The sequence below is a fragment of the Hypanus sabinus genome, chromosome 5 (assembly GCF_030144855.1).
Source record: "Hypanus sabinus isolate sHypSab1 chromosome 5, sHypSab1.hap1, whole genome shotgun sequence".
NCBI lineage: Eukaryota > Metazoa > Chordata > Chondrichthyes > Myliobatiformes > Dasyatidae > Hypanus > Hypanus sabinus.
Window position 1 is genome coordinate 20,638,590 of NC_082710.1, and position 115,455 is coordinate 20,754,044.

Genomic DNA, 115,455 nt, shown 5'->3' on the forward strand with positions numbered 1-115,455 from the left:
CTGCTTTTAATATGACTGTTCTTATTTCCCTTTTCCCTCACAATGTTTGTGTATGTCTAGCTCCCAGTGGAAGAATTTACCTGACCTACAGCAAACATCCTATTATCCCATTTCATCATATTCACATCTCCCCTGCCTTCCAAGCAGTGGGAAATATTGGAAACAGTAATTTCTTTTCAACTAAAGGGAATAAACAGTCAACATTTTGAGCCATAATCCTTCTCGGAACCTGTCTGACTTGTTGAGTTCCTCCAGCATTTTGTGTATATATATTTTTTAAATGGCTTGCACTGTACTACTGCAGCAAAAAAAAACAAACTTCAAGACATGTCAATGATAATAAACCTGATTCTAATTCTGATTCTGTCATTGTGTGGAGAAGGTGCGGCCATGCCACCCCACGTCCCAGCATACTGTGAACCATCACACTGCTCACCTCAGCCTGCCAGCTCACCCCCATCCCTCCACACACAGTCTACCAGCAGCAGCTTCACAGGCGCTCCTACATACCAGGTCACAGGCCATTGACTGTAGGGGGTATGCATGGAGAGTTAGGGATTTGTAGCAGGCTCACTACAATCACCTCGCTGACAAAGCAGTGAGCAGCAGAAGCAGATGCGTTGGTGGTGTGTGTAGCTGTGAGTGTTTGGACTGAAGGCCCAAGAATGCTAAAGTAAATCAGCGCTCGGCAGGATCACAGTAAGTGGAGTACCAATATATCTGTATTATGCCGACCATAATTTTGGGCTGCTCATTGTAAATCAGGGCAGAGTGGATTAACTTCTCTTAGTAGTTATAAATGTTGAAGTTTCTGGCACTGGTTCACACTCTTTCTCAACAGGATCTTTCATGAGAAGCGAAGAAGACAAAATGATATAAGCTTCCAGCTGTCCACTTTTCTTTTCTCATGGAGCTCACGTGTGGTTCTCCACAGTAGTGAAACTTAAAAAAGAATAAAACAGATTCTATACTGAGCATTAACACTTAAGCAGCCCGTAACACTGCTGACTACTAACACACTTGCTTCTCTACCCTTCACGTCGTCCGCGGGTGAATTCCTGGACCACCGCTGACTCCCACTGCCACTCATTCTGATGCCTGCCCTTCTCAAGAACTGAGAGACAGCATTTCCTGGACTGCGAAAGAACACTTGCAACTAATTGTCAGTTTCAGCCTGCTTCCTTTCACAACTATTTGAAAATTCTCATTAATCCTTTCATAGAATTTCCTTAGAAATAATGAAGCTTGAACGGATGCACAACCATTCAGGATGTTGTCCCAACTAATTGATGTCTCTTATGTGCAAATATCAGTACAGATAATTTAAAACAGGTTAATACTTTGAGATTTGTAAGTGCAGTTTAAGGTAAATAGTCTTATATCATGCATAATATCTAATAAGAATATAAAGAACATTGGTCAGATGAGAATTATTAAACTCAATGCCAGTAATAGTGCAATTCTCTAATTTGGTCAAAATGCCCGTCATCTCCAGAACATATCATAACGAAGAGGGTAATTCAGTGCAGGCTCCCAGGAGAGCAATCCCATTAGTTGCAATCTCCCTTATTTCCCTGTAGCCCAGCAACTGCATCTTATACAAATACCCATCAACTCTCCTCTGGTTCTTTCGAACATTAGCTTCTACTAAGGGGGATAATTCGGAACAGCCAATTAACCTAACAGCCTGCACGTCTTTGGGATGTGGGAGAACGCCAGAACACACAGAGGAAACTAAGCTAGTCAGCAGAAGAATGCATAAACTCTGGACAGACAGCGTCCAGGGTCCTCTTCAAACCCAGGTCCCTGACTGGGAGGCAGCAGTTTGGCAGGACCAAAGGTAATACCCCTGGATTCTGTCTAAACATTGCGCTGCCTCAGTAGACGAGCCAGCCTAGTCAAAGATCCCACCCTCCCCAGACATTCTCTCAGTCCCCTGCGCAGAAGATGCAAAAGCCTGAAAGCACATACCTCCAGGTTCAAGCATACTTGCTATCCCGCTGTTAAAAGACTACTGAATGTACAAGATGGACTCTTGATCTCTCTATTCACATTGTCACCTTATTGTATACCTGGACTGTAGCTGTTACACTTTATACTGCATAGCTGTTGTTTTTCCTGGGCTATGTCAGTTCACTGTGTAATGAAATGATCTGTATGGATGGTATACAGGTCAAATTTTTCACTGTAACTTGATACATGTGACAACAATAAATCAACTCTAATTCCAATCTCAGATTCCTTGGTCCTATCACGATGTACATACTAGAAAAGATAACGATGAGCCAATATGAATCTCATAAGACTTCAGCCAGGGTGATGTGCTGTTCACTAGGCTGCAAACTAATGCTCTGTGGATATTGAGGATTTAATGAGATAGAATATGGAACTACAGAAAGATTACAGGGGAGGAGGGGGTCTCCTTACCCACAGACTATGACACAGAAGTATAAGAATGAATTTGGAAAACACAGATTATAAGGTGTTAAAATCAACGTTTCAAATTTCAAGGGTTAATGTATGAGGAACATTTGGTGGCTCTGGACCCGTACTCACTGGAGTTTAGAAGAATGGGGTGGAGGTTAGGATCTCATTGAAACATATCAAATATTGAAAGACCTAGATAGAGTGGGCGAGTTTAGGACCAGAGGGCACGGCCTCAGAATAGAGGTACTTCCCTTTAGAACTGAGATTAGGAGGGATTTCTTGAACCAGAGGGTATTCAATACCACAGACAGCTGTGGAGGCCAAGTCATTGGGTATATTTAAAACAGAGGTTGATAGGTTCTTGAATATTAATGGTTTCAAAGGTTATTGGGAGGCGGCCAATAATGGGGTTGATCCAAGATAGAACACTGGACCATACTCAATGGGCCAAATGGCCTAATTCCATTCCTATGTTTTATGGGTCAGTGCGGTGACCACAACTTTCAGAAAATATATTAATAACTTACAGATAGATGCAGAGGGTAAGGTCTGAAATTTTACATAGGACATAGAATGAAAATATGGTAAATTGTTTCTGTAATACCTGACTTCAAAATGTTATGGATAGTTTGGCTGAATGGAGAGAGTTTGATGAAATTTAAGTTATAAGGTGGTAAAATGATATACTTTTGCAGAATGTTTGAGATCAGGCCACCTCAGCTAAATGTAATTCTTCTAAAATAGTTGCAGGAACAAAGGAGCATAAACCTTTAAATGTGGCAAGCTGTTGAGTAGGTCTTTGATAAAACATAAGAGATCCTTGGCAGAAATTACCACAGAAAGGAATCATTAAACCAAATCGGTTGGACCACAACTCGTATTGGTGAAAGTCTGGTCAATCTTGGAAGTACCTGAAGACAATACAAAAGATGCAGAATAGATTTATTAGCATAATTCCTTCCAGATGATGAATTTCAGTTGAAAAGAATAAACCAGTTTTGTTCTTGTTAAAGCAGAGAATGAGGAGAAGGAATTTGATAGAGGTGTCCAAAATTTTGACAGGCTTAGATAAGATGAATAGAGTGAAACTGGCCCCATTAGCAAAAAGATCAAGGGCCAGTGGTCACAGATTTAAAGTGACTGGCAAAGATCCAGGAGAATCATGAAGAAGAATTTTTTTTATTATTGCAGTAAGAGGTTATGATCTAGATTGCCATGCCCAGAAATGTATTAGATGTAGATCCAACTGTAGCTTAATAATATAATTGGATGACTATTTAAAATTAAAAGCAACTGCAGACTGATGAGATGGTGAAATGGGTCTGACTGGCTGCTCTCCTGGGAGCTGGGGGACACTCAATCAGTTGAATGGCCTGCTTCACAAAAAGAATCCTCTGGTTTAGTAAAATCAAGGACCTGGCCAAGACTGAAGAATTACTGTTTTGAGGAGTGACTAACATAGCCTTGGTTGTTTTCTTTTGAACAAAAGAGACTGTGTGGTTAGCACAACACTCTACAGTACCAACGACATCGGTTCAACTCCCGCCTGTCTCTGTAAGGAGTTTCTATTTTCTCCTGTGACTGTGTGGGTTTCTTCTGGATGTTCTGGTTTTCTCCCACAGTCCAACAATCTACCGGTTCATAGGTTAATTGGCCATTGTAAATTGTCCCATGATTAGGCTAGAGATAAATAGGTGGGTTACTGGATGGCAGGGTCCGAAAGGCTAGAAGGGCCTATTTTGTGCTGTATCTCAAAAAAAGTAACATAAAAATAAAATTTACATGCGGTACTGTACATATAATTCTCCTCCAAGAGGTCCACAACCTTGACGTGGTTTGAAGGTCTGTATGCCTCAGTGACCCAGAGAGCAATGTTGACTGGAGTCAGGGCTTTATGCTTTGGCTCCTGGGAGGGTCACCCATGCCAAACAGGGTAGAGGACAGACAAAGAATGCTCCACTTGTCCTCCAGGTTCGGGGGTTCAGCTCAGAGCTAACAACCCTGAATGCTAAAACAAAGACGTTACAGAAATAGCAATGAAGGATCCTTCTAGATCAGAGTGGCCAACGACCGGCAGTGATGAAGGACCTTTATTGCTGCCCTAAACATCAGCAGTGTAACTGGCAGTAAGTAATATATAATTCTGCACACATTATCGGAAAAGTTTTATTTTACTTCTTGGCAGAGAGGGGCATAAGTTCAAGTAAATGCAGTAAAACTAATGGAAGATTTGGAATGTCATCTAACACACTCAGAACTTTCTACAGAGGTACCCTGGAGAGAATTCTAGCTGGCTGCATCACCATCTGGTATGGGGCGGGTAGGGAGAGGCAGCTACTGCACTGGATCAAAGTAAGCTGCAGAGAGCTGTAAAATTAGTCAGCTCCATCATTGGTACTAATAGAATCCATGGCATATTCAAGGAGCAGTACCTCAAAAAGGCAGAGTCCATCATTAAGAACCCCCACTACCCAGAACATTGCCCTCTTACCACTGTTACAATCAGGAAGGAAGTACAGAAGCCTGAAGGCACACTCTCAGCAACTCGGGAACACTTTCTTCCCCTCTGCTACCCAATCTCTGAATGGACATTGGAACCATGAACACTACCTCACCACTTCTTTATTTCTGTTTTTGCACTACTTATTTTATTTAATTATTTGATGTACATATACACTTACCGTCATTCACAGTTTTTTCTATATTATCATGTATTGCATTGTACTGCGGCCGCAAAGTTAACAAATTTCACGCCATATAATAAACCTGATTCTGACTCTGGAAGGAGTCTGATTGGAGAGAATGTTGAGGAAGTATTTTTCACTGTCTGAAGCAGCATTTGAGGCAAAGGTCCTCTGCACATGTAAAGGTTACATGGATGAGAATAGCTGTAGCTACTGGTCTCTGGATATTAAGCGATTGGGTGAGAATAAACTGAACACCCCAGTTGGTGCTGACCATGAACTTAATAGGTTGAATGTTCTCCTTCTATGCTGTAGATTTCACTGTTTCTCAAAAATAATAAGCTGATGTGGACTGATGTACATACAGTAATATGGATTTGCAGCTGTAATACTTATCCAGATGATGTTGTGGGATCTTTATTCATACTCTGCTTTGGAAATTGCTTTTTTTTTTAAAAAATTTATTAGTTTTTCAAAACATTTTACAAATTAAAAACCCCAAATCCCAATGAGGAACATTAAAACAGTGCAAAATTAAGCATACAATAACAATATGCTACAAAGGAAGAGAATTTAGCAAAAAAAAAGCACCTAAATTAAAGACAAGTAAGCTTAGAGTCCTCCCCAAGCCCCACAACACAAGAAAAAACAACAGCAACTCCAGACCAACCACAACACAATATAGAGAGTATAAGTCAGGACAGCCAAACTCCCAGACTGTGAATACACTCAGCAACAGAGGGTAATAATGCCTTCTACCAGAAAAAAAACTTGCTGAAAGCAAGGGACCGAAAAGAAAAAAAAAACCCTAGTCAAGAGGAAAGTTATGAAAGTACTCGATAAAAGGTCCCCAGACCTTATGGAACTTTAGATCCGAATTCAGAACTGAATAATGAATTTTTTCGAGGTCCAAACAGGCCATAATGTCGTTAAGCCATTGAGCATGAGTGGGCGGGGCAACATCTCTCCATCTGAGGAGGATCAAGCGTCTAGCCAGGAGAGAGGCAAAGGATAATATTCGGCATTTGGTCGGACCCAGACATAAATCTGTCTCGCCCCAAAAACCGAACAGAGCAATTAAGGGGTTTGGTTCTAGGCGCTGATTCAGAATACACGATAACATAGTGAAGACATCTTTCCAGAATTTCTCCAAGCTAGGACAGAACCAGTACATATGGATGAGAGAGGCCACGCCGCTCTTACATTTATCACAGAGCGGACTAACACTAGGGTAGAATCGAGATAGTTTAGATTTAGACATATGGGCTCTATGAATAATCTTAAACTGTAAAAGGCAGTGGCGAGCACAAAGAGAGGTTGAGTTAACCGATTTGAGAACTGAATCCCAGCTCTCCTCAGATAAGGAGATATTTAAATCCTGCTCCCAGGCCATTTTGATTTTATCCATGGGGGCCCGTCGTAAGGCTGCTAGTTTATCTCGGATGATTGATATTAAGCCTTTACCTAGTGGATTCATGGAAAGAAATAGGTCCATAGCATTTTTCGCAGGCATTTCAGGAAAGTTAGGAATTAAAGGAGCAATAAAGTGTCGGATTTGGAGATATCTGAAAAAATGAGCATTGGGCAGATTGAACTTAACAGAGAGCTGCTGAAAAGAAGCGAAGCGATTATCAATGAAAAGATCTTCAAAATGTCTAATGCCCTTCCTATACCAAACCTGGAATGCTGAATCGTATGTAGTAGGTAAAAAAAGGTGATTATGAGCAACAGGGCTGGAAACAGAAAACCCCTGGAAACCATAGCATTTCCTGATCTGAGCCCATATATGCAAAGTGTGTCTAACAAGAGGATTAGCTATTGATCTGGGCAGACTACTAGGGAGTGCAGAGCCAAGAAGTGCAGAGATAGATAATTCTTTAGTGGAGCTCAGCTCCATCGCCACCCAGTTAGGGCACTTGGGTTGGCCATGGAAGAAAGACCAGAAGGTAGCACAACGTATATTAGCTGCCCAATAATATAAACGAGAGTTAGGTAAAGCCATGCCACCCTCTTCTTTAGATTTTTGGAGATGGATTTTATTAATTCTAGAGCGCTTATTCTGCCACAGATATGACAAAATAATAGAGTCTATGGAATCAAAAAAGCTTTTTTTAATCTCTTGTGTCACAACTTTTCACAAAATTGCAACTTTCATCGGAAGAATCTTGCTATATATACTTCCACATGCATTATCCCTCTGTTATTGTATGAAGAACATTTTAATTTCTGAGAAGGATGATGTTTGTTCCTTTTGCAATGCACATATCTTTACTTAGCTGCATATTTTTTCTGCATTCGGAATATCCAGTATCCAACCTTTAGAGAGAGAGTCAGATGCACACCAGTGATGACCACTTTTGTCCTTCTTGATCTCATTCCTTTGGACACAGCCAATGATGGCACTGGTCCATTGGCTCCTCTTCCACCCATATCCAGTAGTGGTAGATGATTGCTCTTTAAAGTTTGGTTAAATTCTGTAAATGCCACAGATCGGGGCATTAGAATCAGGGTTCAAGTTATCCATTCTAATTTTGCAGTATAGGGTGGTATGGTAGCATAGTGGTTAGCACAATGTTTTACAGTACAGGTGACCCAGGTTCAATTCCCACTGAAGCCTTGTAAGGAGTTTGTACGTTCTCTCCGTGACCACGTGTGTTTCCTCTGGATGTTTCGGTTTCCTCCCACAGCCCAAAGATGTATGGGTCGGTTGGTCAATTGGTCATTGTAAATTATCGTGTGATTATGCTAGGATTAAAACGAGGGATTGTTGGGTGGCATGGCTTGAAGGGCTGGTTAAGGGCTATTCCATGCTGTATCTCAATAAATAAAATTTTTAATCTCTGTTTTCTCCAAATTGCACACAGTCCAAAGGATGAATCTATTGTCCAAATTTCTCTGCAAATGTGTAGAGGAATTTTCTTCTGTGCTGCACGTGCGAATGCCAGTCTTTTCAGAGGCACTACATGGTCACAATGATTTCCAGGTTTAGTTGTAACACTGTGCAAATTCAACCAGATGCTTCTGGCAGCAAACCAAGCTGGGGCATACTTACCACATCAAACATAAAGCCGGTAATGTCTGTTCTCATGCAAATCTCCTTCACAGTGTTGCAAGGGAAATTAGTTGAATTGGTTCTGAAGCTGACATCCTGCTGGACAGGGCACTCAACAACACAGTTTGCATTGCTGATATGCTAGAGTCATTACAATTAGCAAGCAGTACAATATTGCCACACTACCTGTACTTCAAACAACATGAAATAACTGCGCTTCACACTCCTTGCCCCCATGTGGTCTGTCACAAGATGACCTTACAATGTTCACAAAGTACCACAGAAAACAAATCTTTTTATTACAAATACTTCACTGTGTCCATATATACGTAGTTACACGAATTGCTTACAGGTTGAAGTAGTTTCTGTTGAGTTAGCCTGTGTGCTATTGCACAAAGTGTTTTTGTTTCCTTTCAGAAGAGAATCAGTAAGCATCCGTGCAAAAAAGGTCTGATCTTTTCATAGCTTTACGGTTAAGCAGGCATCATTGAGTGATGTCCACATGTGCATTTTATAAGAAATGATAACCATTTATGTGTTGAGATGGAGAGATGTCAGAATCAGAGCCAGTTTAATTATCACTGACATAGGTCGTGAAATTTGTTGTGTTGCCGCAACAGTAAAATATATCACAAATTACAATAAGGAATATATGTAAAAATTAAATAAACAGTACAAAAAGTCAGGTAGTGTTCGTGGGCTCAATGCCTGTTCAGAAATCTGATGGCTGAGCAGAAGAAGCTGCTCCTAAAATGTTGAGAGAGAGAGAGAATGAGTGAGTGAGTGAGTGAGTGTGTGTGTGTGTGTGTGTGTGTGTGTGTGTGTGTGTGTGTGTGTGTGTGTGTGTGTGTGTGTGTGTGTGCGTGCGTGCGTGCGTGCGTGCGCACATTGAGTGTGCAATTACATATGGCCTTTTTATCATGAAGAGGTAGAGGTCAAGAAAATTGGATCTTAATCTAATGATAAAATAGCATTTCGCTGCAATCAGACCAAGTTGCAGCCATTCTGCGATCACCATTGGAAAGTGCAGTTAAAGAGTGCGAAGAAAACTAGTCTTGTTTATAGATACACCCCAATATAGTCACAAACCTGTGAAAATTGTGCACTGAAGCCATTCCGAATTGATGGAGCAGTCTTCAAATTGTGATGCTGCTACTGATATAGTCAATGAAGATAAATGATTGTCTTCAAGATCTGTTTGCACCCAGAACTATGAGATTCAAACCATGGAAGTGAAAGTGGTAGTTCCTTTATTTCTTTCTTAAACCTATACTGACACAACACCAAGAGTGCTTCTGAGCCCAGAGGTACAAGTACCCAGTTGCTACGTTGCTTCCCCAAGGTGAAGCTTGCCTTAGTCCATCAGCTTCCGAGTCCTAGGAGGGTTTTCAGAAGATTGTCAAGGTATAATTCTGCATCAGGAGTAAGAAGAGAAGAGAAGCAGGTTGGTGTGGAAAAGGAGAATGAAGGGGCCCAAGACCACCACCATAGATCTAGCAGGTAGAATGACCTATGATTCAATGTAACATTGTCCCTGAAAAGAAAATGATCAGGAGTACTTGGGACTAAGGTTTCCTGTCCCTGACAACTATTAGTTCACTAGGAAAGGTTAAGTTATCCCTCAAGGAACAATTTAATTCCTAAGGACAACAAAGAACCACAACCACTCCACACCTGTGAAGGGTAATCATTTTACCAGGCGGTTGGCAATCCTCTCAACCACGGTAAACACCAGCTCTTTAACCTAGCTACACACCCAAAATGCTGGTGGAACACAGCAGGCCAGGCAGCATCTATAAGGACGAAGGGACGAAGGGTCTCGGCCCGAAATGTTGACAGCGCTTCTCCTTAGAGATGCTGCCCGGCCTGCTGTGTTCCACCAGCATTTGTGTGTGTTGTTTGAATTTCCAGCATCTGCAGATTTCCTCGTGCTTGCTCTTTAACCTAGCTGCTGGGTACAGGATTGTAGGACTATCATGGAAAGAAACAGCAACAGAAAATATTTCAATTTATCCACGAGCAGATTTCGGAAACCCAGCTGCAGGCTTGAAGCAGAAAATTCTTAGGAATTCTGTCATTACGTCACAAACTGCTTCCAAATTTCAGAAGGTCCTTTTGCCTTGATATTTTCTTCCAAGAATTGAACACATGTTGCTCTCTGGGAATCTTCCTTTTAGCTAGAATCCACATACAAAAATTGGTCCTAACTCCTTCACATTATATTTACGATCACTTTCAAAGTGGGGGTGACATTGGCTACATTGTACGGTGCAGATAGGAACCACATTAGGGCCTCCCCATGGATTCAAATTTATTACTCACTTCTCCTTGCTCAGTATGGGCCTGTGATGCTCCTCAAACACCTTCTGTTCATTAGGCTGATGAATGTGAAATCTGCCTGGCTTCTAACTATTCACCTTTTGATTTACTTTTGTATCTTCAGTATCATGTGTGAGCTACTTGTTAATGAGAAGTTCATTAACAGGCTAGAAATGCTTTTCACAGAAGCTGCAGAGAGCTCTGAACCACATAAAACACAAGTGAGTTGTCTGTCAGCCATTTCTAACACATTATACTTTTTTGTTAAAATTAACATATCCATATACTTAAGGCTTATTTTAATTGAATATATCCCCATTATATCAACTTTCTATACTTACTTACAGAAGTCCTGATTCCTTTAAAAAAAAGAATGTTCTATGTTGTTTTATCATTTTAATTCTGTTTCTCTTCTGTCATATTATTAATATTACTAGAAGAAATGCATATAGTTTAACCAAGGTGACAACTACTGACTAGTACTAAATGTACAATAGAATCCTGTAAACCAAGCGTAGCATAATACCACCACACTTGCATTCTGTTATCATACTGATTGACTGGGTTATTACAGCTATAACAATTGTAATATTACCAGCATTCATGAACATTGATAAAACTGACAGCAACTTTAGAATTCCCAGGCACACTAAATTTTATGTCAGTGATTCAGCTCTCTCCTTTTGGCACTGTATACTTTTGTGCTCTTTGGCATAATCAAGGTAAATCAGCTCAACCAGATAAAAATAATAAAGTAAGCTCACAGGAAAGTACCCCAAAAACTTGCACAAAGTCTTTGTGACGAAGTAAAAGTTGACAGTTTTCCTAACTCTTTGACTTCTAAAAATAACCAAGAAAAGATTGTATTCCCCTCAGATAAATATATCAAAATTTAATAGAGTTTTAAATACATTTTTATGTTCTAAAATTTGGGTTGTTAATGTTATATTTTGTTATGCCTATTTGATACTTAGTAAAATATATTAATTTAAAATTGTGGCGACCCATTTCCTGGCACATCCGAACCGGCTCACAATTAGATAGCCTACGGTGGTTTGCGAGCACAGAGCTTTGGAGCCTCTGCGCCACGGGGGGGGGGGGGGGGGGGCAGGTTGAGGGAGGCTTAAAAGTGAGGCTGAGGATTTCGAATAAAGTTTTTTCCTTCGACTGCAGTTACCGACTCCGTGTCATAATTTTAGCGCTGCATGTAGCACACCGCTACAATTGGTGACCCCGACGGTCCAAACGATTTTTGGACCAGAAATGACCGCCTCTGTTCATGCGGTTTCGTTGAAACTGCCGGGTTTCTGGACACAGCGCCCGGACCTATGGTTCCAGCAAGCCGAAGCCCAATTCCACGTTCGCCAGATCACCTCAGAAGACACCCGCTACTACTACGTGGTGAGCTCCCTCGACCAGGACACAGCGGCCCAGGTCGCGGAGTTCGTACAGTCGCCCCCGGCAGACGGCAAGTACACGGAATTCAAAGCCCTGCTCCTCAGGACTTTCGGACTCTCACGGCACGAGTGGGCTGCCCGTTTACTGCACCTGGATGGCTTGGGCGACAGACCTCCTTCAGCTTTAATGAATGAGATGTTGTCTCTGGCCGACGGACACACACCCTGCCTCATGTTTGAGCAGGCATTCCTGGAGCAGCTGCCCGAGGACATACGCCTGCTGCTGTCCGACGTGGATTTCAGTGACCCCTGGAAGGTGGCAGCCCGGGCGGACTTGCTGTGGAACGCCAAAAAGGTGAGCGGGGCGTCCATCGCACGGATCTCCCAGCCACGCTCCCAGCAGCAAACCAGTCCAGGCCCGGCCGCAGAGCCCGCCAACCCCCGGCCCAATGAACAATGGTGCTTCTACCACCAGCAGTGGGGCGCAGAAGCCCGCCGTTGTCGCCCGCCCTGCAAATTCCCGGGAAACGCCAGGGCCAGCCGCCGCTGATGGCTACGGCGGCTGGCCATCGGGATAGCCTCCTGTATGTGTGGGATAGAAGGTCGGGACGCCGGTTTTTGGTCGATACTGGTGCCGAGATCAGCGTTTTACCTCCGACGAGTTACGACACCCGCAGCAGGGCACCGGGTCCCCCCCGTGGGCCGTGAACGGCAGCACAGTAAGGACCTATGGCACCCATCAGGTGCAGCTACAGTTCGGCTCCAGCCAGTTCACGTGGGACTTCACACTGGCCGCCGTAGCCCAACCACTTCTGGGTGCGGATTTTTTGCGAGCTCACAGCCTACTGGTCGACCTGCCCAGGAAGAGACTGGTACACGCCGAGGCCTTTCAGACGTTCTCCCTGGGTGCAGCCCAGTTGCCAGCCCCTCACCTCGGCTCCATCACACTGTCCGACAACGACTTCACCAGGGTCCTGGCGGATTTCCCATCGGTTCTGGCACCGCAGTTCACAGCGGCCATGCCCCGACACGGCGTACAGCACCACATCCCGACCCAGGGACCACCCCTCCATGCCTGTGCTCGGTAGCTTCCCCCGGACAAGCTCCGACTGGCGAAGGAGGAGTTCCAGAGGATGGAGGAATTGGGGATCATCCGGCGATCCGACAGCCCATGGGCCTCCCCCCTGCACATGGTGCCCAAAGCGACGGGAGGCTGGAGACCGTGCGGCGACTACCGCAGGCTGAACGAGGCTACCACACCGGACCGCTACCCTGTGCCGCACATTCAGGATTTTGCAGCAAACCTGCACGGCGCACGGATCTTCTCCAAGGTAGACCTTGTCCGAGGGTACAATCAAATCCCGATGCATCCTGACGACATCCCCAAAACGGCTCTCATCACCCCGTTTGGCCTTTCCGAGTTCCTCCGCATGCCGTTCGGCCTGAAGAATGCCGCACAGACGTTCCAGTGGTTAATGGACGCAGTGGGACGGGACCTGGACTTCGCGTTCATCTATTTGGATGACATCCTCATAGCCAGCGGCAGTCGTCAGGAGCATCTGTCCCACCTCCGTCAACTCTGCGCCCGACTGAGTGAGTACAGTCTTACAATCAACCCCGCCAAATGCCAGTTCGGACTCGATACCATTGACTTCCTGGGCCACAGGATTACTAAAGACGGGGCAACCCCTCTGCCCGCTAAGGTAGATGCGGTCCGCCATTTCCCCCGACCCACCACAATCAAAGGCCTTCAGGAATTCGTAGGTATGGTCAAATTCTACCACCGCTTCCTCCCTTCAGCTGCCCGGATCATGCGCCCCCTGTTCGCCCTGATGTCTGGTCCGAGCAAGGACATTACCTGGGACAAGGAGTCCGCCGCCGCTTTCGTTCAAACGAAGGAAGCTTTGGCGGACGCTGCAATGCTAGTACATCCCAGAATGGACGCCCCTACCGCCCTCACAGTGGACGCATCTAACACGGCAGTCGGTGGGGTGCTGGAGCAACTCATTGCAGGTCGCTGGCAACCCCTGGCGTTTTTCAGCAAACACCTGCGGCCACCCGAGCTCAAGTACAGTGCTTTCGACCGGGAACTGTTGGCGCTCTACCTGGCAATCCGGCATTTCAGGTACTTCCTAGAAGGTCGGCCCTTCACCGCATTCACGAACCACAAACCGCTTACCTTTGCATTTACGAAAACGTCCGACCCCTGGTCGTCCCGCCAGCAACGCCACCTATCCTACATCTCTGAATACACAACGGATGTCCGGCACGTCTCGGGTAAGGACAATGTCGTGGCGGATGCGCTCTCTCGCCCTACCGTTCATGCCCTTTCCCAAGGGGTAGACTTTGAGGCACTGGCAGAGGCACAGCAGGCGGATGAGGAGATTCCGAGTTACAGAACCGCAGTCTCCGGTTTGCAGCTCCAGGACCTCCCCGTAGGCCTGGGTGAGAGGACCCTACTCTGTGACGTCGCCTCCGGCCAGCCCCGTCCCATCGTCCCGACAGCATGGCGGCGCCGTGTTTTCGACTCCATTCATAACTTGGCGCATCCCTCCATCCGGACAACTGTCCAGATGGTTTCCAGCAGGTTCATTTGGCACGGACTCGTGCGGACTTGGCAGGTTCGTGCGGAGCGCGGCACCTCCTGACTATCGTGGACCGGTTCACAAGATGGCCAGAGGCGGTCCCGCTCACCGACACCACCTTCGAATCTTGCGCCCGAGCCCTGATCACCACCTGGATATCTCGCTTTGGTGTACCAGCCCACATTACCTCCGACAGAGGCGCCCAGTTCACCTCCAGCCTGTGGTCAGCTATGGCCAGCCTTTTGGGGACTCAGCTGCACCACACAACTGCCTACCACCCACAGTCGAACGGGCTAGAGGAGCGTTTCCACCGTCACCTGAAGTCGGCCCTCATGGCCCGCCTGCGAGGAGCCAACTGAGCGGACGAGCTTCCCTGAGTCCTACTCGGCATCCGCACAGCGCCCAAGGACGACCTGCACGCCTCGTCGGCCGAGTTGGTATACAGCGTCCCTGGTCGTCCCCGGGGAGTTCCTACCAGCCCCACGGGGGCAAGAGGAAGATCCCGCAGCAGTCCTGGGCAGACTACGCGAGAAGCTCGGTAACCTGGCCCCCATACCCACTTCACAGCACGGGCGGCACCCGACCTGCGTACCCAAAGACCTACAGAACTGTAAGTTTGTGTTTGTACGAAGGGGCGGGCATCGGCCACCGCTGCAGCGGCCATACGAGGGGCCGTTTATGGTGCTCCGGAACAACGGGTCCACGTTCGTGCTGGACGTTGGGGGGAAAGAGGAGGTTTTCACGGTGGACCACCTCAAACCAGCCCATGTGGACCTGGCACAACCGGCCGAGTTTCCGGCACCTCGGCGCAGAGGCCGACCTCCCAAGCAGGTTCTGGCCCAGACTGTGGACATTGGGGGGTGTATCGCCGGTTCTGGGGGGGGGAGGTTATGTGGCGACCCATTTCCTGGCACATCTGAACCGGCTCACAATTAGATAGCCTACGGTGGTTTGCAAGCACAGAGCTTTGGAGCCTCTGCGCCACGGGGGGGGGGGGGGGGGGGCAGGTTGAGGGAGGCTTAAAAGTGAGGCTGAGGATTTCGAATAAAGTTTTTTCCTTCGACTGCAGTTACCGACTCCGTGTTGTAATTTTAGCACTGCGTGTAGCACACTGCTACAAAATAACAATTTCATCTTCCAAGCTTTCCGCCTTGTGAAAATTCTTCTACATGTTTGACTGCTTAGCATGTTAGGGTTACTGGGGACCTGAGATCCCTCTTGCAGTGATAAGTGCCAACAACCAATATTGGAAAAGAGGAAGTCTGCACCAAAGCAGCCAACTGATTTTTATGGACAAATTTGAGGGTGTAGTGGACAATAAGGAAGGCTATCAAAGATCTTGACCAGCTGTAAAAATGAGCTGAAAAATGGCAAATTAAAGTTAGTGTGAGGTGCTGTATTTTAGGAGGACAAACCAGGGTAAAATACAGTGAATGGTAGAACACTGAGGTGTGCCAAGGAACAAAGGGACATGGAAATACAGATTCATGATTCATTAAAAATGGCATCAGAGGTAGATAGGGGCATAAAGAGAGCTTTTTACTTATTAGCCTTCACTGAGCGCAAGACTTATGCGAGGCTGAAGTCCTTCAAGATGTTAGTGGGTGAGGCCAAATTTGGAATATTTTGGATAGTGAACAAACAGGTTTGAAAGGTGCAGAGAAAATTTAAAAGGATGCTGCTGGGATTTGAGGAGCTCAGTTACAGGGAAAGATTGAATAGAAACATAGAAAACCTACAGCATAATACAGGCCCTTCGGCCGGCAAAGTTGTGCCAAACATGTCCCTACTTCAGAAACTACTAGGCTTACCCATGGCCCTCTGTTTTTCTAAGCTCCATGTACAGTACATGAATAGGTCCTTTATTGTCTGGAACATTGAAGAATGAGGGGAGATCCTATAGAGATATTCAAAACTAAGAGGGGTATTGGTAGGGTGAATACATGCAGATTTTTCCCCTCAGGTTGGGTGAGACTAGAACTAGAGGTCAGAGGTTTTGGGCGAAGTCTGAAATATTTAAGGGAAAACTGAGGGGGGAGCTTCTTCACTCAGGGTAGTCAGAGTAAGAAGTAGTAAATGCAGGTTCAAATGTAACATTTAAGAGAAGTCTAGATAGGTTCGTGCATGGGAGAGATTTGGATGGATACAGCCTAGGTGCAGGTAGAAGGGATTAGGCGGAAGATTTGGCTACCGTGGACTAGATGGACTAAAAGACCCACTTCTGTGCCATTGCACTCTTTCATTCTACGACAGCTTTCTGCAGGATCAGACTGAACTTGGTGATTAGGCGAGTCTGAAGTTGCAGTCTCATTGAATATAGTGATAGATCACGCAAGTTTGTTAGTGATACAGAGCAAACAACATGGATATAAGAAAACCCAAGGCGTTTCATCAAGAACTCATATGGATCCAATCTACATTTCTTGTGAAGTAGGTTAAAAGGTTGGCACAACATCACACTGTGTCGCAGGTTTGTGGGCTGGAGTTCTCTTCAAAAGAAGGTGTGAGGTGCTCCTTCCCTCTGCTTGCCTGCAGGTCACTCTTGGGCAAAGTGTAGCACCTGCTTAGCCCACCGTTCAGGGTCGCGTGAAGTTGTGGGAGCAAGTGGTGGACGGTCGTAAGAGCAGCTGATGCATTTCACAAGTCCTGGTTTTGTGACTACTGACGCCAGGCAGACAATCTCTGAAGAGTATTCATAATGGCTGGGTTCACCCATCTTGCAAAGACATTGCCCAGAGAAAAGCAAAGGCAAATCATTTCTGTAGAAAATTTGCCAAGAGCAATCATGATCACCTCTGTCATACAACACAACCTATAATGATGATAATGACTGTACTGTTCTATATTCTGTGACATATTGTTTCAGTCCTGCTTAGTTCCTTCCTTCACCTCTTTTTCCATTAAGTAACACCTCCTCATTACCTCCTCCTTTCCTTTCATCCAGGGCTAACACTGATCAGGCAACTGTTCTGCAGAACTTCTCCATTTAGTCACCATTAGTCAGATTGCTCTGTCTGAATCCCTGCACAGTTCCAGTGGAATATACATTTGAGAACACCACTGTATCTTCATTACAATCAGAATCAGAATCAGGTTTATTATCACTGGCATGTGACGTGAAATTTGTTAACTTAGCAGCAGCAGTTCAATGCAATAGATAATCTACCAGAGAGAGAGAAAAAAATAATAATAAAAAATAAAATAAAACATAATTATAAGTAAACAAGTAAATCAATTATGTATATTGAATAGATTTTTTTAATGCGCAAAAACAGAAATAATGTATATTGCTGTTCCTGAATCGCTGAGCGTGTGCCTTCAGGTTTCTGTATCTCTTACCTGATGGTAACAGTGAGAAAAGGGCATGCCCTGGGTGCTGGAGGTCCTTAATAATGGACGCTGCCATTCTGAGACACCGCTCGCTAAAGATGCCCTGGGTACTTTGTAGGCTTGTGCCTAAGATGGAACTGACTAGATTTACAACCTTCTGCAGCTTCTTTCGGTCCTGTGTAGCCACCCCCCCCCATACCAGACAGTGATGCAGCTTGTCAGAATGCTCTCCACGGTACAACTATAGAAGCTTTTGAGTGTATTTGTTGACATGCCTTCAAGACTCAATACTTAGCTCACTGATTCCAGATAATCAGTACATACATCCAACACTTACAATTCGGAGTTCCAGCTTTCAGTGATTTAAGCAGAGATTCTGCTTCCCCAGCACATCGCCATCAAAATCACCTTCTGTTTCCTTATTGTCTTATTACAATCCTTTTTTACTGAGCACCATCAAGCTCTGGGTAACACTGTGGCGAGTTCCAGTGACCCAGGTTCAATACTGACATCTGGAATTGTCTCTGTGAAGTTTGCATGTTCTCCCTGTGAATGCACGAACTTCCCCTTGTTGTTCTGTTCCTTACCTCATACTTTTGACCCACCGGATGGCTGGTTCATAGATTAGTCGCCAATGTACACTACCATTTGTGTAGGTCTGCTAGGAGGTCGTTCCACACTCTCACAACCCTCATTTGAATAAGATTCCTCTCAGGTTCCTGGTAAACATCTCACCTTTCACACTAAACCTCCAATTCTAGTCTTACCCAACCTGAGGTGGAAAGGCCTACATACATTTATCCTATTAATAGATTCAAGATTCCAGTACACATGTGTAACGGATGAAACCCCGCTGGTTTCCTTGGCTGCTTAAGTCCAGGGAAGACACTCTCAAGTCCCGCCAAACCCGTGAGATTGAGACGGCTCGTCCCACCCCAAACCCCAGTTTGTCATTTGCTGCCCTGTACAAATTAGCGCCACAAGATAACAGACCGTATACTGCGTACAATTAAAGGAATTATATTTCTGAATCTTAACTAAAGTGTTAGTGAAGAATAACAAAAAGAAAAGGGCCCATTCTAATTAAACAGAAAAATGTGCACAAGTCGGAGCTCATCTTGAACTCCTCTGTCACACACGCGCAGGGCCCTCAGTCAGCGTGAACACCCACACCACCTGGGAAGGAAAGGGTCAATGAGCAGGGAAGAGGATATTACATTAATTAAGAGTTATTGGTTTAATAGTCTGTGATCAACATTGGAGGCTGAAGAACCTGTCTTGTGCTATACCATTCTGTGTTCTAGTCAACCTTCAGCCTTTTTTCATTTCCAGTGAAAAAGAGTACCAAACAAGTCACACTACCTTGACAGGTCTAACCTCAGAGTTAATGAGAAGTACATGAGGTCGCCAGGTTATGGAAGGGATCTATTCCTGGGAAATGGCTGTGAACTAAATTTCCTGGAAGTCGGAAATGAACAATTTCCCACCCTCAAAGTAGTAATGTTAAATCTTTGGCCTCAACAGTCCTTCGGGACTGATCTGCAAAGAGTAGACTGGGGAAGGTCAGTGTAGGTGACATGAGTTGTTACCAGCAAGTTACTGTGAGAGACGTTTGACAGAATGCAGACTGGGTGGGATGAGAGGGAGAACCAATCGCTGCTAATCAGTGAATAAACTACCGACGGGTTAGTAAAATGAGTGCTAACAAGAGCTGGCTCAGGGTTTGTAATGTTTGATCTTTCTGGCAATCTTTGATTTTTTTTCTTTATGGGTGATCTTTACATTGTACCCTGGTGAAGAGATTCAGCAACTGTACCTGAGAGCCGAATCTCGGAGAATGTGCATGAAGTCAGATTTCTGCACGTCACGTCGTCCGTAACCCGGAGACCTCCTGGATGTGGCAGTGGACGCCCCCACAAGGAGCTGAGGTTGATATAATTAGCTTTGCTGATGTGTGTTTAAGAACCGTCACCGGACTCCTGCCAAACTGCAGTGGGTTCTGCTAAACAATTGATAGCTGGAAATCTGAGGCAGCAGACCTGGCGTGAACTTAATTATTTAAAATTTGATTGAGGCCTGGTTCAACATGACATGGACTTCGCAATCAGGCTTCAGCATTTTCACACCAGCAGGAAATTAACATGACTTATAACGACTTCTAGCCATCAAAATACGCAGGAATCATAAACAGAATTTAGAGAATTTGATAATTAAATTGACTTTTGCCAAATAACACATTGAACAGAGACTGCTACAGAGGAAATGTGCCTTCAGCAAACTGCTTCTCATGTCATAGGCTAATAGAGGATTGCTGCAAAATACATCAAAGCATCAATAATCTTGCCAATCGGATGTGTTGGCAAACAGACAGTGTAGCCTGGGTGCCGAAAACTTCTTCACAACACTGCAGTAACTCTATGCGTTGCACTGTACTGCTGCTGCAAAAACAAAACTAACTTCATGACATACGTAAGTGACTCTGTTATCGGTCTCTGTTGTGGATCGAGAGCGGGAAGGGACCAGGGAGTGGACAATCGTGGTTGGGAAAAGGGGAAGGGAGAAGGGTGAGAGTTAGATGCACCAGAGAGACATTCTGTAATGATCAACAAACCAGATGCTTGGAATCAAATGACCTTGCCTGGGTGTCTCAGGGCTGGGTGCATCTGCATCCATGATACCCCCTGCCCCGGCAGTCCTTCTCTGCCACCTGTCCCACACCACTCCTACAGCACTCTACTCTCTCTTTTCACACATCTTTTGCTCCCGCCCGATTTACAAACTCACTCTCTGCTCCTCATTGACAAATACAGTACTGTGCAAAGGTCTTAGGCATCTTATTGTATTGAGAGCATCCTGAGCAGCTGCATCACAGCCTGGTTTGGAAATTGCATCATCTCGGATCGCAAGACCCTGCAGCGGGTAGTGAGGTCAGCTGAGAAAATCATTGTGGTCTGTCTTCCAGCCATCACGGACATTTACACTACACGCTGCATCCACAAAGCAAACAGCATTATGAAGGACCCCACGCACCCCTCATACAAACTCTTCTCCCTCCTGTCGTCTGGGAAAAGGCACTGAAGCATTCAGGCTCTCACGACCAGACTATATAACAATTTCTTCCCCCAAGCTATCAGACTCCTCAATACCCAGAGCCTGGACTGACACCTTACTGCCCTATTGTCCTGTTTATTATTTATTGTAATGCCTGCACTGATTTGTGCACTTTATGCAGTCCCAGGTAGGTCTGTAGTCTAGGTTTTTGTTTCTCTGTGTTGTTTTTGTTAACGTAGTTCAGTCTAGTTTTTGTACTGTATCATGTAACACCGTGGTCCTGAAAAACATTGTCTAATTTTTACTATGCACTGTACCAGCAGTTACGGTTGAAATGACTTTTTCAGCAAAAGTGACTTGACTTGACTTATACAGTATGTATCTGCCTAAAACTGCACAGTACTGCATGTTTCAATGAACACGTGATAAATAAATCTGAATTCAAATCCACAAAATAAACATTTGTTGTATGTGGAGGGGTGAGGAGTGTGGATATACAAATCACTATATATAAATAAATCAAACAACAAGGAGCTAAAAAAGCTCACTTTCATATGAATAGAATTGGGAAATGAGAGACATGTTAAGCATGTGTAGGCTTGGATAGACTACATGGTGTAGTGTGTATTATGTACACCTCTGGTCTTCACTTTAATAGGGACCGCAGTGTTCTTCGAGAAGATGCAAAGGGTAAAGTTAGAGGTTGTATAAGTCAGGAAAGGAGGAATAGGTTGAAGATAATAGATCTTGACCTCATTTTTTTACTTATAGTTACGGAAACACTTGGTAGACAAAAAAAAGAGAAGATCCAATGAGGTCATGCGTGGAGTTTTCTAGAAGGCACTTGATTAAGTTCCACAATGAACTTTATGAGTGCCTGGTGTTGGAGATAGCAGAACTGGATGGATAGAGGATTGAGAGAGAGTGGAGAGTCAAGATTTATTTTCAGGTTTTGACAAGTTGAAGTTGAATGCTACAGGAATCAGTACTGTGGCCTATTTGTCTTGCTTATTAATGAATTAATGATTGTATTCCGGTGAGATTTGCTGAAAATACTGAGACAAATAGAAAAGCAAATTATGGAGGCAATGCAGGTGGGTTATAATGTGGTATAACTTAGTCAACATAACATCACAAGACACAGGAGCAGAATTAGGTCATTTGGCCCATCGAGTCTGCAACACCATTTCATCATGGCTGATCCAAATTTCCTTTCCTCCCCAATACCCTGCCATCTCCTTGTATCCCTTCATGCCCTGACCAATCAAGAATCTATCAATCTCTGCCTTAAATGTACATAAAGATCTGGCCTCCACAGCCACCTGTGGCAAAGAATTCCACAGATTCACCACTCTCTGGCTAAAGAAATTCTTCCTCATCTCTGTTCTAAAAGGATGCGCCTCTGTTTTGAGGCTCTGTCCTCTGGTCTTCATCCTCTCCACATCCACTCTATCAATGCCTTTAGCCATACAATAGGTTTCAGTGACGTCACCCCTCATTCTTCTGAATTCCAGTGAATACAGGCTCAGAGCCATCAGATGCTCTTCATATGACAAGCCATTCAATCCTAGAATCATTTTCATGAACCTCCTTTGAACCCTCTCCAGTTTCAGCACATCCTTTCTTCAATAAGAGGCCCACACCTGCTCACAATACTCCAACTGAGGCCTCACCAGTGCTTTATAAAGTCTCAAAATTATGTGCATACTTATATATTCTAGTCCTCTTGAAATGAATGCTAACATTGCATTTGCCTTCCTCACTACAGACCCAACCTGAAAATTAACTTTTAGGGTATCCTGCACTAGGACCCCCAAGTCCCTTTGCAGCTCAGTTTTTTGTATTCTCTCTTCATTTAGAAAATAGTCAATCCTTACATTTCTTCTACCTTAGCACATGACCATACACATTCCAACACTGTATTCCGTCTGCTAGTTCTTTGTCCATTCTCTTAATCTGTCTAAATCCTTCTGTTGCTTCTCTATTTCCTCAAAACTATCTGACACTTCACCTATCTTCATATCATCTGCAAACTTTGCAACAAAGCCATCAATTCCATTATCCAAATCATTGACATATAACACAAAAAGTATCGATCCCAACACAAACCCCTGTGGAACACCACTAGTCAATGGCAGCCAGGTAGAAAAGGATCTCTTTATTCCCACTCTTTGCTTCCTGCCAATCAGCCACTGTTATGTCCATGCTAGAATATATCCTGTAATACCATGGGCTTGTAGCTTGTTAAGCAACCTCACGCGCAGCACCTTGTCAGAGGTCTTCTGAAATTCCAAGGACACAACATCAACCAATTCTCCTTTGTCGATCCTGCGTGTTATTTTTTCAAAGAAATCCGACAGATATGTCAGGCAAAATATTCCCTTGAGAAAACCATGCTGACTACAACCTACTTTGTTATGTGCCTCCAAGCACCAAGACCTCATCCTTACTAATCAACTCCAACATCTTCCCAGCCACTGAGGTCAGACTAACTATCCTATAGTTTCCTTTCTTCTGCCTCTCTCCCTCCTTGAAGAGTAAAGTGACATTCACAATTTTCCAGAACCATTCCAGAACCTAGTGATTCTTGAAAGATCATTACTAATGCCTCCACGATCTCTTCAGCCACCTCTCTTAGAATCCTGTGGTGCACATCAACTGATCAGTATGACTTATCTAACTTCAGACCTTTCAGTTTCCCTCTCTAGTTAAGGTAACTTCACACACTTCGTGCCCCTGACACCTGGAACTTCCACCAAACTACTAGCGTCTTCCAGTGATCTAATATCCACTCTCACCTCTCTTTTACACTTCATGTATCTGAAGAAACTTCTCGTATCCTCTTTAATATTATCAGCTAGCTTACTTTCACATTCCATCCTTACCTTCTTAATCACTTCTTTCAGTTCACTTCTACTGGTTTTTAAAAGCTTCCCTATATCCTAACTTTACATTATCCTTGCTCTATTATATGCCCTCTTGTTACCTACTTGCAGAGGATGGAAAGCAGAAACTTATTGAAATGGAGGTTCTTAAATGCTGTGATAAGAGGGATTTTAGTTCCTCATACATGAAACACAAAACAAGTACCTAAGCAAACTCATTGTAAATCAAAGTCAAAGAAAACTGATTATCAAAGTACAGTCTGTTTATATCAGCATTAACTTCCTTCAGATTCCTTTTCTTGCAGGCATTGACAGGAAAATAAAGATATACAATATAATTTATGAAAATTATACATAAAGACTTGAACAAAGAACAATACAGCACAGTACAGGCCATTCGGCCCACAATGTTGTGCCGACCCTTACACCCTGCCTCCCATATAACCCTCCACCTTAAATTCCTCCATATACCCATCTAGTAGTCTTTTAAATTTCACTAGTGTATCTGCCTCCACCACTGACCCAGGCAGTGCATTCCACGCACCAACCACTCTCTGAGTGAAAAACCTTCCTCTCATATCCCCCTTGAACATTCCTCCCCTTACCTTAAAGCCATGTCCTCTTGTATTGAGCAGTGGTGCCCTGGGAAAGAGGCACTGGCTGTCCACTCTGTCTATTCCTCTTAATATCTTGTATACCTCTATCATGTCTCCTCTCATCCTCCTCCTCTCCGGACTGTAAAGCCCTAGCTCCCTTAATCTCTGATCATAATGCATACTCAGTAAACCAGGCAGCATCCTGGTAAATCTCCTCTGTACCCTTTCCAATGCTTCCACATCCTTCTTATCATGAGGCGACCAGAACTGGACACAGTACTCCAAGTGTGGCCTAACCAGAGTTTTGTACAGCTGCATCATTACCCCGCGACTCTTAAACTCGATCCCTCAACTTATTAATACTAACACTCCATAAGCTTTCTTAACTACCCTATCTACCTGTGAGGCAACTTTCAGGGATCTGTAGACATGTACCCCCAGATCCCTCTGCACCTCCACACTCCCAAGTATCCTACCATTTACTGAGTACTCTGCCATGGAGTTTGTCCTTCCAAAGTGTACCACCCAACATTTCCCCCAGTCGAACTCCATCTGCCACTTCTCAGCCCACTTCTGCATCCTATGAGACCCTCATTGGCTCAGTAGCCTGATAGCTGGAGGTCAATAACTATCCCTGAACCTGGTGGTGTGGAGCCTAAGGCTCGTGTACCTCCTTGCTGATGGTGACAGCAAACAGAAAGCATGGCTTGGGTGGCGGGGCTCCTCAGTGATGGATCTGATGGATGGTGCATTCTTGGGGCAGTGTTTCATGTCAATGTGCTCAACAGTGGGGAAGGCCTTGCCTGTGGAGTATTGTATACTTTTCTGCTCCTGGGCTTTGATGTTTCCACACTAGGCCATGATGCAATGAGTTAGGATGCTCTCCACTATACAACTATAAAAGTTTGTTAAAGGTTTTGAAATGTTGCCATTCAGTGAAAAAAGAACGGCACACAAAAGTAGAGATGACTTCCTAAACGGTACAGGGTATTGGTGAGACCACAGCTGTCGAACTGGCAGATGTGTTGGTCCCCCTTAAGTGATACACTTGTTCAGAACATAATTCGGAGAAGGTTTTCACTTGGTTGCTTCCTCATTGAAAGGGTTACCAGGTGAAAAATAAATAACCAGGCTGCTCATGCAATACCTTAGTGATTCATGGCATTCAGAGGGGATTTAACAAGGTAGACACTTTCCCATTCTGAAGAAGTCCAGAATGAAGGGACAATGGTTCAGCAACAGGATCATCCACTTGAAATAGAAATGCCAAATTCTTCTTTTTCTTTCAGACGATGATCTCTTTTATTTGTCCAACTCAGCTGGCTGAATCATTGAATTCAAGGTTGAGATGACTGCAGCAGTGTCAAGAGTTCCAGGAAGAGACATGATCTTACTTCATGGCAGAGCAAGCTCAAGGGGCCATCTGATGTACACCCACTCCTGTTTCTCAAGATATTTCGACTGGTTTCTTGAACCTATTGGTTCTGGCTTTGAGTATTCTGACAGTCTATATATCTAGAGGACTCCAGAGTAAAACATTTCAAAAACTTGCAACCTCAGTAAGTGAAGAGCTTTTTCCTCTCCCCAGTCTTAAATAGCTGACCACTGACACTGAGGCTATGCCACTGAGATCTACATGCTTTCATAAGATAAAAAAAAATACCTTGTGCCCTTATGTTGAAATCCGTGGACAATATAAGAAATTATCTACTAAACAATAACAATCATACACCAGCACAAGTACCAGGCAGTGATTCTCTCTAGTTAAAGAAAATATAACCTCCTCCACTGGAGGTTGCACTTCCGTCTTCATATACCCAACTGCAGTATTCTAAGGGTTTGCCGTTGTGCAGAAACTTTTTCATCAGTTACTTAGCTTGTCCATAGCCTATGACAGAAACTCTGCATCTTTATCACAGTTTTCTTTTCCACCTGGCTCTGTACATTACATGCATTAGATGACCAACTGTTAACACACACCAAATATGCATATCCCATTTATACCTACCCTTTGTTTACTGTCATCTATGAAATCCACTTATCTGCAAGGCTACGTCCTGGTGACACCTTACTCATGATGTATTATGAAATGTCTTTAAAAAATCTCGACAAGCCGCACCCACTATTCATCCTTATCTGCTCAGTTATTTACATATTGAATAAAAGCATTAAATTAGTCAATTGCAATTTCCCTTATACGGATCCAAATTGACTCTGCCTAATCATTGATCTCAAATGTCCCACTATTTTGAAGTGACGTGGTAGCGCAGTGGGTTATTGTAATGCTTTGCAGCAGAAGTAAACTAGGTTCATTTTCTGCCGCTGCCTGGAACCAGTTTGTCCGTTCTCCACGTGACCGTGTGTGTTTCCTCTGGGTGCTCCAGTTTCCTTCCTCCTTCCAAAGTTGTGGGCATACCATGAATGCACTGGACGCATGGTGACTCTCGCAGGCTGCCTACAGCACATCCTCGGACTGCGTTGGCTATTGATGCAAACGACACGTTCCACAATACATTTCAAAGTACATGTGACAAGTAAAGCTAATCTTTCATCTTTATCACCTCGTCCAACTTTTTCCTTAAAACCGATATCAGATTAACAGGTGCTCAGCTCTTTATCTTCTCTTTCTCCCATATTTTAAGAGCATCCACAGGGACAATTCCAGAATCTGGCAAGTTTTTGGAAGATCACAACCACTACACTCATTACCTCTGAAGTCACCTCTTTTCCAGTCCCAGAAATATGCCATCAGAGTCCAGAGAACATGGTCACTTTGCACACTTTAATTTCTTCAGTGCTCTTTCTTTTTAAGTTTCTCAATCTCTTTAAAACATTGATTCTCAAGTATGTCTGGTATATTTGTCTTCTGCTATGAAAGAGATATAAAATATATATTAAAACTCAGATATTTCCTTATTCCCCAATGAAATTTGCATTGCCTGTGCATTTAAATCACTGTATCGTCACTCACTTCCTTCTTACATGCGTGCAACGCTTTTAAGTCACAGCAGGAAAGTTGTACCTTCCATTTGAGAAAAGCACTACAACGAACCAAAACCTCCACCAGAGAACGACACAAGCCTCCCTAAAACAAGGCCTTCACTCCATGTTGACTTGTAAACATAATGCCAGTTTAATACTAACTCTGTCAAAAACTGCGGAATGTTAAACCTCATACTTCTGAGCAAATACCTTCACTGCAACATCTGTAATTATTCAAGATTCAGAGATTAACAATAAATTCTTCGGGCGATCAGTAAGATCATGGTGGAAATAAATATTCTTGACAGCTTATTCTCATTTATTAATCATATCCCTCTTCATAAACTGGTTTCATATGATGGTTCTTAAGTTTTAAATCCTCATACTTGCCTACAATTCTTAATGACATTACAAACCTCTCTTTTTAATCTGTAACTATCTTAACTTATTTCAGTATTCATGGCTACATTATTTTTCTTATGGTGATTTTATCTTCCGATGGATCATACATTGAAAATTAAGGATTTCTTCAAACATTTTTTGTTCAAATGTAGAAGGAAGAGAAACAGGAGAAATAGGAACAGAAGAATGTGATAATAGGACTTGGAAAGGAAGATTGGGAGACTTTTGAGAGGCATAAGCATACCCCTGTTCAGTCGAGGAGGTGTTTCTTGCTGTAAATACAAAATGACAAATGTAACTGTAGATGCAAAGTGAAGGATAGACAGTAGCCTGGAAGTCAATGCAGCATTAGCGCACTGGGACTAAAGATTGAGATTTGAAAGACTGCAGTTAATTCCATTTAAACAAATACCTGACAAAATCACTTTGATTAAAAGAGAAGCAAATCCATTTATATTGAGCAACAATCTCGAGATGTTTTGTTAAAGTCCCTTGTTGCCGAGCTTCACAGTTTAAAAACTGATGGCTGGGAACAAGTATGGTATAAGCAAGCAATTTTAGAACTTCCCTTAAAATGGCATTATGTCATTATGCACACGTACACCAGCAACCTCAAGAAAAGGAATATACATATATCTATCTATGTGCATTATATAAATACATACACACACACACATATACTGTATATCATACATATACATAGATCATTAGATCGATAGATACACACTCAGTTGGTACTTTATTAGGTAGCTCCTGTACCTAGAACAGTAGCCACTGAGTGAGTGTATCCTTGTGGTCTACTGCTGCTGCAGCCCACCCACTTCAAGGTTTGACACGTTGTGCATTCAGAGATGCTATTCTAGTTAATTGAGCTACTGTCAGCTTGAACCGGTCTCCTCTGACCTCTCTCATTAACAAGGTATTTTCACCCACAGAACTGCCACTCACTGGATTTTTCTTTATTGCATCATTCTCTGTAAACTCTAGAAACTGTTGTGTGTGAAAATCCCAGGAGAGCAGCAGTTCCTGTGATACTCAAACCACCCCATCTAGCAACTGACAATCATCCTGCAGCCAAAGTCATTTGGATCACATTTCTCCCCCTTTCTGATGTTTCATTCGAATAACAGCTGAGCCTCCTGACCACGTCTGCGTGCTTTTACACATTGAGCTGCTGCCACGTGATTGGCTGATTAGATACTTGCATTAACGAGCAGCTGAGCACTCCTGCCTAATAAAGAGACCACTGAGTGTAAGTGGCTGTACCAGCTATCTCACGGTGCCGGATATTTGGGCCAATCCCGACCTTGGGTGCTATCTGCGCAGAATTCACAAGTTCTCCCTGTGACCGTGGAGTGCTCCAGTTTCCATATAGGGTGGTAGCTTAATAGGACACACTGGATTATCCCTGGTATGAAGGAGTCAATGAGCATGTGGGGAGATGGGAAAATGGGATTAGTATGGATTATAGTAAAATGGTTAGCACAGACTTGGTTGATCAGAAAGCCTATTTTGATGCAATCTCTCCATCACTCTTAAGCAGTGTAGCTACTTGTCTATTACTGGAATCTTGCCGTGCACAAATGGATTCTCCTCTTCCTACTCAGCAGGATTTCTCAAATATAATTCCTTTTTGCAATTATATTTGCATATTCTGTCATGTCAGGTATGTTAGCCCATCCATTCTAGATGTTCAGTATTCGAAGCACTGAACTTTTAGAATGAAACCAAGCAGTTTTTGATAAATGAATGTGGTATTACTTTCTAACAGAGCACCCTGGCAATGGGAAGAACTTTTCAGACTCCAGATAAAGCTATTGGCAGCCTATCAAGACTCCGCACTCAAACTTGCTCACAAATGGCCTAAGGAGGTAGGTGATTAGATCTACCACTTAATTAGCGCTGGCTATGTTAGAAACTTGCTCTTACCACAAGGTACATCTGGAGGTGTCTTACAGGGAAATTCGTGCAGAAGGGCTCTAGGTATTTCGCAAATATTTTTGACCAGAAGACATGGAAGCATAATTAGGCCATTTGGCCCATCGTGTCTGATCCATCATTTCATCATGGCTGATTTATTATCCCCCTCAATCCCATTCTCCTGCCTTCTCCTTTGATGCCCTCAATAATCAAGAATCTATCAACCTCTGCTTTAAATATACCCAATGACTTGGTCTCCACAGCTGTCTGTGGCAATGAATTCCATAGATACGCCACTCTCTGGGTGAAGAAATTCCTTGTCATCTCTGTTCTAAAGGGATGTGCTTCTACTCCAATACAATACCGTTTGGATCTAGTCTATCCCACAAATGGAAACATTTTCTCCACATCCACTCCATCTAAACCTTTCAATACTTGATAGGTTTCAATGAGATTTCTCCCCCCCCCCCCATTATTCAAAACTGCAATGAGTACATGCATAGAGTCATCAAATGCTCCTCATATGTTAACCCTTTCATTCCTGGGATCATTCTCATAAACCTCCTCCAGACGCTCTCTAATGCCAACGCATCCTCTCTTTGATTGGCACTAACTCCACTACCCATGATTCTGGATTCTAACTATCCCTCAGATGATGAACTTCCTCCACAGATCCCCTCGAAAACTTGTAACCCTTACCCTTACCTTTTGGTTTTAGATGCCACTTATTCAGGGTAAAGTCTCCTTTTACCCACCTTCATTAAAAAACCTTAATAATTTTGTATATTTCAATAACATTCCTCTCAGTCTCCTCTGCTTCAAAGGAAAGAAACCCAAACTTTCCAGTCTCTCCTCAGAACTGAAATACTCCATGCCAGGCAACAGCAAAAAAAGTGAATCCCTTCTTCACCCTCACCAGTGCAATTATATTCCTCCTCTATTGGGTGACCAGAACTGTATACAGTGCTCCAGCTAGGGCCTTGCCAAGATTATTTAAGGTTGCACCATGACTTCCCTGCTCTTATATCCGGTCACGCATCAAATGAGACTAAGTATTCATCTATCTTCTCCACCACATTACCTACATGTGCTTAGGGATCCTTCATAGAAAACCTACAGCACAATACCGGCCCTTCGGCCCACAAAGTTATGCCGACCATGTCCCTACCTCAGAAATTACTAGGCTTACCTATAGCTCTCTATTTTTCTAAGCTCCATGCACCTATCTAAAAGACCCTATCGTATCTGCCTCCACCACCATTGCCGCACCCCATTCCACGTACTCACCACTCTCTGAGTAAAAAACTTACCCCTGACATCTCCTCTGTCCCTGCTCCCCAGCACCTTAAACCTGTGTCCTCTTGTGCCAATCATTTCAGCTCTGGGTAAAAGCCTCTGACTATCCACACGATCAATACCTCTCATTATCTTGTACACCTCCATCAGGTCACCTCTCATCCTGCTTCGCTCCAAGGAGAAAAGGCCGAGTTCACTCAACCTATTCTCATAAGGCATGCTCCCCAATCCAGACAACATCCTTGTAAATCTCCCCTGCACCCTTCCTATGGCTTCCAAGTCCTTCCTGTAGTGAGGTGACCAGAACTCCAAGTGGGGTCTGACCAGGGTCCTATATAACTGCAACATTACCTCTCGGCTCCTAAATTCAATTCCATGATTGATGAAGACCAATACACCGTACACCTTCTTAACTACACATAGCTTGTACACTATGGCCCCATTCCTCCTCCATATTACTCAAAGCCATCTGGGTTTTTGTGTATTTCCTTCCAAAAGGCATCACTTCACACTTATCATTCTATACCTTAAACACAAAATGCTGCAAAGGTTTAACTATTGGGATTGAGATTCGTTTACTATTGTCACATATAGTGAAAAGCTTGCTTCCCAGACTATTTATACAGATCAATTCATTACACAGTGCATTGGGGTAGAATAATTAAAACAACAACAACAATGAGGAATAAAGTGTAACAAGTTCCAAAAAAATGCGGTTCAGGTAAACGATAAAGTGCAAGATCACAACCGGGCAGATTGCAGGGCCAAGACTCCATCTTGTCTCTATCGTCAGGACAGATGATGCTGAACAGGAAGAATCAAGTCAGTTTGGTTGGTAATTAATGCATATATTCTTTCATTTAATTGAATGCTGATTGTGTTCGTTTTGAGAACAGCCAAGATTGTACCTGAGATGAACAACTGGCTAGAGAATAGTCCAACAAGGCAAAGTGTATGTTGGTTTTGACCATTGTTTGTTAATATTAAAAAGTTAGTTCACAAATAAAGTTACCTCTTGCCTCAGTTTTTCATCTAGGTCTTGATAGGGGATCCCACGGAGGCCAAGGTATTGTTAATGCAATCTGCCTTAATTTTTCTAGCTAGCTAAAAGGTGAACAGTGGAGTTCAGAATTTATGGAGGCACCCACCTACTCTCCTCTGGAAAGAAGTGTAATTTGTACCTCATGGAGTTGATATGGTGTCAATTTCCTTATTATTGGAAAATACAGACATTGTGGAAGATAGAGGCAAAATACTGTAATAGTCAGACGCACAGCACATGCTAGAATTTGAAGCAACAAACAATACGCTGGAGGAACTACAGGTCAAACAGCATCTGCGTGGGGGTTGGAGGAAGAATAGCTGAAGTTTCAGGTTGAAATTCTGAATCAGGACTTACTTCCACCTCACTCGCAAATTCATTTAATTAATCATTTCATTCCAATAACAACAGTGATACTTGCTATGAACCCACTGACTCCCACAGCTGCCTCTTCTCTACACATCTTCACACCCTTTCTTTTGAAAGGATTCCACCCTGTTCTTATTTCTATTTTTCTGTCTCCACTGCATATTTCAATAATATCTGAAATAGTCACCGTTTTCAAGAAACACGACTTCCCTTATACAGTATGTGGTCAATGGTACCATCTCTTGCATTTGCTCTATTTCATAGACTTCTACTTCGCCTCTCCTCCCTCTAGAAAAACAATACCGATACAGGGTTTTGACTAAACTGTAGACATTTCCTCCCTCCCCAGCCACCCCCCAACAGATTCTGCACAACCCACTGAGTTCTTCCAGCAGGTCGTTGCATTATGCTAGAGAATTTCCTGTGAGTTCAGTGAAGGTTTATGTTTACAATAGAGACATTTATCAGATAATATTGGCAGTGTGGAAAAGATTTTAGAATAGCCCTTATTACTTGAAATGGATGATTTCCTGGATTGGATTTGCAGACAAGGATCTGACTGAGCAAATACTACCCTGTGAGTTTAGTCAAGGATAAGATTAATCTAATTGAGTAATATTTTGTTATCACTCTCTATATCCTCAGGTATTGTGTTGACTAATGTAATTTCCAGTCTGGGAGGCATGAACGAGCTTTATAAAAATATTTGTTACTGGCTCTGAATCGAATGAAACAGATAACTAAACTAGGTACAAATAGCATTATGCCAGCAAGTGCCTTAATACAGGTAGCTCACCATCTTGTTACACAGTGAGTAACCTGGAAGGTCAATGTCCTTTATATTTAGCCGTTTAGCAAAAGGGGATTGACACATAGCTCCTGAAGGCAGATCTTATCTCAGTCACACTAAGAACTGGGATAATTGACAGGATTATATTCTTAAGCAGAAAAAAAAACCAACGGAAGTACAAAATTCACTGAATACGTTTGTCAGCTATGCTGAGGTAAATTTATATTTTTGGAGAACTTTGGATTCTTTAACCAGATTTCATTAATTTGTCACTTGTTAGCTAAGGATTTCCTGGATTAGGAGGCAATTGTTTGTAATTGAGACTACTGTCCCACAGACTTGGTGAAAAAGCTCCTACTGCTCGGTCTAAAATCACCACTGTGTGACTGGGTGTTACATCCTAACAAACAGACCTCAGATAGTCAGGATGCACAACCGCTCCTCCCTCCCCATCATCCTCAACATGGGTCCCCCCCACCCACTGCTGCTCACACATGACTGCACGGTCCAACACTCGAGTGATAACATTGCTTAGTCCATTAATGACACTACAGCAGTGAGAGTCAACGCCAACAACAATGAGACGGCCTGCAGAGAAGAGGTGGGGGAGCTCGAGGCTTAGTGCCAGGCAAATGGCCTCTTCCTTAATGTCAGTAGGACAAAGGAGATGATTATCGACTTCAGGAGAACTCATATCACTCAGACCCCTCTTGACATCGGTGGCACAGCAGTGGAAAATGTGAGCAGTTTCAAGTTCCTGGAAGTGCACAATCTCTCATGGTCCTGGAAGACATTCTACACAATCAGGAATGCTCACCAACACATCTACTTTCTGGGGAGGCTGAAGAGAGCTGGACTTTACACATCCATACTCATGTCATCCTACAAATGTACAGCAGACAGCATCCTGACAAGCTGGACCACTGCTTGATATGGAAAATGCACTGCAGCTGACAGGAAAGCTCTCTAATGGGCAGTCAAAGTTGCCCAACACATCGCCAGCACCAGTCTACATGACATTAAGGATATATATGCAGAAATGTGCCAGAAAAGGGCCAGTAACATCCTGAAGGATCCAACCCATTCTGCTCATGGACTGCTTGTCCCTTTCCCATCAGGGAGGAGACTACGTAGTATCTACGTCAGGACCACCAGACTGAAACACATTTACTTTCCCCGATCAGTAAGGCTGACCAACACCTCCATCCACTAATTCCACCACTAATTTGTTATTCGTCAGTCACCTTAAGTAGACAGCCTAGTGTCACTTTATGGACATACAATCAACCTCTGTATATAACAAGTACGACAAAGTCTGCAGATGCTGGAAATCCAAAACAACACAAACAATATGCTGGAGGAACTCGGGTATCATCTATGGAAAAAAGTAAACCGTTCATATTTCGGGCTGAGACCCATCTTCATGACTCTATGTATATAAGCTATCTTATGTATTTGTACTTATTGTGCTTTTATTATTATTGTGTTCTTTCAATTTTTGTGCTGCATTGATCTGGAGTAACAATTATTTTGTTCTCCTTTACATTTGTGTACTGTAAATGACATTAAACAGTCCTGAATCTTGAAAAGTGTGTTACTAAAATGAAACCAAGTTAGATTGGATGTATCACAATTAACCTTTCTCAACAAACATATGTGTTCCTATTATGGAGCCTAACAAACTACCGATCAGGCTTCTGTCCATTTCTGAACACACCTGGACAGTAGATTGACAAATCAAATGTCATTTTCAGTGTTGAGAAGACATAGTCAATAATGCATCAGAGAGAGCTTGTTTTCACCCACACTCCTCTCCCATAAAATGATACTAATGACAAAAACTGATTTAAGCTCTAATCTCTCAAATATATTATTGCCTCATTTATTTTAAATGATGGAATCCGTTAGTCTCGTGAGACCATGGATCTGCGCCTGGCAAGTCTTGCTGCAGCCTGTGTTGGTGGAGCAGTGTCTGTTGTGGCTGTAGAGGCCCATACAGGAGTGACAGTCTCGGCTGCAGCGACTGCACTTGAAGGCCCTGTCCTCCAGTGTTGCCATGGTGCTGCTTTTTCAGCCAGTGTGCTTTTCTTCAGCAGCAAGCCTCAGCTTCTCTTTTCAGACCTCTGCATAGTTCCAGCCTCCAGCAAGAGCAATCGCTTGCAACGTCCTCCTACCTCTCGACGTTCATGTTCAGTGACTTCAGGTCTCTCTTGCAGATATCTTTGAATCGAAGATGGGGCCGCCCCTATGCTCTCTCGCAGGAGGCCAGTTCCCCGTACATCAGGTCTTTCTGTATCCTCCCGTCTGACATGTGGTGCGCGTGGCCCAGCCAGCGGAATCGGCGTTGTTGGAGCAGGGTGAAGAGGCTGGTTATCTGGGCGCAGGCCAGGACCTCATTGTTGGTGACTCGGTCAGTCCACTTGACGTCCAGGATGCATCTCAGGCTGCGAAGGTGGAAGACGTTGAGACGTTGCTCTTATCTGGAGTAGAGGCTCCGGGCCTTGCTGCCATAAAGCAGTGTGCTGAGGATGCAGGCCCGGTAGACTGCAACCTTGGTGTGCGTCATCAGCTTTCTGTTCTCCCAGACTCTCTTTATCAGCCTGGCGAATGTTGAGGTTGCACGTCCGATCCGTCTGTTGATCTCAGGGTCTAGGGAGAGACCGTCCGTGATGGTGGAGCCACGCTATGTAAACTCGTGAACTACCTCCAGCTCGTAGTGGTTGATGGTAATGGTAGCGGGGTGCCCAATGCCTTGGCCTTCTTCAGGCCGATGGTCAAGCTGAGTCCTGACAGGCTCGTGAGAAGCTGTCCATGAGGCGTTGCAGTTGCTCTTCAGGGTGTGGTGCCAGTGCCGCATCGTCTGCAAACAACACGTCCCTGATGAGTACTTCACGAACCTTGGTTTTCGCCGAGATAGACTGAACAGCTACCTGTCCGATCTGGTGTGGAGGTAGACACCATCAGTTGATGTTCCAAAGGCGTGCTTCAGCATGACTACAAAGGAGATGCCGAACAGGGTGGGGGCAAGCACACAGCCCTGCTTCACACCGCAGCGGATGTTGAAGGCCTCCGAAGAAGAGCCGTCGAACTGAGTGACGCCCGTCATGTCTGTGTGGAATGACTGAACTATCCTGAGGAGCCTCGGGGGATAACCAATCCCAGCGAGGATTCTGAACAGGCCGTCTCTGCTTACAAGGTCGAAGGCCTTTGTGAGCTCGATGACAATGACGTAGAGAGGTTGTCTTTGCTCTCTGCATTTCTCTTGTAGCTGTCGAGGGGAGAAGATCATGTTGATTGTGGAGCGTTCTGACCTGAAACCGCACTGAGACTCGGGATATACCCTTTTGGTTATTTTCTGCAACCTGTTCAGGACCATGTGGGCGAAGACCTTCCCAACGATTGTAACATTCTCCTTCGCGTGTACTAATAACGCCGAATTCAACGTCGAGATAAACCAGTCAATGAGACCAGATCGCAGTAAGAATAACCATTTACTGTTCACTCTTCACATTAACATATGGTGAAAACTGTTGATAAAACAATACAAGATTGATACAGTATTTGTTCCTTCCTTAATATCACATTTCAATTGTAAATACTTGCAAAGGTGACTATAACTACATTACACTAAGGTGCAGTATACAGGCAGAGTTTACCTGCTCCATTGACTACTTTAAATACACTTCCATGCAAACTATCCGCAACTCTTTAACTAACGGAAGCATAAACATTATCGACCGTCGTTACTTCTAACAGGATTGGCATTAACATCTTAGTTCCATATATCGATTATCTATTAACTTACAGTGTTGCTCTCACTGTGATTTCTAATGCCTGCAAAACAACTTCTGCTCAGGTGAGCCTCGTGGTAAGCCCCCACCCTCGCGTTAATTTCAAACCGGTACTTTCCCACAAGACGCGGCGAAACCGGATGTGACGTCATCGCATGCCGATATATTTTACATGCAATGAATATACTTTAAACACTTCTAATTCTAACTAGAAAATACTATCGAATGAATTACTAAGCAAAAATATTATAAACTAAATAACTGTCGTAAAGACAGCACAACGATGCTCAGCTAGGAGATTCCCCTGTAGTTGTTACAGTTGTTTCTGTCCCCTTTGTTCTTATATATGGTGACAATGTTGCAGTCTCTCAGCTGCCTCTATCCAGCACTGGCACAACAGTTCGTGCAGGTGGTTTAGCAGGACGCCCCTTGCGCACTTGATGGCCTCTGGTGGAATGCCACCCAATCCTAGTGCCTTCCCAGCGGGCAGGCTGTTGCTGGCTTTACAGCTCTTCAGCAGTAGGCAAAGCATCCAGGCAGACATTCCACAGCATCTAGCGCCCTGTCCGAGATATTGTTTTCTCTGGAGAAGAGTTCAGAGTAATGCTCCACCCATCTCTACATCTGCTTGCCTTTGACTTTGATGGTCTCGCCTGTTATGGTTTTCAGTGGAGCTATCTTGCTCTGGGTTGGGTTCTCTCAAATATATTACTGCCTCATTTATTTTACTTAAACTTAATTAGTTAATTAATAACAATTCCCAAAATGTATTTATATAGAGTTTTCTGATTTAGCAACAAAATCTAAGCTATCTGTAGCGCAGTATGTTAATTATTCAAAAGATCTCAGGATGTAGTCCTGTGGGAACTGTCAGAGTCAATAGTGGTTATGTTGGTTGGGGAGTAATGGATTACATCATGTGACCCATCCAAGATTAACATCAAATGGTGGTTCTAATCTGGACCACAAGTTTCAATAAGCCTTTACAACCAGCCGTATTTGATGAAACTTGAAAAACCACTAACCAGTCAATTCTTCACGTAACTTCCAACCAAAACCATGATTGGGATTCTCCTTGCAAACACTAAATCATGGTTTCCATGCTGTAATTGATAACCTACTATGAAACATCCTTCCTCCTGTACGTCATCTTGGGTTCTGTTTTATGCTTTTCCTCAGTCTGCTTCTCCTTCATTTCAGTCACCTCTTGCACTCAACGTCAAACACATCTGATCTTCCTCAGCTGATTTTATTCAATACTTGTGCACTCTTCACTCTTCAGATTTCTAGCAGTCGGCTGATGGTCACTTTTCTCACTCGTTCCTCTATGTAGCTTCCAGTCCATTCTTCTTTCAGTGGATCATATTTTTATATGTTCTTTATTCTGTCAAAGCAGTTCCTGTTTCCAACAGCTGCTACATTTTGCCTTTTATGGTTTCACATTTATTCTCCTTCTGGATAAAATACTGTAGAGCGCTCCCGACTTTATTATTACAAAAGTTTCTACTCGTACTTCAGAGCTTACCCCACAACCACAACCACGACCCACAACAAACACTATACCCGGCCAAGATATGGATATGGGTGAAGTATCTAAAAATATTTCCCACAAGTCTAAAGGACAGGAAACAGGAGAAAGCTGTACACTTCTCACAAATGGAATTTCCAAATTTACATGCTTTTTAAGTCTTTTGTCTTAATCAAAGCCACAATGGATTAATAATTAAAGGAAACACGATGGGAAAGAAAGAAAAGATCAATAGATTTTAAGTACAGATATTCCATCACTGGTGTAACAAGACAGAAAGGCAAAACAACCCTCTCCTATTCCAGAGTTTTGCACTCCAGAGCATATACAATTCTAATGCATTCTAAAATAAAAATTGGTATTACTTTGATGAAATTTCCCTAGACTGATAATAGCTGACTCGACTTTTGATCCTTACTGACACTGATATTTCCTCAGAATTATCATATTGGGTCTCCTTACCTCTGGAATGTGCCAGCAACAAAAATTTAAAGAATTTTTTTATGAAACATTATTTTTAATATGTGCAGAGTGTCTCTTGCTCAAACTCAAAACAGCCAACCCATCATAAGGAAGTATGGAATGCTTTTAATTACAATAGATGAATGTGATTACATTAGATTTAATTTCTTCTATTCATTCATTACTTATACAGTTAGAGAAAACAGTCAATAGGCTATTAAACTGATAATTATGCCGACATTACACTACATCTAATGACGCCGATTGCACTTTGAGTAGTGCCTGATTCACATTAATTCTGTGAATCACATTGAACAAATTTTAATATGCTGCATGATTTGTGGGCAAACTCACTTGTTTCCTAACAGATTACATTATTATAACAGTACCAAAATTTCCATTTTTGGAACATTACAAAAATTAAATGGCTTTTTCGTGAATTCAATTATGTAACCAGACATGAATCCAAAATGTAGATAAGGAAATTTCCCTTTACAAATGATTTGACAGTGCATTTGTATTAATGGAAATTGTCACTTTGCTGTTATTGACCTTGAAATGTCAGCTGCAATGTAATTCATCAAATTAATATTAGATTATATAGGGGAAAAAAACACTTCCTTTATTAGTGCTTAGTAGAACCCATCAGACTAAGGAATTGATTGACGTATAACATAGCTTACCTAGTAGCTGCCACTTATTGTGGAAAAGGCACCAATCACATCTGGAAGGTAAGGCTATGCCATATGATTAGTTGTAAGTCATGATGTGATACACAATGTTATACTGTATAACTACGTAATAAACGTTAAAGAGCTAACTTGAAAAGTAAACATTTCACAACATAACTGAAGCACTGTTGATGGGTCTTTGATCTGAAATGTTAACTGCTTCTCTCTCCACAGATACTGCCTGGTATGCTGAGTTTTTACAGCATTTTCTGTTGCTATTTCATGATTTAAGTACATTAATTCTTGTTTATAACCATTAAATGATTAGGGTAATCCAGATGGCACCCAGTATGATTTATACCATCAGTTCCAGTGCTCTGTTTGGCTTGGTACAGGTCCACAATCCCTTATCCAAAATCCTTGGGGCCAATTGCATTTCGGAATTCAGAATTTTTCAGATTTCTGAATTCCTCCTTATTAGTTCCGGGACCCACCCATGGATACCAAAATAACACATATGCTCATGTCCCTTATTTAACCTGTCTCAGTTCAGGTGGACTTTAGGACCCAGTGGAGCTCCGGATCTACGCACATCCTCCCGTATACTTAAAATCATCTCTAGATTACTTATAATACCTAATACAATGTAAATGCTATGTAAATCATTGTTATGCTGTATTGTTTAGGAAATAACAATTATTTCCAACAAAAACATTCAATAAAACATAAAAATATACAGCTTCAAATGAACTGAATCAAACACATGGTAAATGATTGGAATAAATGTAGAACGTCACTGTCACTATAAAATATCAGTAATTTGCCTTTCTGTTTCTTTAAATCATACCCAGTGGTAGTCCCGACACCATATTCTTCAGTAAGACACCAAACAGACGCACCACAATCAAGCTTCTGCAATAACTCCACTTTCTGCGTTATTGATAATGATAGATGCTTCCTTCTCATTGTTACCCATAGGGGTATCTGCAGCTCTTCTTGACATTTTCACAGTGAAATTAAACACAAAGTCAACAGTGAACATAAAATATCAGCGAACGGTAAATGCACGTGTAATCAGTATAAGCGCAGAGCCACCACTGACGTCTGGCGGCCTCTGCTAGTGCTGCCATGTCACACCTGAATGATATCAGCTGTTGGCGAAAAAACTTCGCTTTTCAGAGCTTTTTGGATTTCAGAATTTCAGAGATTGTGGACCTGTATTATCACATTTAACATACTGTTGAGGACAGGTAAAGAGAAAGGAAGCCTATACCAAAATTATTTTATTTTTATTTTATTGAGATGAAGTGTGGAATTGGCCTTTCCAGCCCTTCGAGTTGTGCCTCCCCAAAACCCTTAACACTAGCCAAGTCATGAGACAATTTACAATGACCAATTAACCAAGTGCATCTTTTGCGGAAGGAAACCAGAACACCTAGAGGAAACCACGACGTCACGGGGAGAACATACAAACACCTTACAGGCAGCGGCAGGAAGTGAACTCAGGTCACTGTTACTGTAAAGCGTTGTGCTAACCACTACACTACCATGCCGCTATTATAAGATTGCAATATGAAAAACTTAAACAAAGGAAAACCCAGGTTTCTACAAAGTTCCTCCTGCTCTGCCAGATGGGAAATAAGACATGTTTATATTCATTAGAGGAATGAAACAACACAGAACAAGATTCACCTATCCTGCTGTTTTATCTTTTCCAGAAGTTACAGAGCTTTACGTTCCAAGATTTTATTAAATTTTCTAAGATTTTATTTGATATTAATGAAAAACAGAATTGTGCGAAACTACACCTTATAAATTATCCTAAGTTGTTTACCTCAGTTCAGTTAATTCCTGAACTAGTTTATGAATGCAGATTCGCTGAGGGTGACTCTCAGGTTTGGGACCTAGTGAAAAGGGCCAATAGTCAAAAATGGAACTGAAACACTGTCACTCAATACTGCATCACTCAATCTTGCTTAGCAAGACTCTGTTGTCAGGGGACAGCTATACTAAACTTTCCAAAAAGATTCCGTGCAGGAAATAATCTGCGGTTTAGTGCCACCAATTGCCTTCCTTTATCCCATGTCACTGAATCACACAGACAGACAGGAGACGTGTAACAGAACTAACGTGTATTAGTTCAATGCAGGACCTGTTCAATTAACCCTCACTCCCCTGTTCTTTCCCATTAGCCCTGAAAATATTTCCTTTTCAATCATTTATCCAATTCTTGTCTGGATATTGCTGGTAAGTTTTCATCCATCAGTGTCCCAGCCAATGCATTGCTGATCTCAAAACTCATTTTGTAAAATAGTTAGTCTTCATCTCCCCTCCTATTCTTTGGTCAATTTGATTAAAACTGTATTATCTAGTTATGAATCTTCTACCATTTTTATTCATTCTATAAAGACATTTTCCACATCATTTTGAACACAACTTCTTCCCCACCTTCTCCACTTGGAGACTAATCTGCTAGTTTCTTCACATAAATGCTTCCTTATCCCTGAATAAATCTCCCAAAGTTCTCAGCAGTCCCACCTGACGTATGGAGACCACAATATCTCAAATGAGCTTCACCAGTGATCCATAAAAGACTATGACTTCTGTTTATGTTTAATTTATGACACCTCGAATCTCTGCCTTTTCAGCAACCTTACTGACTTGCGCATATGTACTTGTAGAGCATCAAATAATCATAAATCACATTACGTTGATTTTTCAGAAAGAGAGAAGTCAATTTTCTACTGTTTTCAATCAGCATTATCCCATTATTCTCAGTGCAAGTTTTAGTTATAATGCATTCAAATTAACACAATTTCTCATTCACCAGCAAAACTATTAACTTCCATTCATTGCAAAAGGACTGACAGAATCCATAAAATGGCTGCCATGTCCATTTGGAATAGTTACTAAAAACTCAGAATATGCATTTCAAATAATACAGTCATTCTAACCGCTCCTTAACAATGGGAGCAACTTTTCCTTACTGTGTTATTGATATCACACCACTAAAGTCATTTTTCTCAAAGAAATCTGCAGAATGAAACTGCAACAGTACTGAAAAGTTTGTGAAAAATGATTAATAATACAACATGCAAACTTCTTGTTATATGAGAGCAATAAGGAGCTCTTATATAATAAGCTCTCAATGAGTTAAAAATTTTACTAACTCATATCTGGATGTTAAACATTTGGAACATTCCTTTTTAAAATCCATTGATTGGCCTAATTTCCTGCCAATAGTAAATTAACATTTAAAAACACAAATAATTGTCCGGATGCAACCCAAAAGTCCTTAAAGGATTATGAGTGAGTGAATGAGGCCTCTGTCAATCAGGGTCGATCACGGATGCTGCATCTTAGCTGTCTGGACATGCAAGCCTGGGCAGTACGATATGCAGAGCAAGCTGTTACCCATGTAGCAAGTTCTCCCCTCTCCGTGTATCTGATGAGCCCAAAGGAACAGCAGAGACCGATACCAGCAGCATTACAGGAGCTGCCAATCAGCAGTGAACTCAACGCAGGACCGCCTTAGGGACTCCAGCTCTGGATTGTCTTGTTTTTAATTTCCCTGAATCAGAATCAAGTTTATTATCACCGGCATGTGATGTGAAATTTGTTAACTCAGCAGCAGCAGTTCAATGTAATACATAACCTAACAGAGAGAAAAAAAAATATTTAACATAATAATAATAAATAAACCAATTACGTATATTGAATGGATTTTAAAAACATGCAGAAATAGAAGTACTGCATATTAAAAAAAGTGAGGTAGTGTCCAAAGATTCAATGTACATTTAGGAATTGGATGGCAGAGGGGAAGAAGCTGTTCCTGAATCGCTGAGTGTGTGCTTTCAGGTTTCTGTATCTCCTACCTGATGGTGACAGAGAGAAAAGGGCATGCCCTGGGTGCTGGAGGTCCTTGATAATGGACGCAGCCTTTCTGAGAGACCACTCCCTGAAGACGTCCTGGATACTTTGTTGGCTAGTACCCAGGATAGAGCTGACTAGATTTACATACATTTACAGCTTCTTTCTGTCCTGTGCAGTAGCCCCCCCCAACCCCCCCCCCCCATCAGACAGTGATGCAGCATGTCAGAATGCTCTCCATGGTACATCTATATAAGTTTTTGAGTGTATTTGCTGACATGCCAAATCTCCTCAAACTCCTAATAAAGTATAGCCGCTGTCTTGCCTTCTTTATAACTGCATCGATATGTTGGGACCAGGTTAGATCCTCGGAGATCTTGACACCCAGGAACTTGAAGCTGCTCACTCTCTCCACTTCTGATCCCTCTATGAGGATTGGTATGTGTTCCTTCGTCTTACCCTTCCTGAAGTCCACAATCAGCTTGTTCATTTTACTGACGTTGAGTGCCACGTTGTTGCTGCGGCACCACTCCACTAGCTGGCATATTTCACTCATTTACGCCCTCTACCAACAATGGTTGCATCGTCAGCAAAATTACAGATGGTATTTGAGCTATGCCTCACCACACAGTCGTGTATACAGAGAGTAGAGCAGTGGGCTAAGCACACACCCCTGAGGTGCACCTGACTACCCTTCATTATCTACTGTATTTTTTCCTTGCGCAAACATTTACCGTCTATAAACAAAAATCATCTCTCTGTAACTCTGATAACTTTCAGCAAGGTGCAGCTGTAGTTCCAGGGAAGATATTTTATGGAAGACAGCTTAACTCAAAAAAATGGAAAACTCCAGTTTTCTTTAGCACTTGCGCATTTTTTTTTACCATGGTTTCTACTAAAGAGACGTGAAACTTGCGAAATGATCTCTCTTTTCTGGTTGAACAGAAAATTATTGCTAGAAAAATAACCCATTGAATCAAGTCCATCTCATATTTTCATGACTTTATTCAAATAATCTTGGTCCTCAGATACGTTGTTTTTCTTGTGCTGAGCAATGCTTGAATTTCATCTAAAAACATTGTTCTGTGAATACACAAAACACTGAATATCAAATAGATCCATTTAGATTAGAAATTCTATCTGACTTTCTCTGCCTCATCCATATACAAGAATAATAATTCCCCTGCCTCAGTAATCCATCTTACTTTTCCTGACTGGGGAGGGAAGGACAATTCATATTTCAAAAAGCCTCATAAGAAAGTAAAATAAATTACAGAAAGCAATCAAAGGAGGAGAATTTACAGAGCCGTGGGGAAAAATGCCCTTTCAGAAAGCCAGCTCAGACACAGTGAGTCAAATTGCTGACTTCTGCACGGCACGGAAAATCCTTATATTCGTTACCCAGCTCAAGCTTGCTCCAATTGTATCAGTTTGTGAGAAAACATGAATGAAAGGGTCTCTATCAAAGATCAATTGGAGCTTTGAACAGATGGCATGAGTGGCGATCATAAAATGTGGTCTGATTCTAAAAAGTACATATGGCTGTCTGCAAAGAAAGGTGATAGATCCCAAGCATCAGAACAGATAAGAATCATTAATATATTAGGAACTCATAAATGGTGGCTTTCTACACAAACTATTAGTATCTGCAGGTCACAGAAATCTTAGGTCTCAACATCATAAAAGGCCATTTGTATTTTCATTTTGTTTCAATTTGTGGATATACCTAGAAGTGGAATTTGAGTACCAATGGAATAGTTTCTATCTGGACCACGATTCCAGCTGGCAGGTTTGATGTCCTTGTAGGCAATATGTTACTTTTATGTGAGGCAGGGGGTTTGTGGCTTTGGGGTTTGATGTTCTAGCTGCTGTTTTCTGGGTGGGCTATCTGTTCGTTTTTGTGTGCGAAGGGGGTTGGGTGTTTGGAGTTTGTGAGTTTTTGTTTCTTTTCTTTTTCATGTGGGGGGTGTTGTCTTTTCTTGAACAACTTCCATGGTTTTTCTATATTTCATGGCTATCTAGAGAAGATGAATCTCAGAATTGCATTGTACACACATACTTTGATAACAAAATGGACCTTTGAACCGTCAATACTCAGCAGGTCAGGTGAGAAACAACTGTTGTGATGAAAGGTCAGTGGCCTGAAACCTTAACTCTATTTCCGTTCTATATACGTTACCTGATCTGTCAAACATCTCCAGCCTTTTCAGCTTTACCTCAGATTTCCAGCATCCACCTTTCAAACATGCAACTACCTTTTCCCAAAGCAGAATCGGGGCATTGCTTCTGCACAGCCCCATGGATCCAGGTTCAGGACAATCGATGCAAAATTTGTCAGTTCTCTCCTTGACTCTGTGGTTTCCACTAATGGCTCTGTCTTCTTCTCACATCCCAGACACGTGCTAGTTGGTAAGTTTATTGGCCTCTGTAAATTATCCCAAGTGTAGCTCCCAAAGGTTGAAGGGCAGGTGAGGTAAATAGAATTTTTTTTTGTGTACTCTGCCAGAGCCTCGGCGACCACTTTTTTTTTTCAAGTGGTTGTCTTGGAGGAAAGATGCTGTGAGTGGTCCCCCACGTCCTTCTCAAAGCGCAGTTTTTTTTTAACAAGGCCGAATTGTGAGCTCGACACTCAACCCGGCACAGATGAAAAGCGTTCCCTGGAGCAGCCCGACTGGATTCGAACTCAGGAACCTTCGCTCCGGAGTCCGGCACTGATGCCACTGCGCCACCAGTCAGCCTAGTAGAAATAAGTGGAGGAATAGTGTATTGTTTGGGTCAAAGATGTTACTTTGGGAACAGGGCTACATGATTGGAGTTGTACAATTTTTATTATTGTCTGAGGCCTTTATGAAATTAGTCTTTGTGATTGATGTTCAGACTTTAAACATGCCTTTCTATTTTACATTACTATGAGTCACAGAATCAAATATAGCACAGATGATGGTGATTTGGCCAATTGTGCCTATAGTGGAACTTAAAAGGGCTATCCAGTTTGTGTCATTGCTTTGCAGAGTGTTTCAAGTCATTCCACTTTAAGTGTTTGTTTTTAGAATATATTACTGAATATAAATCCTCTATGCTTGCAAACCCACAATTTGCTGCATAAAATCAAATCTCTTTCAGCTTTTTGTTAGACAGACTACATCAATGAGCTGCGGCTGCTGACCATCTTGCTATTGTATGCCTCTGTATTGATTCAAGCCAGACATACTGTAACTTAGAACATCTTGTTGCACCTCTTCTCTTCTGTGAAGAATAACCCCTTTCTGGTCGCATAGCTCAAGTCATTCACCATTTCAGTGAAATCTCCTCTGCACCCTCTTTTTAATGCTTTTTGTCTGGTGAGAGCTGTGGAAGGAGAGTTTAAATGGAGGTAGAGCACATTCAGGTGGATAAATTCCTAGGGCCTGAGTCTGATCCTCAGACTCTACGGGAGGCTAAAAAGAAACTCAGGAAGGCTTTGCAAAGATAGTTGCCTCATCATTAGCCCCAGGTTAAGTTCCCAAATACTGGAAGGTGGCTAATGCTTTTTAATTAGGAGTTTTAATGCTCTCCTTAGTGTGGCGTGCATTTGTTAGTAAAAACAGGAAAGAGAAAGCCATGCAGGGAAATGGAGATGAAATTTTGAACTGGAGTTGTGAGAATAAAAGCCAAATTAGATTATTGACTGAGCTGTTGTGATCCATGAGATGCTATTCATGGAAGTAAGGGTAGAATCCTGTGGTCCAGAGGGGCTATGAAAATGAAAAGGAGAGAAAGTGGATAATGCTCTGAGTTTCAAGATTAAGACTGGAGATAGCCTTGGCATAGGTTTGGCTTGGAATGCAAGGTGAAAGGGTGAAACAGTGGGCCTCAGTATTAATGACGTGCACTAGCTATTGTGATCAATCTGATGAGTCAGGAGTGATAGATGTATAGAGAGTTGTAGTGGAGGGGAAAAGATGGAGATCCTTATTGACCAGAATGATCCCAGAATAGCCAGTTTTTAGCAGTGCCCTGAAGCATTTTGCATTGTCCACCTAGATTGTTGATTAGTATGGGACATCAGCATAGCTTCTTCACACAAGGGGTAGTGTATGTTTGGAATGAGCTGCCAAAAATAGTGGTTGAGGCAGGAACCATCTAAGTACATGGATAGGAGAGGTCTAGAAGGTTGTGGGCTAAATGTGGGCAGACGGGACTAGCATGGTAAGCAGCACAACATCAGCACGGACGACTCGCAGCAAAGGTCCTCTTTCCCTGCTGTGTGACTCTGTGATGACAGAATTTAACATCATGCTTTAAGAGAAGAGGTTAACAGCAGGGGAAGTATTGACAGTTTTAAAACAAACGTGGACAGTTTGGGCCAGGGATCTGCTCAGGGTGAACACAGAAGAAAGCATTGTTAGAAGGTGACAGATTTTGATGGAAATGAAGGGTGTAAGACGTAGATGCAGTCGATGCTGTCAGCAACGGGCTAAAGTAATAAACACACACAAATTGGAATAGTAAAGGAGGGTTTGGGAATGTAAGGAGAGGGTTATTTTGAATTACTGCAGTTTTTGGGAGTCTGGTGAGAGCTCTGGAAGGAAAGTTTAGATGGAGGTAGATCACATTCAGGTGGATACATTCCTATGGCCTGAGTCTGATCCTCAGACTCTATGGGAGGCTAAAAAGAGACTGAGGAAGGCTTTGCAAAGATAGTTGCCTCATCATTAGCCCCAGGTTAAGTTCCCAAACAATGGAAGTTGGCTAATATCATTCTATTGTTTATGAGGTCAAGATGGCGCCAGTGAACGACGATTCCTCAGGCAACATCTTCTAGACCAGGGGTGGGCAAACTTTTTGACTTGTGGGCCACAAAGGGTTCTAAAATTTGACAGTGGGGCCGGACCAGGAGCAGATGGACAGAGTGTTTTGGTAATACACCTCATAAGAGAAAATAAAATATCATGGGATATGTAGAAAACATGCGCTTTAATTTCAATTGAAAATGAACAAATGCATTACAACAAAATCTCTGTCTTTGAAGTCCCATGGTATTTAGCTATTTATTGAAATGACTTTTAAAACACTGAAAATTAAATGAATAAAATACAGCTTTTTTTAATAGTAACAGTTATTATTTTAAAGCACTGAAAATTCTGTTATCCTTCAAGATATTATCATCATCACTCTCCTCCTGCCTGTCTTTATTTCAAAAACGGTAGGAGATGCAGGTCTACTTGTCCTGCTCCTTCTTATTCAATTGTCCCCTGTGCCAAAACTCAACAACAGAACAGGACAGAACAGTGAGAGCGCGCCAGTATGCGGAGCGCGTTATTTGATCTGGAGCGCATTTTTTATTTTGAGAACGTACGTGCACCTGCGCACTACTCATGTCCATCACTTAACAGAAATGACATGTAACATGTAAGGCTTATTGAAAAAAATATTTTCAAATGCATTTTTTACATAACACAACGAAGAAACTTATTTTTAATTTCAGTGGGAACAGTGTTGTTGGTCTCCCTTTTTAGCCAGCGCATCAAAGTCTGGATTTAGTTTTGTTGTGGCGATTCTCAGGATGGATCTGAGGTGTTGGTCAGTTAACTTGGATCTGTGGCTGGCTTTGTTGATGTTCATGACGCTGAACGCCTGTTCACACAAATAGGTCGAGCCGAACAAAGAGTAAAGCGCAAATGTGGAGTAATGCACTGCACCTCAACAAAGGTCAATGTGTAGCGGTGTGCTACATGCAGCGCTAAAATTACGACACGGAGTCGATAACTGCAGTCGAAGAAAAAAACTTTATTCAAAATCCCCAGCCTTACTTTTAAGCCTCCCTCAACCTGCCCCCCGTGGCGCAGACGCTCCAAAGCTCTGTGCTCGCAAATCCCCACAGGCTATCTCCCTTAGCCGGAATGCTGGCTAATTGTGAGCCGGTTCGGATGTGCCAGGAAATGGGTCGCCACAAATGTATATAGAGTGCGTCATCTATTGGGAAAATGCCAGAATTGCGGGGGAAAAACGTTAACAAGGATTATTAATATAATTTCATCAAGTTCTGCAGGCGGGATTAAAAAGCTTAACGGGCCGCATATGGCCCGCGGGCCGTAGTTTGCCCATGCCTGTTCTAGATAATCAATCATTTCACTTTTTCTATTTCTTCTATTTATTCTTTTTATCTTAATTTTGTTTTTGAAACTGTTGGCGCCTGTGACTTACAGCCTGTAATTCAGTCGAGCGAGTCAGCACTCTGCTGTCCCCGAGGAGACTCCAGGAGAGAAATGCGAAGTCGAGCTACAATGGCAACTACGTTTCTCGCCAAGGAAGATTGAAACACCCAGGCAAACGCGGAGGACAGCGAGCAGTTCTTGGAGAGGCCGCTGGTTCACGTCGCTGCCATCGGAGGGCCACTAGTTCGTGTCACTTCCCTCAGAGGGACCACAGGGTCCTGATGCTCGCGGAGTTATTATTGAAATTCTGAGATTTATGGATTGTACTGTAGTTCATATTGGCCTCTTTCAGTTCTACGTTTCTTTCATGTTCTTGCTCGTTCTTTCTCAGGGATTTGGGTGATCTGTTAGTTTTTGTGTGAGGGAGGTGTTGGAGTTTGCAAGCTTTTACTTATTTTTCTTTTCTTGTGCAGGAGGACTGATGTCTTTCTTTCAACTACTGCCATGGTTTTGTGGCTGTCTGGAGAAGACAAGTCTCAGAGTTCCATTCTGCATACATACTTTGATCATAAAATGAACCTTTGAAGGAGGGCAGCGAGAGCAAGCCAAAGGCTGGTCATCCTGACGTCAGTAGTGGGGAACTTTCTGGAAGGAATTCTAAGAGGCAAAGTCTGATTAGGAGAAGTCAGCATAGCTTTGTGTATGGAAAGCCTTGCTTGATATAGCTTTTAGAGATTTTGCAAGAGGGAACTGAAAAGGTAGATGAGGGCAAGGAAGAGGATGTTGTTTATTTGAATTTTAACAAGGCCTTCGACAACGCTTTACGGGTAGGTTGATCTTGAAGGTTAAGTCCCAAGGAATTCAGGAACAACCAGTTAGGAGGATTCAAAATTGGCTCAGAGGTGGGAAGCAGAATGTGATGGATGAGGGTAGTTTCTCAGAATGGAGGCAGGTGACTGGTGGTGTGCCAGAGGTGTCAGTGTTGGGAGCCTTGAATTTATTATTTATGATAGTGATGTGATTGCAAAAGCACAAGGCTTGATCAGTAAGTTTGCAAATGATCCTAATTGTGGAGTTGTTGACCGTGAAAAAGGTTATCGTAGATTAAAGGGACATCTTGTTCATTTAGGGGAATGGGCAGAGGACTGAGAAATGGATTTGAATACAGGTAAGTCTGAAATGGTGCATTTGGAAAGTTAAACCAGTGTAGGAGTTATATATTATGAATGATCAGGCACTACTAGGGAGTGTAGTGGAACAGAGACACCTAAGAGTACAAGTACATAGCTTGTTGAAAGCAACATCAGCGTGGAAGTGTAGCGGTCCTCCTCAGTCAGGGCGCTGAGTACAGCAGTTGGAACATCTTGTTGCAGTTGTGTAACTCATTCATGAAGCCGCACTTGGATTATCCTGTGCACTTTTGGTTACCTTGTTACATGAGGGATGTGCTTAAAATGCAAAGAGCGCAGAAAAGATGCATGTTGTCAGGACGAGAGGGCCTGAGAGCAGAGGATGGCCAGGTGAACAATTATTCTTGGAACACAGGAGAGTGAGGAGCAACCTTACAGAAATGTTTAAAATGATGAGAGGCATCGAAGAGGTCGATGGTAACAGTCTCTTCCCCAGGGTAGGGGAGTCCAGAACTAGGGCACAAAGATTTAAGATGAGAGAGGAAAGACTGAAAGGGACAAGGAGAGCAACTTTTTCATGTGATGGGTGGTGAGTATATGGAATAAAATGCCAGAGGAAACAGTTGAGGCTGATACAAAAGTATCATTTCAGAAGTACTTAGAAAGATACATTGCAGGGGTAGTGATTACATGGGATGGGCCAAATGCAGGAAATTGGGATTGGCTGGGTGGGTACTGTGGTTGGCATGGACTCACATGGAGAAGAGCATTAAATTAAAACACTGGCTGAAGCCACAGGGGATGTGGACCTACTAAGCGCAGGAACTGAGGGAGGAGATTCATGGTGGGCTTTGGGGTTGCTGAAAAACTATTGAACAGATCAAAACTAGACAAAATGTTTTAAAAGGAGAAAAGCTACAGGGAATGAAGGGACAAGAATCAAAGAGTATTTTTATTAATATTCATATATTTCTATTTACGAATATTCCTTTTTACCAGACTGGGAATCCTTTGCTCAATTTCATGTCCTAATGTAATTATTATTACAGTGGATACAGCAATCAACACATATTGGTTAAATACATACAAGTCCTGATACATACCTGAGTCCTGATGCAAGATTTCAACCTAAAACGTTGACAATTCCATTCCTCCCACAGAAGCTGCTTGATCTGCTGAGTTCCTCTAGCACAGGGGTTCCCAAACTGGGGTCCCCGGACCCCTTGTGTAATGGGATTGGTCCATGCTGTACAAAGGTTGGGAAAACCCTGCTGGGGCAGATTGCTAAAGTACATACAACACTTGGAAAGTAACTATTCATTTCAACTATACATACTTCAAACTTGCCTCCCCATTTCTATTCTTATACTATAATTACCAGAGAAGATTCGTTTGAATTACTTTACCTTTGTAGCCAGTGGTGCTTGAAATATGAATCCCAAGTGTTGCCTTAGATAGAACTGCCCATCAATGAGCTTCCAGGGTAGTTTTTCTGGGATTACTGAGATTGATAGTGGAGGTTGGTGATAAATCCCTGGAAGGTTTAAAGCTTAGAAGACAAAATACATTCTTTGTTTGTGTCTTACAATTATTTTAGATTAGTATTGTGCCTTCCAAATTTGCAACTCTAATTTTAGTGATTGCGGTGATTGATGTGATTAATGTTTCTGAATATACACCAATTTGGGTCAACTTCAGTCTCCACTCCCCATGAGAACCAAACAAAAGTTCTTTCCAGGGCTGAGAAATGCAAAATAACTGGAACCAGAAATAGTAGCTTATTTCCAATTAAATGAATCCCAGGAAATTGGTGAAGTCGAAAAAATGGCACATAGCGACTATAAGATTTGCTCAACTTTGTCATATGCTACAGAGACAAATTTGAAGAATAGATAAAATAAATTGAAGATCTAGAGAGAGCTAGTTAGAAGCTAGATCTGCAGCTAAGAATAATGAAGCAGAGACACTGGTTCAAATCCCCACATAGGAATGGGGGAAGGGCTTAATTAATTAAATGAATCTGAAATAAAACCTGTTATAAATAACGATAATGTTGCTAATCAATTTTGGATCAGCAATAAATTCTAATATAGTTAGACATTTCCTCAACTTGTCAATGAATAAATAAAACTATTACATCCAATTCTATATTACATATTAATTAGCATTATGATTTTATTAGACTTTACCTACCAAAGTGTAAAGTTAAGCTTGTAGTAAGGACAATAAATATTTCACCCCTTCTATGTAAAATCATGCCTCTGACAAGATAATTTCTGTTATTTTGTTACCCCAGTGTAAAATCTAAAGGATCTGCCATCAGTTCAAGAATTTTTGGAAGTCATCTTTTAACTCCTAATGATTTAAACTCAGTGGCCACTTTATTAGGTACACCTGTACACCCATTCGTTAGTACAAATATCTAACCAACAAATCATGTGGCAGCGACTCAATGCATGCAGACACGGTCAAGAGGTTCAGTTGCTGTCAGACTAAACATCAGAACGGGGAAGAACCTGACCTCAGTGACTTTGTCCATGGAGTAATTGCTGGGGCCATACAGGGTGGACTGAACATCCCAGAAGCTGCTGGGATTTTCAGACACAACAGTCTCTAGAGTTTACAGAGGATGGTGCGAAGAACAAAAAAAATCAGTGAGTAGCAGTTCTGAGGGTGAAAGCAGCTTGTCAATGAGAAAGATCAGAGGTGAATGCCCAGAATGTTTCACGCTGACAGGAAAGCAAGAGTAACTCAAATAATCATGCATTACAACTGTGATGTGTGGAAGAGCAGACCCTGAATACACAACACTTCAAACCTTGAAGTGGATGGGCTACAGAAACAGAAGACCATGAATATATCTCCTGTACCTAATAAAATGGAGCTTGTTAGCCATGGCTGGCAGCTCATCTAGGAGAAGGAAAGCTCTGATATCAAACCTCCGTTGCCTTGTGACTATCTTCACCCACAGGGAAGGCTTCAGGAGTAAATCCTGAGGCAAAATCCAGAGCATTGAGTTCAATGCTGATTGGCAACTCCTGTGATACTGCTGGTACCAAATTGTATTGGTCTCTGCCATACTTTTGAATTCATCGGTTGTATGGAGAAGGGGAGCTTGTTACATGGGCAACAGCTTGCTCTCCATATCATACTGCCCAGGCTCACGAATCTCGACAATATCCACGATAAACTCTGACCGACAGAGGCCCTCACCTCACCTAATAAAGTGAACACTGAGCGCATGTGCCACTGGACTATCAGAATCGTCTTTTTCAACACTGGCCCCAAAATTTTGCAGTTATACATAACAAAATTCCTGTCAAGAGTTATGGAAATAAATAACTCTGCAACATCCTTTCCCCTACATTCCCCCTCCTGAAGTCTCTATCTGGGTTGGTCAGCAGCACAAACTATACTTTCCAATTATGGAGAATAAAACAGTTTAAAGATAGTTCCCTTTCCAAACTCAAGACAACATTTTACTGTATTCTGGGCTTTTCAGCCTCCCGCCGCATCAAACCACCTCTGTTAAATTCCCATGCAAAGCTGAGATTGAATTATCAAAAATGAATGCAACTGATGCAATTATAAGTGAGCTGAGTTTAAGCCTAAGATCAGAATCAGGTTTATTATCACCAGCATGTGTCATGGAATTTTTTAACTCAGCAGCAGCAGTTCCATGCATTTTATAATATAGAAGAAAACAATAATAATAAATAAATAAATAACAGTATACAGTATGTATACTGAATAGATTAAAAATCGTGCAAAAACAGAAATAATATACATTAAAAATTGAGGTAGTGTTCACTGGTTCGAAGTCCATTTAGGAATCAGACAGCAGAGGGTAAGAAGCTGTTCCTGAATTGCTGAGTGTGTGCCTTCTGGCTTCTGTACCTCCTACCTGATGGTTACAGTGAGGAAAGGGCATGCCCTGGCTGCTGGGGGTTCTTAATAATGGACACTGCCTTTCTGAGACACCACTCCTTGAAGGTGTCCTGGGTACTTTGTATGGTATGGATGCTGACTAGATTTTATACCCTCTGCAGCTTCTTTCCATCCTGTGCAGTAGCCCCCACCTCTGCCAACCCCATACCAGACAGTGATGCAGTCCATTAGAATGCTCTCCACAGGACATCTATAGAAGTTTTTGTTGATGTACCAAATCTGTTCAAACTCCTAATGAAGTATAGTCACTTTCTTGACTTCTTTATAGCTTCATCAATATGTTGGGACCAGGTTAGGTACTCAGAGAATTTTATACGATCTTTCTCCTCATGTCCAGAGTCAATAATAATTTGTATAAATTAATCTAACTCTTACTTCAATCAGGAGTATATTTTTGCAACAAATAGGTTAGCAATAATGAGACTGACGGCAATAAAAATGTCTTATTCACTTACATCAGCTTTCTCAAACATATAATGCACTTCCACTTGAAGCTCTTCTTTTGGATGCATATATTAATAACTTGGAAATTGGTATTTGCCTTTGAAAGTGCATGTCAGTTAGCTTATATCAGGCCAGGAACGGTTTACATGGCAAAGTCAGTAGCACAAATGAACAAACCTTGCAAGTACACAAACTCACAGAAGAAATTGGGGCCAAAGATCACTGAAGGAGTGGAAGAAGTCAAGGAACTGTTGGTCTGCTGTTATCCAGAGGAGGATTTTGGAAGGCTGGTAACCTGGTGAGGCAGGGGATGAGGAACAGCACTGAACAGGCTTCCCTGGTCAAGAAGGGCCACGTGAGTGAGACCTGTAGATTGGTGAGGGAGGGGGAGGGATGGTTCAGATCAGCTGATTAAGGGTTGGACTGTGAACTTGAGGTTGCATATCCAATGAAAACAGCAAAAGCAGTCACCAGGTCAGCTGGCATCTGTAGGGACCTGAAATGTTGATTCTGTTCCTCTCCCCACAGATACTTCTTGGCTGCTCCGTACTTCCAGCACCTTCTGTTTCTGTTTTGGATTTCCAGCATCTACAGCGTCCTGGTCAATGGAGGCTAACACCCAGGCCTGGGCTCTTTGGAGTGCTAGTGTATCATACACAGTGATTCCAGGTTAGTTTGTCTCCAAAGTTAGTGTGCATCACACACACAGGAGGCCCGGAGGATAACAATCGACTGTGTGCAATTCATGATAAAGCCCCAATTTCCCATTAACCTTTACTTTTTATTGATAGTGAATAACACAGATCACAAATTTCTTGGCAATTATATCAGTTCAGGATTTCAACAGTTCAGATTTTGGAACAAGTCAACTGATAAATGAATTCACTTTAAATCAGAAGTGGAACATATTCAGCTCAAAATAGCAGATCAAAAATATCAAAAAGTAAACTAAAGGCACAAGAGAGTCTGCAGATGCTGAAAATCTTGAGCAACTCATACAAAATGGCGGAGGTGCTCAGCAGGTCAAGCAGCGTCTATAAACAGTCAACATTTTGGGACAACGTTTTTCTTGAGTACTAATGGAAGTTGCCTGATGAAGTGCTGATGCAGGATTCTAGCCCGAAACATCAAACGTTTTTCTCCATAGATGTTGCCTGAATTGCTTCATTCCTCAAACCATTTGTTTGTATTAATAAACTATATTAGGCAGTTTATGGATGAGTTAGCAGTCTCTCAATGTGCACATGCAGAATAACTACTTAATACATGAAGTGCTACCATGAAGACAAACTAACCAGGAATCTCTGATGAAAGGCTAACTCTGTTTCCCTCTGTACCAATATTAAATGGTTCCAGTGATTCCACAAAAACTCAAAATTCTTACTGTCCTGGAAGGCTGAATACAGAGAGAATATTAACTCTGGTGGAGGCGTCTAGGAACAGGGGACCCTAGGGGCAAGAAACACAGTTTTGGAGTAAGGAATAAGTCATTGAAGACTGAGGTGAGGGGAAACACACACGAATTCTGGAGGAGCTCATCAGCCCAGGCTACATCCACAGTGGGAAAGAGCAGTCAGCATTTCTGACCAAGACCCTCCATCGGTACCTCAGTGAAGATATTACCTTTGTCCACCTGCTCCCACACCTCAACAAGATCCATGCCTGCCATAATGCCGAATTCTTCTTCCATTGCCTCCATCTTCAGGCTTGTTTCTTTGGCAAGGATTGCCCACATAACCCCACCCCACTGATGACCCTTTCTCCCGCTTTCAATCCTCCTCCCCCCTACTCTTGAATACGCTGCTCTGGCTGTCCGCCTGCTTGGATCTTTTCATCTCTGACTCCCTGCAGGACATCAGCCATCTGGATTTTTAGGTCACTCCCCTGACCTAAAAGCAGTCCTGATAAAGGGTCTTTGCCCAAAACATTGACTACTCATTTCCCTTCGTAGATGCCACTTGTTCTGCTGAGCTCCTCCACCATCTTGTGTGTGTTGCTCTGGATCTCCAGCATCTGCAGAGCCTCTTGGGTTGCTGAGATGAGGAGAAATTTCTTTCTTTGGATCTTTCAAATGCTTTACCCTGGAAAGCAGTGGGGGATTAGTTAATGAATTCATTCAGAAGAGAGGTCTGTACACTCCAAGATCCAAAGGATATGGGGATAGGGCAGAAAATGGAACCAAGGAAGGTCAGCCATGATTTTAATGAAGAGCAGAAAAGGCTTGTTCAGAGTCAGAGGGCCTATTACTGCCCCCAGTCTTGGTTGCAGATATTTAGTTACCCAATAAGCACAAGTAATGCCAGGTTGCTCCTTGAAAATTCAATCACAAGAACTGGATTCTCCTGATTGGTCTGTATCTCTGGTCTGGCATCTAAAACACTGGTACACAGCTTTACAGCAGGCCGTTCTGCCTGAACTCCACCAGGAAGTCACGATAGCAGTCAGACAAAGAGAATTATTAGCAACGAGTATCATGTCGAACGGGGTGTGGTTATAGGCCAGGTGCACTTTGAAGGAGTGAAAGCTCTCTCCCAATATGGCAGGATGCACACATCATGCAACACCCATGAAATTATTACCTTATGAATCTTAAAGACAGGTGCAACAGAGCTGAATTTTGCAGCGAATTACTTAAAAGCCAAGAGTAAGTACACAAAACAATCAGAGTGAATTGCTGCTGCAATTATCCAATTGTCAATAGATGTGTACTAATGATTCTACTGTAATCAACCATTTCCATTATATTGAGTCCTTTTAGTTTTACAGAAAGGTTAGCCTTCATTGCCCAGAATGAAATTTTCCTTAACTTCAAAAACACTCCCATACAGTTACAGTGCTCTGTGTATTCACAAATAATAAAGAATTCAGTTCAATAATCTGAAGCATTGTCATTAGATGGATTTCAATGCATTTATCATATTCCATATTCTGCAGTTTTAATGGAGACATTAATTCACTGGTGTATCTTTCTAACACAGGCACACATTTCAAGGCATTAATCCCTCAAACAAACTGAGTAACATGAATCACATTAACAATAAAGTTGATTTTTTTTCTTCATCCTCTGTTGTTAGGATAATTGTTAGTTGATATATTAGGAAAATAGGGTAACACTTATCAATAGTGCAATAATTTACTCGAGATAAGAGTCACATTGCTGACACTGAGGCTGCATTTGACCCAGTGTGCAAATAAGAAGTCCAGCTATAACTGAAATCCATACTTACTCACCGCTGGTGTTTAGGGCAGCAATGAAGGTCTTCTATCCCTGGTGATGTTCAACGCTTCCTTCATCATGTCAGTAGCTTCCTCTTGGTTTTCACTACTGTTAGCCACACAAGTCCCAGCTGGAAATGCAGAAATACCATCACATTCAGATGCAGAATGATTCTTCATTGCCGTTTCCGTAACTATTTTGTTTTACCGGTCAGGGTTGTTAGCCCTGAGCTGAACTCCCGAAACTGGAAGACCAGTAAACCACTCCTAGTCTGGGCTCTACCCTTTGACCTGTTTGGCATGAGTGACCCTACCAAAAGCCAAAACATAATGTCCCAACTCCGGGTCACTGAGGCACACAAGACTCTAAAACCCTATGATAAGGATGTGGTCCTCTTGAAATCCATGGACTTCAAAAGTTAAAACTTTATGTGATTGGAGGTTGTGGTTGTTAGGGTCAATCATTCCAGCCAGAGAACATTGCTGAAAGGTTCCTCACTGGCCAATGTTCTTCAGCTGATTCATCAGTCATCCTTATCAGGTGATCAGAAATGAAGGGGCCACTGCACAAGAATGGAAAAAGCTGCAAAAAGTTGTAAACTCAGCCAGCTCCATCATGGGCACTAGCCTCCACAGCATCCGGGACATCTCTAAAAGACAATGCCTTAAAGAGGTAGCATTTATCATGAAGGACTGCCCCCCACCCCCCATCACCCAGGACATGCCCTCTTCTCATTCCTATCATCAAGGAGGAGGTACAGGAGCCTGAAGACACACACTCAATGATTCAGGAACAGCTTCCTCCCCTCTGTATGGACAATGAACCCATTTACACTACCTCACTTTTATTTCCCTCTCTTTCAGCACTACTTATATCATTGTTTTTCATATATACAGTGGATTTGGGTTCATTGAGACACATCGAGACAAGTTCATTTTGGCCCTATTAAATGGTTGCCCCAATTAACCGAAGTTTTATGGAGATAGTTAAAACTGTATAAAAAAGACAAACTATCGTTTAACTGAGTAATAAATTATCCATCTAAAAGAAGTACAGAACAAATTAGAACACTACCCATGCTACTGATGATTGTCCATAGTATCAGACAATGACAGGAAACCTGTGTGAGAGTTTTTAAAGTGGAAAACCTATTGCATCGGAGCACTTCCATTCCCTCAGCCGGAGAGGTCTGGGTCCAGTGGTTCGAGTAAACATCACAACTGGGGTTTTCCCTGACTCCAGTGGATGACTTGTCATACCCTTCTCTCTCCATGGAGTGTTGCACAGCAACCTTCCTGAATCTGCTGAGATCTCACTGGAGATCTTATCTGCCTGGTCCATCAGACATGTCTTCCCCTGTGAGGACAGGCATGCCCTTATCTCATCAGGGTATGAGACCTGCCATCTACCCTCACCTGGTTTAGCCCACCCATCAAAGCCAAGTACCAGGGTGTGGCCAATATTGCATGCAAACAGCTACATGGAGCCACAGGTGAGAGTTGAGTGTCTGGTGGGGACCAAAGCTAACATTCAAGAGTGATTATTGATACCTTCAAATTCTTTGTAGTTCCTAACTTGTTGAAGCAGTGGAATTGTTTCATTTACAATCTTGGCCGTTTCCGGGAACTCCAAGCCTCAATGCTTGAAACTGCAGTGGGCAAAACAGTTCTGAATTGTCTTACGGCTTATTTCTTGCCAACTATCAGTGGCAATGATCACTGCATTTTGAACACAAACACGTGTAACAGATGCAATTTAAAAATTGTTCACTCCAAGCAAAGTGTAGCACCTAAGGGCCACACAAATGCACGCAAATGACACCAATTTAGCAAGTCTGTCCTAATTAAGCAGCATAGTGTCCCAAATAAATGAAGGGAATCCCGTATATTCTCAATTTGTTTTTTTTCTTTAGTTGTCCCAAATAAGCAGCTGCCCAATTGACCAGAATCTGTTATATTTCCTATTGTAATTGAGAGTTTGATTTAATTATTCATTACAATGTACTGCTGCTGCAAAACAACAAATTTCATGACATATGCCAGTGATATAAAACTCGATTTCTTATTCTGAATCTGATTGTTTCTGTTCATTTTGCAGGTCCTCAGCTTGTGCCTGTGTGTTGGCTGCCCTGGATTCCATATGATTCCATCTCCATCTCCAACAACCTTCCCTGGATAGTCAATGTCATTACTATTGCCATATCACCAACAGTTAAGGTTCCGGGGATTCATGAACAAGTCAGGGCAGGGTCGTCCTAAACACACGAGTTTGTGCAGATGCTGGAAATCTTGAGCAGCACACACAAAATTCTGGAGGAGCTCAGCAGGTCATGCAGCATCTATGGAGGGGAATAAACATTTGCCATTTCAGGCTGAGACCAGGGTCTTAGACCAAAATATTCATTCCCCTCCATAGATGCTGCCAAGACTGGGTAACCTGTGGTAAACAGCTCACGACCTGACTCTTCCACCATCTACATCATGCAATGTGTGATAGCAATCTCCAAACCTGCCTGGATGATAACAACCGCGGAAAGATTCAAGATTGTTTAATGGAGTACACAAGTTTAATGGAGAACAAAATCATTGTTGCTCTGGCTCGAGTGCAGCATCAAAAAAAAACACAATATGATAAAGAATAATAAAAAATACAATAAATATAAATACATAAGATAGTTTATATACTGTACATAGATTTTTATGTCCATAGAGTGACAATAAACACAGGAGTGCCTTTACATAAGGTGACTGACAAGAAATGATAAAGTAGTGGTGGTTTGGAGTGGTTTCGTTGTTGGAGGTGTTGATCAGCCTTACTGCCTGAGGGAATTAACTGTTTTTTTCAGTCTGGTGGTCCTGGAATATCAGGAATCTCAAAGCTACCCAGAACAAAGAAACTCATTTGATTCATATTACTAATCAAGAAAAACATTCACTCCCAGTACTATCAGCACACCACGTCTGCAGTGTGTACCATCTGCACAATGCATTACGGCTAATTGACTCGGCTCCTTAAACTGCACACCCGAATCGTCAAGAAGTGCAAGGCAATAGGCACATGGCAACACCACCGCCTGCAAACTCCCCCACCCCAGTTATACAAGATCCCAACTTTATTCTTCATTCAGCGTTGCGAGTGTAGCAGCTCAGGCCAACATATCAGCTCATTGCTCTCCATGCAATAATTGCTGGCCACGCGAGTGAATCCACACCCCGATGGCTCATAAAAAAAGGCAATTTCTGGAGAATCACACTGGAGGCACTAAATTTGTATCAGGAGATTAAACATTTAAGTTCTTAAAGGCTCTAAAATGGTATTGCTGATTTTATTACAGTGTGGATTCCAGGAACTAACAGCTTCTCATATGAAGAGCCTTTGATGGCTCTGGACCCGTGTTCACTAGAATTCAAAAGAATGAGGGGTGACCTCATTGAAACCTATCAAATGTTGAAAGACCTTGATAAAGTGGGTGTGGAGAGGATGGTTCCAGTGGTGGGAGAGTCTAAGACCAGAGGACACAGCTTCAGAATAGAGGGAGTGTCCTTTTAGAACGGAGATGAGGAGGAATTTCTTCAGCCGGAGAGTGATAAATCTGTGGAATTCTTTGCCACAAGCAGCTGTAGAGGCCGTCTTTATGTATATTTAATGCAGAGGTCGATAGATTCTTGACTGGTCAGGCCATGAAGAATATGGGGAAGAGATTGGGGCTGAAAGGAAAAATGGATCAGCCACGATGAAACGGCGGAGCAGACTTGATGGGCCAAATGGCCTAATTCTAATCCTATGGTTTTATAGTCTTAAACGCCATCGCTATAATTAAAACAAAATAAATCTGACAACAATTTCTAGACTCTACACAAACACATTTAAAAATAGATATCTAGAAGTCAAGAACACAGAACAGAGAAGTAAGACCCATGGATTAAAATGGCTATGTTTTAAAATAAAATAAATTATTTTATTGGTTAAAGTTTATCATTCAAGTTTAACCTAAAAATCATGTGTACACTTCATTCTTTCACACTCTGTAAGATACTTTTAAAACAGTTAAAGATTATGTTTTTAACTCCAGGTTCTCAATCTGTGAGAATCCATCCCAGTGACTGGCTGCTTGACATGCTTGGTAACACAGCTGCTTGCCAAGGGTCACTTTGATCACACAGCCGATAGCCATCATCATGAGGGAAAATTAAATCCATACACAGAGATAACCAGATCTTTGTGGACAGCTTTCTTCAAGATCTTGTTTCAACATCATTGTTCATTGAAAATTCCAAGTTGATGTATTCTACTAAATTTTGTTTGGCTTCATTTTTGAGGTAAGACCATAAGACGTAGAACAGAATTTGAAATTTGGCCCATCGAATCTGCTCTGCCATTCTATCTATTATTCCTCTCAATTGCATTTTCCTGACTCCTCTCAGTAATCTTTGACGTCCTTACTAATTAGGAACCGATCAACATCTGCTTTAAATATTCCCTAAGACTTGGCCTCCACAGCCGTCTGTGACAATAAATTCTGGCTCTGGCTCAAGAAATTATTTTCACCTCTGTTCTAATTTTCATTCCGAGGCTGTACCCTCTGATCTAGACTCCACCACTATAGGAAACATCCTCTCCATGTCCACTCACTCTAGGCCTTTCAATAGTTGATAGATTTCAATGAGAACCACCCTCATTCTTCTAAACTCTAGCGAGTACAGGTCAAGAGACAAATGTTCCTCATATATTAGCCCTTTCATTACCAGGATCATTCTTGTAAATCTCCTCGACTCCCTCCAATGCCAGCACATCTTTTCTTAGATAATGGGCCCAAAATTGCTCTTAATACTCCAAGTGTTTTCTGACCAATGCCTTATAAAGCTTTGGCATTATATCATTGCTTTTATATTCTAGTCCTCTCGAAATGACTGCTAACAATGCATTGCCCATAAGGTATGTTCATAAGCTGCATAATTGTGGCATAAGAATCTGCAAGAAATCATGTCAATCATGTTGATTCCTTAAGGTTGTTATAGCTGGAGGATAGTAGTGGGTTTAAGCTCCCACTATCTATTAATTGTTCTTCCTGGTGTGTCTCTCAAATAGCCTCTGACAAATAAGTCCAGCTCTTGGTCTTCACATGTAGCTCAACTACTAAGCCTGGAGGAACCATTTCTACTGACAGGAGAAGGGGCAAAGGCAGGTTTCTGGCATCTTAAAACCAGCCACTTCAGGCCAATGGGGCTTGTCAGCTGTGCCTGGCAGCTCATCTAGGAGAAGGAAAACTCTGATCTCAAACCTCCACCGCCTTGTGACTATACCCATTCATGGTAAAGGCTTTGAGAGTAAACCCCAAGGAAAAATCCAGACATGGAGTCCCTAAGGCAGTCCTATGTTAAGTTTAACATTAACTGGCAATTCCTGCAACAGCACTGGTGCCAGACTGTATTGGTCTCTGCCATTCCTTTTTTATTCATCAGATGCATAGAGAAGGGAAGCCTGTTACATGGGTTACAGCTTACTGTCCATATTGAACTGCCTTGGCTAGTGTATTATGTGGACAGCTGGGGCACAGCATTGATGGTTGACCCCAACGAATGGTAGGCATCATTTCAATGAGAAAGGGGACATTCTTGAATATTTGAGAAAAACATTCCTTCTGCTGTTGTACAGTCCCGACTCCCCAGTGGTTGATTCTTAATTGCTGGCTCCAAATGCTCATTTTTTTGTGAAGATTATTTTGTTACTATTATACAAAGGCTGTCATAAAACTGTGCATTCACCTCATCCCCCATGATGACCAAGCCAATATTCCAGGAATTAATTGGAAATGCTCCACAATATCTGCTTCCTGCTCCTCTTCGTTTCTCAATTCTGGAAGAGATGCTTGTTTGGTTCTTTGGGGAAAATAAGACTGGAATTGACCTAAATTGGAATACATTCAAATACATTAAACACATCAATCATTGCTTTCAGTGAAATTAGGGCAAATTTGAAAGGTACACAGTCTTCATGGAAATATATAGCAAATATTTTAGCACTTGTTTACAAACAGATGTGCCAACATGAATCATTCAAAAAGATGTAATTACCCACCTTTCCCTAGATAACCAGCTTAACAACACTCATAACTTAGAATGACACACGAATAATAGACACTTGGGTAAGATATTGAATGGCACTATTATTAGCTATCTGAAATGTTTTGACCAATGCCTCTGTGTCAACAGAACACACAATGTGCTGGAGGAATTCAGCAGGCCAGGCAGTATCTATGAAGAGGAATAAACAGTCAACGTTTCAGGCAAAAACCCTTCACAGTCAATGTCAACTGTTTATTCCTCTCCATTGATGCTGCCAGACTTACTGAGTTCCTCCAGCATTTTGTGTGTTGCTCTGGATTTCGAGCATCTGCATAAACTCTTGTGTTTATAGAGTCATAGAATCATAGAACACTACAGCACAGAAACGGGCCCTTTGGCTCACCAAGTCTGTTAATAGTCTCACCTATTAATTTGCTTAATCCTATCAACCTGAGCCCAGACCATAGCCCCCCCCCCCCATTTATTAACTATCCAAATTTATCTTAAATGTTGAAATGAAATCCACATTCACCACCTCCACTGGCAGCTTGTTCCACACTTGCACCACCCTGAGTAAAGAAGTTCCCCCTCATGTTCCTCTTAAGCATTTTACCTTTTACCCGTAACCCATGATCTCTAGTCTCAGTACAAAAAGCCTGCTTGCATTCACCCAATCTATATCCCTCATAATTTTGCATACCTCTATCAAATTTCCTCTCATTCTTCTAAACTCTGGGGAACAAAGTCCTAACCTATTCAGACTTTCCCTATAACTCTGGTCCTGGCAACATCCCTGTCAATTTTCTCTGTACTTTTTCAATCTTATTTATATCTTTTCAGTATGTAGGGATCCAAAACTGCACACAATACTCCAAATTAGGCCTCACCAACATCTCATAAATTTCAACACAACATTGTAATTCCTGTATTCAATAATTAGATTTATGTAGGCCAATATGCCAAAAGCTTTCTTTATCGGCCTCTCTACCTGTAACACCACTTTCATGGAATTATGGATCTGTATTCCTTGATACCCCTGTTCTACCACATTCTTCATTGCCCAACCGTTCACTGTAGATCCTACCCTAGTTTGTCCTCTCAAAATGCAACACCTCACACTTCTATGATTTGTGTTCTATCTGCCATTTTCAACCCATTTTTCAAGCTGGGCCATATCCGACTGCAAACTCTGATGGTCTTCCTCACTGACCACTACACTCCTACTCTTGGTGTCATCCACAACTTTGCTGATCCAGGTCATCATCCACATTATCATCCAGGTCGTTTATACAGATGACAAACAACAACGGACTCAGCACTGATGATACAGATGACAAACAACAACGGACTCAGCACTGATGATACAGATGACAAACAACAACGGACTCAGCACTGATCCCTGCAGCACACCACAAGTCACAGGAGTCTTGTCAAGAGAGGCGAGCATCAACTACCACTCTCCGGTTTCTCCTGCAAAGCCAATGTCCAATCCAATTTACTACCTCATCTTGAATGCCAAGTGACTGAACCTTGTCAAGTGTCTTGTTAAAGTTTATACAAACAACGTACACTGTCTTGCCTTCATCAACTTTCCTGGTAACTTCCTAAAATAACTTTAGAAGATTGGTTAGATACAACCTACCACACACAAAGCCATGTTGACTAGCCCTAATCAGTCCCTGTTAATCCAAATATTAATATATCTGGTCCCTTAGAATAGTTTCCAATAATAACTTACCCACACTGATGTTCAGGCTCACCAGCTATAATTTCTTGGTTTATTCTCAGAGCCTTTCTTAAACATTGGAACAGAATTAGCTATCGTCCAATCTGCCGGCAACTTATCTGAGGCTAAGGACATTTTCAGTATCTCTGCTAAGGCCCCAATACTCTCCGCACTAGCCTCCCACAGAATCTGAGGGTACACTTTGTCAGGCTCTGGAGTTTTAAAAGCAGGTGCAAAAAATTCCATTTAAGATCTCCCCATCTCTTTTGGCTCCATGCATAGATGACCACACCGATCTTCCAGAGGATGAATTTTGTCCCTTTTGCTCTTAATATATCTGTAGAAACCCTTGGATTTCTCCTTCATGGTTTCTGCTAGAGCAACTTGGTGACTCCTTTTAGCCTTCCTGATTTCCTTCTTAAGTATTCTCTTGCACTGTTACCATCAGGTTGGAGGCACAGTAGCCTGAAGGCACACACTCAGCGGATTCAGGAACAGCTTCTTCCCTTCTGCTATCTGATTCCTAAATGGACATTGAAACTTTGGACACTACCTCACTTTTTTTTAATATACAGTATTGCTGTTTTTTGCACTTTTTAAAATCCATTCAATATATGTATACTCTAATTTATTTACTTATTTTTTATTATTATTTTTTTTCTCTGCTATATTATGTATTGCATTAAACTGCTGCTGCTAAGTTAACAAATTTCACGTCACATGCCAGTGATAATAAACCTGATTCTGATTCTCAGCCTTGGGAGTCAGAAAATTGGCTAGAATAATATGAGGATGATGTTAAAAACATGCTCAAGTGGTTTACAACACTAAAGTAAATCAGTGGCACCTATCTGATTCAGCAGCAGAAGGGCCAGAATTACGTCGGATGATGAGATGCCCACTGTTAAATGAATGGAAACGGATTCCTTCAACCATATCTCAATTCTAAAGCTTTTCATACTCAAAGGTTTGGTTGAAATGCAGGTTTAGGTAACATGGAGAGGAATGTGGCTATTAATTTATTGCAGCTGTTAATTGATGGTTGCAAGTTTTGGGCTGAAGTCTAAAGTACAAAAATACAGACTTAAAATATAAATGTTTTGCACTTACCTAATTCCTCTTCAGATACCTACTTCTGTGATCTTATTCCATTTTCCTTTATTTTTGATCATTTTGCTTTTCACAATACTTTTACATAAAGCAAGGAGTTTCCGAATCTCTAAAAGATAGATTATTTGGAACAACAGATTAATTTTTGAAGTTGTATTTATATAATAAAGCAAACCATCAAAAATTGACTTTGATCTCTTTATTTTTTTTGTAGCAATTCATTGCAGGTTAAAACATTTATTCTGCAGGCTCCAGTGTCACAAAATCGAATTTACACAATAGGTCTACTGTCGACACTGGGCCTTACTTATAGCATGCTCCTATAATCCAATTCTTCTGATGGAAAAATCGCATTTTGACCAACAAATCAATAACAATTGTGCCATTAGGAGACTCTTAAAATCTCTTTGCAGCAATTAATTTTTGATTGAATTTTTATTTTTCCAAGTATTGAAGGCTTGTCTAAGCTTCTCCATATAGTATAAGTATGTTCTCTAAGAGCAGCATGATAGCCTAGTGGTTAGCACAACGCTTTACAGTACCAGCGGACCAGGTTCAAACCCCGCCACTGTCCATAAGGAGTTTGTACCTTCTCCCCACAACTGAGTAGCTTTCCTCCTGATGCTCCGGCTTCCTCCCACAGCCCAAAGATGTACCAATCCGTAAGTTAATTGGTCATTGCAAATTATCCCGAGATTAGGTAAGGATTAAATTTGGGGATTGCTGGGTGGCGGGGCTCGTAGGGCCAAAGAGGCCCATTCCACACTGAATCTCAATAAATAAATAAATCTCAGAAGCTGCCTCTGAAAATTAAAAATTCAGTAAAACTATTTATTGCTGCAAAGAAGGTTTAATAGCACTCAAACATAAATCAACAGCTGTAGAAGTTGTTATTTATTTCATCATAATTGTAATTGTGACTATCCACCCCAGCCAACAGATGGAGTGTTCATTCCTGGTGACCACCCATTTTAATTCTACTTCCCATTCCCATTCTGACATTTTGGTCCATGGCCTCCTCTACTGCCACAGGGGCCTCTGTTAGGTTGTAGGGCAAACACCTCATATTCCATCTGGGTAGCCTCCAACCTGACAGCATAACCATCGATTTTTCTAACTTCTGGTGATGTCTCCTCCCTCCCTTTGCCCTCTTCTTCCATTCCCCATTCTGGTTCCCCTCTTACCCCCTTCTCTTCTCCTCACCAGCCCATTACCCCTCCGCATTGCCCCTCCTCCTATTTCTCCCATGGTCCACTCTCCGATCAGATTCCTTCTTCTTCAGTCTACCTCTTCCACCTATCATCTCGTAGGTTCACACTTCATTCCCCCACCCCACCCTTACTCCTTCCTCCTCACCTGTCACCTGCCAGCTTGTACTCCTTCCTCTCCCCCATCCTCTTATTCTGCCTTCTTCCCCCTTCCTTTCCAGTCCTGATGAAGGATCTCAGCCCAAAACATTAACTGTTTATTACCTTCCATAGAGGCTGCCTGATCTGCTGGGTTCCTCCAACATATATTGCTCTGCATTGCTCATTACTTGACCTGTGATGAATTTTGGATTGTTCTTGACCGCTGATATAGAACAAGAATTTTCTATGTCAAAGTTGAAGTCTGCTTTCCCTTGCAAATATCCTTGTAAAACTTCATTGGTTCAATATGATCATTATTTCTCTTTCCGGAGATCACATCAGATATGCTGATTATTTCCAATGGGCTTGTTTTTATTACTTTCATTTCTTACCCATTTTTTGTTGTAAACGAAGTCCACAATTTTAGCCAGGATAACAACACCTCAGGTAAACAGAAGGTAGGGTGAAACTACAGCATCTGTGGCCAACTCTAAACACCTGCTAGCCAATAATCAGGGATAAAGATGGAAGGAATGTAAATTAGAAGTGAGCCTGATAATATCATGTGCCTATTCAAAGTAACTAAAGCAGAAAGGTCATAATTATGGTCATAAGATCAAGCCATAACAAACAGAAAATTGACATTTGAAGGGAAGGAAGACCTTGAAAAGTAAATAGGCTTATCCTAGGTACTTTCAGAAGCTCACACATTCTTCTACTTTATATTTACTACCAATCTCTTCAGCTGGTTCCATAAGACAATAAGACATAGGAGCAGAATTAGGCCATCTGGCCCATTGAGTCTACTCTGCCATTCAATCATGGCTGATACTTTTTTTTTCTTTCTTATCCTTTGGTCTTTCTTTCTCTCTTCCTCTGTCCTGTGTACATTGTAAGCATTTAGAAATTTCCTTTTAAAAGTTATCAACAGTAACAATCCCATTTTAGAGCAGACAGATTATTCTTAACATGTACATTGGATTCCGATTATTATTGTTAAGTACAGCAATCTTTAGTTTTAACACGACTGTTTGCAAGTGTCACATCGACATTTGAAAAATGGCAGTCAATAACATCTATAGAAGTCAAAAAACTGCTCATGGAATAAATAAGTGGTGATTGCTCAGAGGAGAGTCAATGGCACCTAACGGCAACACCTTTGCTTGCATCTTCGAAGCAGCTCTATTTCTATCTTTAATATCTCTAATTTTCTCTTTAGTTGTTCTTTTGAAGACCCTGACCTGGATTTACAAACTGACCAGTTCTTTGCGAGGATGGGACCCGCTCTCGGGGTTTCATGACTGGCCGTTATTTGACACGTCACGGGCCTAAGAGCTTTGCTGATCTTTGGAGGTCCGAGACTTGGTGGCTCTGGACACAGGCGGATCGAAGGTCCGCGTCCAGTCAGAAGTCCGGTGTGTCATGGGAGACGGAAGATCTGTGGCTGTGTGCCCAGAGACCTGAGATCTTTGGGCTCAGAAAAAGCAATGCAATGGACTTTTAACATGGTTTGTTATGTCTCCCCTCTCACTGTGAAATGAGAGACACAACGAGAGAGAGTCTGTGGTATATCGAATACCGGGTGAACGAGTAGCCTTTGGGGTACTGCATGTCTGTGTCTTTGCTGCAAGCTTGACTGCACATTGGTGGGTGCCGATGTGCTTTTTTTTGCTGGAGGGGGGAGGGGGACCATTGCTTGCTGCCGCTTACACGCAAGAGGGAGGGGTGCTGGGGGTGGTCTTTGCGGTTCTAACATTTTACTGTCATTCATTCTATGGAGACACTCCTCTGTTTTTGTTGAAGGTTGCAAAGAAAAAGCATTTCAGGGTGGATATTGCATCGATTCCTCTGACAATAAATGTACGTTTGAAACCTTTGAAAACACAATACGGCTGCTCTGGGGCTATGGACTCAGTTTGGTTCTAAATACTGTTGCTTGCTTTTATTGTTTGCATGATCTGTGGTTTTTTTCTGTCTGTGAATTGGGTATTGGTCTTTTTTTAAAATTGGAATCTTTCATGTTTCTTGCTTTGTGGCCACCTGTAAGTAGACAAACCTCAAGGTTGTATAATTTACACATCCTTTGATAATAAATGTACTTTGAACTTTGAACCTAATATTTCATCAAATACTGTTGAGGCCGTCCATTGATTGGGGTTGACTATGGATGATGTGTCCCAGCTGCCAACGTGATGCACAACATCGTGAGGGAAAGAAAATCAGTGATAGTGTCAGGTAAACTAGTAAATGAATGCAATATAGTGACTTACTTACTTAGTTCCTCACAAAAAAAATTATCCAACTGAACTATGAGAACCCACGATGTGGTGAAGCCCCATCCACACACCCAAGCATACCACTTGGAAACCTTTCTACACTCAGTTCAGCATTCACCTCAGTGGATTCCTCCCAGCTTTTGGAGCCAAAGATCCTGGATACACATGCTAACAAATATAGTAATCACATGCAATGCAGATATGTCACCTGACCATTGCAGCAAAAGACAAACTAAAACAAAGAGATTATCCAGAGTACTGATTATAATTTTGAACCAATGGAAAAAGACCTTCCATCCACGCTAACAATGGACTGCAACAATCTCAATTATCTGTATTCACTTCCGAGATCTTACCTACTTACTTACTACCCGTTAGCTTGCTGGTGTTTAGGGCAGCAATGAAGGTCCTCCGTCTCTCTCTGTCCTTAACCATCTTCTCTATTGTGCCCCAGAAGTGGTTCAGGGTTCTCATTTCTGCCTCTGCAGTACAACACCAAGTTGTCTTTTGTCCCCTGTATTTAAACTAATTTTGGTCTTGGTTTTGGTAGTGTTCAGGGCTTCCTTCATCTTGCCTGTAGCTTCTCTGTTTTCACTATTGTTCAACCATGCGAGTCCCGGTTTGAGACTCAGATGTAAAAGGATTCTTCATTGCTGTTTTCATAACAGTTTTGTTTGACTAGTCAGAGTTGTTAGCCCTAAACTGAACCCCTGAACCTGGAGGACCAGCAGACCACGCTTACTCTACCTCTAACAACAGACAATGCCTAAAGCCCCGATTCCAACCAGCATAGAACACAAGCCTCCAAGCCACGTCAAGATTGTGGTCCTCTTGGAGGCTTTGAGTTTAGCACATATAAAATAAGGGCTGGAGTAGGACAACCAGCACAACAGGCTTGTTCCTACATCCTGCAAAATCATGGTTGATCCAGTCTTGGCCTCAACCCCACTTTCCCACCTCTTCTCCACACCCACAGGTTCCCTTGTAATTCAGATAGGGCCAAAAGACCTGAAGGCAAAGGTACAGAAGAAAAATCTATCTTTTGTAATGTTGTTTGGTAAATACTGAATATTGGCCCAGGCACAAGTAAATCTGCTCTGCTTCACAAATTATTTAACTTTACTCTGAGAGAGCAGAGGAAGCCTCATTTTTATTGTGACTTTCAACAATGCACCATTTAGTCAGTACAGCACGAACTTGCACTCTGACTCAGAGGCATAAGCAGTACCACTAAACGATGGAAGATAGAATAACCACTGCTTCAGTTTTCATGGACTGATATCAAGAGTGTGTGCTAGCCAGATCCCTAATCCTGGCCCCTGCAAATAGTTATTGAGCTTCACATCACTGAAGATGACCTTGCTCTGGACAAAGATTTCAAAGGAGTCCAATTTCTCTTTGACTCTGTAGATGTCTGTAAATCCCCATCCTGATCATACTCAATGTCTTGGTCTCCACAGCACTCTGAAGTTGAGAACTTTAAGAATTCACAGCCCTCAGAGGAAATACCTGCCCCATACTAAACAGCACAGCAAGTGAAAAATCCACTTATCATCTCTCCTGCTAGGATGCTTCTGCATCATCTATAGAGAAATCTCATTTTTATATCATGCATTCACATTTACTTGTTGGATCTGATCCTTTCACAACTTATGCATCCAATTATTGGATAACAGAGTTTGCTTCCAGGTGATATGAATGCAGACAGAGTAATGAATTTCCTTTTTGACCCATCGGAATTAACCCATCATTATTTGGCTATACCACATGTCAAATATATATTGTTCAAATTTAAGAAAACGTATTCCACAGAGATCCTTTCTTCAGTCTGAACAGCAATGAAATATGTCTTCTGATGATCTTACTCTACTGATCACATAAACTACAAAAATAACTGAATATTAGGCAACTTCTTACAAAAAGATAATCAATATTGCATTAAATGCAGAGTCAATAAACTACTATTACAAAGCTCACTGATCCATCAGGAAAGGGATACAGTATGAAATAGAATCTCCAGTATTGAGATAAGCATTGGGTATATTAGATAGGATCTTGTTTAGTAAGGGCATCAAAGATTACAAGGAGAATGGAATTGAGAGGGATTATAAATCAGCCACGATGGAATAGTGGAGCAGACTCAATGGGCTGAATGGTTCAGATGGCTCAGTTTATTATTAGAGAATGTATGCAGTTTACAACCCAAAATACTTAGTCTTCGCAGACATTCATGAAATGTCCTTTGGTCATTTGTCACATGTATATCAAAACACACAGTAAAATGCATTGTTTGTATCAACAAACTACACCATACAAGGACATGCTGGAGAAGCCCACAGTGTCACCATGCTTCCAGCACCAACACAGCATGCCCCCAACTTACCCACAACATATTTGTACATATTTGGAATGTGGGAGGAAACCAGAGCACCCAGAGGAAATCTGGGTCACAGGAAGACTGTACAAATGTCTTACAGACAGCAGCAGGAATTGAATCCTGAGTACTGATGCTGTAAAGCGTTACTCTATTGTGCTGCCCCTGTTTAGGGGTGGCATGGTAGCACTCTTGACAGATGGTACACCAAGCAGGGCACCAAGCTGTAAGTTATCATCGCGAAAGCAGCATCTAAACCCTCACCCTGCTTGGTGATTCCAATTTTCAGATGAACAAACAACTAGAGATCATGGCAGAAGCAAAAATGCCCATAGCTTCTTCTGGGAAGAAAATCACTACTTTAAATTGCTCTCTGAGCAGAACATATAGTCAACTTGAGCACGAGCACTCAGAAGAAAATTACAATGTGAACCAGTTCAACTGCTCCAGCCTCTACTAATTAATCGACACGTTCATGACAGCTTGTACCAACTCAGTTAAGATGTCATAGCTAGGCTTAATGGAGGAGTAATGTCTGAGAACTCTCATAGCTCCAGACAAGCAATTATTAAACTATGTCAACTGGTTGAGGATGACCTGCAGTGAGCTTCTGGTCTCCTGTGACTGGAGAGATTGTAGCTGCCCTGACATTGTTGACTATTGTCTCATTTCAATCATTCCATGGTGCCAGAAAGTACTGTTCACCAGCATTCATCATATGCCACACTTAACTCCAGAAAGGTCTAGACTAATTGATGTAGAGAGAAAAAAAACTCAAACAAGTGGCAAAAAATGCAACAGTCAAGAAATTTTTAAAATATGAAGAAAAAGAGACAAAGAAACTACAGAGTTCCTCAGTATCAGTATGTCAAGCTAGAGGAAGCATGCACAGCTGCTTATTAATCAGCGTTCTCCCATTTCCAAGACAGGGCACAGAGTTAATAAACACGTCTCCATGTCATACCATGTTGACATGACAACTGTGTTATTGTAGCTATTCTCACAGTTATTTTCTGATCATATTTTATTTCTAATATCCAAGATCATTGACGCATTACAATTCGCAGCACACTCTAAGCCCGATAATGTGTTGGATTATTTGGCACATTAGTTGGTGGGAGGTGTCCACATGCTCCAAAATCACAGCAGTACTGCTTTCATCTTCACTCCACAGATCCATAGCACGTGCCGGCATACTCTACTTACTACATTATTATGCCTGGCGAGATTCAATCTGAGAACGGTGTCGTTCACTTACTTCAATCATTTTACTGTGAAGCTGTCTTTATGATCACGTTCCAGAGTCTGTGCAAAGTAGGTTGTGCTTATGGGTATAAAAATAAGTCTTATGCAAAAATTCACCACTTCAATTAATGCAAACGTTGATGGTCAGAGGGAAGAACAGTAAAATGCCAGCATCCTTCATATCCGTTAGAAGTCAATCTGTTCCATTCGCCAGTTATGGATGTTTTCTGGAGCTGTAAAATTTCTTCTACCATTAAAAACGAATCACTCCAGCACTGATTCTCACAATTGCCCTCTGATCACAGTGCAAAAGTTCCAAGCTCAAAGTAAATATTTTATCAAAGTACTTATATGTTACTTTATACCACCTTACAATTCATCTTCCTTCAGGCATTTACAGGAAAAAACACAGTAGAATTTATGAAAAACTATACATAAAGAGACAAAGGCAGACAAATGATCAATATGCAATAAAAGGCAAACTGCACAAATAAAAAATTATACTGAGAACATGAGTTGTGAAGAGACCTTGAAAGTGTGTCTGTAGGTCGTAGAGTCAGTTCAGAGTAGTGGTGAGTGAAATTATTCATGCTGGTTCAGAAACCTGATAGTTGTTGGGAAATAACTGTTCCTGAACCTGGTTGTGTGGGACTTAATGCTCTGTCCCTCCTGCATGATGGTAATACTGGGAGGAGAGCATAACCTGGATTGTTGGGGTCCTTGACGATGCATGCTGCTTTTCTTGCAGCAGTGCTATGTGAAAATAGACTCGATAGTGAGGAGGGCTTTGCCCATGATGGACTGGGTTGTATCTATTACTTTCTGTAGTCTTAGAGCATAGAAACATAGAAAACCTACAGCACAAAACAGGCTTTTCGGCCCACAAAGCTGTGCCAAACATGTCCTTACCTTAGAACTACCTAGGCTTACCCATGGCCCTCTATTTTTCTAAGCTCCATGTATCCATCCAGGAATCTCTTAAAAGACCCTATCGTTTCTGCCTCTGCCACCGCTGCTGGCAGCCCATTCCACTCACTCACCACTCTCTGCATAAAAAACTTACTCCTGACATCTCCTCTGTACCTACTTCCAAGCACCTAAAAACTATGCCCTCTCATGCTAGCCATTTCAGCCCTGGGAAAAAGCCTCTGACTATCCACATGATCAATGCTTCTCATCATCTTGTATACCTCTATCAGATCACCTCTCATCCTCCTTCGCTCCAAGGAGAAAAGGCCAAGTTCACTCAACCTATTCTCATAAAGCATGCTCCCCAATCCAGGCAACATTCGTATAAGTCTCTTCTCCTATGATTTCCGTGTCCTTTCTGAAGTGAGGCAATCAGAATTGAGCACAGTACTCCAAGTGGGGTCTGACCAGGGTCCTATACAGCTGCAACATTACCCCTCGGCTCTTAAACTCAATCCCACGATTGATGAAGGCCAATGCATTCTTAACCACAGAGTCAACCTGCGTAGCAGCTCTGAGTGTCTTTTCCACTCTGATCATGATACAAGTATCTGCAAGCAGGCCAGAAGAAGTGGAAAATAGATTTAGGAAGTCCAGCAATCCATGATACCAGTGGAAAATAGTGTTTTATCAAATTTTCTTGTTAACAAATTGCCTGTAGCATTTCTCATTGTGTGGTACTGCATACTTACTCAACAAGAATAAAGTTGAGCAAGGGGATGACAATATTCAATGATCTACTGTGTGAAACAACACACTCAGAGTATAATAGGGGAAATAGTTGGCTTTAATCTGTGAGCAACAAGGTCATCTGATGCCTATCAGTATTATGGTTAAAGACATTGGGACCATACCTGTCAAGCCTATTAAAGTGAGTTCTCCCAAAGTATTTAATGGAAGCCACTGCATTTCCTCCTTTTGCCTGTAATTAGCATTTCAATATTAAGGCGAGGTGAGCTGAGTTACCTTTTCTTTTTAATAGCCCAGGGGTCAGCAACCTTTACCACTGAAAGAGCCACTTGGACCCGTTTCCCACAGAAAAGAAAACACTGGGAGCCGCAAAACCCGTTTGACATTTAAAATGAAATAACACTGCATACAACGTTTTGTTTTGCCTTTATGCTATGTATAAACAAACTATAATGTGTTGCATTTATGAAATTGATGAACTCCTGCAGAGAAAACGAAATTACATTTCTGCATGCAACAGAAACATTTTGAACTCCGAAAAAAAGACGTTAGGTTAAAGGTTACTTTTAAGTAAAATACTCAACGTCTATTTGAGTCCTTCTTGTATTTATGAAAAACGCCAAACTTAAATTTGCCGCCAGCAGCAAATCAAAAATAACATCAGCCAGCTGTCAGCCTGAAAAATAAAAGGACTATTTCACTGAACAATGAAAACATATGAATATACGTAAAATAATAGGCAATTAAAATATTTATCATACTTGTTCAGGTTGACTCACACCTGACAATGCAGTCGTATTCAGTAGGGATGGATCGATGCTTAGGGGAGTGACCGGGAAGGATAATGTGTTTTTTTCCTCTCTGAACTCACAGAAGCGTTTCCCAAACGATGTTTGCATTGCGATGATTGCAGAATGTAAATACTCCGAATTTATCATGTCGTGACATTGTTTGAACTCTCTCAAATTGGGCAAGTGAGACAATGTGCCTTTCTGTAAATCTCTGGCAAGCAACGTCAACTTGCGCTCGAATGCCAAAACATCCTCCAACATGTGCAGGGCTGTACGTCCTTACCCCGTTGAAGAGCTGTGTTCAGCGTGTTCAGGTGCGCTGTCATGTCTACCATGAAGTGTAGCTTTTCCAGCCACTCTGGCTGTTCCAGCTCAGGAAAGTTGAGCCCTTTGCTGCCCAGGAAAGTTTTCACTTCTTCCAGACATGCGACAAAGCGTTTCAGCACCTCCCCTCTGGACAGCCAGCGATAAAAACACGTAGCGGTTGCTACACGCAGTCAGTAAACTGCAGTCAAAGATAGCTTTATTCGAACTAAACAGCCTTGCTTTTAAGCCTCCCTCAACCCGCCCCCCATGGGCGCGGATGCTGCAAAAGACACGTACTCACAAACCCCCGTAGGCTATCTCCCTTAGCCTGAACGCTGGCTAATTGTGAGCCGGTTTGGATGTGTCAGGAAATGGGTCGCCACAACATCTTATTTAGATTGTACAAGATCACCATAATCTTCAAATTTAGATTTACATTTCAAAAACTAACAAACTAACATAAAATACATTTTAATTAAATACTGACCATGTAGCGGTGTGCTACACGCAGCGCTAAAATTACGACACGGAGTCGGTAACTGCAGTCGAAGGAAAAAACCTTATTCGAAATCTTCAGCCTCACTTTTAAGCCTCCCTCAACCTGCCCCCCATGGCGCAGAGGCTCCAAAGCTCTGTGCTCGCAAACCCCCGTAGGCTATCTAATTGTGAGTCGGTTCGGATGTGCCAGGAAAAGGGTCGCCACAACCAATTATTTCCCAAAGTAACAGGGAGCCGCAGCACAGACGTAAAAGAGCCACATGTGGCTCCGGAGCCGCGGGTTGCCGACCCCCGTAATAGCCAGACCCACTTGAATTATCCTTGCTGAATGAGGTAAGTGAACTTATTCCAGTCTCTCAGCACTTCTTTCACTCTGCACATTCCATTTTCATGGCTTCTTGATGATTCTCAGCTCCCTCACGTGATTCTCATTTAGCAAGAGGTTGGATAGGAAAGTATTATGTTTTTATTGAAACCATGAAAAGGTTGTGGCACAGGTACAAAGCTTGTAACTGAGGAGCATATGCCTGTGAAAAATTATTTAAAAACTCGAAAGACAGCTTGAAAGCATGACAAACAGAAGAAATATTATGAAGCCAATTTTCCAAATGTACACACAAGGCAAACTGTTACACTCACCAAGCGAAAAGATCACAAGCTGCAGGCCCATTCCTTGAGGAGGCAATATCCTGGGGTGTGAAACGGGTTCCCCACAGTGCTAGGCAAGTATTGTTTTAAGTCTCGTTTCTGCATGCATTTGAGAACCCTGGAGCATGCCTTTAAAATTCCCTCAAATATTTCTCTTTCCAGTGGAAAAATCTACAGCTGATCAAAGGAATTATCCCTTTTTTTTCACTTTTGAAATGGGGATAGTAAGGATGGGGGACACTTAACCACCATTGTTTGAATATTCACTGTCCAGAGTCCATGGGGGCCTTATTGCCAAGCTCAGCTTTCAATAGAACAGCCAGCTCTTCCAGAGGTTAAGAGGTTGCACTTGAGTAAGATAAACTCCCAACTAATATTCCTTGCTCAGCTTCTTGGTGTAAACAAGAATCAGTCTTCAGTTCTTAATATAAATTGTAAGCAATAATCAATCTGAAGTTAAAAGGACAGCTTTGCAAACAAACAGCACTGTCAATAGAGCGTAGGCTGTTGGCCGACAGAACGGATCTAGGTACTTCATTTCTTTTCTCCTCCCTCTTCTTTTATTCCACACTCCGGCTTCTTAACTCTTCTTTTCTTCTACCTATAACCTCCCCTTGGTGCCTTTCCTTCTTTCTTCTCTCATGGTCCACTCTCTTTTCTTATCAGATTCCTTCTTCTTCAGCCCTTTACATTACAACCCACCTCGTTTTACCTACTAATATCAAGCTATCGTCACCTTTTTATTTTGGCATCTTCCCCCTTCCTTTCCAGTCCTGATGAAGGATCCCAGCCCAAAATGTCGACTGCTTATGCATTTTCATAGATGCTGCCTGATCTGCTGAGTTCCTCCAGCATTTTGTGTCTGCTGCTATTAACCATTAAAGTACATCTAAAGCGTGAACTGTATATATATGACCTGCACAGGCAGGCACATCCCAGTCTCCACCCAGCTAACAGGTCAAATGAGACAACTGTGCAGGACAGCCCACAAATGTCACCAGGCTTCCGGCATGATCATAGCATGTCTGCAATTCCCTAACCCTAACCTGTGTATCTTTAGAGTGTGAGTGGAAACCAGAGCACCCAGAGGAAACCCACGCAGTCACTGATAAGCTCTTCACAGGCAATTCAAAAATTGAACCCTGATCAGCGATTGCCGGCGCTGTAAAACGATTGCACTAACTACTCTGCTACCTCATGCCGCTCGATATTTAGAACGGAACAAGCGTAATGAATGGTGTCACAAGAGATTCTGCAGATGCTGGAGATCCTCAGCAACAGGGATTTGTTCACAAATGGATGGAAGCACGTAACATACTTGCTGCATGTCTGATCATTTCCCAATGGAGTTTGAAATTGGTTGACTGAAAATGCCAGCTCCCGCAGTGTGTCGGCAATAATCTCCTTGCAGCGCAGGGCTCAGCTCCATACAGCTGCAGAGCTTGAGACCACAGATTCCAGCTATCACTGTGGGCCTCTGCCTAAAAACATGCTCTTCAAGTTCCATTCCCCAAGCAAGGGTGCACTGGATTATCTCAATGTAGTAGAAAAGTCACCACTGTGGTTTTTACCTCACCAACTGAAAATTCAGTTGCCATTGCAGGTTTTGCACTTTTTTTGAAGGTGAATTTGAAGTGTTCTTTTTTCCAATATGGATATCACATATGAATGAAGAATCTACTTGCACCTTTCAATTTGCACCATCCTTGTGCTATTTGCCATCGGAGAAGATAAAACAACTAGATAAAAAATTAGGAGTTTTGTTTGTCCACTTTATGTTATACACTCATATATCTTTCTCTTAATTTCATTTACAACACAGCCATGCCATGCAGTTTTAAAAATCCCAAGTAACAGCAATAAAGGTTGGAAACTGTTCCTTACCCATCTGCAACTTTTAGCACTATCGTCCACACCAGTTTCTCCAAACTTTATCCACCATCTCCCTCATTCCATTGTCATCAATCCAATTAGAGCCAAAGTTTCATCTGCAATGAATGGTTTTGACCTCAAGTTTCAAGTTACAAACAAAGATGAATATAGCCAAATGAAACAGTATTACTCCGTGGCCAAGGTGCAAAACACATTACCAGTAGCATATTGCACATAGTGCAAATAACATGTATGGTTACAATTTAGTTAAAGAACAGGCACAAAGAGAAAAATATATATATGTCCCAAGTACCCGAGTGGCATGACTAGACTGATGGTCAATTGTCCAGGTCCAGACTGTTCTTCCACCAAGCGAACACCTGAAAGCAGCACCAAGTAAACATCAGAGGAGAACACTGCCTTGACATCTCCTCCCCTGGGCAACCCCAAAGCCTTGGCCTAGTTCTAGTCCTCACCACAACCGGGACAAGGCAGCTCCCCCACCTTTTATTTTTATTTCCATGTTGCCTTTCAGAGGTATCATACAAAACGGCTCTCGTTAATACATAAATAACACACAGTTCTACAACATCTCCACCTCTCTTTCAGTCCCCCACCCCCATCATCTCAAAGTCATCAAATTTTCAGTAGTGGAGAAGCAGAAATTGCTGCAAATTAACTACAGGGAATATTGATTACCACCACAAATTTCATTCCCAAACCACTAATTCCATTTCTCACCTCAATAATACACTGAACCTATGCCAAGATTGCTTGCAAACTTGTATGTTGTTTTTAAGCTCGAAGTGAGATTGTGAGAACACATCTGAGTCAGCACTGAGACAGTTAATTTCACCTCTGCTGTATTGTATAGTTTCTCCTCTGCCTCAAATACTCTGCTGTTATAAATCCTCACCCATGATTTCCTTTATTCCTGGCTGTTCTCCATACTCTACCCTGACCAAACCTGAGGTCATCCAAAGCTCTATTGCCCGTGTCCAAGCTCATAGTAAATCCTGTTCAGCTGTCATCGCTACATTCACTAATTTATCTTGGCTCCTTGGTAGGCAATAATTTGAATTTAAAATTCTCCCCTTGTTTTCAGTTTCATCCATGATCTCATCCCTTCCAATCCCAAATATCCTCCAGCTGTACCACCCTTAGGGTGAACCCCCATCCATGGCTTTACTCACCGCCATTGACAACTGCGCTTTCAGCTGTTGAGATATTAAACCTTCGAATTCACTCCCTAATTTTCATTACTTCTGCTTTCACTAATCACTTCACAGGGGCATTAACAATTAAATAGGATGCCAACTCACACACAGCACTTGGAACCACAGAACAACAGAACGCAGAGAGAGTCCTCTGTTTCCATAACGATGATCAGGTACCCATCTATACTAATCCCATTTCCCAGCACTCAGCCTGCAGCCTTCCATGCTGTGGCATGCCAAGTGTTTATCCAGACATTTCTTAAATGTCGTGAAAATACCTTCCTCCACCAAGCCTTCAGGCAATGTGTTCCAGCGTTCAAATAACATCCAGATGAACAAAGATATCTTCAAATCCCTTATCTTAAAACAACACTCCCTGGTCATGGATATCTCCACAAAGGGGAAAAGTTTCTCACTGTCCCCTCTCAGCCTCCTCCACTCAAAAATAAGAACAGAATAGGAGAAGGAGTAGGCCAACTAGCCTGTCGAACCTGTCCCACCATTCAGTATCATGGCTGATCTGGCCACGGACTCATCTCCACCTACCTGCCTGTTCCCCATAACCCTTCATTCCACTGCTATGCAAAACTCTATCCAACTGTGTCTTAAATATATTTAATGAGGTAATCTCTACTGCTTCTGTGGGCAGAGAATTCCAAAGATTCATTACTCTCTGAGAAAAGCAGCTTGTCCTCATCTCCATCCTAAATCTATTCCCCCACACCCTGCCTAGCTAGTCTCTCTAGCCAAAATCTTCTATTCCGAGTGATATTCTGATGAATCTCCTCTGCATGCATTCCCACCCATCTTCTCATATATCAGAATCAGAATCAGGTTTATTATCACTGGTGTATGTCTCCAAAAAATCTTACTCCATCTGTGGCCCAACCAGTGATTTATATTATTATATCATAACACACTGTTCCTAAATTTTATTCTTTGACTAGGCAAGAATCCCAAATGCCTTCTTTTTCACCTGCCATCAGATATATTTTGAATTAATATTCTTTTGTGAAAACCTTAACTTCTTAAATACACAGGAATGCTGCAATCCTCACCTGTTCGAGCAGTTTCTGTGTGGAGAGGAAAAGAGTTAAATGTTTCAGGTGAATGACGTTACCATTCAGAATAAAAGTTATTGAGCGAAACATTAATAGAATTTCTCTCTAGAAATACTGCCTGAGCTTTCTCAGAATTTCCAATGTGACCCAAATATACAAAGCTATGAATCGCTGGAAGATTGGAGAAAGGCAAGAATGATTTAAAGTAGAAAAAAGAAGTGTAAAGATTTTGGGGCAAGGTCCAGAGATAATAGCCTTGTAAACTGAGGTAAATAGATTAACGTTTAATCCATGGCTCCTTTGTTTCCCTTTAAAGATTAGCTTTATTTGTCACAAGTACATCGAAATATACAGCAAAATGTTTTGCAGCAACAACCAACACAGTCCAAGGAATGCGCTGAGGGCAGCCCACAAGTGTCACCATGCTTCCAGTGTCAACGTAGCATGGCCACAACTCACTAACCCTAACCATACGTCTTCGGAATGCAGGAGAAAACCAGAGCTCCCTGAGGAAGGCCACCAGGGCACAGGGAGAACATAGAAATTTCTTACAGTCTACAGCAAGAATTGAACCCCAATCAGTGATCACCGGCGCTGCAAAGCAATCCCGCTAATAGATACTTATGCAACAAATTGTGTTCTTTCATTCCCTTGCTATAATAATTAAATGGAAATCTACAAAGTGAAGACAAACCTTTGAAGAAGTGACAATTAGCCATCCTGAATACTGCACGCAAAATGAACAAGGGAGACCATAACCATCAGTGAATGGTCACACAATCTTTAGCGAGAGTAACAGGGCAAGAATGTTTACTTTTAATCATTAGAATTGCTAAATAAGCAACTGTTGCATTCAATTTCAATAAAAATAATAAAACATAATCCCTTATTTGGAATCCATTGCATAGTTTTGTAAGTCATCCACCATACTCATTATTTTTATAATGATTTCATTTGGCGTATAATAGCTCATAGGTCAAAATCACCTTGATCATGCACATTGTGCATTTTAAATTTATGGTCAATGCACTGACTCAATTCAATGTGGTGCACCACAGGTGCACTTTCAGCTAATCCATTGCTGCAGTCCATTGGTTGCATTCACTTAAGTATTCCCACAAGTTTCTTGAGGTTTTACTTCCCTCCTTAACTGTGCGCAGAGTTCAGTGTCATGCGGGGGAGGAGGGGTGGGCGCAGGCTAATATCCAAGCATGGCTATCTGAACTAATCTGACAAAAATCACAGACCTGGATTTCAATTACAGCTACCAGGCTGAATGAGGAAAGGTGGCGTTGAAAGGAGTGACTTAGCCCGCTCTCATTCAAAGTTCAGGATTCAAAGTAAACTTATTATTAATACTATCACTAGATTCATTTCCTTGGAGGCATTCACAGTAGAACAAAGAAATAGAATGAAATTTCATATACAACCAAAGACTTACAAATAACTAATGTGAAGACAAGCTGTGCAAAAATATATTAATACTGAAAACTTGAGCTGTAAAGTTCTTAAATATGAGTCCAAAGGTTTATAAATTCCATGGCTAATTAGCCATGCCCCAATAAATTGGTCTGAGTAGTGAATACAAATGTCAGCAGAGTTCCTCTGCGTATACCAATCACGTCAACTTCATTCAATGAGTACCACATTTCCTTCTGTGTCAGAAGAATGTGGGCACTAGTCCTGGTGCAAATGCTTGACTACAATCATGTAGTTTGGCATTCCAGTCAATACTGAGAATTACTTTCATGTCAAAGTATTAGTTCTGCTCTTGTAATGGTGCTTCAGAACTGACTCTGTGTATGTGTGTGTGTGTGTGTGTGTGTGTGCGCGCGCGCGCGCGCTAGTGAAATTTTCACATTCTCTTGGTGACCGCGTGGGTTTCCCCAAATGGTCCACTTTTCCTCGCAAACACATTCTGGTAGTCAAGAAGGTGACTGCAAACTGCCTCTTCTGTAGACAGCTTTCAGAAGAATCAAGGGGGAGTTAACAAGCATGTGACAGAGGGCAAATTACAGGCAATATGGGAACGGGACTGGTGGAAATGTTCTGGGCTTGATGGGCTGAATGGCCTCTTTTATGTGACGTATTTGAAGTAGATCTACCCTTTTGGAAGGTTCAAAAGATCCCATTAAACAATATCACAGGAAATACATGTCTATCTATTGTTCTAGCCCACCCGACCATTCAGCACATCGACAAGGAGCACTACCACAAGAAAGCAGCAACCATAATTGAAGACCCCCATCATCCAGGCCATGCCCTCATTCCACTACTACCATTGGACAGGAAGTATGTTCCATACCATTAGGTTCAGGAACAATTATTACTCTACAACAGAGTTTCCCAACCTTTTTATGTGTGGACCATTACTGTTAACTGAGGGTCTGTGGTTGCCCTACAACCTGAACTGGAATGGATAACTTCACTTACATCAACTCTGAAATAATTCCATAACCTATGGACTCACTTTCACGGACTCTGCGACTCATGTCCTCAGTACTGTTGTTTATTTACAATTCATCTTCTTTTGCACATTGCTTGTCAGTCTTTGTCTGCTTATATATAGCTCTATGTAAATTCTATTGTATTTCATTCTTTCCCTGTACATGCCTACATAAAAATGAATCTCAAGGTAGTATATGGTAATATATATGTATTCTGATAATAAATTTACTTTGAGCTTTGTTATACAGTACATCCTGCAATCAAAATCACTAAAGCCAGTATCCCATTTAGGTGACATGGTGGAATAACCGTTAACATAATGGTATTACAGTGCCAGCGATCCAGGTTCAATTCCTGCACTGTCTGTAAGGAATTTGTCCTGTACGTTCTCCTTGAGATGGTGCGGACTTCCTCTGGGTGCTCCAGTTTCGTCCCACATTCCAAAGATGTACAGGTAAGTAGACTGAATGGTCACGTGGTATAATTGGCCAGCACCAGCTCATTGGCCAGAAGGGCCTGGTACTGTGCTGTATCTCTAAGTAACTTTTTAATCATAAATATTGCTGTTAAGTGTTAAGTAGCAGACCTCAGCACTCACCAAAGCTCAGTCTAGGTTCCAACAGGACCAATTAGTTCCAAACCTCATTACAGCTCTGAAGTAAGTATCAATAAAATAGCCAAACAGTTGAGAAGAGACCAACTCTCCTTGATATCAAGGCAACACTTCAAATTTACTAGGCCTCTGCGTTATCATTTTAGTTGAAGTCAATGGGTTTCAAGAGGAAATTCTTTCACCAGATGGAGTCACACCTGGCATTAAAAAGGTTATCGTGTTTTCATAAAGTTAATTATCTCAGGCTTTGGACATTGTTACAAGAGTTCCTTAGAACAATACCTTAGACCCGCTATCGTCATCAATAATCTTGTTTTATAAATTCAGAAGGAAGGAGCAAGATGTTGGTGGCTTTCACATTTGGATTGCTTCAGCATTAAGTGATATTCATGATGCCCATGGAAGGGACTGACTGTCCTCAAAAAGAGAGCTTAATTATAGAAATAAAAGCCTTCCCGTGGTTGGTACCATTCAGTAATATAGGATGGTGGTGTTGTTTCCAGAGATAAATCGCACAGCCCCATGGCATTGCCGCAAGAGCTCCCTACCCCCAGGATTACCATTGCCCAGAAGATCAAGCGAACCAGCCAGATAAACATTGACAAGAAGGTTAGGTGAAGCTGGGTATTTTTCAAAGAGCGGCTTGCCTCATAAAATCCCAAAGCTTTTCTAATAGTCAAGGGTGAGATAGAACACTCAGCAGTTGCTTGGATGAGTGTGGCCCCAACAATACTTGAGTACAGCATAACCCAGGATCGACATCACAGTCACCCCACTCAACGTTGTTCCTTATGCAGGTGTAGGCACCCACCACCACCGTGGCTACAACATTGGCCGAAGCAATTCAGCTATGCTTCTTGAAAGGCGTTTCACATTCTGCACCATCTGGTACATGGAAAACCATGGCCAGCCAGTCCGCTTCCTGCCAAGTCACACAGCACCCCAATTCAGATATATACAGTACCACTTTGCCGCAGGGTCAATATCTTGGTACTCCTTAATCCACTGCTCTTTGGAAGTAGGTCATCACCATGAACACTATAGCTCATGAAAGTAGGTCACCATGACGATCTCATCAAGAGCAGTTTAGGGTGAGCATTGCTACTGATGTCTGGTGAACAAGAATCATATGACTCATTACATGAAGGTCAAAAGGTTTCAGATTCATTATCCTGAACCCTTTTAAAAACACACAATATTTCAGTCCCTGTGAACTCTGCCAGTTCCATAACCACCAGCAAGCCTTCATATTTCACTAAAATCCATCCTTGGACAAAACATTATAGCAAGGATCACCAAGTAGCAACCAATTGGACATGTATTCATTTTGAGTAATGAGAGACCTTCTTGAATCTATCAAATGCTGATAGGATTGAAGGTGCCAAACTTAGGAAGAATATTCCCAGAACTAGAAGTCACAACCTCGGGACATGAGGTGAGATCACATAAGGACTTAAGGATAAATAAGATCGAGGCAGGAAAGTTGTTTCCACTGGTAGGTAAGACTGGAACTAGGGGATATAGCCTTAAAATTCAGGGGAGTAGACGTGAGAGGGAATACTTGAACAGGATATTGAATATGGGTGAATAGCCATCATACTGAATTACGAATAGTTTAGAGGGGTCAAATGGTGTAGAAAGAGGAAGTGTATAACTAATTCTCTTCTCTCCATCCTAAGCATATTGAAAGTCTTACAGCACAGCAACCATCGCCTCAGGTGAGTACTGAACAACAGTTTTATTTTTGCTTCATTTGAAAAAAAGTCTGATAGTAGTTAACTTTGGAAATAACTAACTAGTGCAATGTCTGTTAGCCTCAGGCACTCATAAATTCCGATCCCTGTTGGCTAGTTTTCATCACAATCATTTTGCTTTTCCTCATTTCAGCCGCAGCACCTGACTACATAGGGAAGTAATTAAAGTCAATTCTTTAATGTACAGAAAACAAATTGAACTCATATCTCTTCAGACCTACCATGATGCAGATGTGCAGAGAGGCTCATTTAAAGCAGTGCAAAAGGGAGATAGAAAAGAATTCTTTACCATCTACTACAGATTAACCAGAGCATGTACAGTGAGGTAGACAGATTTTTGGCCTACAGGGGAGTAAAGGATTATGGGAAAGTCAAGTAAGTGGAGCTAAGGCCAAGATCAAATCAGCCATGATCCTATTGAAAACAAAGCAAGTTCAAGGGACCATTGGATGAACTCCTATTTTTTTCTTTAACCTTACGTTCTTAAGGGCTCCTTGTACCACGATACCTTCGCTCAGGTTAAACGTTCCAGCTAAAAGACAGAAGTAGCTTACAGTTCTGTCGGATGTCAGACCATGCATCCTGTTACTAGGATCAGCTAAATTCTCAGAGGAGATACTTCCATCACCAATTCTCTTTGAGCATATCTGCCTGAAAATGTTTCCCTAGATGATAGGGTCCGACATGGCCACAGCAGCTTCAGTCATGTTTGCATCTTCCTACGTCCTCTGCAAAAAGCTTTCCATTACAGGCCATTCAGCATTTACATCCCCAGCTTCAAGTATGTGAAAGCTAAAGTTGCCTTTTCTTTGCTCCCTTCTATGTTCAGGTCCAATGCAATTATTAAAATGTTCTCAGAAAATCCTGGAAACACTCACTAGGGCAGGTAAACATCAATAGGAGCAGGAACAAAGTTAATGTTTTCAGGTCAAAGACCCTTTGTCAGAATTGGAAGGCTCATTGCCTTATATACTCACATTGACCAGCAAAACATGGAGGGACCATCGCAAACTCCCATGGCCCCCAGTGATACTGTGATTTCAGACTCTAAGGCTAACGTGCGAGCAACCATCAGGAGTGTGAGCCTATGAAAATCATGTAGTCCACACAGATTACCTGGCCTGGCACTAAAGATTTGTGTGAATCAACTGGCTGACTGTTCATTGAGATCTTTTAAGCTGGTTTTGACAGTCTGAAATATCCACCTGCTTCATGCAGGCTTCAATTATACCAGTGCCTGAGAAGACTGTGGTAACCCACCTCAATGACTATCGTCCAGTAGCACTTACATCCACAGTGATGAAGTGCTTCGAAAGGTTAGTGATGAAACATATGCTGCCTGAGAAACGATTTGGATCCGCTCCAATTCACTCATCTTTGGAACATCTGGACAGCAGAGAGGCATGCATCAGAATGCACTTTATCAACTACCGCCTAGCATTCAATCCCTCATCCCCTCAATAAGATTCTAGACCTTGACCTCAATACCTCCTTATGACCACAATCAGTTTGGATCTCCAGCAGCACAGGTACACCGCAAGGCTGTGTGTTGAGCCCCGCTCTACTCACTTAACACTTATGTCTGTGTGGCTAAGCACAGCTCCAATGCCATATTCAAGTTTGCTGAAGACACCATGGTCATAGGCCAAATCAAATGTGGTGATGAACCAGTATACAGGAGGAGGGAGATTGAAAATCTGACTGAGTGGTGCCATAGCAACACCCTCTTACTCAATATCTGTAAGACTAAGAAGCTGCTTATTGACTTCAGGAGATGGAAACCAGAGGTCCATGAGCCTGTTCTCATCAGAAGAACAAAGGTGGAGAGGATCAGCAACTTTAAATTCCTCGGTATTATTATTTCAGAGGATCTGTCCTGGGTCCATCACGAAAGTGACATTGTGAAGAAAGCACAGCAGCACCTCTACTTCCTTAGGAGCTTGCAAAGATTGGGCATGACATCTAAAACTTTGACAAGCTTCCATAGATGCGTAGTGGAGAATATATTGGCTGGCTACATCAGAGCCTGGTATGGAAACACCAATACCCTTGAATGGAAAACCCTACGAAAAGTAGAGGATATGGCCCAGTCCATCATGGGTAAAGACCTCCCACTATTGAGCACATCTACACAAAAAGTTGTCTCAGGAAAGCAGCATCTATTATCAGGGACCCCCCAGCACTCAGATCATGCTCTCTTCTCACTGCTGCCATCAGAAAGAAGGTACAGGAAGCCCCAGGACTCACATCACCAGGTTCAGTGACAGTTATTGCCCCTCAACCATCAGGGTCTTAAACGAAAGGGGATAACTTCACTCAACATCACTTGCCCCATCATTGAAATGTTCCCACAATCTATGGACTCACTTTCAAGGACTCTTCATCTTATGTTCTCGATATTTATTGCTTATTTGTTAGTATTTCTTTCCTTTTCTATTTGCACAGTTTGTTGTATTTTGCATACTGGTTGAACGCCCAAGTTGCTGCAGTCTTTCATTGATTCTGTTATGGTTATTATTCCATTATGGATTTATTGTGTATGCCCGCAAGAAAATGAATCTCATTATTGTATATGGTGACATAGATGTACTTTGATAATGAATTTACTTTGACTTTAAATTAGTTTTAAAAGGGTAACACGAGGTGGAGGAGAGCAAAGAGAATATTTCTGAATAGGGTGAGGTCATAATGATATGTTATTGGTGAAGCAATCTGATTGGTGAACATAATTGGAGAAAGAGAAACAAAAGAAATATGAATGTTGAAATATAAATAATGCCACGTTAGTCGACAGAGAAAGACTTGGACAGTATTGGGGATTTTTATTTATTTATTGATTGATTGATTGATTGAATGATTGAGATGCAGGGCAGATTTATTGAGATTCCAGCCTTTCGTGCTGTGTAGCCCACCAATTCCCCGATTTAATCACAAACACTCAAGATAGCTTACAATAACCAATTAACCTGCCAACCGATATGCCTATGGGCTGTGGGAGGAAACCCACATGGACACAGGGAGAACTCCTTACAGGCAGTGATGGGAATTGAACCTGGGTCGCTGGTACTGTAAAACATTGTGCTAACCACTACACAACTGTGCTGCCCTGGGCAACAGGAAACTATAACAATTGTACAGAAAATCATTTACCATCTCCACTATCTTTCCTCTCACACATCTGTGTGAATTCTATTCAATTCTCCCACAGCCTCACCTCTTCTCTGTCTCTGTTTCTCCACATCTGCATCATTGGCACTTTTCACACAGTGACTCCAAGATGTTCTTCTTCTTTCAGAAATGGGGCTTCTTCTTTCTCATTGCTTGCAGGGACTTACAAGATACTTACGTTCCATTTCCCACACATCTGTACTCATCCCTTCTCCTCCCAGATAGAGAGTTTCCTGGTTGTCACTTCCCCTCAACGCCACCCCTCCATGCTCCACTTTCAATGGATCCTCATTCAGAACTTCTGCCACATTTAAGAAGATTCTACCACCACACATACCTTCTCTATCCAGTCCACAATCCAAAACTTTCAGTAATAATGTCATTAGTGACTTCCCCATCCCTGATTATTACACAATGAAATCAACAGAAGACCTGGCTCACCTTTCAAAAGACCTCTCTCTCTGGGTCTTTTCCACAAAGAACAAGCTCCCTAGCAAACTATCCCTTGGTCACCACAAAATATGAATGGTCCACAATATCTGAAAAAGTCAGATCAGCATTGCTGATATTTGGAGAAGGGATATCCAGTGGAGGGCAGAAGCCACAAAAACACACTTTTGCACAGTACTGTATTTGTCAATGTGGAGCAGAGAGTGAGCTTGTAAATCTGGTGGGGCAAAGGCTGTTGGGAGTGATGAGGGTAAAGCATCATGGGAGGGATGTGGGACAGGTGGCAGAAAAGGAGTGCCGGGGCGGTGGATGGTGTGAGTGCAGACACCCCCAGCACTGAGACACCAGGCATTTGATTCCAAACAATTGATTTATTGATCATTACAGAATGTCTCTCAGGTGCTTCCCATTCCCCTTCCCATTTTAGAAACACAGAAACATAGAAAACCTACTGCACAATACAGTTCCTTCGGCCCACAATCCTGTGCCGAACATGTACTTACTTTAGAAATTACCTAGGGTCACCCACTGCCCTCTATCTTTTAAGCTCCATGTACGTATCCAAGAGCCTCTTAACCCTGTAGTAAAATTGTATTTTCCCAACTGTGATTCCCCTTTTCCTACTTTCTTCCCACTCTCAGTCTGCAATAGAGACCCGTATCAGAATCAGGTTTATTATCATTCACATATGTCATGAAATTTGTTTTTTTTTTAAACAGCACAGTTCAATACATAAAATTACTACAGTACTGTGCATAAGTCTTAGGCACCTTGGCTATATTTATATATGTGCCTGAGATTTTTACACAGGATTGTATGTCTTATGGTACTGACTTGCATGTTAAATAGTCTACTGCCAGAAGTAAAGGAACATCTTAGGTAATGTAATTCTGGCCACACTAGAGGGGCATTTATTTTCTTCTCAGGAAGGCAACCAATGGAGTACATGGAAACAGCTTCAACTTGCCTGAGGTAAATTGCTATAGTTGATCTGGAAATGCAAAAGACTGACTTGAGGTCAAAAGACTGAAAAAAGAACACAATGCTAACAAAAGAATCCTGTCATTTACAAATAAATAAAGCAAATTATTCACTTAACCTCACATGCCTGCATCATTTAAATTAGGAAGCAGATACACATGGAGAACCAGATTTGTCAACCTTTGCATTATTCTGCAGTATAATCACTCCTGACAGCACTCCTAAACCACATAATAGATGGAAACTTTGTAATTTTCTCTCTTGCCAACCACTTTGTCAGCATATGTGCAGGTGACAGAAAACATCCAAAACTTACACGAACATCCTCACATGATTTTTAATATTGTTTGGGGACAAAATGAGATGAAATAATCAGTGAAGCTATTATAAATCTATCTTTAAAAGAAGTGTTGCATTAAACATTCAACACAGTATCTACCAAAGCAGTGAGATAAGAAGTTTATGGGGAAACATCTGTATGTTTGCAAATCAACGGGCTTTTAACAACAAGAAATTTACAAACATATTTTAGAGGTTTAAATATTTCTGCCATTAGTGACGAAAAATTATCATTACTGAGATGGTTGCTCTGGAGAGAGTGCAGAGGGGATTCATAAGACTTTTTAGTGAAGAATATTGTAATCCAAGAACCTTCATTGCAAATGACACCCGTGACTTTCTGTCTCAACTCCTACCACTGTTTTCCAAAGTGGGCATTGAAAGCTCTTTTAAATAAAATGACTAATGTACACTAAGTTAATTGTGCTCCTGAGTTGAATCCTTGAGAAGATTAAAGTTACTTCAAACTTTCATCCAGTCAAGGGAAATTCCTCTTAAAGAAAGTTTAAAGATTAGTTTTATTGTCATGTGTCGCTAGGACGTGGCTGGGCAGAGTCATTAGGCGTTAGCACCACTGCAAACGGAGAGCCGGTATCTCGGAGAGTCTTTATACAGAGACAAGGTTCACGTGGAGAATCCGGGAGACGATGCAGAACTTAGAACTGACAGTCCTAAGTAACCACGAAATGAGGTCACTCTTACAAGAGTTCACCAACGAACTGGCAGCTCCTTGTTGTGATTCCAGGGTTTTTATCCTGCAGTTACCGATGGGAAGCAGGTGTGTGTAATTTGCTGAACTGGGAACGACTGGAAATCAGGCAAGAGGGTTAGGGCCCAATTAAAGAGGTAATGGGGAATTGACAGATGGGACCATGACATCAAGTATACATTGAACCATCAAAACATACAGTGAAATGTGTCGTTTGTGTTAATGGCCAACACAGTCTAAGGGTTGTGCCGGTGGGGACACACCGCAAGTGTTGCCATGCCTCTGGAGACAATATAGTATACCCACAATTTACTAACCCTAACCCTAACTGTACGTCTTTGGAATGTAGGAGGAAACTGGAGCACCCAGAGCAAAACACACAGTCACAGGGAAAAGACACAAACTCCTTTCAGACAGTGGGGAGAACTGAACCCCAATCACTGCAGCTTCAGTGGAGTGAACAGGTCATCGTGGAGTTTAGAGAATCAAGGGCTGAGCAAATTGGGATGTTAAAAATAATTAAAAATTGACATGGTAGATAGAGGACATTTTTTCTAATGAATATTACAAGAGGAAGGGGGAATCACCTTAATATTCAGAATTTGGTGGTACTCGAGCAGTATTGAACAGGTGAGGGATGGGTTATCCCGCAGTGAGTGATCTTCCTGCTGATACCAGCTGAAGGCTATAACAACATGTGCTACATTTACTGACATAGTTTATTCCAGTCGCACCTCACATGTCCGGGACCTCTACCACCTAAAAACGCAAGGGCAGCAGCTATATGGGAAAATCACCACCTCCAAGTCACACTTCCACGTACATCAAATGCTGAACTGTTACACTAAGCACTCGGGCAAAAGTCACAAGTCACTGAATTGTGGATATATTGCCTAAACCTTCACTGGCCCTATGGTTAACTTCTCGCACTCTCTATTCAAAATCACTTTCAAGAAGCACCTTCAACCAGAGGACCTTGCAGTTCACTTCTTAAGCGCAAGCAGAATGGGCAAGAAATGGAGGCCATAGGAGCAGCAGCAAAATCCCAAAAGCAAATTTTAAAAATGCAGAGTGTTGCTTCAATATCTTATAAAACCCACTCGTCTACCCGTCTGCTATAAAGTACATTAATATAAATCTGATCTACAAACCCCACCTGCTACGGAGAATGTGGAGGGGGTATGGGGTAAGTGTAGTAAGGGGAACGAATTAGTATGTATAAGTGACTAGGGTCAGGGTATGTGACTAGGGAAGTATAAGAGGACGGGATACAAGTAACAGAAATAGGATGCAGGTAGATGTGGCAGCCACAGAGAAACAAAAGCTCTTGCTTGCTAGAACAATGTGTCTGGCTGATTCTCTGAGCTGTGTATCTGTTCTGAGATTCTCACGTCTATGTCTATTCTGAGTATTTTGCACGCTTGGTAACAATGCAATAGCCAATCAAACACAAGGTATGACAAGAACTGTTAAACCACAAATTTGAATAAGCAACCGCAATTGTGAACGTGGTGCACTGTTTTTGAGTATAATTACGACCTCTGTAAACCGCCAAAATTCAGAGTTGGCTACCGTACGCCCGGAGTGAGCGTGGCTGCGAACTCTCCACTGAATAAAAACCGAATTCAGAGGATAATTCCTGTCTCTGGTGTTCTTTCCTCAACTGAGCAGGTTAACACTACAAACCGCCTGCATTGGTCCCATCCTATAAACTGCACAGCAAAGCTCACTGCCATAAAATTCACTGTTATAAATCCTACCGTAATAAATGCCACTGCAACTGAGCCGACGAATGCCATCTGCCAATTCAACACCGCGCTTGGGACGAGAGAATCAAAGGATTAACATTCTCTTCATCCAGAACACAGGTTGGAATTTCTGAATGCTTTATTATTGTCCCTGACATCCAGGGCAGTGCCCCAGCACACGAGCAAGTTAAGAAGATTAAAATGAATTTACATGATAAATACCGTACACCAATGGAATGTACAAAACAATTCACAGGATTTATTAGAGGAAATAATTAGCAATCAAATTCGTTTGTTTGTCATCTAAGAAGCTTCTCCATACACACAAAATGTTGAACTGTTTATAATTAGCACTCAGGCAACAGCAGAAAATGAAGATGGGAAATTACTGCGCTTGAAATACATAGAGTGCCTTAGAAAAGTACAGCACAGAAATGGCACATCTAGTGCATGCTGGACCATTTAAACTATCTACTCCCATTGACCTGAACCAAGACTATACCCCTCCATACCCCGACCATTCATATGCCCATCCTAAACTGCTCTTAAACATTGAAATCAAGTTCGCATGCACCACAGGTGCCAGCTCATTCCACACTCTCATGAACCTCTAAGTGAAAAAGTTTCTTCTCATGTTCCCCTTAAATTTCTCACCTTTCACCCTTAACCCATTCCCTCTAGTTATAGTCCCACCCAACCTCCGTGGAAATATCTGCTTACATTTACCCTCGATCAAATCTCCTCTTGATCTTCTACGCTCTAAGGAATAAAGTCCTAACCTATTCAATCTTTCCATTTTCCTCCAGACCCAGCAGCTTCCTAATAAATTTTCTCTGTATTCTTTCAACCTTATTTGCACCTTTCCTTTAGGTAGGTGACCAAAACTGTACACAATACTCCAGATTAGACCTCACCAATACAACTGGAACATAACAAACCATTTCCTGTATTCAATACATTGCACAAAAAACTTTCTTTACAGTCCTATCAACCTGTGATGCCACTTTCCATGAATTATGGACCAGGTCCCTTTGTTCTATCACACTCGTCAGAGCCTTGCCATTCACTGTGTAATACCTACCCTGGTTTGTTCAGTCAAAGTGCAACACCTCACACTTGCCTGCATTGCATTCCATCTGCCATTTTACCAGCTGGTCCAGATCCCACTGCAAGCTCCGATAGTCCTCCTTGCTGTCAACTGCACCCCCAATCTTGGAGTCATTTGCTGGTCCAGATAACCACATTATAATCCATGTTATTGATACAGATGACAAACAACAATGGATCCAGCACCGATCTCTGCGCACACCACGGTCACAGGCCTCCAGCCAGAGAGATAACCATCTAATACAAGCTCCTGGCCTCTCCCACAAAGCCAACGACTAATCCAGTTTACAACATCATCTTGAATGCCAAGCGACTGAATCCTCTTGACATTTCATAAACATTTGTGCTGCAGAGTGTCAGCCTGAAATGTCGACTGTTTATTCATCGTCATAGATGCTGCTTGACCTGCTGAATTCCTCCAGCATTTTATATGTGTTGCTCATAAAAATCCCTCATTTTATGGTCACAATCTTAATTCCTTTCGCTTTTGGCACAAGTCTTGATACTTCATGATAGCGTTCAACAAGAACTGACAACAGTGGAATAACAGCTTACTGAATTCCACAAATCTCCAGCCACCATTAATTAGATGTTAACATTTCCAGCCCTTGATTTAGGGTCACTAAGTCCCCGTTTCAGCAGCTTCACCATAACTAAGAACAGTCAACCCATGAAACCTGGCCTAAATACACTGTTACGAACCCCGTAACTGGGTCACTTACCAGCAAAGATAGAGAGGTCCGTTGAAGTTTGATGATACAATTTTTAACAGTATTTATTAGTAAAAATACACAAAAATATCAATGCAGATATACAGATAATATAGGTTGTCAATACTAAATCTAAAAGTGCGGGTATAATAATAATCAATAAGAAATAAGCTCTATTGTTGTCTATGGGATAATGAATTGTCCGATGGAAATATAAAAGTCACTCAGTTCATGCAGGCTGTAGTCTTTGGTTGGAGTGAGAGTGAGATTTGGAGAAAAACTTGCCAATTCCTGTTATGATTTCGTTCCATTGGAGTCTCATTGGTGTGGCCGTTCACTTGTGGCCTCTTCTTTAGCTAAGCCGTTCTTCCGTGATGAGCCTGCCACCCAGGCAAGGGAGGACGCACACACAAGACCTCACCGGCGTTCGCTATAAAACGCTGTCACTGGATTTCTAGCATTTCTCCTGGTGCGTCTAAAGGGGTCGTTCCCCAGACCCTCTTTTATCCTTACTTACGGGGTCTCAGATGTCAATCAGGTTGGGATGATGCAATCCCTCAACCAGCCCACTCTGGTCGTCCCCTGAGGGCTTCAATGAATAGTACAGTACTCGATGCACAATTCCGTCTCCAAGAGACAATAGCCATTATCAATGGTTTTGTTTCGCTGAGGCCAGGACACATTCCAAACCTTGTGGATTCTCTCTCATTTCCTGGGTCCCAGACCTGAATTAATAGCAATCTTGCGATTCTCAAAAAGGAGGGGGCGACTTTGTACCTTTCGGCCCCTCAGAGTTGGCACATTCATAACACCCCCTTCCTTCTAAGATTTTTACCACCAGTAAAAATCAATTAATACAGAGTCTTACAGGATTTCAGAATCTAACACAATACAAAAGAGTTTTTTTTCACTACAGAGTAATACAGTGATACATTCAATTCAGCATCTAAACAGTTAGCGATTACATTGTCACTTCCTTTAATATCTTAACATCTTGTACCTTAATAAAATTCTTGTAGCATCAGACTCCAATTTAATAACCACCTATTTTTTTCCTTTCCTTCAGCAAACAAAAACTAAAGAGTTGTGATCTTAGCTTACATGTATACTACAAAAGTTAACGCAAATACTAATCTTCATTTTACTTTCAAACTTAACAGTCAATCTTCCATGGGGGTTCTCTTTATTATTCACATGCTTTGTCGAAATTTCTTAAAACCAGATCCTGTTATTTAAAATGGCATCCCGTCAACCCTTGCCCCTTTTCCAGTTAACTCCCACGTGGTTAACTTATATACTAGTGTGGAATAGGCTTTCGCATGCTCCTTTCATAGGAGTTACTTTATCAACAATGTGTTCTAAACTTAGAACATTTTCCGAATTTCCATACAATTTTTTAATTTTAAGCAAGTTGTTAGTTTTATCTTCAGGACCCTTCTGCCTCTTCACTGCACTCTCTTGAATAACAATAGCGTGTGGGGCACCTTTACATTCCAAATCAACCTGTAATTGATTTGCAGGCACCGTGTTACCAAGCCATTGTCTCTGTAGCCTGGTTGCTGCTTCTGACATCAATCCAGACTTTAAATTTTCTTCATTCAATTTAGGAACGACACTTTTCCCTTTCCCTTCAATAATAATATTCACCTCACCACCTTTTATCTCCTAACTTTTAACACACCTTCGAACACAAACAACTGGGAATTCTCACTTCCCACTATTACCAAGGTTAACCCTTTATTCACTGAACCAAGTCCATCTGACCCACAAGGACTGCATTTCTTTTCAACTGAATCAAATACCTCAGACCTTTTCTGAGCTCCATTACTAGGTTCAGTACCACGTGCATCTACATCTTGAACACACTCAAACGGGACATCTGCCTCTTCCAGGCTTTCAATACCCGTACCCTTTTCAAATTCTAAATTCCCCTGATCCTCCCAGTTACTCTCTGGGCAACTCCCTTCCGGAGTAAACTCAACCCCGCGGGCTAAAAAGCTCATCTGCAAACCCAGCAGACTTCTTCAAGGTAATGGCATCCTTTTCATCTAGGACTGCCCTCATTTCATTATCGGGAACACCTTTAGAATTTTCAACTTCTTCAAACAGTTCTGCCAAATCAGACAGATCATCCATGTCCAACTCTGGACCTTTTAACAGCCTTATCTGTTTCTCATCTTTACTCCGTGCCTCTATAAATTTCCTCCTGGCTAAGGGCAGGTCTACCTCCTTTCCCTTACTCTCTTTCGCTTTCCTATTCTCCGTTTTTCCACCCTCTAACTCCTCTTGGTACAGGGTCCGTAAAAACGTCTCAGCCAAATCGATACTGGCCGGATTTAAATTGGTCTCGTTCTCAGCTGCCTTTCTCGACATGCTGCGAGTGATCGCGCATGCGGGATAGATCTTGGAATCTAGGGGCGGGTCCTCAACACTTACAGGCTGGCTCGGCAGTTCCATGGCTGGCCAAACATCACCACCAGCTAAATCGTTACCCAGAAGGACGTCTACATCAGTTCTCAGGAATTCTGATTGCACCCCTATTTCAACTGGTCCAGATACCAGCTCACAATTTATAATGATCCTATGCAAGGGCACTGCTTGTGTCTCTTTTCCTATTCCTCTCAAAGCTACCTCTCCCGTCTCAGGACCAAAAGCTAGTACTGTATTGCGAATCAATGACAGTTCAGCTCCCGTGTCTCTCCAGATCCGCACTGGAACTGGTGTGTCTCCCTCTTTCACAGACACAGTTCCTTCTGAAATACATTTCTCAGACCCTTCTCATATTCTGTCTACCTGGGGCTTTCTTGTCGATTTACTGATCACCACAACACATCCTGTAGGGACTGCTGCTCTCCCTTTTCCTGTCTCCTTCCTCGGAGCAAGGCACTTAGATGCAATATGACCCACCTTTCCACAATTAAAACAGGTCAAGCCAGGACCTCTCCTGCCATCTTGCCTTTCCTCCTCCTTAATTTTACCACTAGCTCCCGGCTGAATCTCTACTTCAGCCGCCGGGCTTTCTCTACCATTCCCACGATCTCTCTGGTAACTTTTATTCGAGGAAAACTTTGTCTTGTGGGTTAAGGTATATTCATCTGCGAACCTAGCAAATTCGGAGATGGAATTATTCAGCTTCTCATTCAAATACATTCGGATATCATCCGAACCACAACCTTTGAATTCCTCAATCAGAATTAACTCCCTGAGATGCCAAAAATCTTCTTCCACCAATTCTGCTGCACACCAACGATCCAAGAGCACACCCTTCTCATAGGCAAACTCTACATACATCTGATTCACCCTTTCTTTACATTTCTGAACTTTTGTCTATAGGCTTCAGGTACCAATTCATAGGTCCGAAGAATGGCCTCCTTTACTTTGTCATAATTCTCAGACTCTTCCCCCTCCATGGACAACACCACATATGCCCCTTGTGCCTTCCCTTTTAACACACTTTGTACAATGCCACCCACTGATCTTTGGGCCACTTCTGACTCACTGCCACCTTTTCAAAATGCAAGAAATAACTATCAACATCTGTCTCCTCGAATTGAGGTTCTAACCTAAACTCCTGACTGACATTAAACCGCTCCTCTCGGTCTGACCCTTGAGCTCTTCGCTCTTGCCTTAACTTCTCCATGTCCAAGTCATGTTGCCTCTGTTTCTCCTTCTCCCTTTGGTTCTCAGTTCTTTCCCTCTCCTTTTCAGCTCTCTCCTTCACTTTTTCAGCTGCTTCCAGCTGTTCTAACTTAATTTCATGCTCCCTCTGCTTCTCAGCTCTTTCCTGCTCTTTTTCCTTTTCGGCTCTTTCCTTCTCTTTTTCAGCCGCTTCCAGCTGTTTTAACTTAATTTCATGTTCCAACTTTAATTTCTCCAACTCTAACTGAGCCGTCCCACTAGCTGGTACCTTTTCAGGGATGTTTTCCAATACCTCAGCTGAAAACACGTTCTTCACAATATAATACTGAGTTATGGCCCTCCGCACCTCCTGCTTTTTCATTGACAACCTCACCTCTGCGAGGTTTAGTCCTTTTGCAATATTTATCAAGTCCAACTTTGTGGCAGCCTCTAGTGCCTCCAGAGTCGGGTTTTCTATAAATTCATCAACGTCCATCTTTGCTGGTTTCCCATCTGGGGACCACTGGGTTTGCAATGGTTGGGGAGAGAGAGAGTTTGGGAGAAAAACTTGCTGATTTTCCTTTTATGATTTCAATCCGCCAGGAGTTTCGTTGTCGTGGCCGTTCACTTGTGGCCTCTTCTTTAGCTAAACTGTTCTTCCGTGATGAGCCCACCACCCTGGCAAGGGAGGACGCACACACAAGCCCTCACCGGTGTTTGCTATAAAACGCTGTCACTGGATTTCCAGCATTTCTCCTGGTGCGTCTAAAGGGGTCGTTCCCCAGACCCTCTTTTATCCTTACTCACGGGGTCTCAGAAGTCAATCAGGTTGGGATGATGCAATCCCTCAACCAGCCCACTCTGGTCGTCCCGAGGGCTTCAATGAATAGTACAGTACTCAATACACAATTCCAACTCCAAGAGACAATAGCCTTTATCAATGGTTTTGTTTCGCTGAGGCCAGGACACATTCCAAACCTTGTGGATTCTCTCTCATTTCCTGGGTCCCAGACCCGAATTAATAGCGCTCTTGCGATTCTCAAAAAGGAGGGGACGACTTTGTACCCTTCTGCCCCTCAGAGTTGTGGCACATTCGTAAGTGGCCACTTCTTTAGTTATACCCATACATCTGCTCGTTAATGCAAATATCTGATCAACCAATCATGTGGCAGCAACTCAATGCATAAAAAACATGCAGACATTGTCAAGAGGTTCTGTTGTTTGATCAAACATCAGAATGGGGAAGAAATGTGATCCAAGTGACTTTGACAGTTTGGTGCTAGATGGGGTGATTTCAGTTTCTCAGAAACTGCTGATGTCCTGGGACTTTCATACACAACAGTCTCCGGAGTTTACAGGCAGTGGTTCATCTTCCAGTAAGATGGCAGTGTGCTTGGCTGCAGCAGCCTCCCTGGGTCCAATCAAAGGTGTAATTGTTCACACTTTACATCTTTTTTTAATGATTATAAGGCACTGCTAGATATTGGGAACATCAAGTACTGCATGAAGGGCCCTGACGAAGGGTCTCAACCCGAAACGTTGACCGCTTCTTTCAACGGATGCTGCCCGACCTGCTGAGTTCATCCAGCTTGTTTGTACGTCTTGATTTGACCACAGCATCTGCAGTGTACTTTGTGAAGTACTGCAGGTCTGCCTCACCAGCAAGTTCAATAACGGTGGAGCTGGACTTGTTGCATACCATGATGCAGCGTCAGAGGCGGTGCGCGGAAGTGGTGCACGGTCTAACAAACAGTGCAAGTGATTGTCATAGATGTGTGATTGCACAACACTGTTGGACATTGGTAATGTATAATACTGCAAGTACGGTTCACTGGTTCATTGACGAGAGCAATGACAGAAGGGCTGCGCTGCCTCGGTTGCTGCGCAGGCCAGGCCTTTGTGCCGCAGCCCCCCCCCCCAGGGAAGGAGACACCAGAGGCAGCGTGGAAGAGACAGCAGAGGTGAAGCGGACACACTGAAACCCTTGCTGGGTTGGAGCCAGCCCCTCCCATCAGTGCTGCCCTCCAGTATTCGCTCAGTGGAAGACAAGCTCAAATGCACTCATCTGCGACTGCACTAGTGCAATGAGAACAGCTGTATGCTTGAAAGATGGCTCCAGGACAACATCCTATGCACCATTAATCTACAGGCCATGACACTCAGGGCCTTGGGCTATATCTGTTTTGAGACTGCATGAATTTCTACTCTCATAATTATATGTACAATATGTGCCTTGTGCTGTCTGTGACTGTTGGTGCAGTGTTTTGCACCTTGGCCCTGGAGGAACACTCTTTCACTTGGCTGTACTCATGTGCAAGGCTGAATGACAATTAAGCTTGTGAATTTGTGAAAAACATAAAGCATCCAGTGAAAGGCAGATCTGTGGGTGAAAATGCCTTGTTAATGAGAGCAGTCAGGGAAGAACGGCCAGACTGCTTCAAGCTGGCAGGAAGGCAACGATAGCTCAAATAATCACCCATTACAACCTCTGAACACAAAGCACATTGAACCTTGAAGAGGATGGGCTGCAGCAGGAGGACACTGTAAACATGTGCTCAGTGGCCATTTTATTAGGTATGGAAGGCACCTAATAAAGTGGCCATTGAGTGTAACGTACTTAGCAACGAGCTCAAAGGAAACCCCAGATAAAAGTGCGATGATAAAGGATTTCACTACAATTTTGATTTTTAAATTACAGCATGTGCTTTTAACTTACAAACAACCAATTGTGAAGCTATGTTTGGACATGTTAATTAGTTCTTGCTTCCGTGTTCTTGCAACTGGCAAGCTTCCCACCAACAGTATCCAGTCCAAAAGACGTAGTACTCCCCAAAATTCAGTGATCCAGCAAATACTACGAGAGAATCCTTTCATCAAAGAGCATGTTGACATACATTACTACTTTTCAGTTTGCCCAGCTACTTTCAGTGTTAATGTCCCATTATCACAGTGGGTATTATCCAACCTATGAAACATAAATTAAAAGCTCTGGCTTTTAACATTGTATCGAATGTTACAGAAACAAAACTAAAGATTTTCAGTAACACGCAAATTATTCATGAAAATCCACATCCCGAAAACTAAAGAGGTGTTGAAATAACCTAAGTTCAGAACATTGCAGGTATTAAAAAGGCAAACTTCTCCTCTAGACCTTCAACAGGTTACCCCTGGCAACACACACAAAATGGTGGAGGAACTCAACAGGTCCGTCAGCACCTATGGAGAGCAGTCAATGTTTCAGGTTGAGACCCTTCACCAGGTCTCTAGTAATAGTGATTAAAGACTTATCTTGCAGTCCATGGTGCAATTTTAATAGATTCCCATTCTTTTTTGCACATACATTACTGACAAGGGAAGTACGCATGCTGCTCTTAATGTAAAATAGTTTGATAACTTTAAAATTACTTGGAAACTTTCAGGTGAAATGATAAATATTGATTTTATCTACTCTTCCAGAAGAGATGTTGGATGTCTTGAGCATCCCATACAAAATGGTGGAGGAACTCAGCGAGTCAGGCAGCATCAATGGAGGGAAATAAATGGTCAACGTTTTGGGATGGGACCCTTCAACTGGACTAGAAAGGAAGGGGGCAGGAGTCAGAATACAAAGTTCTGGGTGGGGTTCGAGTACAAGCTGGCAGGAGGTAAGCGAGTCTCAGTGAGGGGGAAGGTGGGTAGGTGGGGGGTTGAGAGGGGATGAAAGGGAATGATGTGAGATACTAGGAGGTAATAGATGGAAGAGACAAAGGAATCTGATAAGAAAAAATCAACCATGGAATAAAAGGAAGGTAGGAAACCAAAGGGAGGTGATGGGCAGGTCATGGGGACAGTGGAGGAGAGGAGAAGAGGTGAAGGGGCCACCAGAGTGAGAGAAAACAAAAGGTGGTGGGGGACAGATAGCTTATGGGGTTTTTTACTGGAAGTTAGAGAAACCAATGCTCATGTTATCAAGGTGGAGGCTATCCAGCCAGAATATGAGGTGTTGCTCCTTCAACCTAAGTTTGCCTCACCCTTACAGTAGAAGATTCCATGGACAGACACGTCACAATGGGAATGGGAAGTGGAATTGATCCTGCCTTTTGTGATGAATGGACAGAGTGAAAGCGCTTGACAAAATGGATCACCCGTCTGCATCAGGTCTCAATGGTGTAGAGGCAGCCACACTAGGAGCAGGTGCAGGTGAAGCGATGCATTTTCAGGGGAAGTATCAGAAGGACACTTTGGGGGATCCAAATGGTGGTGGGGGTAAGAGGAGGCATAGCACTTGCTGCGCTTGCAGGGTTAAGTGTAAAAAGGGAGAGCGATGAATGGATGAATGGTCAAGGAAGTCCCGTAGCGACCAATCTTCTATGGAAAGTGGAGTGGGAGGAAAGATATATTTAGTAGTATAAGCCCATTGGAGATAGTGGAAGTTGCGGAGAATGATATTCTGGATAGTGAGGTTCGTGGGGTGGTAGGTAAGAAAAAGGAAAGCCCTAACCCTGGTAAAACAGTGGGAGGATGAGGTCAGTGCAGTTGTGCAGGAAATGGAGGAGATGTAGGTGAGGTCGGCATTGATGGTGGGAAGGAGAACATGTTTTCTGAAAAGAAAGTGGACATTGCAGATTGGAAAGCCTCAGAAAACAGTTGCGGCAGAAACAAAAGAACTGAGAAACATGGTGGGAAGAGGTATAGAAAAGCTAATAGTGAGAACCAGTGAACCACAATTCTTTTGCACTGAAATGTTCGATTGAGAACTAAAATGATGGATACTTTTTTTAAGATACAATTTTGCAGTACAGAAAATAATGCAGCATTAGCTATAATTCACCCAGGTGCCATTTGCAATCTACTGTACCAGATGTCTGGTGGAGATTGAAGCAGCCAGTTTTCACTGGAAATTTTTTTCTGAAATCATTCTGCGAAACCTAAACGTACAACAGGAAAAGGATTAACTCATTAATCTGAGTCTCGAGGCAATGAAAGTTGACTTGCTAAAGACTTGATCTATCCGGTACAGAAATGAGTCTACTGCTAGAGGTCACTCTCCCCTATTGTGTAAGTGTCAACTGAGGTTATCGGTTTTACTGTCCAATAGCAATCAGCCATTTAAACCTGGCTGGGAAAGCAAACAATCTGTCAAGCCAACTTTGCTGTAAAAATGTAGGCTTGCCTCTGATGACAGGCCTATTTTTGCTATTTTAATGACAGGGAATGGCTTCTGACCAAGATACTGTCATAATTAGAATCTAATCTTCATGAAGCTGCAAAATCTTCATGCAAATTTAACTTAGTTATTTGTTATGATACAGAGAAAGGCCATTCAGCCCATTGTGTCAGTGCCAGCTCCCGACAGCAATCCCAATAGTCCTGCTCTCTCTCTTTTAATGTTTCTATAAACCCTAATATTTATTCTAAGGGGTAATTTAAAGCAGGCCTTTAACCTTACACATGCCTTTGAGTTTCTTTAAGATCGCTCATTTTTCTTATTTCCAGAGCCTCTATTTCCAGTGTGCTCGTCTTTACCTCTAAAGACAATCAAGAATCAATGGAATGAAACTCGGCAGCCCCACTTCTCAAGCCAAAATATCCTCACTCATGGAAGGAAGAGTAATCTGTACATGATACTCCAAACCTTGCAGAGTTAGAGCAAGGTATAATAAATAGGTACAGCTAATGAAAGCCAATCAACATCTCAACAAGGTCCACTGTATTAAAACTAACTGTAAAATTACCAGTCTTAATCCCAAAACAAGGTAACCAGAATCCAGAATATAAAACAAGGCCATTTCAATCCTAGAACCCAAGAGTGCTATGTGTAATCCTAACGGTCTTTCCAATGCTTCTACAGTAAGTCTGCCTATGCCAATAGTTACAGTACTTGTACATAATGTATTGTTTGCAGATAAGGTCCAAATAAATAACAGAATAGCTAGTGAGCTATTCTAAAGCAACAAGTAACCTGTGAGTGACAGCAATCTGTCAGATCTGAAAATTGGACTCAAGTAGACCATAGAACACTACACTACAGTACAGGCCCTACAGCCCATAATGTGCCAACGTTTTAATCTACTCTAAGGTCAATCAATCCCTTCTGTCCTACATGGCCCACCATTTTTCAATCATCCATCTAAGAGTTTCTTAAATGCCTCTAATATATCTGCCTCTCCTGACAGGGCATTCCACAACCCACCACTCTCTATATGAAAAAACTTACCTCTGATATCCACTCCTACATATAAATCCAATCACCTTAAAATTATGACCACTTGTATTAGCAATATAAGGGGACATGTTTTATATCTCAGAAACAATGGATAAATCAAACAAAGATGTGGGCTACGTCATTCGTGTAGTGATAATGTCACTTATTTTGTAGATAGAAAAGATTTCTTTTCCTGTCAGAGAAGAACATGTTGGGCTCCAAAAAGAAAAGCTGAAAGTAGCTGAGCAGCAGCAGAAGCAGTGACAGCTGTGCCTTGACACCTACGGTTTGAATACTGATGGCTCCAGAGGGTGTGGGGATGTCAAACAGCTGTCAGAGGAGGGAGGCAAGGCCAGGGGCAATTTACGGTCTTGCAAAGCCAATGCAACCCGTAAGGAGAATGACAGAACGGGAACTCAGCAAAAACAAGAGAGAATTGGATTGTGTTATGCTTTGTAACTCTAAAACATAAAAATTAATTGAAAGAAAAACAAGGAAGCTAGAAATGCAAGTCTAACTTCATTTTTACTTGAAGCAAGGCCTGCACTTATTACATGGTGGCGTAATGACGTATGCCATTACATATTAACTGTAATCCATTATGTAAGCAACAAATAATTCTTAATCAAACAATATATTTACAATATTACTGAACTATTAAATAAACAACAGATGACACCACCTGAAAATAGAGAAAAACAGCAGGGACATCACCCAACCTGCTGATCTATTTCCTGTATTCCTTTCGAGCCCCATCTGAGATTCTGCCAACAAATTTACAAAAGGGGATACCTGCTATTTTCTCAATTAGACTTTGTTCTTTATGAGTTGTCTCAAATAAGAAGCTGCCCCAATTAATCAAGAGCCCAATTAACTTGAATCCACTGTAATTAAACAGATATTAAGTATTTAAGTTTTATGTGAAGATCCAAAGGCTCCAGAATCAGCATTTAACTGATTTAGGAGATTAAAAGGATGCTTAAAGGAAGTACCTGAAGAAATGTCCAAGGATGAAACAAACATAAGCTGAACAACAGTACAACTCTGGCACTGAAAGTAGGGCACGGTCAGAGGTCAAGAGGAAGACTACCTGCTGGAGACACTTGCAGCTGTGAGGAGCGAAACAAAGCCCACCATTATGAGGACACGGGCAAAGGAAGGTCAAACCTGACTGCAGCAAAAGGCTACACTTTGAAAAATAAGATTGCAATCTGACACTCAGTGGCCACTTTATTAGGTACAGCTGTACACCTGCACATTAATGCAAATATTTAATCAGCCAATCATGTGGCAGCAACAAAATGCAGACATAGTCAAGAGGTTCCGTTGTTTTTCAGACCAAAGATCACAATTGGGAAGAAATGTGATCTAACGGACTTTGACCATGGAATGACTGGTGGTGCCAGACGGGGTGGTTTGAATATCTCAGAAACTGCTGATCTCCTGGGCTTTTCAGGTACAACAGTCTCTAGAGTTTACAGAGAATGGTGCAAAACAACAAAAAAAATCCTGTGAGCAGCAGTCCCGTGGGTGGAAATGGTTTGATAATGGGAAAGGTCAGAGGAGAATGGTCAGACTGGTAAAAGCTGACAGGAAGGTGACAGCAACTCAAATAAACACACATTACAACACTGGTGTGCAGAACAGCCTCTCTGAACACACATGTCAAACCCTGAAGCAGAAGACAGGAGATACCTAATAACGTAGCCACTGAGTATACAACCTAAGCACCTTCTGCTGCTAAAGAAGCATATTTGCAATATCCTTATTATCAAAACTATCTAGAACTCTGAACAACTCAGCTGATTGAATGGTATCTGGGGAGGAAAGGAGCCCTGCATCGGGACTGAGAGTGGTGAGGTGACTATAAAGAGGAGGAAGGATAGCTGATTGGTGAACTGAGGAGGGGTGCAAGAAGACAGGCAAGTCACACCAGGTAGGGAAGGGGAGTGGGGGTGGAGTTGGAAGACTGAGACGGGTGAATGATAGATGGGGATAGATAAAGAGAGAAAAATGAGAGGTAGATGGAGCCAACTAGGGGAAAGGAGGTGTGGAGAATTGAGATTGCTGCTGGAGGACGTTAAGCAGGAGTACAAAGGGCAGCCAATACTGGACACTGATAAAGTAAAGGAGGTGTATATGGAGAGCATTAGGGGAAAGGGGAATGGCAGATGTATCCAGAAACAGATGAGAGGCAGGTTAACAGGAGAGCCTATGGTTAAGCTGTGTATGAAATAGATGAATGGAACCAGAAAGGGAGGGTACGAAGATGAATGATGGGAGGGGGAGCAATGGGGTTTGAGTGAAAGGGGACAAAACTGAAAGAAGCTGAGAACTGGAATGAGAGAGAGGGGCAGAAAGGGGAAGGATTATGGGGCATTAAAAGGGGGAAACAACCCATCAGAGGGGAGGGTTATCTAAAATTTGGAAACTTACTGTTCAGGCCATTGGGTTGTAGACTGCCCAGGCAGAATATTAGGTACAAAGTGCCCTTCACCTTACACCCCATGCACAGTCCCCAATCACATTGGACTCTTGTCTCATCACTCCCCTCTTTCTATTCATGCTGTTCATCTCACCGCTCCACTCTCGGTCCTGACACAGGGTTTCCACAATTCCCTCCCTCCCCACAGATGCTGCTTGACCTGCAGAGTTCCTCCAGCAGGTTGTTTGTTGCTGCAGATTCCAGAATTTGCAGCTCCTTGTGTGTCTCTCTAGTCTAGAAGTCAATGTCACTGTTCAATGAATAAGGAGTCACCTATTTTACCCAGAGTTAAGATGGAGCACTTCTCCCTTCAGTTTTTGGTACACCCTTCCTTAAAGAAAGTGGAGGCAGAGTTTTCTTGGATTTTAAAAAGAGAAATAGACAGATAGTTGATGAGCAAGAGGATTAAATGTGACTATGGTAGATGGGGTTAAATGGTGGAGCAGGCTTGAATTGTTAAGGGAAAAACATAAAATAGGAAACCTTACTACTAATTTGTGCACAGCAAGATCCCATAAACAGCATTATATAAACAAATGGATGATACTGTATGTTTTAATAGTGTTTGTTCAGGGATATCTATAGCCAAGGAAAGTATATGGTAGATGGGGTTAAATGGTGGAGCAGGCTTGAAATGTTAAGGGAAAAACATAAAATTGGAAACCTAACTACTAATTTGTACACAGCAAGATCCCATAAACAGCATTATATAAACAAATGGATAATACTGTGTGTTTTAATAGTGTTTATTCAGGGATATCTATAGCCAAGGAAAGTGCTTGCTCTTCTTTGAAATTGTCCCTTGGCACCTTTTACATCACCTGGGAGCATACATTGAACTACAATGAGTCCAGCTTCACCTCCTCGGTCATAGATTTCTGAATGAACCAAAGAACACTATTACATAATTCATAGTGTCATAAAGTCATTAAAATGTACAGCAAAGAAACAGGCCCTTTGGCTTACTCCTGCACCTATTTTCTATGTTTCTATGGACCCGTATTCCAAGATCCCTTTGTTTCACCACACTCCTCAGTGCCATGTTACTCTCTGTGTAAGACCTACTGGTCCTCCCAAAGTGCAACACCTCACACGTGTCTGCATTAAACTCGATGCACTATTTTTCAGCCCATTTTTCCAGCTGGTCCAGATCCTGCTGCAAACTTGGAAAGTCATCTTCGCCATCCACTAACCCCCAGTCTTAAGAGTCATCTGCAAATTTGCTGATCCTGTTACTCACATTATCATCCAGATAGTTAATATAGATGACAAACAGCAATGGACCCAGCACTGACCCCTGCAGCACTCCTCGAGTCACATCTTCCAGTCAGAGAGGCAACCATCAATGCCGAATCCAATTTACTCCCTCATCTTGAATACCAAGCAATTGAACCTTCTTGGCCAACCTCCCATGCAGGACCTTGTCCTTAACTTTTCCTTAATTTTTTTTGCACTATTTATTTAATCCAAAGGGTTCAAAGGAACATTTAATGTGTGAGAAATGGATACAATATACATCTTGAAATGCTCTGTCTTTGCAACCATCCACGAAAAACAGAGGAGTGGCCCCAAAGAATGAATGACAGCTAAATGTTAGAAACCCAAAGTGTCCCCCCCCCCAGCTCCCCTCCCCCCCCCCGTACGTAAGCAGCAGCAAGCAACAATCTTCCCACTCCCCCCGCCGGCAAAAAAAAAGCATCGGCACTCACCACCGATCACTCAAGTATGCAGCAAAGCAACAGACTTGCAGAACTCCAAAGACTACTCGTTCACCCAGTATTTGACACACCACAGGCTCTCTCTCTCCCTAATAAAGGAGAAAGAGGTGTCTGTATTTCATAGCGAGAGGAGAGATATAACAAACAACTTGCTGGTTTTTGATGTTAAAATCCGTTGTGTCGTTTTTTTCCAAGTTCTGTACCCCAAAGATGTCAGGTCTCTGGGCACACAGCCTTAGATCTTCTGACTCCCACGACACACAATTTTGTAATTCATAATAATTTTATATCTTTACACTGCACTGCTACCACAAAATAACAAATTTCATGTCATTTCAGTTGGTGATAAAGCAGATTCCAAATCTGATGTTTGAACTGCCAGTCCAATATTGGAATTTTACCTACCCATTGCGTTCAAGTTTCTGGATTGACACTTGAAACAGAAACATCAGAAGATGCCATAACAGTACAAGAAGAAAGCAGAGAAATGTGTCATAATTTCCAGAACCTTTTGTGTGTAGAGGCTCAGTATCTCCTTCATTCACTGTCTTTGAGGCTAGAAACAAATAATTAAAACAATCAACAAAGGTAAATTCTTGAAACATTTTGCAGAGACACTGACATGCTTATGGATGCTTTGTTTCCAAATAGTCTTCTCTGAAACCTTCTGTGCATAAAATAACTTTGCAGAGTGGTCACGTAGGGTTGTACACACATGAAAAGTTTCACAGGGAAGCAGAACAAGTATTGGTCCATGGACCAATGTTACAGCTAGCATTCACACTAGAAGCAGGATATTATTTTCAATTTGAAAATGCGGCTTACAATATGAATAACAATGTCATCACTGAAGATATCTTAAAAAGGCAGTGCCTCAAGAAGACAGCATTCATCATTAAAGACCCTCACCATCCAAGACATGCCTTCTTCTCATTACTACCTTCAATGAGCCTGCAGACGGACACTCAATATTTTAAGAACAGCTTCTTCTATCTGCCACTAGATTTCTTAATGATCCATGAGCCCCAGCTCAGTATTCCTCTTCATCTTTATTTATTTATTAATTTATTTATCTTTCTGTCTATTTGTATGCCTTATCTTTCAGAATCAGGTTTATTATCACTGGCATGTGTTGCAAAATTTGTTAACTTAGCAGCAGCAGTTCAATGCAATACATAATATAGAAGATAAATAAATAAATAAATTATAGCATTCATATATTGAATAGATTAAAAATAGTTCAAAAACAAATAAATATAAATTTAAAGATTCTATACATCTATTTATTTTATAGTAATTTTTTTTTGTCTTGCCCCGTACTACTGCCACCAAACAACAAATTTCACGACGTATGTCAGTGATAATAAACCTGGTTCTGATTCTGTTTGTTATGTTTTTAACTTGGCATCCCAGATATCTGCACTTCTAATTCTTACTGTTAGGAGAAAAACTGGAATTCAATAAATCTGGCATATTGCAAGTAAAACCATCGAAAAATCTTTCAGATAAAGGAACTTAGCCCCTCTGTTGGTGCAGCTTCATAAGAGTCTCCTACATCAATGCCAAGATTTCGGTTTCTGGAATTTAACAGTGGCTGGCAACATGTAGGAGCAGCTTCCAATTCACTGACCCCCTGCGTCTAACCTGAGCATGTCCGGCTGCATGTAGGAGGTGGATTGCCAATGTCAGTGCATTCAATGCTCAAAAACAGCAGTGCTGAACTTTGACTCAGCACACGTGAGTTTCCAGAGCTTTCTGGAACCCGACAATGAAAGATAGGCAAGAAAACTGCAGCACTGGCTGGGGGAGGTGGGGGCAGGAGGAGCTAAAGCTTTGAAAGGGAAATCCATTAACAAGTAGAACAACCTACTCCTGAGTAATTTTGTGTTAAGACTTTTCTCTAAAGTTGGAAGTCTGTTTTTAAAATGCTCACCTTGGATGTGACCACATGTAAACTACACTTCGCCTCCCACTGTGGGCGCAGAGCATTGCCACAATTTACATTTAGAATGGAACCACAAAAACCATCAGGAATTCCTGGAGGGGTAGCACACTGCTCCTCCCATGCTTCCAGCTGCACACCGGAGTGGGAAACCATACAACAGTACACCGTACAACAGGTTTCTTCAGCATCTCAACATCAGTGCCACGGGGACCCCAGAGAGCAGAACAGGAAGTAACCCCAATTTGCAACCATTTAGAATAAGGGCTACAGTCTGGGGTCAAAGCAAAGTCACCACTGCCCTCGGCTTCCTTGCTCTGGGATTCTCCATCAGAAACCTTTGAAAGATCTTGCAGAATTGCTTCAGGTAATGGATGGTGTCGATGTGGTTTAACTGGTTTCATCAAATCAAATTGAAATATTTTAACAAGTTGATCTCATCTCACAAAGCCATTAGCTAAAACAAAAAGAATGCAAACATTTCAGTGCGCTCACCACCATCCCTCTCATAGCTTTCCCACTCGATCCAGCAAGCAACAAGCTGCAGGTCACCTTTGCTACCAGTCACTGAGGAGCCAGACACCTACAGTATGCTGTATGTAATCTGTAGATGGGGCACCCTGCCTTCTCTACGCCAGCGGTGAAAGGAATGAATGTTCAGTGTGATGGAGGGGGTGACAACCAGTGGAACTGGTCTCAGGTAGCTGTGAGGCCTTAATTTCCTCATTTCTAAGATGTTTCCCTTATCTCTGAGCCGCCAGCTTCTATGAAGGCAATTCATGAGATATACGGACATGCATAGAAACAACACGCACAAAATGCTGTTGACATTTCGGGCCGAGGCCCTTCATCGGGAATGGAAAGAAAGATGAGAAGTTAGGGCAAGGTGGGGAAGATGTACAAGGTGGTAGGTGATCGGTGATACTGGGAGAGGGAGAGGGTGAACTGAAGAGCTGGGAAGCTGATCAGTGAAAGATAAAGGGCTGGAGAAGGGGGAATCGGATAGGAGAGGGTAGAAGACCATGGAAGGAAGGGAAGGAGAAGGAGCACCAGAGGGAGGTGATGGGCAGGTAAGGAGATAAGGTAAGAGAGGGGAAAAGGGGATGGGAATGGTGAAGCTTGGGGGGGGGGACAATTACTGGAAGTTTGAAAAACTGATGTTCATGCCATCAGGCTGGAGGCTACACAAACAGAATATAAGGTGCTCATAATATAAGGTGCATAAAAATTGATGGGTTTGCAAGGAACATATGCAAAATGCTGGAGGAACTCAGCAAGTCAGGCAGCACCTATGGAACAGAATAAACAGTTGTCTTTTCATGTCTAGACCTTTCATCAGGATGCTCAGATTTAGATTTAGATTTAATTATTATTAATCACTCATACAGTCCATTGAAACATAACGGTGAAATTGTGTTAACAACCAACACAATTTGAGACTGTGCTGGGGCAGCCACAAGTGCCACTACACAATCCGGCACCAACATAAATGGTTTATAATGACATTAACTGAGAATAAACATTGACTGTTTATTTCTCCTCCATAGATGCTGCCTGACTTGCTGAGTCTTTTCCAATACTATCTTTGTGTTACTCAAGACTTCCAACATCTGCAGGATCTCCTGTGTCTCTGGTTCACAGGTGATGCTAAGGGAAGACAATGTTATGGAGTTGTGGAGAGGCTGGGGGGGTTGGAGTAATACCCACATCAAGAAGAAGATGAACCCAGCACCCAGGTGATGTTGTTCGGCTATGAACTGCACCATATCCCAGAAAGAGGAATTGTACACCTACTGTTCACCGTGGATGCAGCCTCCAGCTTGTTCTATGTCACCAAAAGGCTTTCTTGTCCCCTCAGAACACAGCCCAGCAGGAAATCTTCATGAATCAAGAAGTAAACTGTGTTTCTTTGCACTCCATATTTTATCTTCATTATGTTAAGTAACCATCATCAAAGATCCTCACCACCCAGGCCACGCTCTTTTCTCGCTGCTGCCATCAGGTAAAAGGTACAGGAGCCTCAGGACTCACACCACCAGCTTCAAGAACAGTTACAACCCTCAACTATCAGGCTCTTGAACAAATGGGGATAACTACCCTCATTTAAGGACTCTGTTATATTGTTATTTCATCCTCGTTATTTGTTGCAGTTTATTTATATCTGCACTTGCACAGTTTGTTTAGTTAACAGCTCCTGATGTTTACAGCTTACAGCTACTGTTCTCTAGATTTGCTAAGTATGCCCGCAGCAAAAGAATCTCGGGTTCGAATGTGGTGACATGTATGTACTCTGATAATATATTTACTTTGAACTTTGAACGTAACCAACTACAGAATCTGTCAGCTGCCATGTTTGTAACGATTCACTGAACAGAGAAGCTAAAGGTGCGTTGTGTATATCATCATCACCTCCACTCAATCTATTTGGCTGGGTAGCTGAAGTAATATGTTGTTAACAAGTCACTAAAGAACACACAGCTGGTTGGATTGCATGTGACTGAACCCCGAAATCCACTCCACTCAGTCCCACAAGTCTGGTAGCCTAGCAACCCATGGTTGCATAACTACCAGGAATGGGCAATAAAATTGGCCTTGCCAACATCATCCACATCCTGAGGACAAATGGAAACGATCAATCAACATAAGTATGCAATTGCCATTAAGATTTTTGTAAAGCATAACGATATCTGTACCAGGCTTTCTGTTTTGTCTCTTAAATCAATGAAAAGCAAAGACATATAGACTTTGTCATTTCCAAATTTGGGCTGTTTCCAGAAGCAAATATATGCTACATTTTTATGTCGCTAACTATTTGTGTCTGATTTTAATCTTGCCCACCGATGAGTCAGAATTTTTTAAAGTTTGCATTCCAAGAAACATTTTTCCAACTATCTGAATCTTAAGCAGTTGAAGTTTTCGGAACTGACTTGTGAATTATTTGATGAAATTATTTGTGGCC

The 115,455-nt window shown here is 42.2% G+C and overlaps 1 long non-coding RNA gene across 1 annotated transcript; it reads left to right on the top strand.

Annotated features, from left to right (window-relative positions):
• The first annotated feature begins 550 nt into the window (after positions 1-550).
• On the top strand, positions 551-61,618 carry LOC132393655 (uncharacterized). Its single transcript, XR_009512023.1, has 4 exons — positions 551-699; positions 29,482-29,581; positions 55,637-55,777; positions 60,423-61,618. It is a non-coding gene; the product is annotated as an uncharacterized LOC132393655 (long non-coding RNA).
• Positions 61,619-115,455: the final 53,837 nt, after the last annotated feature.